We start from the raw sequence: 144,179 nt of genomic DNA on the forward strand, positions 1-144,179 counted from the left end.
GTTGTTGTGGGTAATAATATTGATTTCTGAAACCCCTCGCGGATGAAACAAGTTGAAAGTTTATTTGTTTCTCGTTTGACTCGACACTCAGCATTATTCTAGCTATAGAATGTGATAGAATATTTAAGAATCGAGTCTGGACCAGACAATCCAGGGATAAATATCAAGAACATCGACCTACGCGGGATACGATGACATGCATCAATCAAGTCGGCGAGCCAAACCACCCGATCCCGTTAGTCGCCTCTAACCACAAGCAAAGTCGTCTGTCACGGCAAGCATGCAAGTTGTAAGTGGTGAGGTGGTGTAGTATGCAAGTGTTTAAGGGGTAATAGTTATTTCTAAATACGTTACAAGTCTGTATTACTATAATCAGAGGCCATATACCGATATATGGTCTCTGCTATAATCATTAAATTTCACATATAACAGTACTGTCTTGCGTTAACTGCGTTCTGTCTATTAAGCGCAATGCAAGAGAACGTAACCAGTCCTTTATGTCACGGAAGTAATCAATACGCGTGCGCAAACACGACCCCGTGCCATAGCAACGTTTCAACAATTTGCTGTCACTTGATTGTGTGACTTGGAGAAGTTTGGCTACCAGGCCGAACAACAACATCGTTGAAAGGTAGTAGCTTGACCGTTGTTATACTTTATGATTCTTAGTGACTTGCGATATAGGTTGCAAATTGTCAGTTCAGGTTTGTTTCAAAGAAGCGCATGTTTGTAATACCGTATGTTTGTTTGCTTGTCTTTGCGATGATCTAGATCTATATTTTAGTTATTATTTTAAATATTTAGATTTTACATCTTTTGCCATGTGTGTACTGCATATATAATTGTGGGGTCCTCGGTAAATAAATTACTCTTGTTTTTGTTTGTAAGTCCATAAGCCGCCTTTCCAAACAAACATTAACAACTTGAAGATGTGATTCTTCTGACTCTGAGACGTCGTCAGACTCTGAGAAAGATATTATCCTTTTTCAAAGTAGTACCAAACAAAATATAACTGAATCTATACAAGGATTTAGGAAAATATCACGGGTAGTGTTGATGTTTTCTCGGTTACTTTAGTTCAGATTTTTGTTTGTGCTTTCTCTCTCATCCATATGATCACACACTACTGTTAAAGTGGGTCCATGTAACTAATGTTGTATAATATAACAAGTTCATGGATGAGGTTTACGAATATTAGTTACATGGTCCTGTGAATCGAAGCATGGTTAACCCAGAGCTCCAGATAAGCTGCGTATCTGCGTGAAATACGCATCAGAAATGCAGAAATACACAGTAAAATATTATCCAAGCGTATCAAATACGCAACGAACATTACAGATACGCTACAAAAATAAAACTTGTGCGTATCATCAAAATATTGTGAAGTAACCCTGCGTATTCGATTAGCAAATCAGCAACTTATTTTAAAATTATAACGGGCATTCTGTCAACCTTGCCAAACTCCACGATGACAGTTACATCATGATCATTTGCCATAACACTTTCTTGTGGAAGTATCGTGGTATTTTTGAGTCCTATAAAGCTCTCGAACCCACACGACACCAGTTTGCAGGGACTAGATGAATAGTGTTTTTAAATATTTAACTTAAATACCCACATGTGTAAAAACTAGTGGGTAACAGAAATTTGAATACGCAGATAGAATTACTGATACCCAATGATTTTAAAATGCATGGGTAAAATACCCACAACACCAAAAGCTTATCTGGAGCTCTGGTTAACCTGTCCTACAGGATCCCTTTGACTAGATGCCATGTTGTTGTCTTATGGAAAGTTTCATATCTGCACATGTATTTGACACAGGGCTTTTTCTGTTGACTGTTGGGCAAATCCATAGTTATTTACCAAGGCACCTGTTAGATGACCAAGGTGCTTTAATGTTTGCCCAAGGTTGTGTAACAGTAAGGACTTGAGATTTAAGCATATCGCACCATTAATATATGCTTCCAGTGCAATAATGTGCAGTGGCCATAAGTATCTATAGATATAATCGATATGAAAATAATTATAAAATTATAATTTTGGGGATGTTTTGTAATACTGTTTTGATAGATCACGAACTTTGTGTACCCCTCTGACAAGTGTAAGTTGGGACCATGCTGACACAACTATCAGATTTTGGCATGGCCGAAGGATGCAGCTCTGCACAGTATGATGTACCACAAAGGTGGATCCAGAATTTTGAAAAAGAGTGCGTAGGGGGTGGGGTGTACATAGCACCTTAGTCACAAACCGATCTGACCCAGGGCACAATTACATGTGTAAGGTAATTGATAAAAAAAGATAACCCAGTGACAGTGACTCATTTGGGCCAACTACTGAGGATTGGGTGGTTGCAATCTCTGTTCATGCTGTCAACCATTGGTTTGCCATGATGATTTTTTATATATTACTTCATGCCTAAGTTTTTACAATCATTATAATTGTATGTTATTTTTAGGTAGTGATATAGCTGAAATATCACAATGGCTGCATCAAGTGTCTCCCAGAGAGTTGAAGATAACCTCCGAACATTGGCACAGACAAAGCGTATCCGGGTCACAGAATTCTTTCAGGACTTTGACAAACTGCGATCAGGGTTTATTACAGGTACATAACATTCACTCTTAGACATTCTATATCTGAAAGTTTACAGAATGAATAGCTATTAAAATAGTGATGTCAGTTTGATTCTACATATCGGGGTCCCTTCAGTTATGTGAATTATCTCCCTTGACAATTATGTATACAACATTAGGAGACCTAAGGTTCTTTATCTAGATAGACAGATCGACAGACAGTCACTCACAACACAACACAACCCTCTTGTGTGTCCTTATTGGGCCCATAGGTCCCGGAGCTTGACTGTAAGCACATAATGACCACCACAAAACGATTTTAGTGATGTGACTGTTGTAACTTCCAAAATTTGGCTGAGATCTAGATTCTTTATGCCAGACAAATTACTTAAAGGGGCACTAATGTCTGGCATCTTCCATGTTGTATAACACTCCCCACTAGGGCTCACTAGCTGCCGTGAGTTGATTTGCTTGCTAACACAACTAGGCGTAACAGGAGACTGGGCTTCCGGCGGTAAGGAAAGCTTAAATAAACTTTGACATGTAACAAATGTTATGTTTGGGATAAGACTTTCTCAGTGATGTACAGATTCTCATACTTTTTGGGGTTAAGTCCTGTCTGGCATTCGAACCCACACTGCCAGAATGAGGCACCTAATCGCCAGCCCACAAAGTCAACGATTTAACCTACTCAGCAACCGAGGCTTTCACAAAAGTGAAAGTCTGTCAACTGGTAGTCTAGATCACGTACTTTGTGTACCCCTCTGCCAAGTGTAAATTGGGACCATGCTGACACAACTATCAGATTTTGGCATGGCTGAAGGATGCAGCTCTGCACAGTTTGATGTGCCACAGAGGTGCGTAGGGGGTGGGGTGTACATAGAATCTTAGTCACAAACTGATCTGACCCAGGGAACAATTACATGTGTAAGGTGTCTGAAAAAAAAGGTGGGTGCACACACTCCCCTGGATCCAACAGGATCGGGTGTTCAGACTCGCTGATTACATTCATGCATGTCATTGCATCCCAAGTGCATGGATGGATGCTCATGATGTCAATCACTGGATTTTCTGGTTCAGACTTGATTAGTTACAGACTGCTGTCATATAGCTGGAATATTGCTGAGTGCGGTGTTAAACAACAAACAAACAACAAACAAACCAGTGTGCCACCTTTGACCAGTACGCTAACCCTGCATTGGGATTACAAAGTGCCAATGTAATAATCTTCAGAACGTTGTTGCTTCAATCTGTTGTAGAGCCACAGTTTTTCCGCTGCCTGTGGCAGACATTGGGTGTTCAACTAAACCCTAATGAAGAAGTTGCTCTCAGGGAGAAGTATGACCTCTATCGCAGTGGACGGGTCAATTACAAGCGCTTCTGCCAGGAGATTGATGGCACATTCAATCCAGGTGACCTGACACAGAGGCCAGCCCCCCAGCAGCCCCTAGAGTTGTAAGTGAAGCAGGGTACCAGGGGGATGTCTGTGTTGAAAGACTCTCCTCTGTTTTAGAACTTGAACTTGGGTTGAAATAGCCCCCCAGCATTGTATTGCTTGTTGTAAGAGAAGACTTCATGGGACCAGGTTTTTGGCGGATTACGTATCGTTGTACTCCGATGACATGCTCCATTTCTCATCTCTATCAACCACTGATTACAGGACGCCATGTTATCCCAGGGATAATGCTGACTGGGGCATTGAAAAAACTTTTATACTTTTTTGGGGTATGATTTGCATAGTTATTTATGATGTTGTGATAACTATTATAGAAAATGAAATACAGAATTATGCTGTGAAAAACAGAGGTAACCTTTCTTTTGTACAATGTCCTAAATGCTTACTTCCAGTCTGGGCACTATTCGGTCAGTGCGACCCCTGAGCACTGATTCCGAGACACGACTGGTGGAGGTCTTGAAGCACATGATGAAATTCTACCAATACCATGGCGTCAACCTCAAAACATGCTTCGAGGATTTTGACCGCCATCACATTGGGGTCATTACAGAGAGCCAGGTACACTATAGTGTGGGGACACACGCTGAGACAACTCATATTTATCTAATCTTAGTATTAAATAGTGCATGTTCAGTCAGATTTAATTTTTTTTAACATCCATTTAAATAACATGAATGTAAAAGAAAATAATACAGTTTAACTTTTGTGTTATTTCTGCTGAGTTTTATAATCAAACTAACAAAAACAAGAAACATATTGGTTCATGCAAGTTAAGTGACATTGCCCTGACTTATTGTTTCAAGCATTTTAGTGACATTGCCATGACATATTGTTTCAAGCATTTTAGTGACATTGTCCTCACATATTGGTTCATGCAAGTTAAGTGACATTGCCCTGACTTATTGTTTTAAGCATTTTAGTGACATTGCCCTGACATATTGTTTCAAGCATTTTAGTGACATTGCCCTGACATATTGTATCATGCATTTTAGTGACATTGCCCTGACATATTGTTTCATGCATTTTAGTGACATTGCCCTGACATATTGTTTCAAGCATTTTAGTGACATTGCCCTGACTTATTGTTTCAAGCATTTTAGTGACATTGCCCTGACGTATTGTTTCAAGCATTTTAGTGACATTGCCGTGACATATTGTTTCAAGCATTTTAGTGACATTGCCGTGACATATTGTTTCAAGCATTTTAGTGACATTGCCCTGACATATTGTTTCAAGCATTTTAGTGACAATGCCGTGACATATTGTTTCAAGCATTTTAGTGACATTGCCCTGATATATTGTTTCAAGCATTTTAGTGACATTGCCCTGACGTATTGTTTCAAGCATTTTAGTGACAATGCCGTGACATATTGTTTCAAGCATTTTAGTGACATTGCCGTGACATATTGTTTCAAGCATTTTAGTGACATTGCCGTGACATATTGTTTCAAGCATTTTAGTGACATTGCCCTGACGTATTGTTTCAAGCATTTCAGTGACATTGCCGTGACTTGTTGTTTCAAGCATTTTTGTGACAATGCCGAGACATATTGTTTCAAGCATTTGAGTGACAATGCCGTGACATATTGTTTCAAGCATTTTAGTGACAATGCCGTGACATATTGTTTCAAGCATTTTAGTGACATTGCCCTGACATCTTTTTTTCTGTGTTGCACAGTTTTATCGCAGTTTTCCGGGCCCCCCTGATGTGTCGGAGGCCGACATGAACTTACTAGTGACAAAATATCGAGACCCTGAGCGTCCTGGTGTCGTCAACTACCTCAACCTCCACAAGGACATCATGTCCTTGCAGCAAATGCAAATGCAGGAGACACAGCTGCCTCCAATGCCCCGGGTGTCTTCCATCGACTTTGTTCCGCTCACGGTAGGGATGACTATCAAAGACAATCTCATTAAAATCACATCTTTCATTCCAATATGATACCTCTCTGCATGAAGATCTGACGACACCTCCATAACATGTCATATCAGGGAACCCTGAGCGAACTTTCACTGGCCATGTGATGGATGCTTGGGTCCTGAGCCAGTCCAATGTCATCACGACGGTGTATAAAATATCAACAATATCATGATGTGGCCTTATTATATTTACATTCAGAAATGGTCGTTTTAGGTTTGTTTTTGAGACACAGAAATCAGATCTGCTGGTCTCAATGTTTTGCTCACTTGTACTGAGAAGTTAGTTGACTGACTAGAAGGTTCCTCTCCTATAGAGTCCATGTAAGATCTTCATGGAGAGAGGTACTGTATCAGAGTAAATGATTTGATTTTTATGAGAGTTGTACCCTTGTGCCCTCGAGCAGGAAACGTCCTGAGGTGAGCTGGAGCTCTGCTCACCTCATGTATGCCTGAGCTGGAGTGTCCGCTCATCGCTGTGTTTGTGTTGTCAGAGCAGGTATTCTGCTCATTGTGCAATTGTTGTATATTGTTTACATGTTGTGCATAAAGCGTCCCCGGACAGTGATGTCGATTTTGTCCTTGAGGCCAATAGGGGAAACCCTTAAGGCCAATAGGGGAAGCCCTGGAGAATAATAGGGGAAGTCCTTGAGGCCAAAAGGGGAAGTCTTTGAGGCCAACAGGGGAGGTCTTTGAGGCCAACAGGGGCAAGATCTTGAGGCCAATAGGGGAAGCCCTGGAGACTAATAGGAGAAGTCCTTGAGGCCAAAAGGGGAAGTCTTCGAGGCCAATAGGGGAGGTCTTTGAGGCCAACAGGGTGAAGATCTTGAGGCCAATAGGGGAAGCCCTGGAGACTAATAGGGGAAGTCCTTGAGGCCAAAAGGGGAAGTCTTTGAGGCCAACATGGGAGGTCTTTGAGGCCAACAGGGGCAAGATCTTGAGGCCAATAGGGGAAGCCCTGGAGACTAATAGGGGAAGTCCTTGAGGCCAAAAGGGGAAGTCTTTGAGGCCAACAGGGGGAAGATCTTGAGGCCAGTAACCAAACCGTTGGGGCCAGTAGAGAAGCAAATTGTTGACCATCGGTGTTTTTCCTCCCCAGATAACTGCAGACCCCACATTGAACCAGATATTTGACAGGATCCGTGTCGCTGTGTACAAGAGTGGCATCAGAACTATAGAGTTCTTCAAAGACCACGACAAGCTGCGGAGTGGCGTGATCACAGAGAGCCAGTTTGTGTGTGGGTTGGCGCTGGCGGTGGGGAAGGAGGCCCAGCTGTCTCGCCCCGAGATACAGAAGGTGGTCGAGTTCTACCGCCAGCCTGATGGAAGGATCAAGTACAAGGAGTTCTGTGATATCATGGAAAATGGTACAGTTGCTATGGTTTCTTATTTGGAGATATTATTATAATAGATATTTAATATATAAGTTAGATTTTGATATATGTTGTAAAAGTATTGTCACAGTTTTGATTAATTTGAGACTGATTATGTATATTACATTTGGAGGAGGTGTTCATCCATGAGTGTCATGAAAATTTCCCCATGTCGCGATCCACATTTATGCCTAACCATACAATACATGATACGCCTACTCATGGATCGTTTTATGATTCTTTTCTGTTATCGATTTTCAAAAAGTAATACTGTGTGCTACATGTTGCAATAACTCGGCCACATGGTTGATGCATGTCATCGATCCCAATTGTGTAGATCGATGCTCATGATGTCAATCACTGGATTGTCTGGTCCAGACTCGATAATTTACAGACTGCCGTCATATAGCTGGAATATTGCTGAGTGCGGTGTTAAACATCAAACAAAAAAACAAACAATAACTCGGCATGATAACTAGCACTACACTGCCACATATCACGAAACACAATGCTTAATGAGATTGCATAAAACTATCAGAAATTAACCAGTCACAATTTTGGTCACCATTTTAAACCTTCATGTTTTTTCCATTGCTCTATCTTTTTTCACAACCCTCCTCATGCAAAATGTCACTCTAAGTCTTGGTAGTAGCATTCGTGAACACTAAGTTAATCTTATGGCTGACATTTCTTTCAGCATTCAACATTCCTGATCTGGACAAAAAGCCAACACAAGAAGCAGTGAGACCACCCAAGGGAGCCTTGTCCAGGGTAAGTATTCCAGTACTATCATGAAGAGACAAATTAGAAAAAATGCACTATAAGTTCAATATCACAGGTCTGGGTGGCTGTATATTAGGGACCAGGGCCCTGTTCCACAAAGCAATCGTAGCGCTACCATGATCGTAACTCCCATACTTTAACATAGACTTACGACAGTCTGGTTGCAACTACTGATGACCCTACTGAGGGTGTGTGTGGCTGGGTGGGTGGTGTTGGTTGTATTACATGGACCACTGAGAGATGTTGTGTTTATGACCCCACTGAGGGTGTGGCTGGGGTGGTGGTGTTGGTTGTATTACATGGACCACTCAGAGTTGTTGTGTTTATGACCCCACTGAGGGTGTGCCTGGGTGGGTGGTGTTGGTTGTATTACATGGACCACTGAGAGTTGTCGTGTTTATAACCCCACTGTGTGTGTGGCTGGGTGGGTGGTGTTGGTTGTATTACGTGGACCACTGAAAGTTGTTGTGTTTATAACCCCACTGAGGGTGTGTTTGGGTGGGTGGTGTTGGTTGTATTACATGGACCACTGAGAGTTGTCGTGTTTATAACCCCACTGAGGATGTGGCTGGGTGGGTGGGTGTTGGTTGTATTACATGGACCACTGAGAGTTGTTGTATTTATGACCCCACTGAGGGTGTGTTTAGGTGGGTGGTGTTGGTTGTATTACATGGACCACTGAAAGTTGTTGTGTTTATGACCCCACTGTGTGTGTGGCTGGGTGGGTGGTGTTGGTTGTATTACATGGACCACTGAAAGTTGTTGTGTTTTATGACCCCACTGTGTGTGTGGCTGGGTGGGTGGTGTTGGTTGTATTACATGGACCACTGAAAGTTGTTGTGTTTTATGACCCCACTGTGTGTGTTTGGGTGGGTAGTGTTGGTTGTATTACATGGACCACTGAGAGTTGTTGTGTTTATGACCCCACTGTGTTTGTGGCTGGGTGGGTGGTGTTGGTTGTATTACATGGACCACTGAAAGTTGCCGTGTTTTATGACCCCACTGTGTGTGTGCCTGGGTGGGTGGTGTTGGTTGTATTACATGGACCACTGAGAGTTGTCGTGCTTATGACCTCACTGAGGGTGTGGCTGGGTTGGTGGTGTTGGTTGTATTACATGGACCACTGAGAGTTGTTGTGTTTATGACCCCACTGAGGGTGTGCCTGGGTGGGTGGTGTTGGTTGTATTACGTGGACCACTGAGAGTTGTTGTGTTTATAACCCCACTGAGGGTGTGGCTGGGTGGGTGTTGGTTGTATTACATGGACCACTGAGAATTGTTGTGTTTATAACCCCACTGAGGGTGTGCCTGGGTGGGTGGTGTTGGTTGTATTACATGGACCACTGAGAGTTGTCGTGTTTATAACCCCACTGAGGGTGTGGCTGGGTGGGTGTTGGTTGTATTACGTGGACCACTGAGAGTTGTTGTGTTTATAACCCCACTGAGGGTGTGGCTGGGTGATGTTGGTTGTATTACATGGACCACCATGTCATTGTGCCTCAATATCAAGAAAACAAAACACCTCCGGCCTTACATGTGTATTTCTATGAAGTTATGTTCATATTATATCCTCATGTGTTTTTGTTACCAGGGTTTGAAGGCACTGAGTGCGGAGGAAGATCAACGTGTGGAGATGGTGCTGCGTGAACTGTCGGACAACGTGCGGCGGCGCCGCCTGATGATGTATCCTTACTTCAAGGACTACGACAGGGTGAGTGTCCCACGCCACACACATGGAATGCCCTGTGCATGGTCATGTGATTCCTGTGTCACATCAAAGTTCTGTGTTTTAGGGGGCCAGATCAGTTTTACAACAGTGATGTGCATGTCTTAGTTGCAATAAACAAGATGTCGCACCTTCGTGCACTATTCACTGTGGTATGGTTCATGTTACATTAAATCAGTAAATGCAACCTCATTCAAATTTATCAGTAGTTGTTGCAATGAGCTGCATCATTTTGTTGCCTTTGTGAAGCTTAAAGAAACCATCAAATATTCTTGAAGCCCCCATCTGGTATTCCCCATTTGACTGTCAAGGGCGATAACAGACAGAAATCGTAAAAAAACACAACTATTTTGAATAGAAGCGTTTTATTGCAGTTGAAAATTGACAATCATGAAATATAACAATATAGAGAGGAAATTTCATGTGTTGAGTGAAATATCATTTTTCTCTCTCCGAGTGATGGGGGGGGGGGGAAGGAGATATTTTCATGAGTGAAAATATATCCTTTCGCCTTGGTCAGGTTATTTTTCCTGTGATATACTTTCCAACATTTAAGCAGACAGAGCCCAGATTAGCTGCGTATTTTGTCAAAAACACAAAATAAATCCCTCTTCCCCAACTAAATTTAGGTTGCCTGTGTACAACTATACCTAAAAAATGTCCAAGGCCAGGTAGTACATGAAACTGATGCTCGGTAAATGGTGCAGATCTGGAGCATGAGATTATAGTGACAATCGGAGTAAGTAAATAAATGAATAAAATGACAGTAGTAATTGCGGTAGATTCTGGGCAAGAATCAATCAATTCTGGAATTCATCTTCATCCTTTCTGCAGCATAATTCAGTGATTGTAAATCTTATAGCATCTTATCTGACACTCCTCAACAGCACTGACATACAGTATTGGTTTAGATATGTGGAACTATTTAACAAGATGTCAAAAGCCATTGCAGCTAAATGAAATGAGATCAGTACAGAAGTATACCAATAATGTAGGATCTCCGATATTGAAATGATTAGGTCACTGGTTGGGATACAGCATGGATATTTGGAAAAGCAGGAAACCTTTTATATCAACAAAATTGTGGGTAACATTGCTACAACCATATAATGATGAGAAAAAGTAGGAAAAAATGCAATACAGTCAGTTGGTGAAGTTTTGTTTTGTTTGTTTATTGTTTTACGCCGCACTCAGCAATATTCCAGCTATATGACGGCGGTCTGTAAATAATCAAATCTGGACCAGACAATCCAGTGATTGACAACAGGGGCATTGATCCATGCAATTGCGATAAGATGACATCTATCAATCAAGTCAGTGAGCCTGAACATTAGTCGCCTCACAGTGGCCTTTTACTATAAGCATGGGTTACTGATGACCTATTCTACCCTGGATCTTCAAGGGTCCAGTTGGTTTAGTAAAAGTATAAGTTTAAAACATATTTCATTCTTAAATATTCTGAAATAACAAAACTGATATGAAGGGAGAGTATTGCATGTGCTTCTTCTGTTACATGAAATGCTAGGCTATTATGTTGTTATAATAAATACAGCAATTTCTTGGTTTTAAAAATATCTTTGTTGTATGGCCAGCATTGTCGTTCCTACTTATGTCAACATGGGAGATCCCACATATTTGGTGTTCGCGTGTACTGTATGGTATTTTGAAAACAGAATGGGGTAAGAAAACATAGTCTTGTGAATATTGCATATGTAGGTTACTGCGTCTCCAAGTTTAGGGCTGGCTGGGCCACTGTTTGTAGATGTTGGCATGCCAGATAACCCTGTTCAGGCAAGTCGCTGATTGGGCTGACCTACTTTCTCAGGTCAGCCTAGGTGGTGCTGACTTTCACATGTGGATTCCATGTGGGAGTACACCAGTTTTGCTTGTGCCACATGCTTACACATAATAAATATTTTTTTTCATTCTTAAGAAGTCACGCTTATTGGGTTTTTTAATCTGAAGATATATAAAAAAATATATACATTTATATATGAGTAGTTGTGATTGCATACTTGAGGAATCAAACTTTCAGAAACATGTTTCCTGGGCTTGTCTTTAACATTCATCTTTTCTAGAAGGAAATAAATGTTTGTAATCTCCATTCAGACATTCATTGGTTATAGCAGGAAGATATTTTCTGAAATATTTTGGAGTTTTTCATAACTCAGTTTACAGATCCACCACCCACCCAATTTTACAGTTGGGGATAAAATCATCATTTTTGCATGGAGTCTGGTCATATATGTGAAAAAAATAAGAATACTTCAGAGTAGAACAATTGGCAAAGGCATACTCCCTTCCCAAATACACTTTTCTTTCAATTAAGTTTTGTTTTGTCAGAATGTTTAAAAAAAAGTATGTCTGAAACTTGTATTTGTATTTCCCCCACTGATCCTATACTATATTTTTGAAAATATATCTTGATAATTAAAACAACATGAAGATACATGCCTAATTTTGCTATTCTACAAAGGAACAGAATTAAATGTGATGTTTGATGAAAATACAAAATATTGTTTTACAACCAACAAGTACAGATTAACCACATGTGTGACACATGTCATAACATGTCCCCTTGTAATAATAATGCATAGTAAACAATGCTTACAACAAACACCCCCATTGAGGGCTGTGGGTAGTCAAGCGTATCTCCTGGACAACCACATGTGGGACAGTCTTTGTGGGGTGGGGTGGTGGAAGGGGTGGGGGGTGATACTGCTTCCTCTGACTGTGATGTAACACCTCATTGACACATCAGCCTGTAGACCCCAGGAGTTCCCAGTGTAATCAGTAAGGCTGTTGGGGTCAGCCATTCAAGTGTTAGCTTTCAACAATGGTATGTGTTGGGGATATTGGATGATGTAACTTTGGTACTTTGTTGCAAAACATTTGTTATGCTTTTAAGCCTGCAATTACTGTCAGCCATAAATGCATGTCTGCTTGCATCTTTTTATGCTGAGATGAAAGGTATCCTGTTACAACCCTGGGCTGTGTTGGGCAAGGGGGTTGTTGTGTGTGCTGTCTATGATGTAACATGGGGACATGTGTTTACATGTGGGTGTTCATAGCCAAAGGTCAGGTGGGGAACAGCAGATCACTACTTGCTTGGTGTCAGTTTAGTAAATCATTAATGGTGGTCTTAGATGTGCTTGTTGTCTCAGTTGTCACAAACTGGTAGTTTTAGAATATATATGAACCAGTGATTTCATTTACAAGATGAGCGTTACAGTAGCCTATTGATTAGATGTATTAATTAAAATATAGAATCACCGATTTATTGAACATCTGATTATATTTCACTGTTTGTTCTTATCCTGTCATTTTGACAAATTTCATTGAAGTTTGGGCACACTTTACATATGTAAAAAGAAATTTGGGGTGGGTGGGCTGGGATCAGGGGGGTGGGGAGTGGTTGTTTATTGTACAGTTGAACACTGCTGGGAGTATAAACCATGAGTGTCGCAGCCCTGAGTGGTTTATTCTCCCTGCTGTGTTATATTGTATGATAAACAAAACCACGAGTCGTTTATTTCTCATATGAGATATCAACATTATGTACAGCCTCTTCAGGGATGATGATGATGATAAATGGCATCACATTATCTGCGTAGCCCAGCTATGTCTATGGGGAACAACTCAATAGACTCTCCACTCTCAAAAATTCCGTTGTTCAATATACGAGGTCATCAAGCTGTTCGAATCTCAAGAAATGGTGTCATGATAGAACAATGTTTTACCATGAAATAAACCACTCCTCGTTCTTTATTGTTCTTTGTGATTTTTCGCGTAGCTATCTTATTTTTATATGTAAACAACTGCTGTACCAACAAATAAAGTTGTACTGGAGAGGTCTTTAAATAGCCATGGCCTGTTGACCAATCCATTTTCCTTTTGAAAATAAAATACTGTTAAAACCGTTCTTAAAATTTAGGGCAGGAAATATCTCCAAGGCTGTGCTAGATCTAACAATGTGTCAACATTGTGTTCAATACAAGTTCATTTACATGGTAATGGTTCTCCTTCTCACTGCTGCTCAGAAATATCCACCAGTGATATAATCCTCTACATGAGTGCAAAATTGAGTGTTCTTGTTATGTCAAAGACATGCAAATAACCAATGAGGAATTGCAATCTTGTTTGTAAACTTTGAGATAAATCTTCACCCAAGACCTGGTACAACGTATAGGTAACAATTTACTAACAAAAAAATAATTTGATTTGTTACAGATATAATTTACTAGTAAAGGCACACTTATGGTCTGTCACATTCTGTTGGTGAAAATGATTAATTTGTAATTTATCACAAAGTTAAGCGACCCATGAAGATCCGGGGTAGAATAGGTCTTCAGCAACCCATTCTTGCTGTAAAAGACGACTATGCTTGTCGTAAGAGGTGACTGACGGGATTGGGCTCGCTGACTTGGTTGATGCATGTCATTGTATCCCAATTGTGTGGATCAATGCTCATGATGTCAATCACTGGATTGTCTGGTTCAGACTAGATTATTTACAGACTGCCGTTATATAGCTGGAATATTGCTGAGTGCAGCATTTAACAACAAAAAAACAAACAAACAAAGTAAAGCAATGTTGTGTTTCTCGTTCATAGGGTATTGGTGCAGCATTAAACAACAAATAAACAAACAAAGTTAAGAAATGTTGTGTTTCTTGTTCATAGGGTATTGCCTACACGCGGGTCGTGACCAAGACACAGTTTGGGCGTATCCTGCACTTCCTCAGCCTCAATGTGGCGCCTGAAGATCTCAAGCTCTTGTGTCGCAAGTTTGAAGATCCCGGCAGTGGAGACGTCAACTACCCTGCCTTTGTACAGGCAGTGGATCAAGGTTGGTGTTCCTCACAAATATTTTGTATGTTAATCACTTGATGAAAGTAAAATACTATGTCATGTCTTGTTGCATATTAAAAAGGACATTTTAGAAAGGTTTTGAATAGTATTTATGTATTTTTGAAAAACAGTTTTGGGGCAGGACATGAGAGAATGCAGGGCATCATCTGTAAACACAACATATGATGCGGGTGATGAGGACACAGACACAGCTTCAAAGGGAGTGACAATGTAATATTCTGGGGGTGACCATGTAATTATCCTTTGATTTTTGTTTGAGGCAGAATATGTCTTCAGGCAGTGCTTCAAACATACAAGGTGCCCTTGAAGGGTGGAGTCAAGCAATTTTATTTTTTACCCACAATACATTATTTTCGGAACATTGAGCATGCCCAATATTTTACCTGAGGTCAAAGGATTTTCTTCTATCATTTTCAGGAGGTAAATTTGAACAAGAAATTCCCAACCCCACTCCTCCGCCCGGAATATGAAATATCAAATGATCAACTGTGTTTTCTCTTCAGCTGAATACATCTTGGTTGGGGATTTATTTTATTATTTATTTTTTTTATATATCCATGATATTATGTTGGACTTGGGATGTTGATGTTCATTTCAAGAATAGGACTGAAAGTTTGAATGTTATCATCAGTCATAGGTAAGTGCATCCATCACCTTGTTACCTGACCAGCTGTTTGTGTGTTTCAGAGTTTGTGGGGCACACCCTGGAGACTGTGAACCTCCAGGATGAGGAGCGTACCAACCAGCCCGTCCCCGACCCCGTCGTGCAGGACAGTGAGGTCAGCTATGAGGACCTGATGGCTCGCATCAGACACCATGTGCTCACAAACAGGCTGAGGGTAGGTTGGTCCTCATGGTCCATAGCCAATGTTGAAATACCTCTGTTTGTCAGCACCATACCCATGGTCGTGGTTAACGTCTGAGACCTGCACCACTCAGGGCTTTCCTCCCACATCAAGCTGACATGCTGTGACATAACTGGAATACTGTTCAAAGCAGCGCTATACCCAGCTTACTCACTCTTCTGTATTGATGTTGACAGAAGAACATTATTCACTATTTTCCCCTCTTCTTTGTCAGGTGAAAGAGTACTTTGAGGACTACGACCCTCTTCAGAGCAACTGTATTAGCAAGAGCCAGTTCCGCCGGGGCCTCGGACTGCTCGGGTTGAGCAAGCTTGGCGCTCATGACCTGATAGATGGCCAGTTTAAGCTGCTGTGTGATATGTACGAGAACCCTGCCAAGACTGACCAGGTGTACTGGACACGCTTCATGGATGATGTGGAGAGTGGTCAGTAAACATGTACAACTGCTTTGTGTTTCAGTTAATCTAATGGTTGCACCACCTGTAACATATACACATGGTTGCACCACCTGTAACATATACACATGGTTGCACCACCTGTAACATATACACATGATTGCACCACCTGTAACATATACACATGGTTGCACCGCCTGTTATATTTACACATGGTTGCACCACCTGTAACATATACACAGGGTTGCACCACCTGTACCATATACACATGGTTGCACCACCTATAACACATACACATGGTTGCACCACCTGTAACATATACACAGGGTTGCACCACCTGTAACACATGCACATGGTTGCACCACCTATAACACATGCACATGGTTGCACCACCTATAACACATGCACATGGTTGCACCACCTATAACACATGCACATGGTTGCACCACCTGTACCATATACACATGGTTGCACCACCTATAACACATGCACATGGTTGCACCACCTATAACACATGCACATGGTTGCACCACCTGTAACATATACACATGGTTGCATGAAGTGTAACATATTTATGTTTTCACCTTGTCCGAAAGGCCTGTACCTTGAGTAATCAGTTATCTATTCATAATATGTTTGGTTTATCTATGTTGTTTGTTTGCAGTCTTCACAGAACCAAATCTAGAACAGAGCCCCACCTACAAAGTCCCACCATCTGAGATGTTCCAAGTGCCGAAGCCGGGCAGCATCAGTTGGGAGAGTGCCAGTGATGACCACAAGAGCTTGTATGAAGAAACCATGGAGAGACTGAGGCAGCGCGCCGGGCAGCGCAGACTCCTGGCTAAACCAGTGTTTCAGGATTTTGACAGGTAGAGAGACCTGAACTAGCTTGAAAACATTAAGTTGATGGAAAGTGGGGGTGATGGGTGCAGTATAGGACAGAAGAATATCCAGGACTTTTTTAAGGGGCTTGGGGGGTTCAAATTTTGAATTCTTAACTTCAGTGTTGAATTTTGAATTCTTAACTTCAGTGATTATTTCACCCAATTTGCCTTCCAAGGGCACTTAGTTTGGAATCCTAGATATAATCTTGCACTAGATTCCTCCATCATCCATGAACACATGTGACTACCATGCAGTGTTTTCACTATTATTCACTGACAGCCTGGTTTCAGCGATTATGTTTCTAGGTTTGTCAGCACCATACCCGTGCTCATGGGTTTCACCGAAGTGGTAAACGTCCGAGACCTGCATCACTTCGGGCTTTCCTCCCGCATTAAGCTGACACGCCGTGATATAACTGGAATACTGTTAAAAGCTGCGTTAAACCCAACTTACTCACTCACTCACTACGACACTACATTGTGTGTCACAACTGCACAGCGTATTGACAAGGCATACCCAGATGGCAGGGTCCCATGTACCTTCATACTTATGGTTTTTCTCCTCTAAGCCCAATTACTGTTAATATTACCCATAAAGGTAGAATTGTGTGTAATATCTGCACATGTGCCTTTTAGGATTCATGAATGTTGAGAAAAATATGATATGGTGTCATTTATCGTTCATGATGTCACAAGTGAGTAGGGCGGTCGGGTAGCCTAGGGGTAAAGCATTCGCTCGTCACGCCGAAGACCCGGGTTCGATTCCCGACATGGGTACAATGTGTGAAGCCCATTTCTGGTGTCCCCGCCGTGATATTGCTGGAATATTGCTAAAAGCGGCTTAAAACCATACTCACTCACTCACAAGTGAGTACATATACCATCTGACAATAAGCTGCCTAAAGTAAAGTATCTCTTTAGTGTTGACAATCCATATGTTTTTTCTTCATTTTTTCTCCTAAAATGTTCTTGAGTGATATATAGAATGACTTACTTGAAACTCTTAATGACGGATTATCTGTCCCCCATGAATGAATCCTGTAAGTCACTTGCCCAAGGCTTGGGATTAACACCATTCATTCACTCAGGGCAGATTATCCTTTATTCCTCATGGTTCGTTGGTTGTTCTCTAAATAGGATATAGCTGAGATATGTTAACTGAAAAAAAACCCCACTAACTCAAGGTTTTCAATTTCCTGTGTTGGGGTGGTGAGGTAACCTAGTGGACAAGCGGGTCATGTCGAGGACCCATGTTTGACCAACCCCTTGGGTGCTGTGCACGGAACCCGTTTTTGTGATATGGCTGGGATATTGCGAAAAGCAATGTGTAAAACAACTCAATCTATTTTCTGAATCCAGGCACACCAACCACCATGTGACCCGCTCCCAGTTCCGACAGTGCCTCACAATGCTGGAGCTTCACACCACAGAGGCCGAGGTCGCAGCTCTGGAGGCCAGGTTCTGTAATGACGTGGGATTCAACTACCAGGCATTCCTGGACGAGCTGCAGCCCCCAGTCCCACCGCAGCTCATGTATGTGGAGAGACTGAAGACGCTGCGACTCACCAACCAGAATCGCAAACTGCCCGAACTCAATCCTGCTGAAGACTTGGAGGAGATCCTACTCAAACTCAAGACCAAGGTCAGTGGTTCTTTCAGGTGACCCATCAGAAATTCCCAGGTGCAACTGTCCCCAGTAGCCAATTTTTGTTCATAACTGAATGCGTGTCATCATGTGCTGATGCTGTGGACTCTTGCTCAGACGTTTTTGCACTGGTTTTCTCAAGAAATTTTTATTTAGAAGCCACTGTGACAGAGCTGGAAGTGCAGTGATAAACAACATTCGGAACTCACTTTCGGGGCATAGTATGTCTTAACAATCTGATCTTGAAGTTAAAGGGCAAAATATGAGCTTCATGCTAAGGGTTTCAATATAGAAAACATTTATTGACTAAAGATAATCACTAAGTATTGATAATAAAGGTTTGTTTGAGCGAGATCATTACCAAATTTACGAACTTCATGTATTGCCCCTCCTCTGGTTCAGAACCTACAACATTTCTGATACTTGTTTCATAAAATCATGTGTGATGAGTCAGTTCCTTTGTATTACAGGTGTTCAAAGCCAGACTCAGGGTGTTGGACTTCTTGAAGGATTATGACAAGTTACGGTCGGGACGGATGTTGAAGACATCATTCCGTCGTGCTCTGGACCTCGCTGGGTTTGAGTTGAAGGAGTCAGAAGTCTCTCTGTTGGAAGACAAGTAAGAGATGCAATGCTAGAAATTCAAAAAGTCCATAGTTCTTAGTTTAAGTAATTCTTACATGGCGACCCCCATGACCATTGGAATTAGTCTTCAGCTACCAATGCTTGTCGTGAGAGGGACTAAGGGATTGGGAGATCAGACTCGCTGACTTGGTTGATGCATGCCATGGTGTCCCGATTATGTAGATTGATGCTCATCACTGGAAAATCTGTTCATATGTTTTTTGGAAGCGAAATGCAAGGCAGATGCATTTATTACTTTTTTGTCTTTACAATGGTGATCCAAGTAATAGAAAAGGTTTGCATAATCATCCAGACAGTAAAAGCCTTGAAAATTTGAGCATATAATTTGGGTGATATAGATCAGTCCCTAATGAGGGATGGTTGAAAAGGGTGTTGGAACCTGAAAATATCAATACGAAAGTCACTGCTATCTCACCAAAATAACCCTTAGTCAAGCAATTAGTTTTGCATTGATGCTTCCTCAAAATGAAAAAGAATATAGGTCATGCCCACTTGTAGACGGCTGCTTCCTGATTGGCTGGGTTTGTGGGTTTGGTTGCATTTTGCGCTGAACGCTGTTACAGATTTCGTATTGTTATCTAATATTGATGATTGCTTGGTGTTAATGATTAAACAAGTAATCTTCGAAGTAATTATTGTTGATGTATTCATTTATAAGAAATAACTTCAATATGTTTTTGTGTTTATAACCGGTGTGCTATGCAGATTAACACAGTGCACACACCAGGTTTTTTCTATCATTCTGATTCCCATGGAGGATTCAATCATAAGAACAAAAATTGTACAATGTTTGAGAAAAATTGTCTGCTGATATATCATGAATTGTAACATTTACTATGGTGGTACACATATTTAAGAAAACAATTATCAGTCAGCTTAAAAAGATAACTTTTTTAAATGAAAAGGTCACATCCCTGCCTATTTTGACCAACTTGGACTTTTTTAACGACTTGTAGCTTATACTAGGGACAACAACTCATGCTTTGGTGGTTGTTTTCACAGTGTTTGATTTTTTTCCCTTTCGGTAGTTATGCAAATTTAGACATGATGATTGTACAATCTCTACCGATTACATGAAAATGAATAAATATAGTGAGACATTATCATTATTTGCCCAAACTCACCAAAATTTGCAAAATTACAAATTGATCATTCTGTTTCCAGCATAGGGATTTATGGTTTCCACTGTCTGTCTATGCAACAACTGCTCATGTTTATGTGTTTGTTCAGGTACGAGAGCCGCCGTGATCCTGACTACATTGACTACCTGGCATTCTCGGACGAGCTGGAGTCCATCTTCACTGTGAAGGACTTGGAGAAGGCACCACTGCAGGAGACAGTCCAGTTCCAGCCGCCAGTAGAGTGGGAGCTCAACGCTCTCCCCGCAGACAGCGAGGCCAAGTTTCAGGCTTGTATGGCCAAAATTGCAGAAAAGGTAGGTTGACCCCCGGCTTGAGATAGACAGAAGAGGGATTCTGTTGTAGTTCCCGTTACTAGAGACGACTACATTGAGAATAAGCTTGTCACAATGTGTTTGGGGACTCAATTATTTACAGGTAGGTCTTTGAAAGGCATTTAGAAGTGATACACATAAGGAAGAGAATATATGGATGTCAACTTCTTTATTATGAGGAACACAACGTTTCGGAGTATATGCTTGCTCATTCATCAACATGTTGTCCTTAAATGTACATATATATGCTCTCTGCCTCATGGCATTCATTCACCTGATGAAGGAGTAAGCATATACTCTGAAACGTTGTGTTCCTCATAATAAAGAAGTTGACATCCATATATTCTCTTCCTTATTTACAGGCAGTTGTGTTATAGCTTCAATATTGCCTACGGCTCAAAACACCATCTACTCACTGAGCAATCGTGTCATTGTAAATACTTGCATGTTTTGTATGTACACTACATTTCTGCATCACCCATGAGAATGTACAGCCGATTTGCAGAATGGTTGCTATTTTTGACCAACAAATCACAGCCTTGTTTCAGCGGGAAGGAAACAGAGTGCTTTGTCCAATGTTTATCATACAAGAAGTGTCTACATACTACTTCAGTATCAGGCAATGGTAGAGTTAGGTCTTCGAAAGGCATTTAGAAGTGATACACATAAGGAAGAGAATATATGGATGTGTTCCTCATAATAAAGAAGTTGACATCCATATATTCTCTTCCTTATTTACAGGCAGTTGTGTTCACACAACATTCAGTGTAGGGCTCATTTGGCTTCTGTAAGTTATGAATGGGCTCATTTCTCTCTTCAAATTGTCACACATCACTACTCCACCGCAAAGCCGTTGTGTATAGCCATGGGTGATGGAGGAGCATAGTGTTTCTAACCCATAAATACTGACGTTGCATTCATGGTCACAAAACAGGATAAAAACCCATACCGTATTTGACGTAATAAGCGCCCAGGGCGCTCTCAAATTTTGAAATAGGGGGCTCTTATTAGAATATTATCTCGGTGAAATAAAACAGAGTTGTAAGATTGTAAATTTCGTGGTTTATGCTGACAGCCTGAAATGTTTATATACGACAGATATATTTTTCCAGAATTTAATTGCTCATAATTAAGTGTGCATATAACACTAGACTGCGTATTATAGATGAATGAATAAGTTTGTGTACATTGATCAATCGGAAGGGGTGTTAATTGGGATTGTTCACTAGTTTCCAGAATTTAATTGCCCATAATTAAGGGTGCATATAACACACGACTGCATATTATAGACGAATAAATAAGTCTTGTGTACATTGATCAATCAGAAGGGGTACTAATTGGGATTGTTCACTAGCCAATATATTAGCAAATATCGCCGTGGGCACTTATTAGAGCGGGGCGCTTATTACGTCGAATACGGTACTTGTTGTACCAGAGATGTGAACAGCTTTGAACTGGATCTCTCTAGACTTTCCACCCACATTAAGCTAACATGCAGTGACATCACTTAAATACTGTACAAAGTGGCATTAAACCCTACTCACTCACTCGCTCACTGTTCAAAGTATTATCAAAGCCAACCCACTAAAGCACTTTTACACATGAGAGTGACTGTTTATTAGATACACAAACTTAGCTTCTTGTTAGAGTCGTGAGATGTTATAATGCCTGTACATCCTCAATCATCCTGTGTATTATGTCTCCATCCTCTTTTGATTCTATTCCGGGGTAGAGTAAGTCTTCAGCAACCCATGCTAGCTGTAAAAGGTGACTATGCGTGTCATAAAAGGCGACTAACGGGATCGGGTGGTCAGGCTTGCTGACTTGGTTGATGCATGTCATTGATCCCAATTGCGTGGATCGATGCTCATGATATCAATCACTGGATTGTCTGATCCAGACTTGATTATTTACAGACCACCATAGTGTTGCTGGAATATTGCTGAGTGCGGCGTTAAACACTAAACCAACCAGCCAATCTTTCGATACTACTGGAGTCCGATTTGAAATATGTGATGCCGAAAAATAGCTGTCCAAAAATATGCTGGGAAATCATACTCATGATGAGGAGAAAATCTGTGTGAAGTTACTGACAGGACAGGAGATGTGACATCAAATGGAGCTTTGATAGTAACTGCGTGCAGGGTATTTATCATAATAGAATTGAGGTATAATATCCTGGATAAATGAGGATGATTCATATGTAGCAAGTTAAATGTTAGTTGTCTTTCAAAACTGAAAAAGCATATGCTAAACAGAACATGTTACCTGTCTAGGTACGCAAGCACCGGATGCAGTTGTTCCCTCTGTTCGAGGACTACGACCGTGTTCACAACGGAGCAGTTTCCCGGTCCCAGTTCCGCCGAGTCCTTACAGAGCTGGAGCTTGGCAGCATGGTCAGTCAGGAGGAGTTCCAGCTTTTGTGGCAGAAATTTGACATCAAGATTGGCGGCAAGGATGACGTCAACTACATTGCATTCTGTGACTTCATCTACAAACTAGCTGGCTTCGAGCCAAGAAAACCCTAGAGTGACACCAATTTACAAACATTTATATGAGATGCGTTATTTCAAAAGGGAAGAAGTATTATTTATTGACTCTCTGTTAATGGTCTGAAGATGTGCTATATTTATATATAGCTCTGAGATGTGATGTTTGGGTAGCAGGGAAACGTTAACCATACATCTCATGTTTGCTGTTGTCTCATTCCGAATATTGTAATTACTGCTGCTGCCAATGTTAAGGCCTTTTGTCTCATTACACATGCAGTATTCTCAATACTGTTTTTTGTCTCAATATTCAGTATTTACTGACAATGATAAGTTTATCTCATATGTCTCAGGTTGTAGTCTCATTTGTACACAGTATTCAGATGTTAGTACATTTAATAAATTCTCCAAAGTATTTTTCCTTCAAGACAATGCAGGTGGTATATTTATAAAGTCACATTCTAATCTCGGGATTCAAAATGTGACCATCAACTGCCTTAACTGTATATTTATTTAGCTCTTGCAGAGTATTTTAATATAAACCTAATGGACAATAGTATGGTTATTTTATCATTCGCCAGTGACAGTATTTATGATATACCATCATTGATAGGGATAACATTGTGTCCTTCCACATATTGCCAATATCTGGTTCGATTGTCTGTTTAATATTCTGTGAACAGTATTATCAACATGCAGCCAGAAGTATGTTAGAGTTTGTATATTTGTCTGACATTCAATATATATCAAACCAAAACCAATACGAGATATTTTACAGTGTTGAGTTTCCACAAACTATTTTTGCACCCCATAATAACCAACAGTTTTGTGTATTTGGTCTCAAACAGCATTATGAAAATATTTTTTGATTTTATGACTGCAAATTAGTATTGCAAATATTTTAATATCATATGCAGTTTCTGTTAAATTGTCCTATTGCAAATAATATATGTCTCAGTTTACACGTGTTTTAATATTTGATATGCCTGTGATTAATGTTCCAGAGATGTTTATTCTTTAGCCAATGGAAGCATTAGTTGTTATGGTGTTTCGATGCACTTATTATTTTTATAAATCATTTCAGCATTAACATCAATGTGCCATTGTTCATTCAGACTTGGTACTGTTTGAACAAGGATAAACTTGCCGACAACAGTACAAATATACTCCACAGTAACAAAGTACATTACATGGCAGCTTGTGTATTCTGTCGTGTGCATGTGCTACTATATGCTACTGAAAACTGGCTGTGGAAGGGTGTACCGCCTGCTACCTTGGTCCAGTACAGACAGTATTAGAGTGAACTGCTGAGGACTGCTCTGCCCAGTGGTGCTGGTTTGCTATTACACAGATGATTGTTACATTGGATGTCTCATAGAAATGTACATATTTCTCATACATGGTTTAAAATAAAATTCTAATACACAAACGTACTGACTGACTGGTTCATGTTTTATGTTAAAAGTTGGTACTGATTTGTCATGGAAATTAATAGTCAGCTTAATCACACTGGTAATGCTGGGAACACAGACACATCCTGAGATACCTGGAATACTGTAAGATCTTGTCATGAAGCACATGAATTCGACTTCCAGTGGAAACACCTTACCATGAAGCAGATGAATTTGGCTTAAACATATGTAACAGCTTGCCGTAAAGCAGATGAATTTGGCTTAAACACGTGCAACGTCTTGCCATGAAGCACATGAATTTGGCTTAAACACATGTAAGATCTTGCCATGAAGCACATGAATTTGGCTTAAACACATGTAAGATTTTGCCATGGAGCACATGAATTCAGCTTAAACACATGTAAGACCTTGCCATGAAGCACATGAATTTGGCTAAAACACATGTAAGAACTTGCCATGAAGCACATGAATTTGGCTTAAACATACGTAACGTCTTGCCATGAAGCACATGAATTCAACTTCCAATGGAAACACCTGACCATGAAGCAGATGAATTCGACTTCAACACTGGTAACACCTTGCCATAAAGCAGATGAATTCGACTTCCAATGGAAACACCTGACCATGAAGCAGATGAATTCGACTTCAACACTGGTAACACCTTGCCATGAAGTTGGTTTAAACACTGGAAACATCTTGCCATGAAGTTGGTTTAAACACTGGATACATCTTGCCATGAAGTTGGTTTAAACACTGGTAACATCTTGCCATGAAGTTAGTTCAAACACTGGATACATCTTGCCATGAAGTTGGTTTAAACACTGGATACACCTTGCCATGGAGTTGGTTTAAACACTGGATACACCTTGCCATGAAGTTGGTTCAAACACTGGATACATCTTGCCATGAAGTTGGTTTAAACACTGGATACACCTTGCCATGGAGTTGGTTTAAACACTGGATACATCTTGCCATGGAGTTGGTCTAAACTATGGATACACCTTGTCATGAAGATGGTCTAAACACTGGTAACATCTTCCCATGGAGTTGGTTTAAACACTGGTAACATTTTGCCATGAAGTTGGTCTAAACACTGGTAACATCTTGCCATGAAGTTGGTTCAAACACTGGATACATCTTGCCATGAAGTTGGTTTAAAGACTGGATACACCTTGCCATGGAGTTGATTTAAACACTGGATACATCTTGCCATGAAGTTGGTTAAACACTGGATACACCTTGCTATGGAGTTGGTTTAAACACTGGATACATCTTGCCATGGAGTTGGATTAAACACTGGTAACATCTTGCCATGGAGTTGGTTTAAACAATGGTAACATCTTGCCATGAATTTAGTCTAAACACTGGTAACATCTTTCCATGGAGTTGGTTTAAACACTGGTAACATCTTGCCATGAAGTTGTTCTAAACACTGGTTACATCTTGCCATGAAGTTGGTTCAAACACTGGATACATCTTGCCATGAAGTTGGTTCAAACACTGGATACATCTTGCCATGAAGTTGGTTTAAACACTGGATACACCTTGCCATGGAGTTGGTTTAAACACTGGATACATCTTGCCATTGAGTTGGTCTAAACTATGGATACACCTTGCCATGGAGTTGGTTTAAACACTGGATACACCTTGCCATGAAGTTGGTTCAAACACTGGATACATCTTGCCATGAAGTTGGTTAAAACACTGGATACACCTTGCCATGGAGTTGATTTAAACACTGGATACATCTTGCCATGAAGTTGGTTAAACACTGGATACACCTTGCCATGGAGTTGGTTTAAACACTGGATACATCTTGCCATGGAGTTGGTCTAAACACTGGATACACCTTGTCATGAAGATGGTCTAAACACTGGTAACATCTTGCCATGAAGTTGGTCTAAACACTGGTAACATCTTGCCATGAAGTTGGTTTAAAGACTGGATACACCTTGCCATGGAGTTGGTTTAAACACTGGATACATCTTGCCATGGAGTTGGTTTAAACACTGGATACATCTTGCCATGGAGTTGGTCTAAACACTGGATACACCTTGCCATGAGGTTGGTTTAAACACTGGTCACAACTTGCCATGGAGTTGTTTTAAACACTGGATACATCTTGTCATGGAGTTGGTCTAAACACTGGATATACGTTGCCATGAAGATGGTTTAAACACTGGTACCATCTTTTCATGAAGTTGGATTAAACACTCGTAACATCTTGCCATGGAGTTGGTTTAAACACTGGTAACATCTTGCCATGGAGTTGGTTTACACTCAGGTAACATCTTATGACACTTCTTCGAAAAGTTTTCTTACTAGATCAAGCTTTCGCAAACAGTTGATCCTGAGAGATCCTAAAAAGAAAAGGTTAAAATATTCATTGAAAAATGTTAACACTATTTTATAACATATACTGAGTCAAAATAAAAACTTTAAATTTTTAAAAGTAATCCCATATGTGATATGCAACGGAAAAATGTATCAGAGAAGGTAATTTTTAATCATTAATGTCCAAAGAAGGATTTTAATAAACGGTGGTAACCATAATTTGTTCCAAGCACCTACGGTATTCGGTAGTAACATCAACAGTTTAAATCATAAGTCCCAAGCACGAGAATCTGATGGCACACAAGTTCAGTGTTCAGTAGCGTGTATGGCCACCATGTGCGTTGACAACTGCCACACAACGCCTCCGCATGGACCTTGTGATGCTATTGAACACATAATTGGGAAGACGACGCCATTGTTGCTGAAAAATGGTGCCAAGATCTTGCAAAATCCCGTGGTTGGTTCTGGAGAGTGCGCAGACTTCTGCCAAGAGCACCCCAGACGTGTTCGATGGGATTGAGGTCGGGAGACCTTGACGGCCAGTCCATGACGTTGACTCCCGCATTCTGAAGGAAATTCCTTGTCAAAATTGCTGTGTGGGGTCTGGCATTGTCGTGTTGGAAGATCAAACCGGGTCCATGTGCTGCCATAAAAGGCAGAAGTTCTGGTGCCAGTACCTGGTCGCGGTAAGCAGCTGCGTTGAGGTTGCCACGGATGACAAGAAGCCTGGAACGTGCATTGCCACAGAAAGCACCCCACACCATGACACTTCCGCCTCGAAATCTGTCAACTTCCTGTACACAACACTGGGCGTAACGTTCATGACGCCGCCTCCACAACCTGGCCCTACCATCAGCAAATCGAGGATTAAATCGGGATTCATCACTGAAGACGACTTGATTCCAACTCCTCTGAGTCCATCGTAAGTGTCGCTGTGCCCACAATTGACGTTGACGTCTGTGTAACTGAGTAAGAATCGGCCCGCAGTATGGCCGTCGTGCTTGAAGGTGAGCAGTTTAGTTCTCAGACGGTTTCGAACAGTTTGCGCACTCAGTCTACCCCTAAACAGTTCATTTCTGGTTGATGTAGCCGTCAAAAATCGGTTACGGAGGTGACGTAAGACAATCTGACGATCCTCTGCATGTGACGTCACACGTGGTCGACCTGGCCGAGGGCGATCAGCAGTGGTACCCATTTGCTGTAGACGCGTCTGTAAATAATAAACAGTCCGTCGACTACAACCCATCGTCCTTGCGACTTCAGCTACGGACGTTCCCGTCTGCAACATGCCGATGGCACGTTCACGTTGCACACTTGAAAGGCGTGGCATGACAAATGGCCGTAAAGACTTTTGTTTTCTTGTGTTTTTCTTTTTTTGTTAATGACTGCTAACAAATATGGCTGAAAACACGTGCGGTATTATGGCCACGTGACCAGTTGCACGTGAAAAAATACTTTTGCCACTATAGTGCTCTGCACATGATTTTTGATCGATTCACCTGCACAAAAACGGGTGTTATCTGAAGACGATACGTGTCCATTACTGTTTAAATACACAATAAGGGCCCCACAATGATAACTGGTCAAAATGTTAAAATTTTAGGATTGTTAAGTTTTTAATTTGGTTTAGTATATAATGTCAACATAATAACAAATCTTTCAAGAAGTCATTGTTGTGTGAACATATTACACGTTTTGTCTTCATACTATGTTTTCTACTTTTGTATTACATAAATTTTTAAACTGAAATGTGCCATATTCTCATTCCTGATACTGAAGGTACCACATGTAATTTGTTTTATCTTCTGGGTTACATGTGCGCCTTGTGACAGTATAGGTACTTGCATTAATAGGTAGGTATATGCTACAACATTTTCTTTGCGCAGTGTTGATCCAACATACTGACAAACAGCCTAGGCGTCGCTTAGGGGAAACTAGGATCAAGCTTATTGTAAGTAAGATTTTACATTTGTAATGAAATAATTTAATTATCCGGAAGACAACTACATCGAACTCGTGAAAATATTTCCTTTGCCCCCGTCACCAGATGAGAGAAAAATGATATTTCACGAGACACATGGAATATCCTATTTATTATATACTTTGTGTGCAGATTGACTTTGTGTGTAGTTGTCTTCCGGAAAATTAAATTATTTCATTTCAAATGTAAAACCTTGAAATGTAAATGTTCCCTACTTAACACACAGGGACGGTTCACCATCTCTTGTATTTGCGACTTCAAAAGTAGTTTTGTGTTTGCAAAATCTAAAGAAATATAAACAAAAGTATCCAAAAATATTTAGGGTCACGAAAATTCGTTATCATACATTTAGATATGATTGTATACAAAATCAGCTTTAACAAAAAATATTCTTGAAAACTACGAGACCGCTGTTGGAAGCGAAAGTAACAAAAATGGATATAAGTTTAAGATAATTCAGGTATAGAGAGACAATGTCATCTGTTAACAATTGCAGACCACATTTGAATAATATTTTGTTCAAACATATGGTAAATTCATTGAAAAAACATGTTGGTAAATTTAATTGAACTTAACTATAAAAAAACAAACAACAAAAAACTGTTGGCTCTGTTTGTTTTGATATGTAACAAAACAAAATACTTTTAATTGGTTAAAAGGGTTGGGACGTTAAATGTTCATGCAATAAAATATATGAATCAAGTGCACAAACGATTTGATGACAGAGACATCAAAGGCATAAATATAGTAAGACGCTACTTCATTGTGACATAGGCAATGTTAGCTATGACGACTTATCATACTTTATAGTATAGCTGTGATTAAATGTCCCTTTAATGCAAGTTTCAACATTCAAGATATATAACGAAGACTTCGACCACACATGAACTGTCTTGATGAACACCTGATATCGACAGGGAAAGTCCTCCTTGCCTTGGTTGAACTGTAGGCCTCGGGCTGACGCGATGAAACCATGTGACGAAATACGGATATCTGATTGGTTGTTTCCCATAACAATCACAAATCGGCCAACCGCGCCATTAGATTCTACGCTGTTTTCAAGGGGTGTATGCTGGAAATAATTTCTTTTCGGAGAGATTGCGAGTTCTTCCTTCTGATCGTTGCTTGAATTTTCACAAGACGTGAATATTATTGCGTCATATACCAGGTAGGTTTGTCGATATAGTGTGTTATGATCCGTAGACTCGATTGCTGGACACATGTGTGGACGGTGTAGAGTCTCGAATCTGACAAACCACAGGCTCTCTCGCGATGCCATAGCTAAAATTCGGAGAGATGCCGGGCTTGTTTTTTCGCAAGGTTACGAACTATTGCCTACGTCATAGTTGGCAGCAAATGCTGCTTATAAATGGTGATTATTAACTAGGATACTGGGCAACGCTAATTCGGCCGTTTACTGCGATGCAGAGAAGATGCGAGATGTCATTATGTAAATACACGCCTTGCAAGTTGCAGTTGGCAACATCGACCTCAACGCAGCGCCCTGTGGTCCGCCTTGAGGTCACTCATTCGTAAAGGGAAGGCGTTGGGTTCAGCTTGGTCACTGAGGGATACGCTTCCTCAGTGTTAAAGAGTGATAAATGCATACCGAACAACATATCTGAACACAGGCTTGACTGTCTATTTATAAATCCAGCAAATAGATTTTTCAAGACAATGACTGCTTCCCATGTGATACCAGGATGGCGTGACTCATGCCTGATTGTAAACACTCTTATTTTCCAGACAAATGATGTGTATTTCATAAATTAAGGCATAAATAACTCAGAAAATATTACCACACATGAAAATGGAATTTTAGAAAAGCAGCAGCATTGGATGTATTAGGATTCTTAGACATGATGCTTTTTTAAATACCTATGGTTTGTTTGATTTTGTATTAGGGACTGGTTATTTACAATATTGGGCCAGTGTCATCATGGTGTGTGAGAGTGTGTTTTTTTATTGGGGGGTGGGGGTGTAGCAAAAATATATATTTTTTTTATAAATTTGAACATTATTTAGGGACAGCATTTATTATAGGGAGGAGACATGAAAAAATGTTCCATTAAATGGGGGTATGGGTCGGCAAAATATAATACAGTACTAAGACCAGCGCCATCTTTCTGCCCCCCCCCCCCCCCCCCCAACCTTTAATAACTGACCAGTCCCTTATCTTAAATGGATACACAGTATAATGTTTAGATTTGTTGAGTGTATGATGTGTTAAGCTGCAGCAATCAGTACCAACTACAGCTGTTTCAAAGTTTAAGCTGAAATCAGACAAACCATTGCTGAGGGTGTGGGCATCAATTCAATCAATGTTGTTTTATTGTTGTGTATATTGTTTTTGCAACTTTTGGGTCAGAGCCATAATGTATCAAATGTTGACTTAAAAGTTGGGTATTGGTGTTATGTACCAAATTTGTGTGTTGGTGTTGTTGAATTAACAATGATATTTTAGAGAAAAAGGAGTTATTCCCATTTCTATCATGGTGGGAGCGAGATCAAAGGTGGAGACCATCTCACAAACAACATTGGTACTGATAATAGCGGAACAAAAGCCCAGAGCCTGCACATATCTTGGCTGTGTATGTTTTATGATGATAAGTTGGGTTCCATGATGTATGTTGTGTCATGACCTAACTGTGACGTCCCCAAGGTCCAACGTTGGACAACTAGCCCTACACTGATTCACACAGACGACAGTAATAATGATGATAATGATGATGAAGCCTTCTTATTGAGCTGTGAAGAACTGATCTTGGGAGTGCATCTTGCAGGGAAGAATCGGCTCCAAGTCTACTGGCCTGATGCATTCTGTCCCATGTTTAAAAGTTCCTTTGGGAGAGTAAAGAATCAACAATACAAAGTTCCTTTTTGGGAGAGTAAAGAATCAACAATATGTCACAATAAGCACTGTTGTGAATACTTTGAATATTAAAGTGTTCACCTTATATAGGAATAGCATTTATGAATCATGTAATAATTTGTTTAATCATTAATAATATTGTCATAACACTACCTACCTTGAGGTTTTGACCCTAAACTTGACAATCATGGTGATCTTTCTAAAAACATATGTTCAAGTTTCCTGTGAACCAGAAACCTTTGAATGTGGGTTTGAATCCTGGTTCGCACTGATTATGTTTCTAGGTTTGTCAGCACCTTACTTGTGATTGTAGGTCGTCTAAGACCTGCATCACTTCAGGCTTTCCTCTCACAATAAGTTGAAATGCGTTGATATACTGTTAAAAGTGGTGCTAAACCCAACTCACTCGCTATATTAAAAAGATCATCCTCTCAATTGTCTTTCCCCTTCAAGCGACAGTACAGAACTATTGATACATAAACCAGAAATAAACCAGAAATTCATTACCTGTGTACAGAACTCAACAAATATCTAGACTGCATGTTACTTTTAAGGGGGCCTGGGTGGCCCCGTCGTCTAAGGTGCCGCGATTGACTGTGCAGTGTTGCGTCTCTTGGGCATGCCAGAAACTATGATTGTGGGTTCGAATCCCGGTTCGCCCCGATTATGTTTCTAGGTTTGTCAGCACCATACCCGTGCTCGTGGGTTTCACCTCCCGCTTTAAGCTGACAAGCCGTGATAAGACTGGAATACTGTTAAAAGCGGCGTTAAAGCCAACTCACTCGCTCACTGTTACTTTTAAATTTTGGATTGATTTTAGTTAGCCTGTACAACAAATTAACTTTTCACCCTAACATATGACTACTTTAGATATTTTACGAAAAAGATTTGAGTTTGAGGTAACGCTTTCAAAATGTTGAAGTATGATTACAAGTCACATATGAATGTTTTCCTTTTTGTGTGTAGCTTGTACCCTATAAATTAATGTTTTGTAATATACACCTTTCTGAAAAGTTTATCAATGTCCATTTCTGGTTATGAAGTTTGTGTGTTTGGAACCACATCAAATTTGAAAATCTGAATAAAATGCGTAAGTATATTGAAGGCATAAGCACTGTAGGTCTAAGATGTAAGAACTGTAAGAATCTTTGCTGGGTTTTTTATATGGTAAAGGCTTTGAAAAGGTTTTTATTCTGATGTTGGTATTCTATGTTTTTTTGCATTTGTCTTTCTGGAAACCTGTGGATTGCAGGGTTTCAGAAATGTGCAAGTCTTATTTTAAAGGTGAATTTATTGTTGTGTTATTTCCACATTTTTAGATAATGAAATCCTAATAATGAAAATGACATTGAGCTATGGAGTAGCTGAATACAGGTGGTTTGAAAGCTGAGAAACTGTTTTGAGAGATGCACTTTATTTGCTTAAGTTTTAATGGCAGATTAGTCTGAGATAATTGGTCAGCAAAAGGGACTAACCATTGCAACTTTAATGTTAGCTTTCTGTTTATTTTTCCTTGTGAGAATAAAATTTATATAGTATTTCAATACATGTTTATGTTGTATTTCATTTTCATGAAATGTTGGTGAGAAGGTCTGCTTTAGGTTTATACGCTGGAAGTGATATATTCTTGACTCAGAAAGCTAAAGCCTAGTAAAGGTACACTGGAATCAATATTCAATATTTTCACTTGTTAATCAGTGGGATAGAACACTAACCATATTGATATTGATGTGTGCAGCTACATCCACTGTGCTGTGTATTTCACCTGTCTATTTCATGACTTGTCACCTGAGTGAATGACCACATCGGCATGAAGTGAAATGCACTTCATTGAAGTTTTGATTGTAAAATACAGGTGAGTCTTACCAGAATCAGTAATGCATGGGCAGCAACAAGACACAAATTTCCTGAAACTAAGATTAATTTGATAATGTCGGAAAAGGTATACCACTTTACTTCAAGACTATCTTCTTGTCCAGTTCCTGACATTCTTGGAATGCCACTGAGGTGAGCAAAGACCTTCAGAATACAGTTTAGCTTGTCAAACATGACCATTTGGTGAAGGGATAGGGAAGTTTGCACTGTCAGGAACAACTAAACTGGACTTGCCGATTTGGTTGGTAACCTGCACTGCTTTCAGTGCCCAGATGTCCCCAGGATTGCAATTGCCTCCAGTGTCAAAATGACACTCCACATCTTAAAGGCTGGTACTGTATTTGCTCGGAGTAGAATTATTAGAAATAATGACCAAGTTCAGGTAGATAGTCCTGTCAAGTCCTGTAAGCAAAAGAGCAAAAAGTAGATCTGAACACGGGACCATTCACAAGAAATGTCCATGCTTTGTCTTTTGAATGCACTCCAGGCTACCATTGAAGAGCTGTCCTGGATACCTTATTACATCAGGAACAGATGTCTTCCAGGCTGCTTGTTCCATGGCAGCCATGATGACATTGATGATATGAATATGTTCAGTGAAATGTATGTCCTCTAAACTTTAGTTTATGTTGATGTTCTGTTCGGCACACTGATCAGTGAATGTTTAAGATACTGATCCAAAGCAAGTGGTCCTGAGTGTAACACTAAGGCAGACTTGGTTCAGCAATGTAACATTGGAACTACGGGGATGTTATCGGATACACGTTAGGTGTTTATTTGAGTATTAATATAACAGTCTGATTTTTATGCTTTGGCGTGTGTGAACTCTAATACAGACCTTTCTCTGAAATATCTGATGGTTATCCAAGACATACTTAAGTAAAATATTTCATTCCTCTAAAAGTGGTACAGCTGTCACCTGAAACTGGTGAAGAATGATTCAACTTGTGAAAATACTGATGACTCTTGTTTTCAAATAAAACAATTTTGTTTAAAACTTTGATCTTTGAAATTAGACAGAGCTTGTAGACATCAGGATATTCTGCAGTCCACATCTTCCACATGGGAATTCATTTAGACCAGACATGACTGAAAGTCAAGATTGCAAGAAAACACATGAGAATTTTGTGGTCATCTTATGCCATTTAATTCCTGCTTTCATCACCTTGGTAACTTGGTAAATACCTACTCTAGGTTTATTTTAAGATGCCTTGGTCAAAGGTGAAGGTCATTGTTCATGTTATTACAAAAATGGTGACATTCTGTTTTGGGGGGAATGCTTCCTCAACATGCCATTGCTTACATCAAGTCAAATCAATCCATGGCCATGCTATGAAAAAAAGATTGGTTACATGATAACACATGAAATGTATACTGCATTTGCATGAAACCTGGATGGGGCCCTTGAAAACTTGAGAGTTTTAGTAGCTTTCATGTAAGGTCAAGGTCACAGTGGAAGTCGTATGTAGATTACCTGTCCTGTAAAAGTCCAGGCCCCAAAAAGGTTTTCCTAATCTAACTGATCCACTTTTGAAACCATTGAGCATTTTGGGATAACAATCATATCATGTTGTGGTCAAGAGTTTTTGTAGCGTTCAATTGAGGTCAAAGTCAGAGTGAAAGTCGTTTATTGATTAACTGTCCTGCAAAAAGTCCCTGAAAAAGTTTACCTATAACAACTAGGATCCCCTTTTATCAAGTTGTGGACATAAGCTGGTGCTGTTGCTACTGATGTTGACTTTGGCAATTCAATAATGACATGCTGATAATAATGAACCAACCTTACTGTCTTTTTGGTGACGCAAAACCACAAACAAACTGTCTTTAGATGCTATCTGTGTTGTTAAACTTCAGTTTTTGTCAAAGACGAATGTACATACTTGACAAAGCAATGGCACAATCACCTTCATGGTAAAAAAAGATTCCCGATAAGAAGGTTCAAACTGATTTCAACAAGTACAGATTTTTTATTCATATCTAAGTGAATAGATTAAACCAATCATCTAAGGCAGACCTTTTTTCTTATTATCCTAACAAGTATAAAATATATTTCAAGGCCATTGGTCAATTTCTCACAATGAGGGTGGTAAGGTAGCGTGCTGATTAAAACTTGGACTCGTCAACTGACGCAGGTTTGATGCACAACATGGCCAAACGTGTGATGCCCATTCTTCTTGTCCCGTTTTATTTCATTGATGTATTAATGCTCAGCTAGTTGAGGTATATTTGAGATTTTGTTTTAAGGTTCTTTAGTCATTTTCCTTGCTATCATCAGTTCATGAATTGACTTCCTGGATCTTTCTGTTTGCATGTCTGTTATTTCCTGTTCTCATTGCGCCCCAAATTCATCTTGTAATGGGAGCATGTGTGGCCCAGTTATCAAAGGCGCAGCAGTTTGTGGGCAGAGTCCTTGAGTATGTTTATTGATTTGTCAGCACCATACCCGTGCTCTTCGTGTTTCATCAGAATGGTAAATGTCAAAGACATGAATCATTTTAAGCTTTCCTCCCACATGAAACAAACATGCAGTGATAATGGAATACTGTTCAGAATGATGTTTAAACCAACTCACTCACTCTCATAACTCTTCTCCACCCAAACTTCTGAGGTTATGCGTATTAAAATATTTGAACAACTTGATCATTGTGTTCTAAAATACAGCAAGTGCCATATCTTTTTCCAATACATCTTCAGTTCCATTTTTTTTTTCGATTTAAAAATTGGATATACTGCTCAAAAGAAGTTAAATACCAACTGATTTTTAAAATGACTTGTTATGGCTATTGTCTGCCCATGGCTCAGATTTTTGTAGTCTACACAAAAGAAGTTAATGAACACCCAATTCTTTCATATTACTTCAGTTAATCTGTCATGACATGACAATTAACAATAGTCATGAAATAATCAGGGGTTCCTTGATCTCTTTTGAGTGGTATATATTATTTTTAAATATTTTGATTATGTAAATAAGATCTTTGCTTGGTTCTCTTTTGGAAATTCACTGCTTGGAAGGGGATACTTGTAAAAAACAAGATAAATATGTTGGATATTCTTGTGACCAGATTATGGCTTGATTGAAAGAGAAATTCAAAAATTTTCTCAAAGTACAAAGTCACCAGAGGTAACATGACGTTAATCATGGTTTATTAATTATTTGTTCACTTCTAGATAAAGTAATTCCTAATAAGTAATGGTTGTAAGTACTGAGGGTACCACCCTCCCTCCCCTGAATACCTTCTAATTTGTCTCGTTGCTGAATCCCGATTACTACCTATATGCAAAAATCTCAAAAGCATTGCTGAAAGGATGCAATCTAAAGTTAAATTACTGAGAAAATGTATAGATATCTTAAGGATTTTCTACATACACCATATCTTTTTTGAAATGTTGAATCTGCTTACCAAATACGATTTGATTTGCATCTTGTTTACCACACTGCTGAGTCCAGAATACACCCCCAGCATACAAAAAAAGGGGTTGACAGTTTCACTACTGCCGACAGACTGAGATTGGGATATGAAGCATTTGTTTGTTGCCTTTTAATTTGTTAATGTTTTAGCTCTGTTCATCACCATGGTCAGGTACACTTAAGGTCAATGTTAATATGGATGACATGACACTGTTTTTCTGTAAGGAGCTTAAATTGCAGATATTACAGAGATTGGACAGGGGTCGTTACTATGTCTGTTGCCATGATGGCAGAGTATATTTTTCCATTTGACCTGGTTGCATACAGCTGGACTACGAAGCAGATGTGTCATATTTTTGTAATAATACTCCATCCAGATCAATACGTATGTGCTGTCAGCTTGGAACAAAGCTCAAGTGTCTGAGTAACAGCTTGCCCACTCCATGATCATGATGATACAGGGCTTAACTTTGATCCATGCTTGAGAGAGCAGAAGAGATATTTCATATCGGTCCTACAAGATGTGGCTCAATTTGAGTGAGTGAGCTTAACGCCATTTGCTGTGGATAATAAAAAAATATTTTAGACTCCATCGGGTTTTTTCTGAGTGCAAGGTATCTGCACCAAAAGGGTGCACTATAAGGGGAACCTTTTTGTTTGTGCAGGTTTATGCTGTGAATAGATGCATGCAGCGTTGAGCAATAATCACTCATATCAGTTGTCTTGTGGTGATATCAGTGGGATCATGATTTTTAGATTAAGTGGCAGAAAGACTGATGAACCAGGTTTTTGTTCATTGTGTGGAGCCTTCAGGATGGATGAACTATTTCATCAAAATGTTGGTGCATCTGGTTTACTCATGGAAGCGAATCATCATAACACAACCACCACACTTTTTATGAGATCCATTTACACAGCAAGATGTTAGTGTCACCATCACCATCTGTTAGCCTGTCATGCTGGTATTTCATGTGTGTTGTGGGGCTTTCGGGTAGTCTAGTGGTTAAAGCGTTCGCTCGTCACGCTGAAGACCCGGGTTCGATTCCCGACATGGGTACAATGTGTGAAGCCCATTTCTGGTCACCCGGCGTGATATTGCTGGAATATTGCCAAAAGAGGCGTAAAACCATACTCACTCACTCATGTGTGTTGCCATGTTACATGAGTCACAGGGAGCTCATGTCTGTTCGTAATAGTCAGTTTGTCATTTTTACGACATGTTTACTCTGTATGTCATCCCAAACTCTAAAACAGACTCCCATAACAGAGTCGAAAATTAACATAAAACCCCCTTCAATCCCCTGACTAGTAAAATTCAGGAAGGACTTGTGACATTTCCTTGTGAATTAGCCTCATGGTCCACAGAAGTCTTTTCTGGTTGTGAGCGGTAACTTGAATCAGATTTTCAGGCCTGGCGACTTGGTTGATTTTTTGTCATCATACCGCGATGGCAGGGATCGTTGCACATAATGTCAATAACTGGATTGTCTGGTTCAGTCTTGATTAGTTACAGGCCACTTTCATACAGCTAGAATATTTCTGTGTGTAACATGAAAAAAACACAACCCAAAACTCTCTGGACTATTATGTAAATGTCGACATTGTACCAGATCATTTTTTGGACTAGTGAAAATGATAATTATTTTTAACCGTGCATGGTCCATGTGTTATTTTATGCACAGTAAATATATGGTATATGTAGAAAATGCTTTTTGTTGTTTAGGATGCTTTTTGTTTGCCCTAAATCTATCAATACCCAATCTTTTCCATCTGTATGGCTGCAGGATCGTTGTTTTTGAAGCTTTGCATCGGTTCTCCCTGCGGTGGCATAAGTAATGAGTGCTTAGGGATTCAGATCTTACTTTTAGTGTGGGTACTATATCAGTAGTTCTGAACATAATGTAGTGTTCAATACTCTTTCATGTTGGAGGGTGGTGGGGTAGCCTAATGGTTAAAGTGTTCACTCGTCATGCCGAAGACCCGGGTTCGATTCCCCACAAGGGTACAATGTGTGAAGCCCATTTCTGGTGTCCCCCGCCTTGATATTGCTGGAATTTTGGTAAAAGCGATATAAAACAATACTCACTCACTCATGTTGGATATATTATGAGTGTTCCCATGTATGTGTGTTGTGTAGTGCTTTTCACAGTCTCTTAGGTTGTGGGGTGATACTCTTTTGAAAAATTGCTGCCACTGGTAGGGCAGGACATTGTTACCCTTTTCGCGAACACCTAGTGTCATCACTGATTTTCTTTGATCCACTGATATCATTTTCAGCCTATATATCAATCAGCTAAATGGAATCTGTTTCGGCAGATTATCGATACTTCTTATTTTCTGGCATTGACGTTTTGTATTTACAGATTAGCTGACCCCAAGAATGTAAAGTTGAAAAAAGCATAATCTGAAAGTACTGTTTTCGTGATGTCTAATTCTTTCTTTCCAAATAAAACTAAGCATTAAATTTGTGAAACTGCAAGATAAAATGGGCTTGATGCACATTGTGTAAAATGTCTTTTTTCCTCCCTCCCCGATGTAATACTTTACAGCCGTTTAGATCAGCAAGGGACATCATTGCGATACGGGGACCTGGGTCAAACATGACTCCCATTCTGTTAACTGTGTTCCTAATAATGTTAATTGTGTTCCTGATAATGTTAATTGCACACAATACTTTACCTAATTGTGTGACATGTGTCACCTTTGGACTTGCTCTCTCATATAAATGCTCATGAATATTCATATTGTACTTCAATATTCAGGACAGTGTACATATATTTGTATTGTTTTTACAAATGGTAAACAGCTGTTATTGCTCTCGTAAAGATCATCAACTATTTTTGGTACATCAGGTGCAAGTGATCAAACTTAATCGACCCTCGGTTAACTTCATTCACAGGTTGTAACTTGGAGAAGAGAAAAACACCAAAATTGTATTTTTGATTAAGACTTGCAAAAATCAAGTGAGTCCTTCTCCATGAACGTATGTTGGACAAGAAATATTGCTGATGTGATCTGATTACTCATTTGTCTGAGCACTCGCTGGTTTGTTGCTTAAAATAATAGCGACTACACCACAAAGTTGTCATATGTTTTGATGGGTGCTGACTGATTGTGTCATTGTACTCTGATGTCATGCTCCTGCTATCATCCACTGGCTTACATAAATACACATTTATCATCGTGTTTTTCAAAGTTTATGGCCCCTTGGTACCAATGGATGGATGTGTGAGTGAGTTCGGTTAACAACGCTTTCAACAGTATTCCAGTCAAATGTTGGGGCACTATTGTCCCAGTCTAAGGTGCCATGATTCGTTGTGCAGAGTTGTGTCCCTTGGGCACGCCAGAAACCTATGATTGTGGGTTCGAAGTCGTAAATGCATCACTTCGGTCTTTCCTCCCACATTAAGCTGGCACGCCGTGATATAACTGGAATAATGTTAAAAGCGGCGTTAAACCCAACTCACTCACTCCAGTCAAATGTAGGAGGAAAGCACGAAGCCTCTTCGTATCACTTGCATTTGCTTCAAATAAGGTTGCGTTGCCCAGTGAAAATGATCTGATCGATAATCACGATCTACATTGTAATAAAAAGGGTTTACTTTGCAAATCCTGCCATCGACCGAAATCTCTACGGCATTTTATGAACTGGATGTCGAATTCGTGACACGTTTTTGATTGAACTATGCAGAGACTCATGAGTCCAGCCACAATATAACTCCATAATTCCAGCCTTTTTCGGCAAGGGTGGAAACTGAACTTTTATAGTCAGTTAACTCCCAACTATTGATGGAACAACTATTGGAATAACCTATTCGCTGTAATAAGAGCCCTGGAAAGTTTACAGAGGAAGGCCCTTATTAATACGATATACAAAATATCCTTGTCAGAGATCAAGTGGTAGAGAACAGACTCAAATCAAATGTCGAGCCAAATCTTTTTTGACAATAATTAGTGACAAATGTACAGAAAATAATAACCCATATTTTTGGATGACCCTCCCCATGTCCTTGAAGATTTGTTTTCATGACCCTTCCCTGAAAAGACAAAATGCAAAAGAACTTTATTTTATTATAAAATGTCCATTTTTACATGACCCTCGTAAAAATCTTAAAATATGTGTACACCCACACACACCCGATTTCTCTCTTCCCAGAATGGGAGGCATGTCAGATGTAAGATCAATGTTTTGCTAATGGATACTCACATCTCTGTTCATACACGGTGTGTTTTGGTTCAAAAGGAATGGAAAAAATTCATGATTAGCGGCGTTTTTTCATTTTCTTAAGACAATTCAGATCATTATTTTGTAATCATGATTGATTTCAACTTCTAAATGCCTATGAAGACTCCCATCGATGGTGTTACTCAGCATCAGTGTTAACTACCGGGGAATTGATGTTTTTTCTTGCCATCATGCAACTGACAATTGTGATGCAATCAGTCAAACTCTCCCACCAGATACATTACTTACCTTGCCTGAGACAGGCACAAAGCTAATCAAACAGTGCCTTGGGATAATATTTGCTTTATTTAAGGTAGAGACATTTATGGGCTCTAAAAATGAATCATTTGCCAGTGGTCTATGTGACACTGTAAAATATTCTTCCCCTTGAGGGTGAATTGCAAAAACTAATATCAGTTTATCGTTTCTAGTGGGTTTTTTTTTTTTTAAATGAAACTTCACTTGTCTTAGCAAAGCTAGTTACACACTGAAGTGGGCTAACCTCGTCTGTTTTGGGTCAATTATCAGTATATAGCACATGTATTTAGGAGTGGGTGAAGTAGGGTTTGTCAGTAAACAATAGAATTACAGCAATATTGACAGTTGAAAGGTCATTCCTGAAGCAAATACTGACATTGAGAGAGGTAAAACAATTTTTTTACATATGTCGCATATGCTGGCAACAGGGAGACTAATTTGTTAACATGGTTAATGTGTTACTATGGTGATGGACAACTGGGTGGTAAAGGTTTAATCTTATTTTGTTGTATTGCCTTTCATCCTGTCATACAGCCATTTCTGACATTGTTACCTAGAAATGACTGGATGTAACACAATAACCATGGTAACATAATTCATTGAAATACCGGAATATAAGTAACCCAGAACATAACAATCAAATATTGACTTTAAATCCCAGATGTTTCCAAAATGGTGGCAACTTTTATATAAAGTAACTGTGTGTGTAACTGTCATTGAAACAAACACGTCTCATGTAAAGCATCAGCTTCACATTGATTATTAAATTTAATAAATAATAAATTTATTATCCAATGTCCAACTGTGTATGATACAATAGGCTCATCAATGTTTAATTTTGTGGTTTGCATTGTGTGTTGTTTGTCATAAATATTCCCTCAGAAACAACTGGAATAATGAAGCTGAAACTTCCCATGCTTTTTCCAATTAATGATACATGTATCACCCCAATTTGTTAATGACATTTGAAAATGATTTCAGTATATCACCTCAGCAGCCATGTTGCCATATTTATGGCATTTACTCAGATATTATTTTTCAAACTTTAATGTCACTTGGTATATGTTTAGTTGGATTGTAACAAATGTTAAAGTATTTGCAGTATTTTTGCCTTGTTTTTTACCTTTTATAATTTCTCTCAAGTTGCATATTTGGCTCTGTGGTCATCATCTTTGAAATTGGTATATAACCTTTATATATATATAACCTTTTATTCCTCCATAAAGAAGAGTACAAAAGAAGCAGAAAATAATAGATGAACATTTATCAGAACAACATATTATTTTGCATTAAATATGCAGAATGGTAATGCAGATGTATTGAGAGTTAGTTGAACACCATTTTAAACATTGGCTTGACATATTTAACACACACTCGTGCAAAGTCATCAGCATCTTTGTCACATAGTCTGTAATCTGTTTGGTAGACAAGGAGCTGAACTGTAGCATGCATGTTCCTCCTTATGATGACGTTATAGCATTAGGATTTTAGTGTAAGATTTTAGGCTTTAGTTTTTATGCTGAAAATATCTAAATGCCAAGTCATTGGCACCATTATTTTGTGTCATAACGCTAAGTGCAATGACTACGGTTATAACAAACTCAAAGGGACCACTAATTTTAGTTCGTTATAACCGTAGTTCGTGTATGAATATATATGAACAAAAACATTTTGTTCTTGTAGAGGTTCAAGCGGGCTTATGCTTTTGAAAATGTTTAATAAATGATATTTCTTTTTCAGTTTGTGACTTCACACACAGAAATGTGGTTCCAAGAACTCGACACACCAAGGTACGTCCATGTCTGCATGTCGCCTTAGTGGTCCTTAAATTAAATGGGGGGCATGGATGGCCCAGTTGTCTAAGGCACCACGATTCACTGTGTAGAGTTGCGTCCCTTAGGCATGTCAGAAACCTATGATTGTGGGTTCAAACTGGTTCGCCCCGATTATGTTTCTAGGTTTGTCCGCACCATACCCGTGCTCATGGGTTTCACTGAAGTGGTAAACGTCTGAGACCTGCATCACTTGGGGCTTTCCTCCCACATTAAGCTGACACGCAGTGATGTAACTGGAATACTGTTAAAAGTGGCGTTAAACCCCACCCACCCACCCACCCACCCACTCACTCACTCACTCACTCACTCACTCACTCACTCACTCACTCACTCACTCACTCACTCACTCACTCACTCACTGCTGCTATTCAAATCAGAATGCAAGATTCTAAAATGTCATAGGAGAATTTTAGTTTGAATTTTCTTGGTTTGTGTTCAAACATGTCATGAGCAATGTACTATATACAGTGCTTGTCAAGTCCTTATTGTGACTTCATGGCGTGGCTGATGGTTACTGTATCCCATCAATGGTTCCATGTTTACTTCTACTAAAACAAATGAGCTGCCGAAAATGTCTATACTGGGGTATCGGGTTGTCTGTTAGGTGTTTATAAATGTGGAGCTGTAGGATATACGCACACTCCTCAGTTGAATCCTCATTAATACAGTTATTATTGTTATTGTTATTATTGTTATAGCCTGCGCAGCGATGTCTGAACAGGCACAGCTCAACTTTAATATCCCCAAGATCAAGAGACAGTTGTCTAAAGGTACGTACAAACAGCCACAGCTACGATTTCACGTTACAAGATATTCTTATCTGCCATTATTTATTAGTTATTTTGATACCCAGTTATGATGTAATTGGTTATTGGTTAGTTATGATTGACCAGGCAGAGCCATCCTATTCAGCATAATGATTGACCAAGTAGAGTCATCCTATTTCAGCATAATGATTGACCAAGTAGAGTCATCCTATTTCAGTATAATGATTGACCAGGTAGACTCATCCTATTTTAGCCTAATGATTGACCAGATAGAGTCATCCTATTTCAGTCTACTGATTGACAAGATAGTAAGTCACAATATTTCAATATAATGATTGACCAGATCATAGGTCTCCCTATTTCAGTGTGATTGACCAGAAAGTGAGTTGCCCTATTTCAGTATGATGATTGACCAGATAGTCTCCCTATTTCACTAAAATGATTGACCAGATAGTAAGTCACCTTATTTCAGCATAATGATTGACCAGAAAGTGAGTTGCCCTATTTCAGTATGATGATTGACCAGATAGAGAGTCTCCCTATTTCATTAAAATGATTGACCAGATAGTAAGTCACCTTATTTCAGCATAATGATTGACCAGAAAGTGAGTTGCCCTGTTTCAGTAAAATTATTGACCCAAAAGTGAGTCTCCCTATTTCAGTATAATGACTGACCAGAAAGTGAGTTGCCCTATTTCACTATAATGATTGACCAGAATGTGAATCTCCCTATTTCTGTATAATGATTGACCAGATAGTAAATTACCCTTTTTTGGTGGACTGATTGACCAGAAAGTGAGTCTCCCTATTTGACTATAATGATTCACCTGAAAGTGAGTTGCCCTATTTCAGTAAAATGATTGACCAGAAAATGAGTCTCCGTATTTGTCTATAATGACTGACCAGAAAGTGAGTCTCCCTATTTGACTATAATGATTGACCAGAAAGCCAGTCTCCCTATTTCTGTATAATGATTGACCAGATAGTAAATTACCCTTTTTTGGTGGACTGATTGACCAGAAAGTGAGATATCTCTATACAATTAGTAAATCATGCTAGTTGCAATACTTGCAATGACGGATCACTGATTGACAAGAGGGCATGTTACCACTGATTACTTTATTGATTATATTTAAAGGTATGCTTTGTTTGTTGCAGACAACTTGAGGAATGTCACCCTCACTAGTCGTGATGCAACAGAGTTGCTGCAGGCCATCGACAGGTGTTACCTTGACCAGGAGGTTCGAGGTCAATGGGAGGTCAAGGCCATACAGACCTTTGATAATCGTGATTTAGAGAAGGAATACAGGTATGTCCCACCCCTCTATGGAAGTATAGGCAAAAATATTTGCTTCGCCTGCAGCTTTGAACCTACTTTTCTTTATTTTATATTTCTTTAAACTCCCACATGCAATTTATGTCAATAGTTATGTCTCACTGCCCAAAGGGAGGGGAGACATATTGTGTTTGGCTTTTTGGCGTTGGCCAGGTGGTGTTGGCACTGACCTTGACATTGGCATTGGCGTTGACGTTCCCATCCTATTCCAAGCAATAACTTGAAAAACATTCAAAACAAAACAAAACGTGGTATATGCATTGATCACCAGCATAACTGGTGCCTTTTGCTATTTTCTAATTTTTCTAAATTTTATTTTGTTTATATATACGTTTCCATGGTAACAATTTGGACTTAGTGTCAAACAACTCTTGGCTTCATATCCAAGCCATAATTCTCAAACTAATGAATATTTTGGCATAAAACCATATATGTGCAATGACCACATGCTCAACTATTGCCTTTTCATATTTTTATCCCCCCCCCAAAAAAACCTACTGATGTTGCATGAATGAAACTTTGCAAGCTATCTTAAATATTTGTCAAGACTGAGTTCGAACATTGGTCCTTGCTCCAGTCTTTTCAACTAAGTGAATACTGCATTGAAATGGGGACAGGTTTTCTCAGAAACTGCTAAAGTTATTCAAATGAAAGTTTGCATGCTTATCTAAGAGATAATTGTCAAGACAGAGTTCAAAAATTGGTCCCATAAATATTTGTTTACAGAGTTATGGCCCTTGATCCATGCTATTTTACTAAGTGCATAGAGTGTGCAATGGGGACAAGTTTTTTCACAAACTACTGAAGTTAACTTATCTAAGCGATACTTATCAAGATTGAGTTATTTTTTCAAGAGAAGGGGCCTTTTGTGTGTATTAATTTCATATTTAATCAAATTGTCTGATGACATAAAGCGGCCCAAGTTGCTATCCCTTTTTTAGGCTTTATTGGACCTTTTTTATAGTTTATAGTTTATAATCACTGCTATATGAACAAACAAATTCTAATGTCCCCCATGGCAGTGGATAGTGATTACACCGTTTTCTTGTTGAATTTATATTTCTTTTAATTTCTTGTGTTTCCATGGAAATAATTTGGATTTTGTCTCAAACAAGTAGTGTTTGTTTTCGCTAAAACTCTACAGCTGATGAATATTTCGGCATGAAGCCATTACCTTTCCAGGCTATAATTTGCAATTACTCTTTTTCAGATTTGCAAACACATTTACGCTAACAACTTGTACTAATGTATCAAAAAAGGAGGGGGCAGACACATGTTTTTAAGTAAAACAACATTCTAGTCTCTTAATAATTTTAAGTGCAACATATTATTTATCATGTAACAGTGTCCCCCAAAAATGAAAGCGAAATTCTAAGAATAATCTTAGCTTTTTTTAGGTGATACTTATGTTTAAATAATGAACAACAAAAGATGACTTGGAATGCTTACTCATCTAAAGGACAATATTTATGTTAAGTCACATGTAAAGTAATGACAGTGACAAGCAAAGTCAACTGTTTGATTGGTGTGTCAAGTAGAGTAAAGTATCAACTGTTTGTTGTCTCCAGAGAAAAGCGTGCAGAGCTGAAGGAGTCCGGGCGCCATGCACGGGAACTGACAGAACAGTATGCCTTCCTCTACTTCAGGGAGCCAGCTGGCATCGTACCGAGCATCGCCAAGAATGGTCTGCGTGCCAAACCAAGCAGCTTCAATTGGCTTGGTAAGTACATTTCGGTGTTAACAGAAATGTTTTTATGAGCAAGGTTTGGGCATAATTTCAGCCAATCAAGTTTGAATTGGTTCATACGAATGATAGTTTTTCCATGTGTGAGTGGTAATTATATGATATCAGTCATGTTATCAGATCACTCATGAATTTCATGCTGGTCATCTGTGTGTAACCTGTTGGCAACCAATAAGTTCACTCATAAATTTCATGCTTGTCATCTGTGTGTAACCTGTTGGCGACCAATCAGTTCACTCATAAATTTCATGCTGGTCATCTGTGTGTAACCTGTTGGCAACCAATCAGTTCACTCATGAATTTCATGCTTGTCATCTGTGTGTAACCTGTTGGCGACCAATCAGTTCACTCATGAATTTCATGCTGGTCATCTGTGTGTAACCTGTTGGCAACCAATAAGTTCACTCATGAATTTCATGCTGGTCATCTGTCTGTAACCTGTTGGCGACCAATAAGTTCACTCATTAATTTCATGCTTGTCATCTGTGTGTAACCTGTTGGCGACCAATCAGTTCACTCATGAATTTCATGCTTGTCATCTGTGTGTAACCTGTTGGCGACCAATCAGTTCACTCATGAATTTCATGCTGGTCATCTGTGTGTAACCTGTTGGTGACCAATCAGTTCACTCATGAATTTCATGCTTGTCATCTGTGTGTAACCTGTTGGCGACCAATCAGTTCACTCATGAATTTCATGCTGGTCATCTATGTGTAACCTGTTGGCGACCAATCAGTTCACTCATGAATTTCATGCTGGTCATCTGTGTGTAACCTGTTGGCGACCAATCAGTTCACTCATAAATTTCATGCTGGTCATCTGTGTGTAACCTGTTGGCAACCAATAAGTTCACTCATGAATTTCATGCTGGTCATCTGTCTGTAACCTGTTGGCGACCAATAAGTTCACTCATTAATTTCATGCTTGTCATCTGTGTGTAACCTGTTGGTGACCAATCAGTTCACTCATGAATTTCATGCTGGTCATCTGTGTGTAACCTGTTGGCGACCAATCAGTTCACTCATGAATTTCATGCTGGTCATCTATGTGTAACCTGTTGGCGACCAATCAGTTCACTCATGAATTTCATGCTGGTCATCTGTGTGTAACCTGTTGGCGACCAATCAGTTCACTCATGAATTTCATGCTTGTCATCTGTGTGTAACCTGTTGGCGACCAATCAGTTCACTCATGAATTTCATGCTTGTCATCTGTGTGTAACCTGTTGGCGACCAATCAGTTCACTCATGAATTTCATGCCTGTCATCTGTGTGTAACCTGTTGGCAACCAATAAGTTCACTCATGAATTTCATGCTGGTCATCTGTGTGTAACCTGTTGGCGACCAATCAGTTCACTCATGAATTTCATGCTTGTCATCTGTGTGTAACCTGTTGGCGACCAATCAGTTCACTCATGAATTTCATGCTTGTCATCTGTGTGTAACCTGTTGGCGACCAATCAGTTCACTCATGAATTTCATGCCTGTCATCTGTGTGTTACCTGTTGGCAACTAATAAGTTCACTCATGAATTTCATGCTTGTCATCTGTGTGTAACCTGTTGGCGACCAATCAGTTCACTCATCCACCTTTGACAGGAACACCTGATGCAATGCTGCTCATGCAATCATTCAGTCAGAAATGGCTCTTTTGTTGCCTCAACCTTGACATTGTACCAGATAGACAGACAGTCAAACCCCTGTGTAAACTGCAGGCCAGAATTGTTCCCCAGCACCCCATGCTTGTCTACTTGCTGGAATCCTAAGGCAGAATAAGACCCCAGTAACCCATGCTTGTCTACTTGTGGGAATCCTAAGGCAGAATAGGTCCCCAGTAACCCATGCTTGTCTACTTGCTGGAATCCTAAGGCAGAATAGGTCTTCAGTACCCTAATCTTGTCTCCCTGTGGGAATCCTAAGGCAGAATAAGACCCCAGTCCCCATGTTTGTCTACTTGTGGGAATCCTAAGGCAGAATAAGACCCCAGTAACCCATGCTTGTCTACTTGCTGGAATCCTAAGGCAGAATAGGTCCCCAGTAACCCATGTTTGTCTACTTGTGGGAATCCTAAGGCGGAATAGGTCCCAAGTAACCCATGCTTGTCTACTTGCTGGAATCCTAAGGCAGAATAGGTCTTCAGTTCCCTAATCTTGTCTCCCTGTGGGAATCCTAAGGCAGAATAGGTCTACTATTGGGAATCCTAAGGCAGAATAGGTCCCAAGTACCCCATGCTTGTCTACTTGTGGGACTTCTAAGGCAGAATAGGTCCCCAGTACCCCATGCTTGTCTACTTGTGGGACTTCTAAGGCAGAATAGGTCCCCAGTACCCCATGCTTGTCTACTTGAGGGACTTCTAAGGCAGAATAGGTCCCCAGTACCCCATGCTTGTCTACTTGTGGGACTTCTAAGGCAGAATAGGTCCCCAGTACCCCATGCTTGTCTACTTGTGGGACTTCTAAGGCAGAATAGGTCCCCAGTACCCCATGCTTGTCTACTTGAGGGACTTCTAAGGCAGAATAGGTCCCCAGTACCCCATGCTTGTCTACTTGTGGGACTTCTAAGGCAGAATAGGTCCCCAGTACCCCATGCTTGTCTACTTGAGGGACTTCCAAGGCAGATTAGGTCCCCAGTACCCCATGCTTGTCTACTTGAGGGACTTCTAAGGCAGAATAGGTCCCCAGTACCCCATGCTTGTCTACTTGTGGGACTTCTCAGGCAGAATAGGTCCCCAGTACCCCATGCTTGTCTACTTGAGGGACTTCTAAGGCAGAATAGGTCCCCAGTACCCCATGCTTGTCTACTTGTGGGACTTCTAAGGCAGAATAGGTCCCCAGTACCCCATGCTTGTCTACTTGTGGGACTTCTAAGGCAGAATAGGTCCCCAGTACCCCATGCTTGTCTACTTGTGGGACTTCTAAGGCAGAATAGGTCCCCAGTACCCCATGCTTGTCTACTTGTGGGAATCCTAAGGCAGAATATGTCTCAGGCACGCCATGTTTGTCATAAAAGCTGAACAAATGAGGATGGTGTGGTTCAATGAGTGACCTGGCTGATAGTCTGCCATTGTACCTTGATTGAATGTATTGTTTCTCATGCTCCGGCCGTCTGGCTTGCCTGGCCATGACCTTTGTTTGCATACAGAATGCAGTTATACAGCGAGAATGTTCCTGACTGCTACGTGAAATAATAATCACTGACAGACATTCTCAGATCAAGAAGAAGGAAAACTTTGAGACTCTTGCTTTATTTCATTTGAAATGACATGAATGATGTTCTTTAATACTTTCATTCAGTAAAGGAGACACAGGTGGCACTGTCATCTGAGGTGATGCAATTCGCTGTGCAGAGTAACATCTCTTACATGAGGCATAAACCTGTGGTAGTTTGTTCAAGTCCCCGATTCGCCTGACTGTTTCTTGCACCATGCCCTTGTTCGTTGGTTTAACTAAAGTGGTAAATGCCTAAAGCTTGCAAAGCTTCGAGGTTCCCTGCTTCACCAAGCTGACACGCCATGATATGACATGACAATACTGTTCAAAACGGCTTTAAACCAACTCAGTCACTCACTCATACAGTAAGACCGCACTCTGTGACTGGGTCCTGCTGTATAGCAAGCATGTGAGGCAGGCATTGACACAGGGTCTTATAATTGGGATGGTATAATAGCATCAATTCAACAAGATTACTTAATGAACTAAGTTTACTAATAATGTTAATTGGTGTCAGTTATTGAAGGCACAAATATTTATGTACATGTATTTGAAATGACTTTTAAAGAGGGTTGGTGGGGTTGAGGGTGAGTGAGTGCAGGGCTGTATCTGTAGGATAGAACCCCTGCAGAGATTCTGGGTCAGAAATGGCGCCAAGTACCCCATATGAATTGCAGAGCTCCATATAACTATTTTTAAGTATTTATATAAAATATGCACAATAAATTTCCATTACTGGATTAATTTGGAGTTCGTTGCTTTTTGATATGAGTGAAACATTTACAAAACCCAATAGTATAACAACACTCTGTGAAATTACCCAATGTATCATTTTCAACTTGTGTACCTATATTTCTTTACAGATCATTAATTTCTGATATAAGATAGCTACGAGATATATTGCAAAGAACAATGAAGAATGAAGCGTGGTTTATTTCACGCCAAAACATTGTTCTACCATTGTTTCTGGAGATTCGAACATGCGCTCAGAACTTGATGAGGATGTAAATTGGACGACGTTATTTTTGAGAGGGGAGTGTCCAGTGAATTTTTCCCAATAGATGTAGCTGGACAGCACATTTAAGTGCAATGGCCAAATGATCACACCCAAACGTGGGAGAGATATGACAATCGATCTAGGGAGAGAAGGTGCATATAATTGACGTCAAAATTGTAAGGATACAAAACTTAACCCCCCTTTACATAAAAAGGAGTCCAACACTGCTGAGGTTGGATTGTATTCAATCAGGGAGCACAAAATGTTGATATTTCTTAGATAACATTCAGGCATCACACATACACGACTCCAATCTGCTTTTGTGAATATTGCATAAGTAGGGCACTACATCTCGCTTATTGTTAATCAGACATATATATCGCTGTTGTCAGTTTTTGAGGCATGTTACACATTTGTTTAAGCACATGAACAGATATATATTAGAAGCCACCTGAAATGGTATTTAAGCAGAATGATATAAAAAAATATCAACTCACTGGTGTAATAATACCCTTTAGACTGGACCCAAGGGAATTATGATATGTCCACAAAGAAAACTATCAATACCCAATGTGAAGGATGGCTCTAAAACTTATCAGGAGCCCAGATCTAGAACGAGCTGACAATGATGCTGAGGATCAGGTGTTGTGTCACCTGGCAAATGAGAATCAGGTCGTTACAGTTTCTACGAGAACAGTTGTTGACAAAATGCAAAAAACATTCATTGAAAGTCTATGGTAAAATAATGATATTAATATAAATGTGCTCAATTTTCGCAACACAAGGGCATCAACAGACATAATGTATTGACATACGACATTTCAGTTTTTAATAACCCTTATCACAGGATTCTGAGGAAGTCCTAAATGAAACTTTGAAAGTGGTTGTAGTTCTATACAACTTCATGTCGTAAGTCCAGGTCCTGAGGCATCGTAAAAAACACTTCATGTCTTCACACAGCGTTTATTGTTTGGCTGTTCATTGTTTCTTCACAGCCTTGTTTGCACCGGTAAGAATGAGTCAGTGAGATACATGTAGTAGGATCAGTTTTTGGTGTCCACACAACTCTCATAGGGAGGTGGATCTCCTCGTGGTTCCCCTTGTGGATCTCCTCGTGGTTGTGACATGACAACATTGGGGTCTGTTCCTGGTTGGTTCATCACGACCTCGCCTTCAACCTGGCTATTGTTCAGCCCATTCAGTTCACCATTCGGGGCCAGGTACTTGTTTCTTTGTTCCTTCTTGTTGTCGTTATGTAGGTTCCGCGTCTGAGACGATGAGTTGGAGGATGTGTTAGTGTTGGTGCCCAAGTAAACTGCGGCCATTGATGTGTCTGTGGTGTCATTCACACAGCCACCACAACAGAGACCACATGCAAACTGGTCACATGGGTCGCAATGGTTGCAGTCACATTTGCAGTCGTTGCAGCCGCAGTCACCATCAGTACAGTCACAGTCGCAGCCACCGCAGTCACCGCAGTCAATGTCACCCATGTTGTTTCACAGCTTATCTGGAAATAGTAAAGTTTATCAAACATTGAATAGGATGCAATATATAATCTTGATTGCTTTGACGATTATCAAGAATCTTGCAATTTAATTTCAGCTTCTTTATTTCCAGACAGTTGACTTCACATGAGTTGAGACGTTAAACATGTCTTTTGGGAAATAGTATGTACGTTAGTAACACTAACTCAGGCGTGCCTGGACCATTTCAGAATCTCCCATATTTTCTGACATAAATTATAGCCATACAACTACCAACAAAACAAGACTGAAATTTGGTCACAAAGGAGGAGAAAGGTCCTTTTTTGCCCACTGGAATTGTCAAATGTTTAAGTTGTAGAAAACTTTAAAATATTAGTTGAAAATTATCAGGCAACTAGCCTTCACGCAAGGTGAATTGTTTAACCAACTACATTACTGTATTTGTACTATTTTATCTACATCTTCTAAAAAAATCAGCTTGGGTCAGAAAAAAATTTCGGAAAAAAAAGAAGCTTTGTAATACATTTTAGCCTCACCAATCAAACAGTTTGAATGTGTGAATGTGAATGCTTAACACAGGGTGTTCTGAACAACAGTTACGGGCTTTGCCACAGAATCTGTCAAAATTATCAGCTATCTCTTGCTTCAATGGGATGAACATTTGAACAAAAGAGACTTTATTGCTGGTGGGAAGTACTGCCATACAACTTAGGTCATCTATTACTATTAGCCATTCCAGAATGTTCTTTTGTTTAGTTTTCAAATATGTTTTGGAGAATTTGTGAAAATATGTTTCGAAGCATAGTCACCAGTTTGAAACTTGTGAGGTAACGCTTGAGCAAGCTGCCTTCTGATTGGCTAATGTCGACTTCTTGTCAGTCACTCCATTGGTCGGTCAGACATGACCCGTAATGGCATGTCCTCAGATCTGATTAGTTGTTGAGAGAACCAAGATCTGATTTTAATGAGATTAAGACTGTTTGAATTTTGTGATGAACAACACTTCAACCGCACTGGGCACAGGTGGCCCAGTCGTCTAAGGCTCCCCAAATTCGCTATGCAGAGTTGCATCCCTTGGGAATGCCAGAAACCCATGATCATTGGTTTCAAAATCCCAGTTCGCCTGATTATGTTTCTAGATTTGTCAGAACCGTACCCGTGCTCGGGGGCTTCACCATACTCCTAAACGTCTGAGACTGCATCTCTTCAGGCTTTCCTCCCATATAAAGCTGACATGCTGTGATATAACTTGAATACTGTTAAAGTGGTGCTAAACCCAACTCGCTCAATCACCTATACCTGAACATTATTTACATCAAACATTTATATGGAGCACAACAGTAAATATTACTCTGCTTTTTTGCTAGATGTTCCATTATATTTTGCCATCATTATATTTTCATTCAGCAGATAAGCAGAGCAAAGTACAAACACTGCATTCATAGTTGTTGAATCATATCAACTACTGAACCGTGTCGTGAGGCCATTAACTATGCATGTTCTTTGTTATCCCCTAGACTCATGTGTATTTTTGGCTACTCATATGAAGCAGTTAGTAGCATTACGACTTAATTTCAGTTTGGTTCTCGGAATGCTAGTTTCAAACCGTGTTTCAGGATAATGAGTAGTCCTGCACCATGACCGTGGAATATATTTATTTTTTGAAAAAAAATAAATCTAGAAACGCATACAAAATCAAGTCTAGCCAGCTCAAGCTAGCTCTATTCCACAACCAAGATTGCTGTCCAGGGGAGTAATAAATACAGGGATGGAATCCAACCGATCATGTGGTGCTGTGGACAGATTGGTTGATAAGGTGGTCCGAGAATGTGCTTTAGAAAATTTATTTGGACACTTACATATGTCCAATTTACATTTCAAGATTGCCCTGATAGGAAGGCTCTGAAAATGTTAAGTCTCTGAAATCAGCATAGGGAAATTTTTTTCAAGAAGGATATTGTGTAATATAAGATTTCAGAGACTAAATGCTAGTCTAGATAATGAGGAGAAAACTTGCTTTCAGTAGTTTTAAGAGTTGAAATCATGAATCAATAATACAGGGAGGGATAGTCCTAACTAGGTGCATTTTCTGGTTAAATCAATAACTCATGTGCCACAGAGCATGCAAATGGTAGCACTCTCATCAGGTAAAACTAGCACAATACAAATAAAGAACCAAACAATAACTGATGAGTGTTGCAGAATGGGATGTGATAAACTGTTGACTCACTGTAAATGTGTATCTAATACTACCTAGGTAAACACTACCTTACACACACATCCAGTAGAATCAGCCTGTACTTGAATAGGATGTGTTAAACTGTTATCCCACTGTAACTGTGTATCTAATACTACCTAGGTAAACTCTACCTTACTCACATGTCCAGTAGAATCAGTCTGTACTTGAATGGGATGTGATAAACTGTTATCCCACTGTAACTGTGTATCTAATACTACCTAGGTAAACTCTACCTTACTCACATGTCCAGTAGAATCAGTCTGTACTTGAATGGGATGTGATAAACTGTTATCCCACTGTAACTGTGTATCTAATACTACCTAGGTAAACACTACCGTATATGACCGCGGATAAGCCGACCCCGTAGATAAGCTGAGGTGTTAATTTGACCATTGAAATACGAAAGAAAATGATATGACCCGCAGATAAGCCGAATCAGGAATTGAAAGACAAAAAACATTGCGAAGTCGGACTGCAAGACATGTGCCGGTACTCGCAAATATTCAAAAATATAAGATGAAAAACGTTGTAATTATATTGAAAAAGTCATTATTATTTCTAAAAAAGATTTAACAAACCAGTCATCCACTTTCATAATGTGGGAAGCTGTTTCTCGTGGTTTTTTTTAATCTCATAATGATCGTTATATGTTGCCATCAACAACCAAGCGCCATGTTGTGAATCGGTGTATATAGAATTATGAACCCTTGAGAAAATATATCAGCTGGCGCGAAGACTCGCAGTTTGAATTCAGCATCGTAAGCATGGCGTTTTTGTTTAAAACCCATGATGAAAATGTCAGTCTGTAAAAATATACCAACTTTTATAACCCCCTTTACACCACTATTGTATGTTAATCCAATTGAATTAAATAAACTATCATACTATGAACACATTGAATGACCATCACTTACTCACAGGCTTCTCCAGTTTATTAAACTAATCTCTCGAAAACAAAGGAATTAAGCCCCTACTCCCAACACGATCGCTAAGCAGAATGGGATGTGATAAACTGTTGACTCACTGTAAATGTGTATCTAATACTACCTAGGTAAACACTACCTTACACACACATCCAGTAGAATCAGCCTGTACTTGAATAGGATGTGTTAAACTGTTATCCCACTGTAACTGTGTATCTAATACTACCTAGGTAAACTCTACCTTACTCACATGTCCAGTAGAATCAGTCTGTACTTGAATGGGATGCGATAAACTGTTATCCCACTGTAACTGTGTATCTAATACTACCTAGGTAAACTCTACCTTACTCACATGTCCAGTAGAATCAGTCTGTACTTGAATGGGATGTGATAAACTGTTATCCCACTGTAACTGTGTATCTAATACTACCTAGGTAAACTCTACCTTACTCACATGTCCAGTAGAATCAGTCTGTACTTGAATGGGATGTGATAAACTGTTATCCCACTGTAACTGTGTATCTAATACTACCTAGGTAAACACTACCTTACTCACATGTCCAGTAGAATCAGTCTGTACTTGAATGGGATGTGATAAACTGTTATCCCACTGTAACTGTGTATCTAATACTACCTAGGTAAACTCTACCTTACTCACATGTCCAGTAGAATCAGTCTGTACTTGAATGGGATGTGATAAACTGTTATCCCACTGTAACTGTGTATCTAATACTAGCTAGGTAAACTCTACCTTATACTCACACGTCCAGTAGAATCAGTCTGTACTTGAATAGGATGTGATAAACTGTTATCCCACTGTAACTGTGTATCTAATACTAGCTAGGTAAACTCTAAATTATTCACACGTCCAGTAGAATCAGTCTGTACTTGAATAGGATGTGATAAACTGTTATCCCACTGTAACTGTGTATCGAATACTACCTAGGTAAACTCTACCTTACTCACATGTCCAGTAGAATCAGTCTGTACTTGAATGGGATGTGATAAACTGTTATCCCACTGTAACTGTGTATCTAATACTACCTAGGTAAACACTACCTTACACACAGTCCAGTAGAATCAGTCTGTACTTGAATAGGATGTGATAAACTGTTATCCCACTGTAACTGTGTATCTAATACTACCTAGGTAAACTCTACCTTATACTCACACGTCCAGTAGAATCAGTCTGTACTTGAATAGGATGTGATAAACTGTTATCCCACTGTAACTGTATCTAATACTACCTAGGTAAACTCTACCTTAATACTCACACGTCCAGTAGAATCAGTCTGTACATCGGTAATGTGATGTGACGAATGTAGCTTACTGTATGTCCGTACTGTGAGACATTGGTGACTTCGCTTCTTAAATGCTGGCAGTGAGGAAATCGTGAAGTGTTTATGCTATCCATACATCCTGGTCAAATGTCTTTGTGTGTGTGTGAGATGTCAAAACAGGGCAGAGATAAGGGATTGGTCACCTACCACAGAAGAGAGGTGTGTGTGTAGGGGGGTGGGGGTTGGTTGCTTGGTGAGGGTTGTACGTTGGAGGGAATGTCAGGAGGGAAGATAGTAAATATAAAGTAAAATCAGTATACTTGTGATCTAACCACTTGATAAGGTTTCATCAAAGTCTGTGAATTCGTTTATTTTACTAAACAACGCTGATTAGGGAAATAAGTGGAAATCTTTTAATTCAAAGTATTATTATAATTTCCATGATTTCTACTCATCCTGATAATTTAAATATGAATAAAAATACATCACAAATTGATGAATATTCATTTTTTAAAATTCTATCTGATCCACCCATTTGCCCACATAAGCCAAAATAATATTTGAAGTGTGTAATTGAATAAAAGGTATAAATCCAATACCAACCCATAGCTTTAATTAAAGACATCTTTAACCAGCTAATGTGGAACAAAATAACCAGATAGTTACTGTAGCGTAACTCATTACACATTGTAAGCAGAGGGGTGTGCACCGAGGCTGGTGCTTGGTATAATAGATATATATCTCTAAGGCTGGGAGGGGTAACTCGGGTACTCTGGTCGGGTGGGTCATGAGTAGGACCGGGGTACCGACAAGACTACCCTGACCCGTGGTTAGTCACGTGATATATTGTATAATGACACAAATTATCTAAAACTCTATGGTTACACCATAAGTCACTAATGTTCCCATTCCTTCTGGCTTTTATAAGTCTGAATAAAGATAAAACGTCATGCAGCAAACTTCAGTGTATGCATGACCAGATCGTGTTACACGTGTATCTAAATACATTTTGTCAGGGCTAAGGTCAAACTTTTCCAAGTCGGACAGTTTGTACCTATCTCTTGATATCTATAGCGGGTACCTGGGTAGGGTCGGGTAATAGGGTGGTGGGTGTCTGGGTAGTAAAGTTGGACTTGTCCCAGCCCTATATATCTCCATAGTAAGGTCGCAGTAGTAACAACGCGTGTGGTCTGACGTTGATTAATGAATAATTTGCATACTCGTATATGCAAGGGGTCGGCATATGGTTCCTGTAGGAAGTGACAACTTGGAGATGATGGCTTGCGGTATATACAGTTTTACTTTATACATGTAGATATAAAAGACACTATTTGCCAGGTCAGCACATAGTGGTTGTGGTTGTTGTCTAGGTGCCCCGGAGCACCCAGCCTAACCCTAGTAAGGCTAAGGGTAAGACCTTTCTTTTCTTTTTCTTTTTTCAATCTCTCTGGACCAAGGTTTATATAGCCAAGGTCACCTGACATTTAGTAAGTAATAAATATAAATGTAAACATTAATTCATCAGTGACATACTTGCACATCTCGTTCAGGATGGCAGACAGTCGATGTACACAAAAATGGGGATTAACAATTAGGATTAGCATCTTATAAATAACAGCAGTTAAGTGTTTCAAGGCATATAGATGTCATGGCTCCAGGGTAATGAGCCTTTGCAATTTAATGTTCTTCAGACAATGGGTGTTGTAAATCAGTCGCTATGACAGTAGAATGATAAGACACAGGAAACTTGACACTCAGAGGGGGAACCTTGAGTCATCAACTAACAATGGCTTGAGGAATATTGTATAAAATCCGAGAAAATTATTATTAAATCTCACATTTATAATAGTTGATCCTATGTGATCCTTTATCAATGTATTCATCAATGTATTATTTCATGACACTGATCTGTATTTACCCTCAGGTTGCCAGCAGCAACATTAGAGGTATAATTCAAATAAGATTATACACAACATAAATGCCGGTACATTAAAACAAGATTACAATGTCATAAACACCTGTTTTTAGCTGTCTTAGTGTTGCAAGACACGATACTTGAAGAGTGAATCAATACAGCCTTACTGTTGTCTTCCTTGAATGGATTGCTGGTATGTGTGTAGTACTTTGTACAGCATTGCTGCTGCCGTGGGCTGTCCTACATATACTGGGTCATGGGTATCAGGTTGACTGCATACAGTAGGGGACAAACAGAAAACTCGAGGACGAAACGGATTTACTTCCCAAATCCCCACCTACTTTATCATTCCAGTCCTGCTTGGCAACATGAATATTTTATTTGTCATGTTTGTAGTGATAGCATGCGTCAGGCCAGTGTATTGCAACATGATCGGTATCCACAACCAGTTTGTGAGGTGTCCGTTTGTGATGTACTTGTACTTCCTTAGTCTGTCTTACAGACCCTGATGCAAATATATTTCAAATACAGCCCATGCAAGTCTATAATGTTTGGCAAGTCTAGATCACTGCAGTATCTGAAAATGAAGAGAGTCACTGGGCTCCTTTTTATTATATTTTTATTAAGATAACTGAACAACTGTTTTCTTCCTCACGATATGTTCATCTCAGAGACTAGATGTTAGTCTAGTACATCCTCACCACTGTTCTTATGCACACTAGGGTTTGATATATACTTATATATATATACTACAAATGTCTATCTAATTGAAGCTATCATTTGTTTGATGAAAGGTAAATTTACTTTTGAATTATATTTTTTGAGAAACAGAAAACGTGTTCTACTTTCTTTGAGGGAGAAAAGGTTGCAGTATTCACTGTTTTAAGTGCCATTCTCCAAAAAGTGTCCCTTGGCAACTTCTTGACCAGCCTGTAAGAAATATAGATTACAAACCGTACAAATACTGAAACTCTCTCCATCATACCTAACTTGTTCTGTATTGTTTTAATAGGTGCCCCCCTTTTATCTTAAAACAGACCATGACCCAACCATGGATTTCGCCAATGAGATAACACAACTTCTCACCAAAATCTTCACTAAAGAAGAGATCACTTACAAAATATTCAATGGACTGTTACCCAAAGACCCCAAACCAGGTCGGTTCTACCTACTGCCCAAAATACATAAAAACCTAACACCTGCCAAAGTACCGGGCCGCCCAATTATAAGCGGAAACGGCACCACCACAGAACTGATTAGCAGCTTCGTTGACGAACACATAAAAGAGTTCGTCAAAAACTATCCCAGTTACATCAGGGACACCACCCATTTTATCCAAACCGTAGGTTCCACCCACCTACCACCCTAAAGTGACATCATCCTGGTCACCATGGACGTCACATCCCTCTACACCAACATACCCAACACGGAAGGCTTCCGTGCAGTAGCTCAGGCCATTAGACGCCATAAACCTGACTGGCCCATTAGCCCCACCAGCTTACTCTCTTTACTTAGACTTGTTCTATACAAAAACAATTTTGTTTTCAACAATGAACATTTTGTACAAATAGGAGGCACAGCTATGGGCACCAAATTAGCCCCATCATATGCAAACATTTTCATGGGAGAACTAGAAGGTAAACTTCTCAAGAAAACCACCGATAGCCCCCACCTCTACGTCAGATTCATAGACGACATCTTCCTCATCTGGACTCTAGGCTACACTAGGTTAGAATCCTTCATCAAAGAAATGAACGATTCACATCCCACTATCAAATTCACTGCCGAATTCTCTAGAGAAAAAGTAGCTTTTCTAGACACATGGGTCATATTAAACCAAAAAACAAATCAATTGGATTTTGACCTATACTGCAAACCTACAGATACGCACTCCTATCTGCTATACACCTCCTGTCACCCACGACACATCAAAGTCAAAGGACCATACAGTCAATTCCTCCGACTCAAAAAGATATGCAGCTCGCAATCACAATATGAGTTCCACAGCAACAATCTAGTAAAGTATTACCTCAACAGAGGCTACCCAAAGAAAATTCTCTTGGACAATGAAACAAAAGCGAACGCCAAAGAGAGAAAATCCCTCTTAACACCCAAACAGACACCTCCCAAAGACACTAAACCAGTGATCTTTATTACAGATTACAACCCCACTGCACTCAAGGTGAGCTCCATGATCAAAAAATCCTGGCACCTACTCCTAGGATCAGACACCTGCACAGACACTTTCCGAGTCCCACACATCACAGCATACAGGAAAAACCGCACACTTAGAGACATCCTCATGAAAGCGGCTATCACTTATCCTCCACTCAAACCACAAATCAGTGGCCGCACGATGCCCAATCTAGATGACAGCTGTCACAAACAGGCCTGCAAAACCTGCACCTACATGAAATCGGTTAACACCTTCAAAAGCCACACAACAGGCAAAAAATACAAATGCCATTCGCATTTCACTTGCAAAAGCAGAAACGTAATCTATCTGCTCAACTGCACCAAATATGGCAAACAATATGTAGGTGAAACCAAACGACACTTCTGTATTAGACTCAAAGAACACTTTGCAGATATAAACCACCAACGGGACAAACCTGTCGCCAAACTTTTCAATTCGGTAGGACACTCAACCAGAGACCTACACTACCAAATCATACAACAGCTCAAAACAGACCCTGAGTCAGCCCAGAGCACGGCCAGGCGCCGGTCCATTGAACTTAAATGGATATTTGATCTCAAAACTATCCACCCGCAAGGCATGAATGACAAGATCTAATCCTGGATTTCCCCAACCCACTCACCTATTCTAATTTTCTAAGTATCCAGGACGCTTATTAAAATGAAAACAGTTCCTTCAAAAGATTGTAGGAATATATTGTTTGCTGCGGTCAAACTGTGTTGAAGTGTTGGTTCAGGGGTTGTCATTGCGATAATGGGTACCTCACACGCGTCCCTGTGTTGAGAAGTCGTTTACAAATAACACTGGGGTTAAAGAACTCTGAAGATGGACCAAAATGGCTTTCTAAAGATTAAAAAAAAAGAATTCATAGCAGAATTTCAATAAATTAAACAAATTTTGCATAATATTTATGGTAGTTGTGAACTGACTGCTTCAGAAAGATGTATCATGATCTTGTTATATCTATGGTTTCAAACAAGGCAATTGCAAACCACATTAAGCATAAAGTGTCAAATGTATTTTATTTGTTGTCGGTACCTAATAAGTTCATTTCCCTACCCTTTTTTTTCGGAAGTCGCCTTGAAACACAAATACACAGACCAACGTTAAACCCTGCACATTCCAGTACATCAAAGCTCTAAGTACACACTGTTGTTAAATAGGCCTTGCGTCCCATTATGAAGGGGGTGCACTGAACCAGAGCAATTTGTTGACATACCTGCAGAGGTCAGCCTTTGACCAGTGTTTTGACCTGCTGGTTAGATTTGTGTTGTGGCCCCATACACAACACCAGTTCGTGATCCTAGTGTCAGTCAGGATATCATAGTCACCAGACACGCCGGCCAGACACAGCCACTAGTCAAGTTTGTTTTCATTTATACACCACTGCCACCTGGCTAGGAATTGCCAGGAGTTAAAGGGAGGCAACTCTCTTCATTTAACAAGCATACCACCTGATAAGTATGTCATACCACAGTATTGCTCAATCTGTGGATTCTGTGAGTAACCTGTCTAAGTCCCTGAGCCTGGTCATAGTAAGAGTGTATACAATGATTTGGCATTGGCTCAGTGAGTTGGAGCACCTCCATGCAGTGTGCGAGCTTAGCCTCAATTTTGTAATTGATATCTTTTCCCGTAAAAACCAAGCCTCGTTCTCAAGTGCGACCTACAAACAGTAAATACAATTTGCTAGCAGATGACATATTCACTTTATAGTCTCTGTCAACTGGAGTTTTTAAACAGAGGTTTCTACTGAAACAACTTTTTTGTACTTTTATTAGCTTTCCATGTTACAAAATATATTCACTGGATATTAATGCTTTTCACCTGGATAATAAGGTTTATTCATTTCATGATGAGGATCATCTTTTTTAAAATTGTCCCAACTGTATGCATACCTGACAAGGACGACATTGGCTACCATTATGATACGATGTCTTACATTTTTCTCAGGAGGAATGCCATTATTTTTTCTTTTGTTTCTATTTTTTCTGACTTGTTGGATGGCATAAATGCACATATATTCACAAGATGCAAAATTCTACTAGCGTTTAAACTTCTATATAATATTAATGCATACACAAGCCTTATTGGTATAAATGTACTCTTGATATTTTCCACTTGAAAATTCATTAGTTATAGAGGTGCCAGAATTCCAATATGTTCATACCTTACTTGACAAATCTCCAGTGGTGTCACTTGGAAGTCGCATCATGATAAATAGTTAGTAAGAGACTGGTATTCCAAGTGAGTTCCAAGAAAATAACAGTTGAAACACACAATTTAGCCATGACCGAGCATAAAAATGCAATAGCCAAGGTATAATCCAAAAGTAATCGTCCACCACAACAGTAAAAGTAGTATACTGCTACAGCAGACGATAGGTTTGAGCTAATCATTTTACTGATAGAGGTCACGTGACTAAAATCTTGACTACTTCCGGTGGTGTGAAGGGTTACTTTCCCTAATTAAAACTAACAAACCAATACATATTTGAGATTTAAGTTCTGATTTATTTAAGTGCAAATGTCTGTTCAGTGTGATAACACTGACAAACTATGTCCAGACAGCTTAAGACAGAAAGAACCAAATGTCAAACACCACAACCTGTAAACCATCAGTTTAGACCCCTGACACACAAATTAGTCCCTCAATGACATATCAGTCAACTCAAATTTAAACAAACGGTGTTAAACTGCCCTAAAGTGACATATCTGTCACTAGAATGTGATGCTATCAGTAAGATGCCAGATTTATCTATGTTTCTGGCCGCTCTGTGTGGGACTTCTTGGTCACTTCGAGGGGGAAACTGGGGACTGTCTTTTATCCAATTAAAAACATGTTTACATTTGTAGCTCCTCCTGTTTTAAGTTGGATATAGTAAGCTTAGTGATCAGTGATTGCAGGAAACATAGGAATTGGCCCCTCCTCCCTTTAAGATAGATGGAACCCATATTTTTGTGAATGACTTCTACCCTGTGAGAGAATATTTTGAGGTCACGTGACTTCAATAAACATGTTCTCACAGCCTCTACAGTGCATGGATGGGTTATATTTAGGTATTATTTTGGTAAATTGACATATGTGGAAATGGGAAATATATGAAAACATTACATGTACATATAGGATTTGTAATAAAAGGTTTATATGAGGTAGGTGTAGAGCCCAGGATTTTTCACTTCCTGTGACAGGGGCTGTGACGTCACTATGGGGCCTTTAGCATTGAATCTATTTATAACCTGTGTGAAAGCGAGGTTTGGTTTTCATCTATAAGCGGTAACATAGGCTGAGCTCGCACACTGATGGTCTAGTGGTAGAGCGTCCGCGCGGAGAGAGGAAGGTTGGGAGTTCAATGCCTGGCTGTGTCATACCAAAATATGTTAAAAGATGGTACTTGTTGTTACCCTGTCTGGTGCTCGACTGGTTGGCTTGGAATTAGTATACTATGTCTGAGTGGGGTATTCATGTAAACTGTGGCATGGTAGCTCAGTGGGCTAACACTATAAAATCTGTATTAGTCTGGACTAGGACAAGCAGCCACAGACACACACACACGCATACATGTCGCTATATAAGTGCAATAGTCATGGAGCCACGTTAAACCCCATTTCACCTCACCTCAGCGTGAGTTGGCAATAGAAGTCAATACTAGCCCGATAGCCAGTGGCTTCGATTACTTAAGAGAATGTAGGGCCGCTTGTAAGACTGGTCTTGTTTGCTGATTCATTCTCACAGGAAAATATACACCGACGCACAATGAAAACATGTAATCATGTTTAAAGCTTCAGACATGATGTGTTATTGTGCTCAGTCCTTCTCAAAACACATCAAATGAGATTCGAACTCCAACGATGACACTCTTGTGTTTGATTACCTAATGCCTTAATACTCACAACTTAATTTGAATTTTGTGGCCATTTTATATTTCAATTCAGTTTCTGTAAGTGGCATTTAGAAGCTGTAGTAGACATGAAGACAGGGTTCAATTTCTTTATTCTTTTGATGCATCTTTTCAGTACAGGTGCAAGTACCTAAATTATCAGAAAAGTGATCAACAACTGGGTAGTCAACGTATATAAATTAAATCATGTGTGCTTCACACCTCACTGTATTTCGTTGGTACTTGTGTCATTGTGCCCACGTCAATATAATTATGTCAGAGACCTTTGATAATATTGATCACATAAGGTACTGAGACACATACATTTACATGGCAATACATTTCGCGCAGAAAACACGATAGAAATCTTCAAAGGGAATGTATTTATGTTTTGGAGACCACAGAGAGCTTGGAATTTTGGCGCTTTTCTATGTACGACTGTGACGTCATATCTTTTGCGTCACAATGAGCGATATGACGTCATAATGTTGATGCGCAATGTAGAGCGAAAGCCTTGCAAAGCTTGCTTTGTTTTCTTTAGGGATGCCCACCTCATGTTAGCTTACCAAGTTGCCGTGCTTGTATGCCTTCAATGCCTGTCATATGTTAGAGTGAAGTATAACGGTGTAAACACACTGCTTGAGTATATACAGTGCCATATTTTGTCCGGTGATTCCGTAATTCAGATCGATAACCCACTCAAAACACTGAACTCAACCCATGCAGCTTCACTCAGTATATTTGCTAACACCAAAGAGTTCGCGTTTTATTTAGTCATGGTAAAATTGAGATAAACATACTGTGTTTTCAATGTAGAGCTAGGTTACCTGTAGATTTAACCGTGCTAAATTTAACATTTGAAACCTCACGCTGCGCATTTGGTTCCAAATTCAATGTAGTGGGGTTAAATCTACAGGTAACCTAGATCTACATTGAAAACAAACTGAGTTTATCACCTAAATATGTTTCATAAAAATGTAAGCTCCTGCAAAATTGTGACCTAGACAAAGAGCAAGATACACATATTTGATTTATTTTATTTTACATTAATTTAAAAAAATCCCAAAACACAGTTGTAACTTTATACTCAGGGATGAGAATCTTCCGCGGATCCACAAATTTTAGTGACCACAAATTTGTTAAATTCTGATGAACACCCCCAAATTATGCACCATACTCCATTGAAAAGAAGTTTCAGCTGAAAAGGAACATATCCATTTTCATCCCTGTATACTATTTCATCCCTGACTGACAATGAGGTACCTTTGCATCATGCTGCTTCCTACAAACATAGGCACCTGCAAAAGTAGCTTCGATATCTGGTAATGTTAACAGGGTGTTGCAAAACTATCCAGATGCAGTTAAGGCTTATAATCGCAGTAACTTCATGTCACAAAACTTTCCAGATTTACAGTATTTCTGAAAAATCCATAAAATCATTGATTCAATGGTCCCGACACTGGCTAGAATATTGGAAAGTTTCAGTGACTATTCTCCAAAGTTCAGACTACTGGTAATAGTCAAATTTATACCGGCACCATCTTCTTCCTCGTTGTCATCAGAGCTTGATTGAGTCTTGTTGCCACCAGAATTCGTGTCCTGAGACTTGTTGTCAGCAAGCCCCGGGATGGGTATTTCAATGCCCAGTTCCACACTTGTGCAACAGCAACATTTTTTCAGCCACCCCTCACCCTCAGTGGAGTCACCCATCCTGCACAAAGAACTATTGATATTTCATAACCAACTCAAATGACTATGATCAGTCTTTCTAGAATATTTCATCAATTTGACTTCTCGTTCTAAGTTCATGCAGTGGGTTCAGGTGGTCAGACTGGCTGACTTGGTTGATGCATGTCATCGTATCCCAATTGCATGGGTCGATGCTCATGATGTCATTCACTGGATTGTTTGGTCCAGACACGATAATTTACAAACCACCATCATATAGCTGGAATATTGCTGAGTGAAGCATTAAACAACATATAAACAAAGAAAGAAAGAAGATTCTTATTACCTGTGGAGCTCTTGTTCTCTATCTCTCCCAGATATCTGCCAGGGTCTTCTCAGACAAGCAGGCACTTCCAGGTATTAGTTGGCTGTGAGAACGATGCTATGGGGTGAGTTGTGTAAAAGTGGAGTATCTGTCATATGCCAGTACCTCGAGACAAGACGGTATTAGATTCTGAGGTGTGTTGTGGTATAGTGAGACTTATGTTGGACAGGTACATCAGGTTAATAATTCTCATTGGTTGACACACTGGCTCCAGTGTTTGTGTCCAGTGGCTTGTGTTTGGAGCTGATTGGTTTAACCAGATGTTGATTGGTGAAGGCTGGTGCTGATTGGTTGAATCTGAAGCATTTTGGTGGAGAATGATGCTGCCAGGTAGATACAGTGATGTTATCCCATGTAATCTCATTGCAGGTGACAATACAAGTGGGGTGTATGTGTGTAAACATCCTGATGTGCAGCTGAAGCTCGCAGAATTGAGGGAGGAAAAGTTGGCGAGTGTTTGCGTATTCAAGGTAAAATTAAAATATTTTCAAACATCCTCAATCATCGAAAAGTTTCTTGTTAATATGTGAAGAGGTAAAACAAGCCTGTAACCTGAGTGTTTGTCTTTGTCAAAAATATATACAGAATACAGAAAAGCATTGGGCGTTCCCCAAGGAAAGACTCGGGCATCTCAACAGGAAATCAATAGTATTGTTGCCCTGAATATGAATAACCTCGATGGATGAGGATGTGGACACATTGAAATGAAAATCAAAATGGAAAAATGTAAACTTTTCCTCCACTCTTCTGATGGTCATCACTGATGAGGAGTCCGATTTGTCCACACAAGGACCAGTGTGACAGCCTGACAATAAACTGGCCACAGGGATACTCTTGTTTGTGTGACTCCATAAACTTCCTGGCTGCTGTCTCACTGACGATTTCTTGGTACCGGTGGAACATGGCCGGCCCTTGTTTTATACATTCTTACAGAACTACTGTATTGTCTGTTGTATAGTGTACACTAGAGTATAATACTCACTCCTATTCTTGGGTATAAGTTTTTTTTGGAAATTGCTCTTTCATATATAGTGTGCAGTCAAAAACCACGTCACATCACTTCAGGGAAACGAACCATAGATAAAAAACTTAGTCATTGAAAAATATTATTTGCATGATGATTTACAATTTCAACTGTATCCTACTCAAAAGAAGTTAAAAACACCTGATTTTTGTTATGTGACTATAGTTCATCTGTCATGGCTGGTGGGTTTTGCAACACACAGCCTTCCAGTTTTGGGTGTTCTTTGGGATATTTACTGTTTGCTAGGCATTGTTGTAAGTGTAGAGATTAAGATTACTGTGTGTAATTGTCTCGAAAAATTAGCCAGAAATAGCAATCAGCTGTACACACATTTTTGTAGCGATCATCCGGTGATTCAGTTAAAAAATAGACAGCTGTATTTGCGGAAATAAAGTGTGAACTGTACAAAGACAATATGGTATTTAAAAATTTCTGAACATATACAAGAGTGATGCAGCGATCAATAGTGTTTTATAGTAAGCATGTAGACTACTCAAAAGAAGTTAAGGACCACCTGATTCTTTCATATTACTGTCGGACCTGTTTGAACAGGTCTTCAGCAACCCATGTTTGCAGTAAAAGGCTACAAACAGGATCGGGTGGTCAGGCTCGCTGACTTGGTTGATGTATGTCATCGTTTACCAATGGCGTAGATCGATGCTCATGATGTAAATCACTGACTTATCTGGTCCAGACTTGATTATTTGCACACCGCTGTCGTATAGCTGGAATATTGCTGAGTGTGGCATTACACAACAAACAAAGAGACATACTACTTTCATTAATCTGTCATGACATAACAGACTTACCATAGTAGTATGAAAGATATGGGTGGTCCTTAACTTCTTTTGAGAAGTATAAATCATGGGGTACTTGTCATAACCCTAATGTTAAAAGGTAAAGGCAATCTTATTAAAATCAGACCTTAGTTCTCGCTACCGCTAAACAAAGATCTGAGGATATCCCATTAGGGGTCACGTTAGAACGACCTTTCATTTGACCAATCATCAGAGCGTCGCTTACCAGATCATGAAAGTGACAGTCGGAATGTGATTTCTAATCATGCAACTTCGAAAACTTTAACACGGGTTATTCCGAACGATAGTTATGGGTTTAATGACTGAATCCATACAATCTAGACTATCTATTCAAGAATGTTCTTTTGTTCAGGTTTCAAATTTTAAATCAAGAATTTGTAAAAATATGTTTCAAAGCATAGTCGCCATTTTGAAATTAGTGCCGTAAAGCATGAGAAAGCTGCCTTCTGATTGGTCATTCCATTGGTTGGTCAAGGTTTGCGCAAGGTCGGTCTCACATGACCCATAATGGCATGTCCTCAGATCTTTGTTTAGCGGTAGCGAGAACTAAGATCTGATTTCAATGAGATTGGGTAATGGGGGTCCCTACATTGAAATGATATAGTTTGTTTCCTTCACTTATCACCAGTTGTCTCCCCTGCAGGTGACTCTAGGTCGATGCAAGGCACAACAGATCGCAACCACACCGGAGCTTCTGGTGGAGCCCACCCCGAACTATGACTGTCACGTGTCGGTCAGCGCAGCCCAGGCCCACTCCACTCACACCGTCCAGCTACAGAGGTCACAGGTAGGTCATGTGTTGGTCAGTGCAGCCCAGGCCCACTCCACTCACACTGTCCAGCTACAGAGGTCACAGGTAGGTCATGTGTTGCTCAGCGCAGCCCAGGCCCACGCCACTCACACTGTCCAGCTTCAGAGGTCACAGGTAGGTCACATGTCTGTCATAGCAGCCCAGGCCCACTCCACTCACACCGTCCAGCTACAGAGGTCACAGGTAGGTCATGTGTTAGTCAGCGCAGCTCAGGCCTACTCCACTCACACCGTCCAGCTACAGAGGTCACAGGTAGGTCATGTGTTGGTCAGCGCAGCCCAGGCCCACTCCACTCACACCGTCCAGCTACAGAGATCACAGGTAGGTCACATATCTGTCAGGGCAGCCCAGGCCCACTCCACTCACACTATTCAGCTACAGAGGTCACAGGTAGGTCACATATCTTTCAGGGCAGCTCAGACCCACTTCACTCACACCGTCCAGCTTCAGAGGTCACAGGGGGCACAGGTGGCCCAGTCGTCTTAGGCGCCGCGATTTGCTGTGCAGAGTTGCGTTCCTTGGGCACGCCAGAAACCTATGATTGTGGGTTCGAATCCTGGTTCGCCCCGATTATGTTTCTAGCTTTGTCAGCACCATACCCATGCTCGTGGGTTTCACCGAAGTTGTAAACGTCTGAGACCTGCATCACTTCGGGCTTTCCTCCCACATTAAGCTGACACGCCGCAATATGACTGGAATACTGTTAAAAGCGGCGTTAAACCAAACTCACTCACTCACTACAGAGGTCACACGTAGGCCTTGGAATCACTCTTTTATCAGTTGAATGGGAATTAAGCTGTCGAAAAATAATTACAGTGAAGCCTCATTGGTCAGGACAATTCTTTTAGGTATGGCCATGTGGATATGGAGGATTGTACTCTTTAATGATTCATTACTTAACTTATAGAAGGGAGAGGAGCTCATCAGAATCCTCACAAGAGACAAGTCAAAAGACAAAGACTCTAAAGCATGCTTTTTAAATGTATATAAAATTATATTGATTCTCTATCCAGTCTTGCTGCAAATACTCTTTATGTATGTAGATGTTGGCCAATGGGTGGAGGGGCTTAGCAAAATTCTCCCTGTGAAAATTTGTTGATATTGGTGAGAAAAAGTGCATGAGACATTTATGTTTTCATTTGCAGATTTACCTGTATGAATACACTGATGAAGCTCTGCCATCCGGGAGGCCTCGTCACTGTCTGCCATATGCTTTGCTGCAGTATGAGAGGAAGGAGACATCAGGGGCTGCCTATGGTCAGCCTGGTCGGAGTTCATACGGGACGAAATCCACAGGAAGTGACTACTGGAAGTCTTCCCAGGTTGCATTGGGCCACAAGTGGAAGTCCCGTGGTGACTTGAATGTAGGTCCCAGAAGAAGCAGCTATGAATCGGTCGCAACCTACCCACGACAGGAGTCTGGTTTTGGCCCTTTGTCCTCTCCCCCTGTGCCAGTAGGCAGTGCAGGATACAAGATCCCATCAGTACGGGAGGACCCCCGTATCGCCAGGAGAAGAAACACTTCCGATGTCGGGGATGCTACAAGTGATCCACGACTAGCTGATCCTCGACTTCCGCCAAGTGACCCTAGGTTAACACTAGCAGACCCGCGAATATTACCTATGGATCCACGTTTGATAACAGGTGATCCCCGCCTAGCTCCCTCTGATCCAAGGATGGCTTTAAATGATCCTCGCCACAGAACCATTGAAATACCCTCAGGTCAACATGTAGGTGGTGATGCCATGTTTAATCAGTTCCCAATGGAACAGAAGACAATCAGCCCTCAAATGAAATCAATGATAAAAACAGTAGAACAGCTGTGGGGGACAACTGGTCAGGATGAAATGGCCATCACAAGTGAGGATCAAGCTCAAAATAGTGTTGTCAAGCAAGTCCAAGAACAAATGGACCAGAAGAAAGCCGAAGCCAAAGAAAAAAAGAAAAAGATCAGTTTTGCTGACTATTCAACACGCTTCAAACAATCTGACAAGCAGAATGTAGCAAAATCTACAACATCCATTTCCTCACTGCCTACAATCACACCCGTTCCTGTTCCTTCAGTTCCAGTAACAGCAGTCGAAGTTGTACGTGACTTGACCTTAGCTTCTGCTGTCCCTGTGACCAGTACCATAGAAGGTCAAACAGTGGTGACCTCATCCACTCAAGCTGGAATCTATCCTCCAAGTCGCTTCTCCAAGGCTGGCTTATCAATTGCAGTTGCAGGAACTTCGTCCTCTACCCCTAGCCAGCTCACAGTACCCGAGTCAGCCCCTGTCCCAGCCCCTGTCCCAGCCCCTGTCCCAGCCCCTGTCTCATCTCCAGTTTCCACCCCTGTACCAGCTCCAGTACCAGCCCCTGTACCAGCCCCAGTACCAGCCCCAGTACCCCCTCCAGCTACTCCAGTTTTCTCAGCTTCTGAATCTGTCCCAGCTCCAACTCCATTTTCAGATTCTGCCTCATCATTACTACCTTCCTTTGTTTCTGATCCTACTATGTCACCAACCCTAGTTTCATCCTCCACTGTACCTCCTACATGTCGCCCCCTCCATCGCCAGGAAAGTGATGATGTCTCTGGTACCGTCTCTTCCTCAAACCAGATCCAGATGCCTCCGTCAGCTCTGTCACACTTTCAAGATGCACCTAGTTATGATGAACCATATTTTCCTGAATCCCCCAGTTCTGAAGTTGGATCAGCTACCAAAGACACATCTCTTCTTTATTCACCAAAAGGGAGTGCAGACTATAAGGACCCATATGCAGCTGTCAAGAAGATTATTCAACTTGATTTTTCAAAACTTACGCAAAGTCCTGTTGCTTCACAAGCTCCTAGGAGTCCTGGTCCTGCCTCTACTTTGAGTAATCCCTTTGCCAGAGACCTGCATGGGAGTCCAGTAATTCAAGATTCACAGAATATGAAATCCGATGCTCATTCATTATCAATGAACATACAGAGCAGTCCAAGTGGGCCAGATAGTCCCTCTTTTCCTGCTTCTGTTCTTAAAGATAGCCCTGTGCACCAAGGAATCCAGTCTAGTCCAAAGTCTAGTGTTTGTTTATCGTCCGTTCTGCCTGGGTTGTCTGTTTCAACCATAAGTCCGGTAACACCTCAGACACAAACTCTGACTCAGTCGGAGCTGCAGAGTGAGCCACAGCAGTCCGCACCAAAGGATATGAGTCAAGATGATGTGAAGGATCTTGTGACTAAACTTCAGTCTTTTGGGGATGTCAAGGACTTAATATCTAAACTCGTTCTGAAGGGACCAACAGTACAACCTCAGACCGAACTTCAACAAGCCCCCCCTGAGAGATACAGAGAAATAAGTTCTTCACCATTTCAAGGGTATCACACTGGTGACCCCGGACAGCAAGGATTCAGGGATGATGTGCAATCAGGTAGAGATCATCTGGAGTTCAGAGATACTGATTCGGATGCCAGACAACACAGTTCAAGATGGGAGTCCTGGCAGAGCAGCCCCAGGGACCGAGACTCGCGTTATTCAAATTACAGAGATTCAGATTACGATGATTATAAATGGAAAGACTCGAGATTTAGTGGCAGTGATTCTTCGCGGCATTACGGGGGATCTCAGTCGGATGACTACTGGAAGGGTAACGTTGAGGATGTGGACTACAGGAGGAGGGACGACAGGAGACGAGACCAGAGATACAGGTATGATGATGACCGCAGATCACATGAATCCAGATACGATAGGAGATCATATGATCACAGGCCGAGACGTGATAGCCCAAGACATGAAGATGCCAGTAGGTATGGCGATGTTGACTATAGGAGTTCACGATACCACTCCCCGCGCAGATCTCCAAGATCAGAGTACGGAAGAAGAGACTTGTCAGATCGTCACCATGAAGATTCATCACCGAGAAGAAGTCACCATGACGATTCATCACCGAGAAGAAGTCACCATGATGATTCATCACCGAGAAGAAAATTTTCTACGGCAAATGTTGATCAATTGAGAGAGGCAGATGAATATGTTAGTTCTGATAAAGATGCGAGTGACAAGAGGAGGTACGAGGCCCGAGATGATAACAATGTGTGTGAGGACTTGTGTGAAGGAGTGTGGATGGCCCCACGGATAGATGGTGGGGGGGAAGTTAGTAGTGATGTGGAGATGACTCCTGTGAAACCATCCCCACCAGACAAGATTGAGACAGTATCAAGCCTCAGCACAGAGGAACAGAAAGACAGTGATGACAAGCCCATCAAGCGCTCACTCTTTACAGAGAAGGAACGGCCAAGTTCTGCAGAGCAAGAGCAAATAAAAGTTTGTATTTTTAGTGTTTGATAATTTCATTGTTCAGACAACTTTAGGTTGCGTATTTATCATATTGTCACTGTAAACAAGGATACTTTAAACATGATACTTTTTTTAGCCACTGGTGGTGTTTTGATCAACCCTTGAGATTCCAGCCTAGTTTGGCAAGGGTGGAAACTGGACTTTCATGGACAGTAAACTCCCTTGCCTCAGGAAGACGTGTAATAACTGCCCTGTCAGCTTTGAAAAGTAACAATGAGGGGCACTGGTTAAAACTACACACAAGTCAAGCTTGTCAGAAATAGATTGGTAATGAACAATATAGTTCTAACTAAAACCTTTTTGGTAATTGTTACTAGGCAGTTATATACCCCTTCTGCACTGCTTTTTTCTGTAAAAATGTATTTAATATAAACTAGAAAATATGCAATGTCATGTAAATTTTCAGTCTTAATATGCACCCCTCATAAAGATTACGTACAGACTGGTATAGGAGTTGGTCAGTGGGTGCTTATTTAAGCAGGTGCCGAACACAGAAAATACAGTAATGGATTTACTGTTCAAAGCAGTATAAACCACACTCTACCATCCAGATTCATGTACAGTAAATCTCTGCTCTCCTCCAGTTTCATTTGTGAATTATTTCAAAAAAATATTGTGTTTCCAGAAACCAAAGCTCCAAGACATAACCGAGGTGGACAACATTGCTGCTATTATTCCATTGTCACTCAAGCCTCCAGCTCCCAAACTGAAGCCTGAGGAGGATGCACCTGTAACCCAGGCCCGGTCATGGACTGAGGTCATTGAGAAGGAGGATCTCAAGAACAAGAAAGTAGTGCAGGGGGGTAAACCTGACGGGGGCAAGAAGGTTAAGAAGAAGAAAGTGGATAAAGATTTAGCAGGTTATAAGAAGAGGAGAAAGCGGAAAAAGAAGCTTCCTGTCAGAAAGAGGGTTGATGTAGAGAGTGATCAGAAACCATGGTCTCCGTGCCCATCTGAGAACTTTAGCATTGAATATGACAATGATGATATTGATTATGGGGACTTCAGTTTTGATCAGCCTCATACCTTTGTAGAGACACTGCCAAATTCTGATGATGATAGCTACAGTTATGGAACAGAGAGTGTGTCGATGACTTCGCTGGCATCAAGACCTGTCTCGCCTGCTGTAGAGTCGGCTCAAGTTGGAGTGCATCGATCTCTTGATGTCAGAAGCATTCAAAGATTACAGCCCAAAGTGGAGCTGACAGACTATATTCAGGTAAGTGGAGGTTATCACATGTTTTGGGATGGTAAATATCCTGTATTAGGAATAAAGTGAGCCTTGGCGTGATACCCTCTTTATCACAAAATGTCATTCTTAAATTCTGTTGTTGGAAAACCTATTCTTATTGCTCACAAACAGTACATTGGAAGTTTTCTTGAAATGTGTGCATTAATATGTATTATGCCAGAAGGTCCAGCTTCCAGCCTGGATCTGGGGCAGGATAGTATCATGAAGAACTCCACATGTTCGGCAAGTTGGGTGGTTGTTTAACGCCGCACTCAGCAATATTCCAGCTATATGACGGCGATCTGTAAATCCAGTGATTGATATCATGAGCATCGATCCACGCAATTGGGATTGATGACATGCATCAACCAGGTCAGCACGCCTGACCACCCGATCCTCTTCCGACAAGCATAGTTGCCTTTAACGGCAAGCATGGGTTGCTGAAGACCTATTCTTCAGGGGTCTGGCAAGTGTGGAAACTGGACTTTTACAGTCAGCTAACTCCCTTGCCTCAGGAAGATGTGTTTATACTGACAGATATATAAGGCATCTGTATCATGGAAAGAAAATAGTTCCTCAAAACGAGAGTTGAAATGAGTGTTTTTATACTCAAATTGCTCTACAGTAAGATCTTTTGTGGTTTGGTTACAAGCAGATCTAAAAAATATCATCTTTGGATGAGAAATGTCTGTCACACACTGTACACATGTGGTAATTCAAAACCCCAGGCCTTCAGTACGGCAAATGAATGCTTTAACCACAAGGTTACCCCACCGCCTCTATTATGTTTTGGCTTTACAGTGCGTATTTGATAATTATTTCATTGTGTTTTCAGGTATACAACTCCTATACTGGAGAGTGTCAAAAGTGTAAAGACATTGTCAGCTCTATCCAACCCTATATGCATCATGTGGATCTGGGGCAGGACAGCGTCATGAAGGACTGCAAATCAGACACAGAGGAGCATGGTAGCCTCAAGATGAAAGTGGAAATAAAATCGGAACCAGATTTGTTGCTGACAGATGTGAAACCATCTTTAAAAACGGAGGACGTGGTGAAAAGTTCGCACTATCGCAGGACGAATACTGTGCCAGGACTTGATCTCATAGTCCAAGAAGAACCATGTCATCATGAGAAGAAACTTCAAACAAAAGCTGTAAAGCTGGAAGTGAAGAAGGAGGAAGAAGAGGTCGTGACTAATGAGAAGCCAGTCCAGAAAGTAGATGAGAAGAAAAGAGGATATAACTCCATTGAAGGTGACAAACCTCTGCACCTGAAGCTTCAGAAGACTTCCACCAAGATGGAGGCAAGCTCTCTGACTGATAAAGGACAGGAGAAGGAAACAAAAGAGGCCAAGTCAAAGTCTACTGAGGAAGATCTTGACATCAATGGAACTCACAACACATTCAGTCCAATTAAAGATATCATGAAACGTAAACTGTCAATTACTTTATGTGTGGGAGGAAAGAAGAAAAAGTCCGAAGCTAAAACCACCAGTGTTTATTCTGAGTTGAAAGTCGCTGAAACTAAGACCACTGTGTCGGCAATATTATTGCCTGTATCTCAACATTCAGTTGTGTCACCAGCTTTGACTTCATCTCCACAGGTGTCCACAGCGACATTGTCAGGACCAATGACAAGAGTCATACCGACAGTTCAGTACAAAATGGGTGTCAAGAAATCTCCCTCCTCTGTTCCTGCCAGCAGAAGCAGTTCCACCAGTTTTGAAAGTAAAGACTCAGCACAATCTGACATGACCCCCAAAAGCAGCAACGTGTCTGATGTACAGAACAGTGTTGTCATGAAGCCCAGCGGTCAGTCTATCCCTGTTCTAGGTAAAACTAGAGGATGCACAACACCACCAGTGTCTGCGTGGGTACCTGCTGAATCTGCTCCACCGAAGACAGAAACTTTAACTACAAGTCTTGGCCAAAGTACGGTACAGTCAATGTGGATTCCTACCTTCTCTGCTGCTCTGTCAGGTCAACCTCTGGTTCTGCCTGCTCCCTCCCAGGTGAGGCCTTCAGTTCCTCCTGTCCAACCACCACCACCACCACCACCTCCACCACCATCCCGAGTTTCGGCTCCAGGATTTCTCCCACCAGTCAATACAAGACTCCCTCCAGTCAACACAAGACTCCCACAAGTAAATACAGGACTTCCTCAAGGCACCATGCCACCTGGACACCCTGTCCCAGGACAGCAGCAACACCTAAGGTTTCCACCTCATCCTGTACAAGCACCTGTCATGTGCCCTCCACACAATGCTAACCTTTCACATCCTCCTGTTCCTTTGAGGTTTCATCAGCAACCACCTACTTTACTTCAGCCGATTCCACATCATGGGCTGCAACAAGGAGGACCACCCCAGCCTCACATGGTTCCTCAGCAGCGGCCACCTGGTATGCCACCTCAGGCGATGCAAACAACTGCCGGTCCCCCTCCACCTAGACCCCAACAGCCTGGTGTAAGACCTCAACCACCTATGACACAGCCACAACAAGTACATGGAATGCAGCATGTCAACACAGCCTATCCCCCTCCTCCGCTTGGTGGGAATACACAACAACCAATGTCCAGGCCGCCAAACTATGGGTACCCACAAATGTGTGGACCTAGAGGTATGATAGCACTTCCTCCGCCTCAAGTTGCTTCTAGTATTCCTGTCCTGGGGCAACAGCAGCAGAGAATGCCATTGCCTCCACCAGGACCACTACCTGGCCCACATGGACAACAACCCTATGGGCCTGGCGGTGTTCCTATTCAGAGACCACTCTTTAACCTAAACCAACCTCCTCCACCTCTTCCTGTACGCCCAATGTCAATGTTGGTACAGGTTCCTACATCTGGCAAGCCCCCATCGGCCGAGCCACGGAAGTCTAGTGACCCAGCAGACTGGTTTGCTGATATGTTTGCCCCGAAGCCAAGAGAATCATCTGTGCCAAGAGAGTTAACACCAGAATCTCATCAGTCTTCCCCCGAGAAGCAAAGCACCAAGGAACACACACCAGAATCTCAGTCTAAGTATTGTAAGTCTTCAGACAGCTCTAAGTCATGGACTCTTGATAAAGGAGGTAGTAATGGTTCAACCTCAAACCCTTCAAGCTCTACATCATCACCTATTAGACAGGGTCCTTTTTTAGGCGAATCTAGCCGGGATGCACATGCTGGGGAGGCTGTGCATGCTGGCAATGACATAAAAACTTCACATTCCCCAATCAGGAAAGTTGTTATTCGGTCGGTCATCACAAGACTTGAATCAGAGAAAACTGGATACAGCTCACCTGAACCAAACTCTAGCAGGAACTCTCTCAGTCCGTCACCAGGACCCAAACCAAAGGATAAATTATTGGGACAGCCATTGGATTTTTTATCCAAGGAAAGAGAAAAGATTCTCAATGCGCTTCATAGCCTATCTTATGTTACTAGTGACAGTGAAGAGAATCAAGAAACACGAAGAAAGGAACTGAATTCTCAAGAGGCAAGATCCTCTCTGGATGTACAGTCCTCAAGTGATGTCAAACCCTCTGTTGATATCAAATCGTCACTGGATGTAGTGTCTTCACAAGATGTGAGATCCTCAAAAGTGGTGAGATCTTCAAGTGATGTGAGATCTTCAAACGAGGTGAAATCTTCAAGTGATGTGAGACCTTCAAATGATGGGAAATCCTCAAGTGATGTGAGATCTTCAAACGATGTGAGATCTTCAAGTGATGTGAGACCTCCAAATGATGGGAGATCCTCACGAGAAGTAGGATCCCCAAGTGATGGGAGATCCTCAAATGACCCAAGATCTTCAAATGATGCAAAATCCTCACGGGATGTTAGATCATCAAATAATATGAGATATTCAAGTGATAGGAGATATTCAAGTGATAGGAGATCCTCAAATGATGTGAGAACTTCAAGTGATGTAAGATCTTCAAGTGATATAAGATCTTCACGAGAATTCAGATCCTCAAGTGATGGGAGATACTCAAGTGATCGGAGATCTTCAAATGATGTCAGAACTTCAAGTGATCGAAGATATTCAAGTGATTTCAGATCCTCACGGGATGGAAGATCTTCAAGTGATATCAGATCCTCAAGTGATCGAAGATATTCAAGTGAAGTAAGATCCTCAAGTGATGGAAGATCTTCAAGTGATGTCAGATCCTCAAGTGATGGAAGATCTTCAAGTGATGTCAGATCCTCAAGTGATCGAAGATATTCGATTGAAGTAAGATCCTCAAGTGATGGAAGATCTTCAAGTGATGTCAGATCCTCAAGTGATGGAAGATCTTCAAGTGATGTCAGATCTTCAAGTGATGTCAGATCCTCAAGTGATGGAAGATATTCAAGTGATGTCAGATCCTCAAGTGATGGAAGATCCTCAAGTTATGGAAGATCTTCAAGTGATGTCAGATCCTCAAGTGATGGAAGATATTCATGTGATGTGAGGTCCTTCGGTGATGTAAGACTCTCACATGATTTGAGATCTTTGGATGATGCAAGATCTTCGAGTGAACTCCTTGACAGTAGAAAGGTGTGCTCTACAAGCAGAAACGGTACCAAGATGGAACCAGTCATCATTCATGTCGATAAACAAGATGTAAGAAAAGTTGAATTGCAGGAAAAAGCAGATTCAAAAGAAAACCGAAATGAGAGCAGTTTGAATATTCAGGAAAGGTATGATGAAAAAGAGGACATGAAATCAAAGGCGTTATCTTCTGGAAGACAAAGACAGGTTATCAATACAGGTGCCACAGACTGGTCAACTTTGCTCCTGAGTAAGAGTACCAGGTATTCTGAACACAGATGTAGTCCTGATCTGGTTAAGAAACCAAGGGAGACAGTTGACTACAATGATGAACTGTCATTTGAATTATATCGATGTGATCAGGAGAAGCTTGAGACAACTGACACTCCAGATGACTCTTCCAGCATCTCTGGAGACAGTATTGAAGACCTGGAGGAACTCAGTGGCAAGCTGGTGTCGGAGAACAGCCGAGATGATGGGTCTGTTAGGATCATTCCACTCACCATTGAAACATACTTGAAGTTCAAACTTGGTGTTTTGGATCCAATTAAGGTAAAGGACAAAATTCCATGGCCGCTGAGCACTGTTTTAGCTGAACAAACGAAGCATAAAAGACGAAGAATGGTTCAGAAAGCGAAGGTTGTTGCAGCCCATTATGAGAAGAAGCTGGAGAAGAAAGCTTGTGGCAATTTTCGCTTGTGTCCTGATGACTCCATGACAGAGGTGTCTCTCGAGAGGAAGCTGGAAGACTTCACCAAGGAACAGATTCTCATGGAGCTGCAGGTGGTCCAGGAATGCATCAAGAAATGTTCAGAGGCTTTGCAAACTTCTACCAAACAAGTCTCCGCTGCTGGTCAATCGTCAGGATTGCAAAATTGTGTAAATCCGCCCTTAAAAAATCCTCAGAATTATCTCCACAGTGGTATCATGTCACTTGAATTGAACTTACAGATTGCCCAAACTAATGTCAACCTTTTGACAACTGCTATGGAATCAAGGTCAAACGGTTTGTCTGTAATGCAGTACCGTCAGAAGATGTCGGATGATGTTCAGAGACTGGTGAAAACAAACAATCTGAGCCACATTCAGCCAACTCCAGGGCAGTGGTACAACACCCAGCATGCAGGGAGACAGGACAGGAGGAATGACACACACAATCTGGTTGGAAACACAGTGTCATGTGGAAGTCCCGCTGAGGACTGTCTAGATTTCTCTAGTGACGTATCTATGGAGGCAGATAGTGCACCCTCTGGACGAGGTCATAGCGGCAACCAGGTTCTCAGTAGGCAAAAAGATGCCCTACAGCAGGTGGCAAGTGACTTAATGGAAGGATTCCAAAAATTGAGCTTTATTGGCCGAGCACATCAGAAGGTTCCAGATGACATTCTGCTTCAGAGTGAGAAGAGGAAGTACCACTCAGAAGAAGGATGCTTCTTGATTCTGTTGTCTGCTATTTCCAAGAAGCCCTATGCTCGCCTACTGTCCATGAAACTGGACATTGAGAAGAATGTGAAGGAAAAGTTAGAGGCGGCCATCAAGAATCAGACAAACCTGGTGCAGAGTCTGAAAAATGACATTCATAAACTTCATGATGACCGGAAGAAACTATTGACAACTTTTACAGGCTCTTTGGGCAAGAAGCGGTTAAGGAAACTGAACCTTGTGAAAACTAAGTACCAAGTGTGTGTGGGTTATCTGAACAAGGAGTTGGGCTCCGAGGGGCTGACCCGCCTGAAGTACTTCGCTACCCTGCACCAGGCAATCAACACTCACGTGACAATAGTGCGCAAAGAGCTGGTGAGTTTAGCATAGCATGGGGAATTTACAAGTAATCACCTTGGACTGGCGTTTAACATATAGAGCCACAATATCCTTGCTCTGAGAAATATAGCACAGATTCATTTACAAAGCAATCATAGCCCTGATTGCACTAACTTCCAAAGGTACATTTACTCTTTTTCTGTTGGGTGGGTGAAGCGATTTTTTATTGCTACATGTATTTTCCTTTCGGATTTCTAGTCCTGTCCTGTAAGTTTCAAATACAGTTCAATAGAGGTTATCACGCGAGTGTGTTTGGGGATGGTAAATATCCAGCATTAGGAATAAACATTGTATTTAGCGAGCCTTGGCAAGAATTTGTGAAGGTTTCAAGCCGCAGAGGTCTACAAGCACAGATATGGCTACTGATCCCGCTTGGCTAGGCCTTGTGCCCTGGCAAAATTGTTTCGAAATTTATATCTCCAAAGTTGCCAAAACTTATAAAATGCCTTAGCTACGTCACAGTTAGACACTGATTTTCAGTATATTAGACTGTTCTTTTGATAATGATGGCAATTATCCCTGTAGTTTATCCAGATTCCCAATGGTTAATTCTGACTCGATCGCCGAATGACGAGGGTGACGCCATGTTTGTTTACAAACAGTGAAAGCAGTCCTACTTGACCTTTCATATTTGCATCTCTATCTGCATATGACCCCAACAGATATCGTTTTTATCCGTTGGCTTTATCCTAACGAGAAACCTACCCATTATATGATAAATTAATGTATGTGGTCAGTTTCTGGAATACTGTTGCATTAATCACTTACTTACTCATGCACTGCTCCAGTGGTAAGTTGTTCCCCTCAGTTGCCAGGATCTGCTCGGAAGGCTTGCCTGCTGGTGGTACATTAAAGTTACAAATGTGTTCACCTCTTTCATATTGTACTTTTATACCACAGACCATGATCAATGATTATGTGACTGAAAAACTGTTAACGGCATCATTAAAGCCAAACTCACTGTCATATAAATCTTGTCTTTTTCAGGCCTCACCAACTCTCTAGAGACAGCTGGCTTCCTCACAAGAATCAAGTGCATTATTGATTCTACAACATTTAGTATTAAACATGTCCTATCTAATCCATGAAATACGTTTGTGACGTTCAGAGACATCTGTGTTGCAACTTGTAGATGTTTGTCACTGACACTTACCGTACTACTTAATATCTACCATAATGAATTTCATATTGTGAAATATTGTGAAGATGATGAAAGTGCAGCTCCATGTTTGTCTGCCACCAGTGGATCAGTGGGAGCTGGTCCATGTTTATCTGATGCTGAGTTCAAGGCCACAAAATATATGTTACGCATAATGCTCTATATGTTTGTAGACCTAGTACCTGTACAATTTTTTATATGCCTTGTTATGGAACTTGCTTTATTAGCTTTATTCATGTCTTGAATGTTCAGTGAGGTTAAATACGTGTAGGATAGGTCCTTTGGGCCCTGTGGTGTTCTAATGGACTAAATGGGAATTGGGTGGTGACATCTTTGGAAGAATAGTGTGATATCGTCTTTCAGCTGATAGTGTGATATCAACTCTCAGCTGATAGTGTGCTGTTGTCTCTCCGCTGATTGTGGGATTTATCTCTCAGCTTATGACGGGATATTGTCTCTCCGCTGATGGTGTGATATTGTCTCTCCGCTGATGGTGCCATATCATTTCTCCGCTGATGGTGGGATATTGTCTTTCCGCTGATGGTGGGATATTGTCTCTCAGCTGATGGTGGGATATTGTCTCTCAGCTGATGGTGGGATATTGTCTCTCAGCTGATGGTATGATTTATCTCTCAGCTTATGGCGGGATATTGTCTCTCAGCTGATGGTGGGATATTGTCTCTCAGCTGATGGTGTGATTTATCTCTCCGCTGATGGTGGGATATTGTCTCTCAGCTGATGGTGGGATATTGTCTCTCAGCTGATGGTGGGATATTGTCTCTCCGCTGATGGTGGGATATTGTCTCTCAGCTTATGGTGGGATATTGTCTCTCTGCTGATGGTGCGATAATATTTCTCAGCTGATGGTGGGATATTGTCTCTCAGCTGATGGTGGGATTTATCTCTCAGCTGATGGTGGGATATTGTCTCTCAGCTGATAGTGCGATATAATCTCTCAGCTAACATCGTATCCTCAACATCCCCGATGGACCCAGCTGGTTGCTCCCTGTGCTGTGGTCAGCTGCTCTCACTGTTGGTAATGCCTACTAATAGTCTCACTCGACAGTCCTCAAATACCCAGGTAGTTTAGTGTATTATGTCAACACCACTTGCTGACACAACTAATATGACTGAAATACTGTTGAAAGCGGCGTTATTCCAACTCACTGACTATTGTGTTGTGTAGATACCCAGGTAGTTTAGTGTAATATGTCAACACCACTTGTTGTGTAGATACTTGAATGCATATATATATGTGTGTGTGTGTGTGTGTGTCTGTCTGTCTTAGTTTGTAGGCACACTGACACACCTCTGACTTTGTTGGAGATTGTGAAAAATACTAGGTAATGAAAACTAGATTAGATTCCTCATGACATGTTGAATAACAGGGTAAATACTGCAAACAAGCGCAGGGAAAGGACTGCCTTTTGTGATCATAAATTTCCATGAAAATGATCCCAAAACTCATTTGCAACTTTGATTGTCATGGTTTTTGTTGTTGAAAAAATATATCCAATGAGTAAGCTAAGTGTTGTGACATGTTTGCTATCAGTATTCCTGATCATTAAAACTCCCATATGTATCGGGAGTGGGGTTGCACCTGTGCACCACCCTTTTGGACCAGCGTGAAGCTTCAAGGTCACGGGTAGATTCACTAAGTTATCAGGCTAGATACAGTAGAGCTATGTGCTTGACACCCGAGCCATGGGGACTATACAGTATTAAACTGACAATACTTGACACAGTACAAGGCCTTAACAGTAATTAAAGAAGTTGTTATCCATAAATTGTGTCTACTTTGTCATCCATCAACTTCTAAGTAATGCTTATTAAACAATTCAGATTAACTGTAGTTATGTGAAAAAATATGGGTGGTCCTCAACATTTTTTTAGTAGAATACATTGCGAGGCTGCATTTCTGGGTAAGAATAGGTCTTCAGCAACCCATGCTTGCTGTAAAAGGCGACTATGTTTGTCGTAAGAGGGGACTAACAGCATAGGGTGGTCAGGCTCGCTGACTTGTTGATGCACATCATAGTATCCCAATTGCGTGGATTGATGCTCATGATATCAATCACTGGGTTGTCTGGTCCACTCGATAATTTACAGACCACTGTCATATAGCTGGAATATTGCTGAGTGGTGGTAAACAACAAACAAACAAAGCATATATACATACGGGAAAAAGCTAAGCCCCACTCCTTTATTTTCGTATGTGATGAACTTACATGCAACTTTTGGAAACAATTGCATGACAGAGGTCTTATTTTGATAAATATCTAAGATATCGCATACCTGATGAAAACTTGGTACTGGAAGAGTGTGTGTTGCCAGTTGTGCTAGATGGACACTAGTAGTGGTTCGCATCCTACGGTGTGAAGAAGCTGGAAGCAGATGAGTGAGTGAGTGAGTATGGTTTTACGCCGCTTTTAGCAATATTCCAGCAATATCACGGCGGGGGACACCAGAAATGGGCTTCACACATTGTACCCATGTCGGGAATCGAACCCGGGTCTTCCGCGTGACGAGCGAACGCTTTAACCACTAGGCTACCCGACCGCCCCTGGAAGCAGATGAAAGGCTACTGGTATTGCCATTTACATCACATGTTATTGGATAATCAATTTCGGTTCTGTATTTCAATGTGTCTGTCACAGTGTGAACATAAACAATTGTGTTTTGTGAGAAAATTAGTACAAGATGCGATTTAAAAAATGGCTATTTTACATGGAAGACAATGTATACAGGTAGCAGGGGTGACCTTTTCCCCTGGTGTAGATACATATTCACTTATGAGGTTATTTTGTCAAGAATAAGGTGAATGTGATTTGTATGATGGCCTGAAACAGTGTCGGACAACAAAAGGCAGACTGGGTTCTTGATGTGCTTTGTCCTGCCTGGTGTGACAGAGGATGTGTGTATCTGGCTGGACTACAGGAAGGCTGACTGGGGTCTTGATGTGCTTTGTCCTGCCTGGTGTGACGGGATGTGTGTATCTGGTTGGACTACAGGAAGGCTGACTGGGGTCTTGATGTGCTTTGTCCTGCCTGGTGTGACAGAGGATGTGTGTATCTGGCTGGACTACAGGAAGGCTGACTGGGGTCTTGATGGGATTTGTCTTGCCTGGTGTGATAGAGGATGTGTGTATCTGGCTGAACAACAAAAGGCAGACTGGGGTCTTGATGTGCTTTGTCCTGCCTGGTGTGACAGAGGATGTGTGTATCTGGCTGGACTACAGGAAGGCTGACTGGGGTCTTGATGTGCTTTGTCCTGCCTGGCGTGATAGAGGATGTGTGTATCTGGCTGGACTACAGGAAGGCTGACTGCGGTCTTGATGTGCTTTGTCCTGCCTGGTGTGACAGAGGATGTGTGTATCTGGCTGGACTACAGGAAGGCTGACTGCGGTCTTGATGTGCTTTGTCCTGCCTGGTGTGATAGAGGATGTGTGTAGGCTGTTGTAGTGTTTTAAGCAGGTAAAGATGAGGATGTTGTGCATGTACCTTGTGATGAAAGAGAGCATGTGGCCACATTGATTGTGATATTGGCGTTTAAATTGTGAACATACATACATGATACTAATATGTCAATTGTGTTTTGTATGTTTACAGTAATTAAGACTTTAAAACATTCATTGTAAAATCAATATTTTGTGCAATAAAAGAGCTTGTTGGCATTAAGACTACTCTTTCCTTTGTGTTTGACTTGCATTGGATGTTTCATTGATGCTACACTGATGCTACATGTGTCTCCAAATGGGAGATGACAAGATCCTTCCTATTGTCAATTATGTGTTGTTTGTTGTGTAACACTGTTCTCTGCAATATTCCAGCTACATGATAGTGGCCTGTAACTAAGCAAGTTTGGACCTGACAATCCAGTGATTCATATTGTGAGCAATGTCTCATGTGTTCAGGTACAGAACCAACTGAGGCACCGAGTCTCTTCTCACTCGGTTATGATACATGATACAGTGAAGGCAGGGTATGATACATGATACAGTGAAGGTAGGGTATGATAGATGATACAGTGGTGTAGGGTATGATACATGATACAGTGGGGTAGGGTATGGCACATGATACAGTGGTGTAGGGTATGATACATGATGCAGTGAAGGTAGGGTGTGGTACATGATACAGTGAAGGCAGGGTATGATACATGATACAGTGGTGTAGGGTATGATACATGATGCAGTGGTTTAGGGTATGATACATGATACAGTGGTGTAGGGAATGATACATGATACAGTGGCGTAGGGTATTATATATGATACAGTTGTGTAGGGTGTGGTACATGATACAGTGAAGGCAGGGTATGATACAGTGGTGTAGGGTATGATACATGATTCAGTGGCGTAGGGTATGGTACAGTGGTGTAGGGTATGGTGCATGATACAATGTAGGAAGGGTATGATACAAGATACCGTGGTGTAGGGTATGATACATTATACAGTGGTGTAGGGTATGATATGTGATACAGTGGTGTAGGGTATGATACATGATACAGTGGTGTAGGGTATGATACATGATACAGTGGTGTAGGGTATGATACGTGATACAGTGGAGTAGGGTATGGTACATGATACAGTGGTGTAGACTATGATACATGATTCCGTGGTGTAGGGTATGGTACATGTTACAGTGGTGTAGGTTATGATACATGATACAGTGGTGTAGGGTATGATACATGATACAGTGGTGTAGGGTATGACACATGTAACAGTGGTGTAAGGTATGATACATGATACAGTGCTGTAGGGTATGATACGTGATACAGTGGTGTAGGGTATGATACAGTGAAGGAAGGGTATGATACATGATACAGTGGTGTAGAATATGATACGTGATGCAGTGGTGTAGGGTATGATACATGATACAGTGGTGTAGGGTATGATACATGATAAAGTGGTGTAGACTATGATACGTGATACAGTGGTGTAGAGTATGATACATGATACAGTGAAGGAAGGGTATGATACATGATACAGTGGTGTAGACTATGATACGTGATACAGTGGTGCAGGAGTCTGATGTCACCAGGTTGTCTAAGGAGGGACGCACCGGCCCAGGGCAGAAATGCAGCAGGCAAAAGTCCCCGTGTCGCGCAGTAGTGGGATCGCACCCGTGAATAGGCGTCTGTGGGTAGCCCGTCCAATATAGTTGGACCCATGCCTTTTTGGCACTTTTTCACCTTTACACAGACACTACTTCACCTTACTGAGACAACGCAACATCAAAGTCAGCACTTTTTCTAGCTTAAGCAAAATTACAATTTAAGAAAGCTGCAATATGCATTCTTCTATCATATTTCGCTCATATACATCTATATGTACATGTTCAAATCAACGTGTGCGTGCGTGGCTGCGTGTTTTGTAGACACATCTATACACCATTGGAATAAGACATTGTTAGTCGGAACTATTGATTGTATGAATATAAATTACGAAACACCAAACTGTCCCATTGGATGTATCGTGATGTATTTAAGATGCATATATAGATATTCAACAATCACATTTCTAAGCCATTCATGCAAGTATTACTTTATTTAAGAGTCCCTTGAGAACAATCCGCCATAGATAAGGCATGTCACAGCTCATCACTGTTACATTCCTCTCTCTCTCTCGTATAGAGCCATTTAATTCTGTCTTCATCCCCTTGAGTTGATGATTATTGTGGCGACTTGGAACATTTGTACGTTAACAACTGAAAAACGGAACCTTGTGGCGGATGCGCGGAGATTTTCTCACAGTCACTGTAAACTGTAGAATCATTTTAGCCCAACGTCCATGCTAATCTTTTGAAACACCCCCACCCCCACCCAACACACACCCACACCCCACCCTTCAACCCAATCCCCAACCTCCCAAGCAGATCCATGTGTTTCGTTTAAATATCTAGATACTAGTTTGAACGACCGGGGTATATTTCACACCGTATACATGGATAATTGTCACTGCTGATGATTGCTTGAATTATGAATATCATTAAGTTTCCACCTTTTACATTAAGAAAATATAGCATGTATCTGTAAAAATACAATAGACACTTAGAATGTTAATTGACTAATAAATTAAGTCAGGGTCCATTTCGGGCATATTGTCTGTGTGGTTAATATTGAGATGTACATCATGGGCAGTTCCTTGAACTCTCACGTTGACCGACCAACTGCTATTTCCAGGTACATTTAGTCAGCCAAGGTAAAACGATAAACAATTCTCCTAATCGCAGACAACCGATGCACTGAATGTCTCCCAACACCTCAAGACGATAGCTGAAGAAGAGTTGCTTCCCTTGTGATTGATGGTGAACGTGTAAAGGCATCTTATCAATATTTCGCCGCTACAGTTTCAACGTCAACTTGTGTGTCTGTGTTTGTGGAAAAGGAGACGTTCTATCAAGCAGTGTATACGTGTAACGATCTGGAACATAATGGCATTTGGCCGGAACTGTTGTTGTTTTTTCACCATAAGGCTGTACTGAATATACTGCATTTAATTGATAATTAGCTGTGTGCAAAACAAAGTGCATGGGTGCTGCGTGTCTGTACGTGCCCCCCTTCTCCAACAGGTAATCGTCAACATTCTAGAGCGACAATTCTGGTGTTGCTTGCAAAATACAAGTACGCCAGTTACTTAAATGCACAGATGAACACAAATGTACTCAAATGTACTGTTGAATACAGGCACTCCACTTACTTAAATGCACAGATAAATACACTACACCGGTTACTTTGATGAACTGGTGAATACAGGCACTCTAGTTACTTAAATGCACAGATCAATACATGCACGTCAGTTACTTAAAAAATTAAATACACTGTTGAATACAGGCACTTCATGCAGTTACTCAATGCAATGATGAAGTACGACAGCTATACTCCAAAATAGGAATTTATTTCGAGGCAATAACCCACGAAAGATTTAACGACCCTATGTTCAGTAGCCTGGACGCATAGATATATACATTTCACATGTGGCGCCTTACACAGCCTCGATACAACATTTACATGAACTGGATATTTAGGTCTTGATATAGAATCGAGGCTTACTTCCGGACTGACTGGCTACGATATGTACAATATTTGTCTAAATACCGAATAAAGAAAGAATCTTTGTGCAACAGAAACGACACTATTCAACTTGGGTTGGGTAATGTACCCCAAAAAGTATATGTGTTATGAAAATAGTGCAAAGAGTAAGGAGTAAGTAGAAATATAGCAAAATGTTGTGTGACTATCGGCTGGGAGTTGCGGCGCGCTCCTGTAATCTAGCTACTTGGAGGCCTGGTTTGAGAACGGTTTGAGGACGGGGGTTCTGTTCTCAGGCGTGCTATGTCGATCGGGTGTCCGCACTAAGCCCGGCATCAATATGGTGACATCGGAGGAGTCTGATGTCACCAGGTTGTCTAAGGAGGGACGCACCGGCCCAGGGCAGAAATGCAGCAGGCAAAAGTCCCCGTGTCGCGCAGTAGTGGGATCGCACCCGTGAATAGGCGTCTGTGGGTAGCCCGTCCAATATAGTTGGACCCATGCCTTTTTGGCACTTTTTCACCTTTACACAGACACTACTTCACCTTACTGAGACAACGCAACATCAAAGTCAGCACTTTTTCTAGCTTAAGCAAAATTACAATTTAAGAAAGCTGCAATATGCATTCTTCTATCATATTTCGCTCATATACATCTATATGTACATGTTCAAATCAACGTGTGCGTGCGTGGCTGCGTGTTTTGTAGACACATCTATACACCATTGGAATAAGACATTGTTAGTCGGAACTATTGATTGTATGAATATAAATTACGAAACACCAAACTGTCCCATTGGATGTATCGTGATGTATTTAAGATGCATATATAGATATTCAACAATCACATTTCTAAGCCATTCATGCCAGTATTACTTTATTTAAGAGTCCCTTGAGAACAATCCGCCATAGATAAGGCATGTCACAGCTCATCACTGTTACATTCCTCTCTCTCTCTCGTATAGAGCCATTTAATTCTGTCTTCATCCCCTTGAGTTGATGATTATTGTGGCGACTTGGAACATTTGTACGTTAACAACTGAAAAACGGAACCTTGTGGCGGATGCGCGGAGATTTTCTCACAGTCACTGTAAACTGTAGAATCATTTTAGCCCAACGTCCATGCTAATCTTTTGAAACACCCCCACCCCCACCCAACACACACCCACACCCCACCCTTCAACCCAATCCCCAACCTCCCAAGCAGATCCATGTGTTTCGTTTAAATATCTAGATACTAGTTTGAACGACCGGGGTATATTTCACACCGTATACATGGATAATTGTCACTGCTGATGATTGCTTGAATTATGAATATCATTAAGTTTCCACCTTTTACATTAAGAAAATATAGCATGTATCTGTAAAAATACAATAGACACTTAGAATGTTAATTGACTAATAAATTAAGTCAGGGTCCATTTCGGGCATATTGTCTGTGTGGTTAATATTGAGATGTACATCATGGGCAGTTCCTTGAACTCTCACGTTGACCGACCAACTGCTATTTCCAGGTACATTTAGTCAGCCAAGGTAAAACGATAAACAATTCTCCTAATCGCAGACAACCGATGCACTGAATGTCTCCCAACACCTCAAGACGATAGCTGAAGAAGAGTTGCTTCCCTTGTGATTGATGGTGAACGTGTAAAGGCATCTTATCAATATTTCGCCGCTACAGTTTCAACGTCAACTTGTGTGTCTGTGTTTGTGGAAAAGGAGACGTTCTATCAAGCAGTGTATACGTGTAACGATCTGGAACATAATGGCATTTGGCCGGAACTGTTGTTGTTTTTTCACCATAAGGCTGTACTGAATATACTGCATTTAATTGATAATTAGCTGTATGCAAAACAAAGTGCATGGGTGTTGCGTGTCTGTACGTGCCCCCCTTCTCCAACAGGTAATCGTCAACATTCTAGAGCGACAATTCTGGTGTTGCTTGCAAAATACAAGTACGCCAGTTACTTAAATGCACAGATGAACACAAATGTACTCAAATGTACTGTTGAATACAGGCACTCCACTTACTTAAATGCACAGATAAATACACTACACCGGTTACTTTGATGAACTGGTGAATACAGGCACTCTAGTTACTTAAATGCACAGATCAATACATGCACGTCAGTTACTTAAAAAATTAAATACACTGTTGAATACAGGCACTTCATGCAGTTACTCAATGCAATGATGAAGTACGACAGCTATACTCCAAAATAGGAATTTATTTCGAGGCAATAACCCACGAAAGATTTAACGACCCTATGTTCAGTAGCCTGGACGCATAGATATATACATTTCACATGTGGCGCCTTACACAGCCTCGATACAACATTTACATGAACTGGATATTTAGGTCTTGATATAGAATCGAGGCTTACTTCCGGACTGACTGGCTACGATATGTACAATATTTGTCTAAATACCGAATAAAGAAAGAATCTTTGTGCAACAGAAACGACACTATTCAACTTGGGTTGGGTAATGTACCCCAAAAAGTATATGTGTTATGAAAATAGTGCAAAGAGTAAGGAGTAAGTAGAAATATAGCAAAATGTTGTGTGACTATCGGCTGGGAGTTGCGGCGCGCTCCTGTAATCTAGCTACTTGGAGGCCTGGTTTGAGAACGGTTTGAGGGCGGGGGTTCTGTTCTCAGGCGTGCTATGTCGATCGGGTGTCCGCACTAAGCCCGGCATCAATATGGTGACATCGGAGGAGTCTGATGTCACCAGGTTGTCTAAGGAGGGACGCACCGGCCCAGGGCAGAAATGCAGCAGGCAAAAGTCCCCGTGTCGCGCAGTAGTGGGATCGCACCCGTGAATAGGCGTCTGTGGGTAGCCCGTCCAATATAGTTGGACCCATGCCTTTTTGGCACTTTTTCACCTTTACACAGACACTACTTCACCTTACTGAGACAACGCAACATCAAAGTCAGCACTTTTTCTAGCTTAAGCAAAATTACAATTTAAGAAAGCTGCAATATGCATTCTTCTATCATATTTCGCTCATATACATCTATATGTACATGTTCAAATCAACGTGTGCGTGCGTGGCTGCGTGTTTTGTAGACACATCTATACACCATTGGAATAAGACATTGTTAGTCGGAACTATTGATTGTATGAATATAAATTACGAAACACCAAACTGTCCCATTGGATGTATCGTGATGTATTTAAGATGCATATATAGATATTCAACAATCACATTTCTAAGCCATTCATGCCAGTATTACTTTATTTAAGAGTCCCTTGAGAACAATCCGCCATAGATAAGGCATGTCACAGCTCATCACTGTTACATTCCTCTCTCTCTCTCGTATAGAGCCATTTAATTCTGTCTTCATCCCCTTGAGTTGATGATTATTGTGGCGACTTGGAACATTTGTACGTTAACAACTGAAAAACGGAACCTTGTGGCGGATGCGCGGAGATTTTCTCACAGTCACTGTAAACTGTAGAATCATTTTAGCCCAACGTCCATGCTAATCTTTTGAAACACCCCCACCCCCACCCAACACACACCCACACCCCACCCTTCAACCCAATCCCCAACCTCCCAAGCAGATCCATGTGTTTCGTTTAAATATCTAGATACTAGTTTGAACGACCGGGGTATATTTCACACCGTATACATGGATAATTGTCACTGCTGATGATTGCTTGAATTATGAATATCATTAAGTTTCCACCTTTTACATTAAGAAAATATAGCATGTATCTGTAAAAATACAATAGACACTTAGAATGTTAATTGACTAATAAATTAAGTCAGGGTCCATTTCGGGCATATTGTCTGTGTGGTTAATATTGAGATGTACATCATGGGCAGTTCCTTGAACTCTCACGTTGACCGACCAACTGCTATTTCCAGGTACATTTAGTCAGCCAAGGTAAAACGATAAACAATTCTCCTAATCGCAGACAACCGATGCACTGAATGTCTCCCAACACCTCAAGACGATAGCTGAAGAAGAGTTGCTTCCCTTGTGATTGATGGTGAACGTGTAAAGGCATCTTATCAATATTTCGCCGCTACAGTTTCAACGTCAACTTGTGTGTCTGTGTTTGTGGAAAAGGAGACGTTCTATCAAGCAGTGTATACGTGTAACGATCTGGAACATAATGGCATTTGGCCGGAACTGTTGTTGTTTTTTCACCATAAGGCTGTACTGAATATACTGCATTTAATTGATAATTAGCTGTATGCAAAACAAAGTGCATGGGTGTTGCGTGTCTGTACGTGCCCCCCTTCTCCAACAGGTAATCGTCAACATTCTAGAGCGACAATTCTGGTGTTGCTTGCAAAATACAAGTACGCCAGTTACTTAAATGCACAGATGAACACAAATGTACTCAAATGTACTGTTGAATACAGGCACTCCACTTACTTAAATGCACAGATAAATACACTACACCGGTTACTTTGATGAACTGTGATTGATGGTGAACGTGTAAAGGCATCTTATCAATATTTCGCCGCTACAGTTTCAACGTCAACTTGTGTGTCTATGTTTGTGGAAAAGGAGACGTTCTATCAAGCAGTGTATACGTGTAACGATCTGGAACATAATGGCATTTGGCCGGAACTGTTTTGTTTTTTTCACCATAAGGCTGTACTGAATATACTGCATTTAATTGATAATTAGCTGTATGCAAAACAAAGTGCATGGGTGCTGCGTGTCTGTACGTGCCCCCCTTCTCCAACAGGTAATCGTCAACATTCTAGAGCGACAATTCTGGTGTTGCTTGCAAAATACAAGTACGCCAGTTACTTAAATGCACAGATGAACACAAATGTACTCAAATGTACTGTTGAATACAGGCACTCCACTTACTTAAATGCACAGATAAATACACTACACCGGTTACTTTGATGAACTGGTGAATACAGGCACTCTAGTTACTTAAATGCACAGATCAATACATGCACGTCAGTTACTTAAAAAATTAAATACACTGTTGAATACAGGCACTTCATGCAGTTACTCAATGCAATGATGAAGTACGACAGCTATACTCCAAAATAGGAATTTATTTCGAGGCAATAACCCACGAAAGATTTAACGACCCTATGTTCAGTAGCCTGGACGCATAGATATATACATTTCACATGTGGCGCCTTACACAGCCTCGATACAACATTTACATGAACTGGATATTTAGGTCTTGATATAGAATCGAGGCTTACTTCCGGACTGACTGGCTACGATATGTACAATATTTGTCTAAATACCGAATAAAGAAAGAATCTTTGTGCAACAGAAACGACACTATTCAACTTGGGTTGGGTAATGTACCCCAAAAAGTATATGTGTTATGAAAATAGTGCAAAGAGTAAGGAGTAAGTAGAAATATAGCAAAATGTTGTGTGACTATCGGCTGGGAGTTGCGGCGCGCTCCTGTAATCTAGCTACTTGGAGGCCTGGTTTGAGGACGGTTTGAGGGCGGGGGTTCTGTTCTCAGGCGTGCTATGTCGATCGGGTGTCCGCACTAAGCCCGGCATCAATATGGTGACATCGGAGGAGTCTGATGTCACCAGGTTGTCTAAGGAGGGACGCACCGGCCCAGGGCAGAAATGCAGCAGGCAAAAGTCCCCGTGTCGCGCAGTAGTGAGATCGCACCCGTGAATAGGCGTCTGTGGGTAGCCCGTCCAATATAGTTGGACCCATGCCTTTTTGGCACTTTTTCACCTTTACACAGACACTACTTCACCTTACTGAGACAACGCAACATCAAAGTCAGCACTTTTTCTAGCTTAAGCAAAATTACAATTTAAGAAAGCTGCAATATGCATTCTTCTATCATATTTCGCTCATATACATCTATATGTACATGTTCAAATCAACGTGTGCGTGCGTGGCTGCGTGTTTTGTAGACACATCTATACACCATTGGAATAAGACATTGTTAGTCGGAACTATTGATTGTATGAATATAAATTACGAAACACCAAACTGTCCCATTGGATGTATCGTGATGTATTTAAGATGCATATATAGATATTCAACAATCACATTTCTAAGCCATTCATGCCAGTATTACTTTATTTAAGAGTCCCTTGAGAACAATCCGCCATAGATAAGGCATGTCACAGCTCATCACTGTTACATTCCTCTCTCTCTCTCGTATAGAGCCATTTAATTCTGTCTTCATCCCCTTGAGTTGATGATTATTGTGGCGACTTGGAACATTTGTACGTTAACAACTGAAAAACGGAACCTTGTGGCGGATGCGCGGAGATTTTCTCACAGTCACTGTAAACTGTAGAATCATTTTAGCCCAACGTCCATGCTAATCTTTTGAAACACCCCCACCCCCACCCAACACACACCCACACCCCACCCTTCAACCCAATCCCCAACCTCCCAAGCAGATCCATGTGTTTCGTTTAAATATCTAGATACTAGTTTGAACGACCGGGGTATATTTCACACCGTATACATGGATAATTGTCACTGCTGATGATTGCTTGAATTATGAATATCATTAAGTTTCCACCTTTTACATTAAGAAAATATAGCATGTATCTGTAAAAATACAATAGACACTTAGAATGTTAATTGACTAATAAATTAAGTCAGGGTCCATTTCGGGCATATTGTCTGTGTGGTTAATATTGAGATGTACATCATGGGCAGTTCCTTGAACTCTCACGTTGACCGACCAACTGCTATTTCCAGGTACATTTAGTCAGCCAAGGTAAAACGATAAACAATTCTCCTAATCGCAGACAACCGATGCACTGAATGTCTCCCAACACCTCAAGACGATAGCTGAAGAAGAGTTGCTTCCCTTGTGATTGATGGTGAACGTGTAAAGGCATCTTATCAATATTTCGCCGCTACAGTTTCAACGTCAACTTGTGTGTCTGTGTTTGTGGAAAAGGAGACGTTCTATCAAGCAGTGTATACGTGTAACGATCTGGAACATAATGGCATTTGGCCGGAACTGTTGTTGTTTTTTCACCATAAGGCTGTACTGAATATACTGCATTTAATTGATAATTAGCTGTGTGCAAAACAAAGTGCATGGGTGCTGCGTGTCTGTACGTGCCCCCCTTCTCCAACAGGTAATCGTCAACATTCTAGAGCGACAATTCTGGTGTTGCTTGCAAAATACAAGTACGCCAGTTACTTAAATGCACAGATGAACACAAATGTACTCAAATGTACTGTTGAATACAGGCACTCCACTTACTTAAATGCACAGATAAATACACTACACCGGTTACTTTGATGAACTGGTGAATACAGGCACTCTAGTTACTTAAATGCACAGATCAATACATGCACGTCAGTTACTTAAAAAATTAAATACACTGTTGAATACAGGCACTTCATGCAGTTACTCAATGCAATGATGAAGTACGACAGCTATACTCCAAAATAGGAATTTATTTCGAGGCAATAACCCACGAAAGATTTAACGACCCTATGTTCAGTAGCCTGGACGCATAGATATATACATTTCACATGTGGCGCCTTACACAGCCTCGATACAACATTTACATGAACTGGATATTTAGGTCTTGATATAGAATCGAGGCTTACTTCCGGACTGACTGGCTACGATATGTACAATATTTGTCTAAATACCGAATAAAGAAAGAATCTTTGTGCAACAGAAACGACACTATTCAACTTGGGTTGGGTAATGTACCCCAAAAAGTATATGTGTTATGAAAATAGTGCAAAGAGTAAGGAGTAAGTAGAAATATAGCAAAATGTTGTGTGACTATCGGCTGGGAGTTGCGGCGCGCTCCTGTAATCTAGCTACTTGGAGGCCTGGTTTGAGAACGGTTTGAGGGCGGGGGTTCTGTTCTCAGGCGTGCTATGTCGATCGGGTGTCCGCACTAAGCCCGGCATCAATATGGTGACATCGGAGGAGTCTGATGTCACCAGGTTGTCTAAGGAGGGACGCACCGGCCCAGGGCAGAAATGCAGCAGGCAAAAGTCCCCGTGTCGCGCAGTAGTGGGATCGCACCCGTGAATAGGCGTCTGTGGGTAGCCCGTCCAATATAGTTGGACCCATGCCTTTTTGGCACTTTTTCACCTTTACACAGACACTACTTCACCTTACTGAGACAACGCAACATCAAAGTCAGCACTTTTTCTAGCTTAAGCAAAATTACAATTTAAGAAAGCTGCAATATGCATTCTTCTATCATATTTCGCTCATATACATCTATATGTACATGTTCAAATCAACGTGTGCGTGCGTGGCTGCGTGTTTTGTAGACACATCTATACACCATTGGAATAAGACATTGTTAGTCGGAACTATTGATTGTATGAATATAAATTACGAAACACCAAACTGTCCCATTGGATGTATCGTGATGTATTTAAGATGCATATATAGATATTCAACAATCACATTTCTAAGCCATTCATGCCAGTATTACTTTATTTAAGAGTCCCTTGAGAACAATCCGCCATAGATAAGGCATGTCACAGCTCATCACTGTTACATTCCTCTCTCTCTCTCGTATAGAGCCATTTAATTCTGTCTTCATCCCCTTGAGTTGATGATTATTGTGGCGACTTGGAACATTTGTACGTTAACAACTGAAAAACGGAACCTTGTGGCGGATGCGCGGAGATTTTCTCACAGTCACTGTAAACTGTAGAATCATTTTAGCCCAACGTCCATGCTAATCTTTTGAAACACCCCCACCCCCACCCAACACACACCCACACCCCACCCTTCAACCCAATCCCCAACCTCCCAAGCAGATCCATGTGTTTCGTTTAAATATCTAGATACTAGTTTGAACGACCGGGGTATATTTCACACCGTATACATGGATAATTGTCACTGCTGATGATTGCTTGAATTATGAATATCATTAAGTTTCCACCTTTTACATTAAGAAAATATAGCATGTATCTGTAAAAATACAATAGACACTTAGAATGTTAATTGACTAATAAATTAAGTCAGGGTCCATTTCGGGCATATTGTCTGTGTGGTTAATATTGAGATGTACATCATGGGCAGTTCCTTGAACTCTCACGTTGACCGACCAACTGCTATTTCCAGGTACATTTAGTCAGCCAAGGTAAAACGATAAACAATTCTCCTAATCGCAGACAACCGATGCACTGAATGTCTCCCAACACCTCAAGACGATAGCTGAAGAAGAGTTGCTTCCCTTGTGATTGATGGTGAACGTGTAAAGGCATCTTATCAATATTTCGCCGCTACAGTTTCAACGTCAACTTGTGTGTCTGTGTTTGTGGAAAAGGAGACGTTCTATCAAGCAGTGTATACGTGTAACGATCTGGAACATAATGGCATTTGGCCGGAACTGTTGTTGTTTTTTCACCATAAGGCTGTACTGAATATACTGCATTTAATTGATAATTAGCTGTATGCAAAACAAAGTGCATGGGTGTTGCGTGTCTGTACGTGCCCCCCTTCTCCAACAGGTAATCGTCAACATTCTAGAGCGACAATTCTGGTGTTGCTTGCAAAATACAAGTACGCCAGTTACTTAAATGCACAGATGAACACAAATGTACTCAAATGTACTGTTGAATACAGGCACTCCACTTACTTAAATGCACAGATAAATACACTACACCGGTTACTTTGATGAACTGTGATTGATGGTGAACGTGTAAAGGCATCTTATCAATATTTCGCCGCTACAGTTTCAACGTCAACTTGTGTGTCTATGTTTGTGGAAAAGGAGACGTTCTATCAAGCAGTGTATACGTGTAACGATCTGGAACATAATGGCATTTGGCCGGAACTGTTTTGTTTTTTTCACCATAAGGCTGTACTGAATATACTGCATTTAATTGATAATTAGCTGTATGCAAAACAAAGTGCATGGGTGCTGCGTGTCTGTACGTGCCCCCCTTCTCCAACAGGTAATCGTCAACATTCTAGAGCGACAATTCTGGTGTTGCTTGCAAAATACAAGTACGCCAGTTACTTAAATGCACAGATGAACACAAATGTACTCAAATGTACTGTTGAATACAGGCACTCCACTTACTTAAATGCACAGATAAATACACTACACCGGTTACTTTGATGAACTGGTGAATACAGGCACTCTAGTTACTTAAATGCACAGATCAATACATGCACGTCAGTTACTTAAAAAATTAAATACACTGTTGAATACAGGCACTTCATGCAGTTACTCAATGCAATGATGAAGTACGACAGCTATACTCCAAAATAGGAATTTATTTCGAGGCAATAACCCACGAAAGATTTAACGACCCTATGTTCAGTAGCCTGGACGCATAGATATATACATTTCACATGTGGCGCCTTACACAGCCTCGATACAACATTTACATGAACTGGATATTTAGGTCTTGATATAGAATCGAGGCTTACTTCCGGACTGACTGGCTACGATATGTACAATATTTGTCTAAATACCGAATAAAGAAAGAATCTTTGTGCAACAGAAACGACACTATTCAACTTGGGTTGGGTAATGTACCCCAAAAAGTATATGTGTTATGAAAATAGTGCAAAGAGTAAGGAGTAAGTAGAAATATAGCAAAATGTTGTGTGACTATCGGCTGGGAGTTGCGGCGCGCTCCTGTAATCTAGCTACTTGGAGGCCTGGTTTGAGGACGGTTTGAGGGCGGGGGTTCTGTTCTCAGGCGTGCTATGTCGATCGGGTGTCCGCACTAAGCCCGGCATCAATATGGTGACATCGGAGGAGTCTGATGTCACCAGGTTGTCTAAGGAGGGACGCACCGGCCCAGGGCAGAAATGCAGCAGGCAAAAGTCCCCGTGTCGCGCAGTAGTGAGATCGCACCCGTGAATAGGCGTCTGTGGGTAGCCCGTCCAATATAGTTGGACCCATGCCTTTTTGGCACTTTTTCACCTTTACACAGACACTACTTCACCTTACTGAGACAACGCAACATCAAAGTCAGCACTTTTTCTAGCTTAAGCAAAATTACAATTTAAGAAAGCTGCAATATGCATTCTTCTATCATATTTCGCTCATATACATCTATATGTACATGTTCAAATCAACGTGTGCGTGCGTGGCTGCGTGTTTTGTAGACACATCTATACACCATTGGAATAAGACATTGTTAGTCGGAACTATTGATTGTATGAATATAAATTACGAAACACCAAACTGTCCCATTGGATGTATCGTGATGTATTTAAGATGCATATATAGATATTCAACAATCACATTTCTAAGCCATTCATGCAAGTATTACTTTATTTAAGAGTCCCTTGAGAACAATCCGCCATAGATAAGGCATGTCACAGCTCATCACTGTTACATTCCTCTCTCTCTCTCGTATAGAGCCATTTAATTCTGTCTTCATCCCCTTGAGTTGATGATTATTGTGGCGACTTGGAACATTTGTACGTTAACAACTGAAAAACGGAACCTTGTGGCGGATGCGCGGAGATTTTCTCACAGTCACTGTAAACTGTAGAATCATTTTAGCCCAACGTCCATGCTAATCTTTTGAAACACCCCCACCCCCACCCAACACACACCCACACCCCACCCTTCAACCCAATCCCCAACCTCCCAAGCAGATCCATGTGTTTCGTTTAAATATCTAGATACTAGTTTGAACGACCGGGGTATATTTCACACCGTATACATGGATAATTGTCACTGCTGATGATTGCTTGAATTATGAATATCATTAAGTTTCCACCTTTTACATTAAGAAAATATAGCATGTATCTGTAAAAATACAATAGACACTTAGAATGTTAATTGACTAATAAATTAAGTCAGGGTCCATTTCGGGCATATTGTCTGTGTGGTTAATATTGAGATGTACATCATGGGCAGTTCCTTGAACTCTCACGTTGACCGACCAACTGCTATTTCCAGGTACATTTAGTCAGCCAAGGTAAAACGATAAACAATTCTCCTAATCGCAGACAACCGATGCACTGAATGTCTCCCAACACCTCAAGACGATAGCTGAAGAAGAGTTGCTTCCCTTGTGATTGATGGTGAACGTGTAAAGGCATCTTATCAATATTTCGCCGCTACAGTTTCAACGTCAACTTGTGTGTCTGTGTTTGTGGAAAAGGAGACGTTCTATCAAGCAGTGTATACGTGTAACGATCTGGAACATAATGGCATTTGGCCGGAACTGTTGTTGTTTTTTCACCATAAGGCTGTACTGAATATACTGCATTTAATTGATAATTAGCTGTATGCAAAACAAAGTGCATGGGTGTTGCGTGTCTGTACGTGCCCCCCTTCTCCAACAGGTAATCGTCAACATTCTAGAGCGACAATTCTGGTGTTGCTTGCAAAATACAAGTACGCCAGTTACTTAAATGCACAGATGAACACAAATGTACTCAAATGTACTGTTGAATACAGGCACTCCACTTACTTAAATGCACAGATAAATACACTACACCGGTTACTTTGATGAACTGTGATTGATGGTGAACGTGTAAAGGCATCTTATCAATATTTCGCCGCTACAGTTTCAACGTCAACTTGTGTGTCTATGTTTGTGGAAAAGGAGACGTTCTATCAAGCAGTGTATACGTGTAACGATCTGGAACATAATGGCATTTGGCCGGAACTGTTTTGTTTTTTTCACCATAAGGCTGTACTGAATATACTGCATTTAATTGATAATTAGCTGTATGCAAAACAAAGTGCATGGGTGCTGCGTGTCTGTACGTGCCCCCCTTCTCCAACAGGTAATCGTCAACATTCTAGAGCGACAATTCTGGTGTTGCTTGCAAAATACAAGTACGCCAGTTACTTAAATGCACAGATGAACACAAATGTACTCAAATGTACTGTTGAATACAGGCACTCCACTTACTTAAATGCACAGATAAATACACTACACCGGTTACTTTGATGAACTGGTGAATACAGGCACTCTAGTTACTTAAATGCACAGATCAATACATGCACGTCAGTTACTTAAAAAATTAAATACACTGTTGAATACAGGCACTTCATGCAGTTACTCAATGCAATGATGAAGTACGACAGCTATACTCCAAAATAGGAATTTATTTCGAGGCAATAACCCACGAAAGATTTAACGACCCTATGTTCAGTAGCCTGGACGCATAGATATATACATTTCACATGTGGCGCCTTACACAGCCTCGATACAACATTTACATGAACTGGATATTTAGGTCTTGATATAGAATCGAGGCTTACTTCCGGACTGACTGGCTACGATATGTACAATATTTGTCTAAATACCGAATAAAGAAAGAATCTTTGTGCAACAGAAACGACACTATTCAACTTGGGTTGGGTAATGTACCCCAAAAAGTATATGTGTTATGAAAATAGTGCAAAGAGTAAGGAGTAAGTAGAAATATAGCAAAATGTTGTGTGACTATCGGCTGGGAGTTGCGGCGCGCTCCTGTAATCTAGCTACTTGGAGGCCTGGTTTGAGGACGGTTTGAGGGCGGGGGTTCTGTTCTCAGGCGTGCTATGTCGATCGGGTGTCCGCACTAAGCCCGGCATCAATATGGTGACATCGGAGGAGTCTGATGTCACCAGGTTGTCTAAGGAGGGACGCACCGGCCCAGGGCAGAAATGCAGCAGGCAAAAGTCCCCGTGTCGCGCAGTAGTGAGATCGCACCCGTGAATAGGCGTCTGTGGGTAGCCCGTCCAATATAGTTGGACCCATGCCTTTTTGGCACTTTTTCACCTTTACACAGACACTACTTCACCTTACTGAGACAACGCAACATCAAAGTCAGCACTTTTTCTAGCTTAAGCAAAATTACAATTTAAGAAAGCTGCAATATGCATTCTTCTATCATATTTCGCTCATATACATCTATATGTACATGTTCAAATCAACGTGTGCGTGCGTGGCTGCGTGTTTTGTAGACACATCTATACACCATTGGAATAAGACATTGTTAGTCGGAACTATTGATTGTATGAATATAAATTACGAAACACCAAACTGTCCCATTGGATGTATCGTGATGTATTTAAGATGCATATATAGATATTCAACAATCACATTTCTAAGCCATTCATGCAAGTATTACTTTATTTAAGAGTCCCTTGAGAACAATCCGCCATAGATAAGGCATGTCACAGCTCATCACTGTTACATTCCTCTCTCTCTCTCGTATAGAGCCATTTAATTCTGTCTTCATCCCCTTGAGTTGATGATTATTGTGGCGACTTGGAACATTTGTACGTTAACAACTGAAAAACGGAACCTTGTGGCGGATGCGCGGAGATTTTCTCACAGTCACTGTAAACTGTAGAATCATTTTAGCCCAACGTCCATGCTAATCTTTTGAAACACCCCCACCCCCACCCAACACACACCCACACCCCACCCTTCAACCCAATCCCCAACCTCCCAAGCAGATCCATGTGTTTCGTTTAAATATCTAGATACTAGTTTGAACGACCGGGGTATATTTCACACCGTATACATGGATAATTGTCACTGCTGATGATTGCTTGAATTATGAATATCATTAAGTTTCCACCTTTTACATTAAGAAAATATAGCATGTATCTGTAAAAATACAATAGACACTTAGAATGTTAATTGACTAATAAATTAAGTCAGGGTCCATTTCGGGCATATTGTCTGTGTGGTTAATATTGAGATGTACATCATGGGCAGTTCCTTGAACTCTCACGTTGACCGACCAACTGCTATTTCCAGGTACATTTAGTCAGCCAAGGTAAAACGATAAACAATTCTCCTAATCGCAGACAACCGATGCACTGAATGTCTCCCAACACCTCAAGACGATAGCTGAAGAAGAGTTGCTTCCCTTGTGATTGATGGTGAACGTGTAAAGGCATCTTATCAATATTTCGCCGCTACAGTTTCAACGTCAACTTGTGTGTCTGTGTTTGTGGAAAAGGAGACGTTCTATCAAGCAGTGTATACGTGTAACGATCTGGAACATAATGGCATTTGGCCGGAACTGTTGTTGTTTTTTCACCATAAGGCTGTACTGAATATACTGCATTTAATTGATAATTAGCTGTATGCAAAACAAAGTGCATGGGTGTTGCGTGTCTGTACGTGCCCCCCTTCTCCAACAGGTAATCGTCAACATTCTAGAGCGACAATTCTGGTGTTGCTTGCAAAATACAAGTACGCCAGTTACTTAAATGCACAGATGAACACAAATGTACTCAAATGTACTGTTGAATACAGGCACTCCACTTACTTAAATGCACAGATAAATACACTACACCGGTTACTTTGATGAACTGTGATTGATGGTGAACGTGTAAAGGCATCTTATCAATATTTCGCCGCTACAGTTTCAACGTCAACTTGTGTGTCTATGTTTGTGGAAAAGGAGACGTTCTATCAAGCAGTGTATACGTGTAACGATCTGGAACATAATGGCATTTGGCCGGAACTGTTTTGTTTTTTTCACCATAAGGCTGTACTGAATATACTGCATTTAATTGATAATTAGCTGTATGCAAAACAAAGTGCATGGGTGCTGCGTGTCTGTACGTGCCCCCCTTCTCCAACAGGTAATCGTCAACATTCTAGAGCGACAATTCTGGTGTTGCTTGCAAAATACAAGTACGCCAGTTACTTAAATGCACAGATGAACACAAATGTACTCAAATGTACTGTTGAATACAGGCACTCCACTTACTTAAATGCACAGATAAATACACTACACCGGTTACTTTGATGAACTGGTGAATACAGGCACTCTAGTTACTTAAATGCACAGATCAATACATGCACGTCAGTTACTTAAAAAATTAAATACACTGTTGAATACAGGCACTTCATGCAGTTACTCAATGCAATGATGAAGTACGACAGCTATACTCCAAAATAGGAATTTATTTCGAGGCAATAACCCACGAAAGATTTAACGACCCTATGTTCAGTAGCCTGGACGCATAGATATATACATTTCACATGTGGCGCCTTACACAGCCTCGATACAACATTTACATGAACTGGATATTTAGGTCTTGATATAGAATCGAGGCTTACTTCCGGACTGACTGGCTACGATATGTACAATATTTGTCTAAATACCGAATAAAGAAAGAATCTTTGTGCAACAGAAACGACACTATTCAACTTGGGTTGGGTAATGTACCCCAAAAAGTATATGTGTTATGAAAATAGTGCAAAGAGTAAGGAGTAAGTAGAAATATAGCAAAATGTTGTGTGACTATCGGCTGGGAGTTGCGGCGCGCTCCTGTAATCTAGCTACTTGGAGGCCTGGTTTGAGAACGGTTTGAGGACGGGGGTTCTGTTCTCAGGCGTGCTATGTCGATCGGGTGTCCGCACTAAGCCCGGCATCAATATGGTGACATCGGAGGAGTCTGATGTCACCAGGTTGTCTAAGGAGGGACGCACCGGCCCAGGGCAGAAATGCAGCAGGCAAAAGTCCCCGTGTCGCGCAGTAGTGGGATCGCACCCGTGAATAGGCGTCTGTGGGTAGCCCGTCCAATATAGTTGGACCCATGCCTTTTTGGCACTTTTTCACCTTTACACAGACACTACTTCACCTTACTGAGACAACGCAACATCAAAGTCAGCACTTTTTCTAGCTTAAGCAAAATTACAATTTAAGAAAGCTGCAATATGCATTCTTCTATCATATTTCGCTCATATACATCTATATGTACATGTTCAAATCAACGTGTGCGTGCGTGGCTGCGTGTTTTGTAGACACATCTATACACCATTGGAATAAGACATTGTTAGTCGGAACTATTGATTGTATGAATATAAATTACGAAACACCAAACTGTCCCATTGGATGTATCGTGATGTATTTAAGATGCATATATAGATATTCAACAATCACATTTCTAAGCCATTCATGCAAGTATTACTTTATTTAAGAGTCCCTTGAGAACAATCCGCCATAGATAAGGCATGTCACAGCTCATCACTGTTACATTCCTCTCTCTCTCTCGTATAGAGCCATTTAATTCTGTCTTCATCCCCTTGAGTTGATGATTATTGTGGCGACTTGGAACATTTGTACGTTAACAACTGAAAAACGGAACCTTGTGGCGGATGCGCGGAGATTTTCTCACAGTCACTGTAAACTGTAGAATCATTTTAGCCCAACGTCCATGCTAATCTTTTGAAACACCCCCACCCCCACCCAACACACACCCACACCCCACCCTTCAACCCAATCCCCAACCTCCCATCAAGCAGATCCATGTGTTTCGTTTAAATATCTAGATACTAGTTTGAACGACCGGGGTATATTTCACACCGTATACATGGATAATTGTCACTGCTGATGATTGCTTGAATTATGAATATCATTAAGTTTCCACCTTTTACATTAAGAAAATATAGCATGTATCTGTAAAAATACAATAGACACTTAGAATGTTAATTGACTAATAAATTAAGTCAGGGTCCATTTCGGGCATATTGTCTGTGTGGTTAATATTGAGATGTACATCATGGGCAGTTCCTTGAACTCTCACGTTGACCGACCAACTGCTATTTCCAGGTACATTTAGTCAGCCAAGGTAAAACGATAAACAATTCTCCTAATCGCAGACAACCGATGCACTGAATGTCTCCCAACACCTCAAGACGATAGCTGAAGAAGAGTTGCTTCCCTTGTGATTGATGGTGAACGTGTAAAGGCATCTTATCAATATTTCGCCGCTACAGTTTCAACGTCAACTTGTGTGTCTGTGTTTGTGGAAAAGGAGACGTTCTATCAAGCAGTGTATACGTGTAACGATCTGGAACATAATGGCATTTGGCCGGAACTGTTGTTGTTTTTTCACCATAAGGCTGTACTGAATATACTGCATTTAATTGATAATTAGCTGTATGCAAAACAAAGTGCATGGGTGTTGCGTGTCTGTACGTGCCCCCCTTCTCCAACAGGTAATCGTCAACATTCTAGAGCGACAATTCTGGTGTTGCTTGCAAAATACAAGTACGCCAGTTACTTAAATGCACAGATGAACACAAATGTACTCAAATGTACTGTTGAATACAGGCACTCCACTTACTTAAATGCACAGATAAATACACTACACCGGTTACTTTGATGAACTGGTGAATACAGGCACTCTAGTTACTTAAATGCACAGATCAATACATGCACGTCAGTTACTTAAAAAATTAAATACACTGTTGAATACAGGCACTTCATGCAGTTACTCAATGCAATGATGAAGTACGACAGCTATACTCCAAAATAGGAATTTATTTCGAGGCAATAACCCACGAAAGATTTAACGACCCTATGTTCAGTAGCCTGGACGCATAGATATATACATTTCACACGTGGCGCCTTACACAGCCTCGATACAACATTTACATGAACTGGATATTTAGGTCTTGATATAGAATCGAGGCTTACTTCCGGACTGACTGGCTACGATATGTACAATATTTGTCTAAATACCGAATAAAGAAAGAATCTTTGTGCAACAGAAACGACACTATTCAACTTGGGTTGGGTAATGTACCCCAAAAAGTATATGTGTTATGAAAATAGTGCAAAGAGTAAGGAGTAAGTAGAAATATAGCAAAATGTTGTGTGACTATCGGCTGGGAGTTGCGGCGCGCTCCTGTAATCTAGCTACTTGGAGGCCTGGTTTGAGAACGGTTTGAGGACGGGGGTTCTGTTCTCAGGCGTGCTATGTCGATCGGGTGTCCGCACTAAGCCCGGCATCAATATGGTGACATCGGAGGAGTCTGATGTCACCAGGTTGTCTAAGGAGGGACGCACCGGCCCAGGGCAGAAATGCAGCAGGCAAAAGTCCCCGTGTCGCGCAGTAGTGGGATCGCACCCGTGAATAGGCGTCTGTGGGTAGCCCGTCCAATATAGTTGGACCCATGCCTTTTTGGCACTTTTTCACCTTTACACAGACACTACTTCACCTTACTGAGACAACGCAACATCAAAGTCAGCACTTTTTCTAGCTTAAGCAAAATTACAATTTAAGAAAGCTGCAATATGCATTCTTCTATCATATTTCGCTCATATACATCTATATGTACATGTTCAAATCAACGTGTGCGTGCGTGGCTGCGTGTTTTGTAGACACATCTATACACCATTGGAATAAGACATTGTTAGTCGGAACTATTGATTGTATGAATATAAATTACGAAACACCAAACTGTCCCATTGGATGTATCGTGATGTATTTAAGATGCATATATAGATATTCAACAATCACATTTCTAAGCCATTCATGCAAGTATTACTTTATTTAAGAGTCCCTTGAGAACAATCCGCCATAGATAAGGCATGTCACAGCTCATCACTGTTACATTCCTCTCTCTCTCTCGTATAGAGCCATTTAATTCTGTCTTCATCCCCTTGAGTTGATGATTATTGTGGCGACTTGGAACATTTGTACGTTAACAACTGAAAAACGGAACCTTGTGGCGGATGCGCGGAGATTTTCTCACAGTCACTGTAAACTGTAGAATCATTTTAGCCCAACGTCCATGCTAATCTTTTGAAACACCCCCACCCCCACCCAACACACACCCACACCCCACCCTTCAACCCAATCCCCAACCTCCCATCAAGCAGATCCATGTGTTTCGTTTAAATATCTAGATACTAGTTTGAACGACCGGGGTATATTTCACACCGTATACATGGATAATTGTCACTGCTGATGATTGCTTGAATTATGAATATCATTAAGTTTCCACCTTTTACATTAAGAAAATATAGCATGTGTCTGTAAAAATACAATAGACACTTAGAATGTTAATTGACTAATAAATTAAGTCAGGGTCCATTTCGGGCATATTGTCTGTGTGGTTAATATTGAGATGTACATCATGGGCAGTTCCTTGAACTCTCACGTTGACCGACCAACTGCTATTTCCAGGTACATTTAGTCAGCCAAGGTAAAACGATAAACAATTCTCCTAATCGCAGACAACCGATGCACTGAATGTCTCCCAACACCTCAAGACGATAGCTGAAGAAGAGTTGCTTCCCTTGTGATTGATGGTGAACGTGTAAAGGCATCTTATCAATATTTCGCCGCTACAGTTTCAACGTCAACTTGTGTGTCTATGTTTGTAGAAAAGGAGTCGTTCTATCAAGCAGTGTATACGTGTAACGATCTGGAACATAATGGCATTTGGCCGGAACTGTTGTTTTTTTTTCACCATAAGGCTGTACTGAATATACTGCATTTAATTGATAATTAGCTGTATGCAAAACAAAGTGCATGGGTGTTGCGTGTCTGTACGTGCCCCCCTTCTCCAACAGGTAATCGTCAACATTCTAGAGCGACAATTCTGGTGTTGCTTGCAAAATACAAGTACGCCAGTTACTTAAATGCACAGATGAACACAAATGTACTCAAATGTACTGTTGAATACAGGCACTCCACTTACTTAAATGCACAGATAAATACACTACACCGGTTACTTTGATGAACTGGTGAATACAGGCACTCTAGTTACTTAAATGCACAGATCAATACATGCACGTCAGTTACTTAAAAAATTAAATACACTGTTGAATACAGGCACTTCATGCAGTTACTCAATGCAATGATGAAGTACGACAGCTATACTCCAAAATAGGAATTTATTTCGAGGCAATAACCCACGAAAGATTTAACGACCCTATGTTCAGTAGCCTGGACGCATAGATATATACATTTCACATGTGGCGCCTTACACAGCCTCGATACAACATTTACATGAACTGGATATTTAGGTCTTGATATAGAATCGAGGCTTACTTCCGGACTGACTGGCTACGATATGTACAATATTTGTCTAAATACCGAATAAAGAAAGAATCTTTGTGCAACAGAAACGACACTATTCAACTTGGGTTGGGTAATGTACCCCAAAAAGTATATGTGTTATGAAAATAGTGCAAAGAGTAAGGAGTAAGTAGAAATATAGCAAAATGTTGTGTGACTATCGGCTGGGAGTTGCGGCGCGCTCCTGTAATCTAGCTACTTGGAGGCCTGGTTTGAGAACGGTTTGAGGGCGGGGGTTCTGTTCTCAGGCGTGCTATGTCGATCGGGTGTCCGCACTAAGCCCGGCATCAATATGGTGACATCGGAGGAGTCTGATGTCACCAGGTTGTCTAAGGAGGGACGCACCGGCCCAGGGCAGAAATGCAGCAGGCAAAAGTCCCCGTGTCGCGCAGTAGTGGGATCGCACCCGTGAATAGGCGTCTGTGGGTAGCCCGTCCAATATAGTTGGACCCATGCCTTTTTGGCACTTTTTCACCTTTACACAGACACTACTTCACCTTACTGAGACAACGCAACATCAAAGTCAGCACTTTTTCTAGCTTAAGCAAAATTACAATTTAAGAAAGCTGCAATATGCATTCTTCTATCATATTTCGCTCATATACATCTATATGTACATGTTCAAATCAACGTGTGCGTGCGTGGCTGCGTGTTTTGTAGACACATCTATACACCATTGGAATAAGACATTGTTAGTCGGAACTATTGATTGTATGAATATAAATTACGAAACACCAAACTGTCCCATTGGATGTATCGTGATGTATTTAAGATGCATATATAGATATTCAACAATCACATTTCTAAGCCATTCATGCAAGTATTACTTTATTTAAGAGTCCCTTGAGAACAATCCGCCATAGATAAGGCATGTCACAGCTCATCACTGTTACATTCCTCTCTCTCTCTCGTATAGAGCCATTTAATTCTGTCTTCATCCCCTTGAGTTGATGATTATTGTGGCGACTTGGAACATTTGTACGTTAACAACTGAAAAACGGAACCTTGTGGCGGATGCGCGGAGATTTTCTCACAGTCACTGTAAACTGTAGAATCATTTTAGCCCAACGTCCATGCTAATCTTTTGAAACACCCCCACCCCCACCCAACACACACCCACACCCCACCCTTCAACCCAATCCCCAACCTCCCATCAAGCAGATCCATGTGTTTCGTTTAAATATCTAGATACTAGTTTGAACGACCGGGGTATATTTCACACCGTATACATGGATAATTGTCACTGCTGATGATTGCTTGAATTATGAATATCATTAAGTTTCCACCTTTTACATTAAGAAAATATAGCATGTATCTGTAAAAATACAATAGACACTTAGAATGTTAATTGACTAATAAATTAAGTCAGGGTCCATTTCGGGCATATTGTCTGTGTGGTTAATATTGAGATGTACATCATGGGCAGTTCCTTGAACTCTCACGTTGACCGACCAACTGCTATTTCCAGGTACATTTAGTCAGCCAAGGTAAAACGATAAACAATTCTCCTAATCGCAGACAACCGATGCACTGAATGTCTCCCAACACCTCAAGACGATAGCTGAAGAAGAGTTGCTTCCCTTGTGATTGATGGTGAACGTGTAAAGGCATCTTATCAATATTTCGCCGCTACAGTTTCAACGTCAACTTGTGTGTCTATGTTTGTGGAAAAGGAGACGTTCTATCAAGCAGTGTATACGTGTAACGATCTGGAACATAATGGCATTTGGCCGGAACTGTTGTTGTTTTTTCACCATAAGGCTGTACTGAATATACTGCATTTAATTGATAATTAGCTGTATGCAAAACAAAGTGCATGGGTGTTGCGTGTCTGTACGTGCCCCCCTTCTCCAACAGGTAATCGTCAACATTCTAGAGCGACAATTCTGGTGTTGCTTGCAAAATACAAGTACGCCAGTTACTTAAATGCACAGATGAACACAAATGTACTCAAATGTACTGTTGAATACAGGCACTCCACTTACTTAAATGCACAGATAAATACACTACACCGGTTACTTTGATGAACTGGTGAATACAGGCACTCTAGTTACTTAAATGCACAGATCAATACATGCACGTCAGTTACTTAAAAAATTAAATACACTGTTGAATACAGGCACTTCATGCAGTTACTCAATGCAATGATGAAGTACGACAGCTATACTCCAAAATAGGAATTTATTTCGAGGCAATAACCCACGAAAGATTTAACGACCCTATGTTCAGTAGCCTGGACGCATAGATATATACATTTCACACGTGGCGCCTTACACAGCCTCGATACAACATTTACATGAACTGGATATTTAGGTCTTGATATAGAATCGAGGCTTACTTCCGGACTGACTGGCTACGATATGTACAATATTTGTCTAAATACCGAATAAAGAAAGAATCTTTGTGCAACAGAAACGACACTATTCAACTTGGGTTGGGTAATGTACCCCAAAAAGTATATGTGTTATGAAAATAGTGCAAAGAGTAAGGAGTAAGTAGAAATATAGCAAAATGTTGTGTGACTATCGGCTGGGAGTTGCGGCGCGCTCCTGTAATCTAGCTACTTGGAGGCCTGGTTTGAGAACGGTTTGAGGACGGGGGTTCTGTTCTCAGGCGTGCTATGTCGATCGGGTGTCCGCACTAAGCCCGGCATCAATATGGTGACATCGGAGGAGTCTGATGTCACCAGGTTGTCTAAGGAGGGACGCACCGGCCCAGGGCAGAAATGCAGCAGGCAAAAGTCCCCGTGTCGCGCAGTAGTGGGATCGCACCCGTGAATAGGCGTCTGTGGGTAGCCCGTCCAATATAGTTGGACCCATGCCTTTTTGGCACTTTTTCACCTTTACACAGACACTACTTCACCTTACTGAGACAACGCAACATCAAAGTCAGCACTTTTTCTAGCTTAAGCAAAATTACAATTTAAGAAAGCTGCAATATGCATTCTTCTATCATATTTCGCTCATATACATCTATATGTACATGTTCAAATCAACGTGTGCGTGCGTGGCTGCGTGTTTTGTAGACACATCTATACACCATTGGAATAAGACATTGTTAGTCGGAACTATTGATTGTATGAATATAAATTACGAAACACCAAACTGTCCCATTGGATGTATCGTGATGTATTTAAGATGCATATATAGATATTCAACAATCACATTTCTAAGCCATTCATGCAAGTATTACTTTATTTAAGAGTCCCTTGAGAACAATCCGCCATAGATAAGGCATGTCACAGCTCATCACTGTTACATTCCTCTCTCTCTCTCGTATAGAGCCATTTAATTCTGTCTTCATCCCCTTGAGTTGATGATTATTGTGGCGACTTGGAACATTTGTACGTTAACAACTGAAAAACGGAACCTTGTGGCGGATGCGCGGAGATTTTCTCACAGTCACTGTAAACTGTAGAATCATTTTAGCCCAACGTCCATGCTAATCTTTTGAAACACCCCCACCCCCACCCAACACACACCCACACCCCACCCTTCAACCCAATCCCCAACCTCCCATCAAGCAGATCCATGTGTTTCGTTTAAATATCTAGATACTAGTTTGAACGACCGGGGTATATTTCACACCGTATACATGGATAATTGTCACTGCTGATGATTGCTTGAATTATGAATATCATTAAGTTTCCACCTTTTACATTAAGAAAATATAGCATGTGTCTGTAAAAATACAATAGACACTTAGAATGTTAATTGACTAATAAATTAAGTCAGGGTCCATTTCGGGCATATTGTCTGTGTGGTTAATATTGAGATGTACATCATGGGCAGTTCCTTGAACTCTCACGTTGACCGACCAACTGCTATTTCCAGGTACATTTAGTCAGCCAAGGTAAAACGATAAACAATTCTCCTAATCGCTGACAACCGATGCACTGAATGTCTCCCAACACCTCAAGACGATAGCTGAAGAAGAGTTGCTTCCCTTGTGATTGATGGTGAACGTGTAAAGGCATCTTATCAATATTTCGCCGCTACAGTTTCAACGTCAACTTGTGTGTCTATGTTTGTAGAAAAGGAGTCGTTCTATCAAGCAGTGTATACGTGTAACGATCTGGAACATAATGGCATTTGGCCGGAACTGTTGTTTTTTTTTCACCATAAGGCTGTACTGAATATACTGCATTTAATTGATAATTAGCTGTATGCAAAACAAAGTGCATGGGTGTTGCGTGTCTGTACGTGCCCCCCTTCTCCAACAGGTAATCGTCAACATTCTAGAGCGACAATTCTGGTGTTGCTTGCAAAATACAAGTACGCCAGTTACTTAAATGCACAGATGAACACAAATGTACTCAAATGTACTGTTGAATACAGGCACTCCACTTACTTAAATGCACAGATAAATACACTACACCGGTTACTTTGATGAACTGGTGAATACAGGCACTCTAGTTACTTAAATGCACAGATCAATACATGCACGTCAGTTACTTAAAAAATTAAATACACTGTTGAATACAGGCACTTCATGCAGTTACTCAATGCAATGATGAAGTACGACAGCTATACTCCAAAATAGGAATTTATTTCGAGGCAATAACCCACGAAAGATTTAACGACCCTATGTTCAGTAGCCTGGACGCATAGATATATACATTTCACATGTGGCGCCTTACACAGCCTCGATACAACATTTACATGAACTGGATATTTAGGTCTTGATATAGAATCGAGGCTTACTTCCGGACTGACTGGCTACGATATGTACAATATTTGTCTAAATACCGAATAAAGAAAGAATCTTTGTGCAACAGAAACGACACTATTCAACTTGGGTTGGGTAATGTACCCCAAAAAGTATATGTGTTATGAAAATAGTGCAAAGAGTAAGGAGTAAGTAGAAATATAGCAAAATGTTGTGTGACTATCGGCTGGGAGTTGCGGCGCGCTCCTGTAATCTAGCTACTTGGAGGCCTGGTTTGAGAACGGTTTGAGGGCGGGGGTTCTGTTCTCAGGCGTGCTATGTCGATCGGGTGTCCGCACTAAGCCCGGCATCAATATGGTGACATCGGAGGAGTCTGATGTCACCAGGTTGTCTAAGGAGGGACGCACCGGCCCAGGGCAGAAATGCAGCAGGCAAAAGTCCCCGTGTCGCGCAGTAGTGGGATCGCACCCGTGAATAGGCGTCTGTGGGTAGCCCGTCCAATATAGTTGGACCCATGCCTTTTTGGCACTTTTTCACCTTTACACAGACACTACTTCACCTTACTGAGACAACGCAACATCAAAGTCAGCACTTTTTCTAGCTTAAGCAAAATTACAATTTAAGAAAGCTGCAATATGCATTCTTCTATCATATTTCGCTCATATACATCTATATGTACATGTTCAAATCAACGTGTGCGTGCGTGGCTGCGTGTTTTGTAGACACATCTATACACCATTGGAATAAGACATTGTTAGTCGGAACTATTGATTGTATGAATATAAATTACGAAACACCAAACTGTCCCATTGGATGTATCGTGATGTATTTAAGATGCATATATAGATATTCAACAATCACATTTCTAAGCCATTCATGCAAGTATTACTTTATTTAAGAGTCCCTTGAGAACAATCCGCCATAGATAAGGCATGTCACAGCTCATCACTGTTACATTCCTCTCTCTCTCTCGTATAGAGCCATTTAATTCTGTCTTCATCCCCTTGAGTTGATGATTATTGTGGCGACTTGGAACATTTGTACGTTAACAACTGAAAAACGGAACCTTGTGGCGGATGCGCGGAGATTTTCTCACAGTCACTGTAAACTGTAGAATCATTTTAGCCCAACGTCCATGCTAATCTTTTGAAACACCCCCACCCCCACCCAACACACACCCACACCCCACCCTTCAACCCAATCCCCAACCTCCCAAGCAGATCCATGTGTTTCGTTTAAATATCTAGATACTAGTTTGAACGACCGGGGTATATTTCACACCGTATACATGGATAATTGTCACTGCTGATGATTGCTTGAATTATGAATATCATTAAGTTTCCAACTTTTACATTAAGAAAATATAGCATGTGTCTGTAAAAATACAATAGACACTTAGAATGTTAATTGACTAATAAATTAAGTCAGGGTCCATTTCGGGCATATTGTCTGTGTGGTTAATATTGAGATGTACATCATGGGCAGTTCCTTGAACTCTCACGTTGACCGACCAACTGCTATTTCCAGGTACATTTAGTCAGCCAAGGTAAAACGATAAACAATTCTCCTAATCGCAGACAACCGATGCACTGAATGTCTCCCAACACCTCAAGACGATAGCTGAAGAAGAGTTGCTTCCCTTGTGATTGATGGTGAACGTGTAAAGGCATCTTATCAATATTTCGCCGCTACAGTTTCAACGTCAACTTGTGTGTCTATGTTTGTTGAAAAGGAGACGTTCTATCAAGCAGTGTATACGTGTAACGATCTGGAACATAATGGCATTTGGCCGGAACTGTTTGTTTTTTTTCACCATAAGGCTGTACTGAATATACTGCATTTAATTGATAATTAGCTGTATGCAAAACAAAGTGCATGGGTGCTGCGTGTCTGTACGTGCCCCCCTTCTCCAACAGGTAATCGTCAACATTCTAGAGCGACAATTCTGGTGTTGCTTGCAAAATACAAGTACGCCAGTTACTTAAATGCACAGATGAACACAAATGTACTCAAATGTACTGTTGAATACAGGCACTCCACTTACTTAAATGCACAGATAAATACACTACACCGGTTACTTTGATGAACTGGTGAATACAGGCACTCTAGTTACTTAAATGCACAGATCAATACATGCACGTCAGTTACTTAAAAAATTAAATACACTGTTGAATACAGGCACTTCATGCAGTTACTCAATGCAATGATGAAGTACGACAGCTATACTCCAAAATAGGAATTTATTTCGAGGCAATAACCCACGAAAGATTTAACGACCCTATGTTCAGTAGCCTGGACGCATAGATATATACATTTCACACGTGGCGCCTTACACAGCCTCGATACAACATTTACATGAACTGGATATTTAGGTCTTGATATAGAATCGAGGCTTACTTCCGGACTGACTGGCTACGATATGTACAATATTTGTCTAAATACCGAATAAAGAAAGAATCTTTGTGCAACAGAAACGACACTATTCAACTTGGGTTGGGTAATGTACCCCAAAAAGTATATGTGTTATGAAAATAGTGCAAAGAGTAAGGAGTAAGTAGAAATATAGCAAAATGTTGTGTGACTATCGGCTGGGAGTTGCGGCGCGCTCCTGTAATCTAGCTACTTGGAGGCCTGGTTTGAGAACGGTTTGAGGACGGGGGTTCTGTTCTCAGGCGTGCTATGTCGATCGGGTGTCAATATGGTGACATCGGAGGAGTCTGATGTCACCAGGTTGTCTAAGGAGGGACGCACCGGCCCAGGGCAGAAATGCAGCAGGCAAAAGTCCCCGTGTCGCGCAGTAGTGGGATCGCACCCGTGAATAGGCGTCTGTGGGTAGCCCGTCCAATATAGTTGGACCCATGCCTTTTTGGCACTTTTTCACCTTTACACAGACACTACTTCACCTTACTGAGACAACGCAACATCAAAGTCAGCACTTTTTCTAGCTTAAGCAAAATTACAATTTAAGAAAGCTGCAATATGCATTCTTCTATCATATTTCGCTCATATACATCTATATGTACATGTTCAAATCAACGTGTGCGTGCGTGGCTGCGTGTTTTGTAGACACATCTATACACCATTGGAATAAGACATTGTTAGTCGGAACTATTGATTGTATGAATATAAATTACGAAACACCAAACTGTCCCATTGGATGTATCGTGATGTATTTAAGATGCATATATAGATATTCAACAATCACATTTCTAAGCCATTCATGCAAGTATTACTTTATTTAAGAGTCCCTTGAGAACAATCCGCCATAGATAAGGCATGTCACAGCTCATCACTGTTACATTCCTCTCTCTCTCTCGTATAGAGCCATTTAATTCTGTCTTCATCCCCTTGAGTTGATGATTATTGTGGCGACTTGGAACATTTGTACGTTAACAACTGAAAAACGGAACCTTGTGGCGGATGCGCGGAGATTTTCTCACAGTCACTGTAAACTGTAGAATCATTTTAGCCCAACGTCCATGCTAATCTTTTGAAACACCCCCACCCCCACCCAACACACACCCACACCCCACCCTTCAACCCAATCCCCAACCTCCCATCAAGCAGATCCATGTGTTTCGTTTAAATATCTAGATACTAGTTTGAACGACCGGGGTATATTTCACACCGTATACATGGATAATTGTCACTGCTGATGATTGCTTGAATTATGAATATCATTAAGTTTCCACCTTTTACATTAAGAAAATATAGCATGTGTCTGTAAAAATACAATAGACACTTAGAATGTTAATTGACTAATAAATTAAGTCAGGGTCCATTTCGGGCATATTGTCTGTGTGGTTAATATTGAGATGTACATCATGGGCAGTTCCTTGAACTCTCACGTTGACCGACCAACTGCTATTTCCAGGTACATTTAGTCAGCCAAGGTAAAACGATAAACAATTCTCCTAATCGCAGACAACCGATGCACTGAATGTCTCCCAACACCTCAAGACGATAGCTGAAGAAGAGTTGCTTCCCTTGTGATTGATGGTGAACGTGTAAAGGCATCTTATCAATATTTCGCCGCTACAGTTTCAACGTCAACTTGTGTGTCTATGTTTGTTGAAAAGGAGACGTTCTATCAAGCAGTGTATACGTGTAACGATCTGGAACATAATGGCATTTGGCCGGAACTGTTGTTTTTTTTTCACCATAAGGCTGTACTGAATATACTGCATTTAATTGATAATTAGCTGTATGCAAAACAAAGTGCATGGGTGCTGCGTGTCTGTACGTGCCCCCCTTCTCCAACAGGTAATCGTCAACATTCTAGAGCGACAATTCTGGTGTTGCTTGCAAAATACAAGTACGCCAGTTACTTAAATGCACAGATGAACACAAATGTACTCAAATGTACTGTTGAATACAGGCACTCCACTTACTTAAATGCACAGATAAATACACTACACCGGTTACTTTGATGAACTGGTGAATACAGGCACTCTAGTTACTTAAATGCACAGATCAATACATGCACGTCAGTTACTTAAAAAATTAAATACACTGTTGAATACAGGCACTTCATGCAGTTACTCAATGCAATGATGAAGTACGACAGCTATACTCCAAAATAGGAATTTATTTCGAGGCAATAACCCACGAAAGATTTAACGACCCTATGTTCAGTAGCCTGGACGCATAGATATATACATTTCACACGTGGCGCCTTACACAGCCTCGATACAACATTTACATGAACTGGATATTTAGGTCTTGATATAGAATCGAGGCTTACTTCCGGACTGACTGGCTACGATATGTACAATATTTGTCTAAATACCGAATAAAGAAAGAATCTTTGTGCAACAGAAACGACACTATTCAACTTGGGTTGGGTAATGTACCCCAAAAAGTATATGTGTTATGAAAATAGTGCAAAGAGTAAGGAGTAAGTAGAAATAAAGCAAAATGTTGTGTGACTATCGGTTGGGAGTTGCGGCGCGCTCCTGTAATCTAGCTGCTTGGAGGCCTGGTTTGAGAACGGTTTGAGGGCGGGGGTTCTGTTCTCAGGCGTGCTATGTCGATCGGGTGTCCGCACTAAGCCCGGCATCAATATGGTGACATCGGAGGAGTCTGATGTCACCAGGTTGTCTAAGGAGGGACGCACCGGCCCAGGGCAGAAATGCAGCAGGCAAAAGTCCCCGTGTCGCGCAGTAGTGGGATCGCACCCGTGAATAGGCGTCTGTGGGTAGCCCGTCCAATATAGTTGGACCCATGCCTTTTTGGCACTTTTTCACCTTTACACAGACACTACTTCACCTTACTGAGACAACGCAACATCAAAGTCAGCACTTTTTCTAGCTTAAGCAAAATTACAATTTAAGAAAGCTGCAATATGCATTCTTCTATCATATTTCGCTCATATACATCTATATGTACATGTTCAAATCAACGTGTGCGTGCGTGGCTGCGTGTTTTGTAGACACATCTATACACCATTGGAATAAGACATTGTTAGTCGGAACTATTGATTGTATGAATATAAATTACGAAACACCAAACTGTCCCATTGGATGTATCGTGATGTATTTAAGATGCATATATAGATATTCAACAATCACATTTCTAAGCCATTCATGCAAGTATTACTTTATTTAAGAGTCCCTTGAGAACAATCCGCCATAGATAAGGCATGTCACAGCTCATCACTGTTACATTCCTCTCTCTCTCTCGTATAGAGCCATTTAATTCTGTCTTCATCCCCTTGAGTTGATGATTATTGTGGCGACTTGGAACATTTGTACGTTAACAACTGAAAAACGGAACCTTGTGGCGGATGCGCGGAGATTTTCTCACAGTCACTGTAAACTGTAGAATCATTTTAGCCCAACGTCCATGCTAATCTTTTGAAACACCCCCACCCCCACCCAACACACACCCACACCCCACCCTTCAACCCAATCCCCAACCTCCCATCAAGCAGATCCATGTGTTTCGTTTAAATATCTAGATACTAGTTTGAACGACCGGGGTATATTTCACACCGTATACATGGATAATTGTCACTGCTGATGATTGCTTGAATTATGAATATCATTAAGTTTCCACCTTTTACATTAAGAAAATATAGCATGTGTCTGTAAAAATACAATAGACACTTAGAATGTTAATTGACTAATAAATTAAGTCAGGGTCCATTTCGGGCATATTGTCTGTGTGGTTAATATTGAGATGTACATCATGGGCAGTTCCTTGAACTCTCACGTTGACCGACCAACTGCTATTTCCAGGTACATTTAGTCAGCCAAGGTAAAACGATAAACAATTCTCCTAATCGCAGACAACCGATGCACTGAATGTCTCCCAACACCTCAAGACGATAGCTGAAGAAGAGTTGCTTCCCTTGTGATTGATGGTGAACGTGTAAAGGCATCTTATCAATATTTCGCCGCTACAGTTTCAACGTCAACTTGTGTGTCTATGTTTGTTGAAAAGGAGACGTTCTATCAAGCAGTGTATACGTGTAACGATCTGGAACATAATGGCATTTGGCCGGAACTGTTGTTTTTTTTTCACCATAAGGCTGTACTGAATATACTGCATTTAATTGATAATTAGCTGTATGCAAAACAAAGTGCATGGGTGCTGCGTGTCTGTACGTGCCCCCCTTCTCCAACAGGTAATCGTCAACATTCTAGAGCGACAATTCTGGTGTTGCTTGCAAAATACAAGTACGCCAGTTACTTAAATGCACAGATGAACACAAATGTACTCAAATGTACTGTTGAATACAGGCACTCCACTTACTTAAATGCACAGATAAATACACTACACCGGTTACTTTGATGAACTGGTGAATACAGGCACTCTAGTTACTTAAATGCACAGATCAATACATGCACGTCAGTTACTTAAAAAATTAAATACACTGTTGAATACAGGCACTTCATGCAGTTACTCAATGCAATGATGAAGTACGACAGCTATACTCCAAAATAGGAATTTATTTCGAGGCAATAACCCACGAAAGATTTAACGACCCTATGTTCAGTAGCCTGGACGCATAGATATATACATTTCACACGTGGCGCCTTACACAGCCTCGATACAACATTTACATGAACTGGATATTTAGGTCTTGATATAGAATCGAGGCTTACTTCCGGACTGACTGGCTACGATATGTACAATATTTGTCTAAATACCGAATAAAGAAAGAATCTTTGTGCAACAGAAACGACACTATTCAACTTGGGTTGGGTAATGTACCCCAAAAAGTATATGTGTTATGAAAATAGTGCAAAGAGTAAGGAGTAAGTAGAAATATAGCAAAATGTTGTGTGACTATCGGCTGGGAGTTGCGGCGCGCTCCTGTAATCTAGCTACTTGGAGGCCTGGTTTGAGAACGGTTTGAGGGCGGGGGTTCTGTTCTCAGGCGTGCTATGTCGATCGGGTGTCCGCACTAAGCCCGGCATCAATATGGTGACATCGGAGGAGTCTGATGTCACCAGGTTGTCTAAGGAGGGACGCACCGGCCCAGGGCAGAAATGCAGCAGGCAAAAGTCCCCGTGTCGCGCAGTAGTGGGATCGCACCCGTGAATAGGCGTCTGTGGGTAGCCCGTCCAATATAGTTGGACCCATGCCTTTTTGGCACTTTTTCACCTTTACACAGACACTACTTCACCTTACTGAGACAACGCAACATCAAAGTCAGCACTTTTTCTAGCTTAAGCAAAATTACAATTTAAGAAAGCTGCAATATGCATTCTTCTATCATATTTCGCTCATATACATCTATATGTACATGTTCAAATCAACGTGTGCGTGCGTGGCTGCGTGTTTTGTAGACACATCTATACACCATTGGAATAAGACATTGTTAGTCGGAACTATTGATTGTATGAATATAAATTACGAAACACCAAACTGTCCCATTGGATGTATCGTGATGTATTTAAGATGCATATATAGATATTCAACAATCACATTTCTAAGCCATTCATGCAAGTATTACTTTATTTAAGAGTCCCTTGAGAACAATCCGCCATAGATAAGGCATGTCACAGCTCATCACTGTTACATTCCTCTCTCTCTCTCGTATAGAGCCATTTAATTCTGTCTTCATCCCCTTGAGTTGATGATTATTGTGGCGACTTGGAACATTTGTACGTTAACAACTGAAAAACGGAACCTTGTGGCGGATGCGCGGAGATTTTCTCACAGTCACTGTAAACTGTAGAATCATTTTAGCCCAACGTCCATGCTAATCTTTTGAAACACCCCCACCCCCACCCCCACCCAACACACACCCACACCCCACCCTTCAACCCAATCCCCAACCTCCCAAGCAGATCCATGTGTTTCGTTTAAATATCTAGATACTAGTTTGAACGACCGGGGTATATTTCACACCGTATACATGGATAATTGTCACTGCTGATGATTGCTTGAATTATGAATATCATTAAGTTTCCACCTTTTACATTAAGAAAATATAGCATGTATCTGTAAAAATACAATAGACACTTAGAATGTTAATTGACTAATAAATTAAGTCAGGGTCCATTTCGGGCATATTGTCTGTGTGGTTAATATTGAGATGTACATCATGGGCAGTTCCTTGAACTCTCACGTTGACCGACCAACTGCTATTTCCAGGTACATTTAGTCAGCCAAGGTAAAACGATAAACAATTCTCCTAATCGCAGACAACCGATGCACTGAATGTCTCCCAACACCTCAAGACGATAGCTGAAGAAGAGTTGCTTCCCTTGTGATTGATGGTGAACGTGTAAAGGCATCTTATCAATATTTCGCCGCTACAGTTTCAACGTCAACTTGTGTGTCTGTGTTTGTGGAAAAGGAGACGTTCTATCAAGCAGTGTATACGTGTAACGATCTGGAACATAATGGCATTTGGCCGGAACTGTTGTTGTTTTTTCACCATAAGGCTGTACTGAATATACTGCATTTAATTGATAATTAGCTGTGTGCAAAACAAAGTGCATGGGTGCTGCGTGTCTGTACGTGCCCCCCTTCTCCAACAGGTAATCGTCAACATTCTAGAGCGACAATTCTGGTGTTGCTTGCAAAATACAAGTACGCCAGTTACTTAAATGCACAGATGAACACAAATGTACTCAAATGTACTGTTGAATACAGGCACTCCACTTACTTAAATGCACAGATAAATACACTACACCGGTTACTTTGATGAACTGGTGAATACAGGCACTCTAGTTACTTAAATGCACAGATCAATACATGCACGTCAGTTACTTAAAAAATTAAATACACTGTTGAATACAGGCACTTCATGCAGTTACTCAATGCAATGATGAAGTACGACAGCTATACTCCAAAATAGGAATTTATTTCGAGGCAATAACCCACGAAAGATTTAACGACCCTATGTTCAGTAGCCTGGACGCATAGATATATACATTTCACATGTGGCGCCTTACACAGCCTCGATACAACATTTACATGAACTGGATATTTAGGTCTTGATATAGAATCGAGGCTTACTTCCGGACTGACTGGCTACGATATGTACAATATTTGTCTAAATACCGAATAAAGAAAGAATCTTTGTGCAACAGAAACGACACTATTCAACTTGGGTTGGGTAATGTACCCCAAAAAGTATATGTGTTATGAAAATAGTGCAAAGAGTAAGGAGTAAGTAGAAATATAGCAAAATGTTGTGTGACTATCGGCTGGGAGTTGCGGCGCGCTCCTGTAATCTAGCTACTTGGAGGCCTGGTTTGAGAACGGTTTGAGGGCGGGGGTTCTGTTCTCAGGCGTGCTATGTCGATCGGGTGTCCGCACTAAGCCCGGCATCAATATGGTGACATCGGAGGAGTCTGATGTCACCAGGTTGTCTAAGGAGGGACGCACCGGCCCAGGGCAGAAATGCAGCAGGCAAAAGTCCCCGTGTCGCGCAGTAGTGGGATCGCACCCGTGAATAGGCGTCTGTGGGTAGCCCGTCCAATATAGTTGGACCCATGCCTTTTTGGCACTTTTTCACCTTTACACAGACACTACTTCACCTTACTGAGACAACGCAACATCAAAGTCAGCACTTTTTCTAGCTTAAGCAAAATTACAATTTAAGAAAGCTGCAATATGCATTCTTCTATCATATTTCGCTCATATACATCTATATGTACATGTTCAAATCAACGTGTGCGTGCGTGGCTGCGTGTTTTGTAGACACATCTATACACCATTGGAATAAGACATTGTTAGTCGGAACTATTGATTGTATGAATATAAATTACGAAACACCAAACTGTCCCATTGGATGTATCGTGATGTATTTAAGATGCATATATAGATATTCAACAATCACATTTCTAAGCCATTCATGCAAGTATTACTTTATTTAAGAGTCCCTTGAGAACAATCCGCCATAGATAAGGCATGTCACAGCTCATCACTGTTACATTCCTCTCTCTCTCTCGTATAGAGCCATTTAATTCTGTCTTCATCCCCTTGAGTTGATGATTATTGTGGCGACTTGGAACATTTGTACGTTAACAACTGAAAAACGGAACCTTGTGGCGGATGCGCGGAGATTTTCTCACAGTCACTGTAAACTGTAGAATCATTTTAGCCCAACGTCCATGCTAATCTTTTGAAACACCCCCACCCCCACCCAACACACACCCACACCCCACCCTTCAACCCAATCCCCAACCTCCCATCAAGCAGATCCATGTGTTTCGTTTAAATATCTAGATACTAGTTTGAACGACCGGGGTATATTTCACACCGTATACATGGATAATTGTCACTGCTGATGATTGCTTGAATTATGAATATCATTAAGTTTCCACCTTTTACATTAAGAAAATATAGCATGTGTCTGTAAAAATACAATAGACACTTAGAATGTTAATTGACTAATAAATTAAGTCAGGGTCCATTTCGGGCATATTGTCTGTGTGGTTAATATTGAGATGTACATCATGGGCAGTTCCTTGAACTCTCACGTTGACCGACCAACTGCTATTTCCAGGTACATTTAGTCAGCCAAGGTAAAACGATAAACAATTCTCCTAATCGCAGACAACCGATGCACTGAATGTCTCCCAACACCTCAAGACGATAGCTGAAGAAGAGTTGCTTCCCTTGTGATTGATGGTGAACGTGTAAAGGCATCTTATCAATATTTCGCCGCTACAGTTTCAACGTCAACTTGTGTGTCTATGTTTGTTGAAAAGGAGACGTTCTATCAAGCAGTGTATACGTGTAACGATCTGGAACATAATGGCATTTGGCCGGAACTGTTGTTTTTTTTTCACCATAAGGCTGTACTGAATATACTGCATTTAATTGATAATTAGCTGTATGCAAAACAAAGTGCATGGGTGTTGCGTGTCTGTACGTGCCCCCCTTCTCCAACAGGTAATCGTCAACATTCTAGAGCGACAATTCTGGTGTTGCTTGCAAAATACAAGTACGCCAGTTACTTAAATGCACAGATGAACACAAATGTACTCAAATGTACTGTTGAATACAGGCACTCCACTTACTTAAATGCACAGATAAATACACTACACCGGTTACTTTGATGAACTGGTGAATACAGGCACTCTAGTTACTTAAATGCACAGATCAATACATGCACGTCAGTTACTTAAAAAATTAAATACACTGTTGAATACAGGCACTTCATGCAGTTACTCAATGCAATGATGAAGTACGACAGCTATACTCCAAAATAGGAATTTATTTCGAGGCAATAACCCACGAAAGATTTAACGACCCTATGTTCAGTAGCCTGGACGCATAGATATATACATTTCACATGTGGCGCCTTACACAGCCTCGATACAACATTTACATGAACTGGATATTTAGGTCTTGATATAGAATCGAGGCTTACTTCCGGACTGACTGGCTACGATATGTACAATATTTGTCTAAATACCGAATAAAGAAAGAATCTTTGTGCAACAGAAACGACACTATTCAACTTGGGTTGGGTAATGTACCCCAAAAAGTATATGTGTTATGAAAATAGTGCAAAGAGTAAGGAGTAAGTAGAAATATAGCAAAATGTTTTGTGACTATCGGCTGGGAGTTGCGGCGCGCTCCTGTAATCTAGCTACTTGGAGGCCTGGTTTGAGAACGGTTTGAGGGCGGGGGTTCTGTTCTCAGGCGTGCTATGTCGATCGGGTGTCCGCACTAAGCCCGGCATCAATATGGTGACATCGGAGGAGTCTGATGTCACCAGGTTGTCTAAGGAGGGACGCACCGGCCCAGGGCAGAAATGCAGCAGGCAAAAGTCCCCGTGTCGCGCAGTAGTGGGATCGCACCCGTGAATAGGCGTCTGTGGGTAGCCCGTCCAATATAGTTGGACCCATGCCTTTTTGGCACTTTTTCACCTTTACACAGACACTACTTCACCTTACTGAGACAACGCAACATCAAAGTCAGCACTTTTTCTAGCTTAAGCAAAATTACAATTTAAGAAAGCTGCAATATGCATTCTTCTATCATATTTCGCTCATATACATCTATATGTACATGTTCAAATCAACGTGTGCGTGCGTGGCTGCGTGTTTTGTAGACACATCTATACACCATTGGAATAAGACATTGTTAGTCGGAACTATTGATTGTATGAATATAAATTACGAAACACCAAACTGTCCCATTGGATGTATCGTGATGTATTTAAGATGCATATATAGATATTCAACAATCACATTTCTAAGCCATTCATGCAAGTATTACTTTATTTAAGAGTCCCTTGAGAACAATCCGCCATAGATAAGGCATGTCACAGCTCATCACTGTTACATTCCTCTCTCTCTCTCGTATAGAGCCATTTAATTCTGTCTTCATCCCCTTGAGTTGATGATTATTGTGGCGACTTGGAACATTTGTACGTTAACAACTGAAAAACGGAACCTTGTGGCGGATGCGCGGAGATTTTCTCACAGTCACTGTAAACTGTAGAATCATTTTAGCCCAACGTCCATGCTAATCTTTTGAAACACCCCCACCCCCACCCAACACACACCCACACCCCACCCTTCAACCCAATCCCCAACCTCCCAAGCAGATCCATGTGTTTCGTTTAAATATCTAGATACTAGTTTGAACGACCGGGGTATATTTCACACCATATACATGGATAATTGTCACTGCTGATGATTGCTTGAATTATGAATATCATTAAGTTTCCAACTTTTACATTAAGAAAATATAGCATGTGTCTGTAAAAATACAATAGGCACTTAGAATGTTAATTGACTAATAAATTAAGTCAGGGTCCATTTCGGGCATATTGTCTGTGTGGTTAATATTGAGATGTACATCATGGGCAGTTCCTTGAACTCTCACGTTGACCGACCAACTGCTATTTCCAGGTACATTTAGTCAGCCAAGGTAAAACGATAAACAATTCTCCTAATCGCAGACAACCGATGCACTGAATGTCTCCCAACACCTCAAGACGATAGCTGAAGAAGAGTTGCTTCCCTTGTGATTGATGGTGAACGTGTAAAGGCATCTTATCAATATTTCGCCGCTACAGTTTCAACGTCAACTTGTGTGTCTATGTTTGTTGAAAAGGAGACGTTCTATCAAGCAGTGTATACGTGTAACGATCTGGAACATAATGGCATTTGGCCGGAACTGTTGTTTTTTTTCACCATAAGGCTGTACTGAATATACTGCATTTAATTGATAATTAGCTGTATGCAAAACAAAGTGCATGGGTGTTGCGTGTCTGTACGTGCCCCCCTTCTCCAACAGGTAATCTTCAACATTCTAGAGCGACAATTCTGGTGTTGCTTGCAAAATACAAGTACGCCAGTTACTTAAATGCACAGATGAACACAAATGTACTCAAATGTACTGTTGAATACAGGCACTCCACTTACTTAAATGCACAGATAAATACACTACACCGGTTACTTTGATGAACTGCTGAATACAGGCACTCTAGTTACTTAAATGCACAGATCAATACATGCACGTCAGTTACTTAAAAAATTAAATACACTGTTGAATACAGGCACTTCATGCAGTTACTCAATGCAATGATGAAGTACGACAGCTATACTCCAAAATAGGAATTTATTTCGAGGCAATAACCCACGAAAGATTTAACGACCCTATGTTCAGTAGCCAGGACGCATAGATATATACATTTCACATGTGGCGCCTTACACAGCCTCGATACAACATTTACATGAACTGGATATTTAGGTCTTGATATAGAATCGAGGCTTACTTCCGGACTGACTGGCTACGATATGTACAATATTTGTCTAAATACCGAATAAAGAAAGAATCTTTGTGCAACAGAAACGACACTATTCAACTTGGGTTGGGTAATGTACCCCAAAAAGTATATGTGTTATGAAAATAGTGCAAAGAGTAAGGAGTAAGTAGAAATATAGCAAAATGTTGTGTGACTATCGGCTGGGAGTTGCGGCGCGCTCCTGTAATCTAGCTACTTGGAGGCCTGGTTTGAGAACGGTTTGAGGGCGGGGGTTCTGTTCTCAGGCGTGCTATGTCGATCGGGTGTCCGCACTAAGCCCGGCATCAATATGGTGACATCGGAGGAGTCTGATGTCACCAGGTTGTCTAAGGAGGGACGCACCGGCCCAGGGCAGAAATGCAGCAGGCAAAAGTCCCCGTGTCGCGCAGTAGTGGGATCGCACCCGTGAATAGGCGTCTGTGGGTAGCCCGTCCAATATAGTTGGACCCATGCCTTTTTGGCACTTTTTCACCTTTACACAGACACTACTTCACCTTACTGAGACAACGCAACATCAAAGTCAGCACTTTTTCTAGCTTAAGCAAAATTACAATTTAAGAAAGCTGCAATATGCATTCTTCTATCATATTTCGCTCATATACATCTATATGTACATGTTCAAATCAACGTGTGCGTGCGTGGCTGCGTGTTTTGTAGACACATCTATACACCATTGGAATAAGACATTGTTAGTCGGAACTATTGATTGTATGAATATAAATTACGAAACACCAAACTGTCCCATTGGATGTATCGTGATGTATTTAAGATGCATATATAGATATTCAACAATCACATTTCTAAGCCATTCATGCAAGTATTACTTTATTTAAGAGTCCCTTGAGAACAATCCGCCATAGATAAGGCATGTCACAGCTCATCACTGTTACATTCCTCTCTCTCTCTCGTATAGAGCCATTTAATTCTGTCTTCATCCCCTTGAGTTGATGATTATTGTGGCGACTTGGAACATTTGTACGTTAACAACTGAAAAACGGAACCTTGTGGCGGATGCGCGGAGATTTTCTCACAGTCACTGTAAACTGTAGAATCATTTTAGCCCAACGTCCATGCTAATCTTTTGAAACACCCCCACCCCCACCCAACACACACCCACACCCCACCCTTCAACCCAATCCCCAACCTCCCATCAAGCAGATCCATGTGTTTCGTTTAAATATCTAGATACTAGTTTGAACGACCGGGGTATATTTCACACCGTATACATGGATAATTGTCACTGCTGATGATTGCTTGAATTATGAATATCATTAAGTTTCCACCTTTTACATTAAGAAAATATAGCATGTATCTGTAAAAATACAATAGACACTTAGAATGTTAATTGACTAATAAATTAAGTCAGGGTCCATTTCGGGCATATTGTCTGTGTGGTTAATATTGAGATGTACATCATGGGCAGTTCCTTGAACTCTCACGTTGACCGACCAACTGCTATTTCCAGGTACATTTAGTCAGCCAAGGTAAAACGATAAACAATTCTCCTAATCGCAGACAACCGATGCACTGAATGTCTCCCAACACCTCAAGACGATAGCTGAAGAAGAGTTGCTTCCCTTGTGATTGATGGTGAACGTGTAAAGGCATCTTATCAATATTTCGCCGCTACAGTTTCAACGTCAACTTGTGTGTCTATGTTTGTTGAAAAGGAGACGTTCTATCAAGCAGTGTATACGTGTAACGATCTGGAACATAATGGCATTTGGCCGGAACTGTTTTTTTTTTTTCACCATAAGGCTGTACTGAATATACTGCATTTAATTGATAATTAGCTGTATGCAAAACAAAGTGCATGGGTGTTGCGTGTCTGTACGTGCCCCCCTTCTCCAACAGGTAATCGTCAACATTCTAGAGCGACAATTCTGGTGTTGCTTGCAAAATACAAGTACGCCAGTTACTTAAATGCACAGATGAACACAAATGTACTCAAATGTACTGTTGAATACAGGCACTCCACTTACTTAAATGCACAGATAAATACACTACACCGGTTACTTTGATGAACTGGTGAATACAGGCACTCTAGTTACTTAAATGCACAGATCAATACATGCACGTCAGTTACTTAAAAAATTAAATACACTGTTGAATACAGGCACTTCATGCAGTTACTCAATGCAATGATGAAGTACGACAGCTATACTCCAAAATAGGAATTTATTTCGAGGCAATAACCCACGAAAGATTTAACGACCCTATGTTCAGTAGCCAGGACGCATAGATATATACATTTCACATGTGGCGCCTTACACAGCCTCGATACAACATTTACATGAACTGGATATTTAGGTCTTGATATAGAATCGAGGCTTACTTCCGGACTGACTGGCTACGATATGTACAATATTTGTCTAAATACCGAATAAAGAAAGAATCTTTGAGCAACAGAAACGACACTATTCAACTTGGGTTGGGTAATGTACCCCAAAAAGTATATGTGTTATGAAAATAGTGCAAAGAGTAAGGAGTAAGTAGAAATATAGCAAAATGTTGTGTGACTATCGGCTGGGAGTTGCGGCGCGCTCCTGTAATCTAGCTACTTGGAGGCCTGGTTTGAGAACGGTTTGAGGGCGGGGGTTCTGTTCTCAGGCGTGCTATGTCGATCGGGTGTCCGCACTAAGCCCGGCATCAATATGGTGACATCGGAGGAGTCTGATGTCACCAGGTTGTCTAAGGAGGGACGCACCGGCCCAGGGCAGAAATGCAGCAGGCAAAAGTCCCCGTGTCGCGCAGTAGTGGGATCGCACGCGTGAATAGGCGTCTGTGGGTAGCCCGTCCAATATAGTTGGACCCATGCCTTTTTGGCACTTTTTCACCTTTACACAGACACTACTTCACCTTACTGAGACAACGCAACATCAAAGTCAGCACTTTTTCTAGCTTAAGCAAAATTACAATTTAAGAAAGCTGCAATATGCATTCTTCTATCATATTTCGCTCATATACATCTATATGTACATGTTCAAATCAACGTGTGCGTGCGTGGCTGCGTGTTTTGTAGACACATCTATACACCATTGGAATAAGACATTGTTAGTCGGAACTATTGATTGTATGAATATAAATTACGAAACACCAAACTGTCCCATTGGATGTATCGTGATGTATTTAAGATGCATATATAGATATTCAACAATCACATTTCTAAGCCATTCATGCAAGTATTACTTTATTTAAGAGTCCCTTGAGAACAATCCGCCATAGATAAGGCATGTCACAGCTCATCACTGTTACATTCCTCTCTCTCTCTCGTATAGAGCCATTTAATTCTGTCTTCATCCCCTTGAGTTGATGATTATTGTGGCGACTTGGAACATTTGTACGTTAACAACTGAAAAACGGAACCTTGTGGCGGATGCGCGGAGATTTTCTCACAGTCACTGTAAACTGTAGAATCATTTTAGCCCAACGTCCATGCTAATCTTTTGAAACACCCCCACCCCCACCCAACACACACCCACACCCCACCCTTCAACCCAATCCCCAACCTCCCAAGCAGATCCATGTGTTTCGTTTAAATATCTAGATACTAGTTTGAACGACCGGGGTATATTTCACACCGTATACATGGATAATTGTCACTGCTGATGATTGCTTGAATTATGAATATCATTAAGTTTCCAACTTTTACATTAAGAAAATAAGGCATGTGTCTGTAAAAATACAATAGGCACTTAGAATGTTAATTGACTAATAAATTAAGTCAGGGTCCATTTCGGGCATATTGTCTGTGTGGTTAATATTGAGATGTACATCATGGGCAGTTCCTTGAACTCTCACGTTGACCGACCAACTGCTATTTCCAGGTACATTTAGTCAGCCAAGGTAAAACGATAAACAATTCTCCTAATCGCAGACAACCGATGCACTGAATGTCTCCCAACACCTCAAGACGATAGCTGAAGAAGAGTTGCTTCCCTTGTGATTGATGGTGAACGTGTAAAGGCATCTTATCAATATTTCGCCGCTACAGTTTCAACGTCAACTTGTGTGTCTATGTTTGTTGAAAAGGAGACGTTCTATCAAGCAGTGTATACGTGTAACGATCTGGAACATAATGGCATTTGGCCGGAACTGTTGTTTTTTTTCACCATAAGGCTGTACTGAATATACTGCATTTAATTGATAATTAGCTGTATGCAAAACAAAGTGCATGGGTGTTGCGTGTCTGTACGTGCCCCCCTTCTCCAACAGGTAATCTTCAACATTCTAGAGCGACAATTCTGGTGTTGCTTGCAAAATACAAGTACGCCAGTTACTTAAATGCACAGATGAACACAAATGTACTCAAATGTACTGTTGAATACAGGCACTCCACTTACTTAAATGCACAGATAAATACACTACACCGGTTACTTTGATGAACTGCTGAATACAGGCACTCTAGTTACTTAAATGCACAGATCAATACATGCACGTCAGTTACTTAAAAAATTAAATACACTGTTGAATACAGGCACTTCATGCAGTTACTCAATGCAATGATGAAGTACGACAGCTATACTCCAAAATAGGAATTTATTTCGAGGCAATAACCCACGAAAGATTTAACGACCCTATGTTCAGTAGCCAGGACGCATAGATATATACATTTCACATGTGGCGCCTTACACAGCCTCGATACAACATTTACATGAACTGGATATTTAGGTCTTGATATAGAATCGAGGCTTACTTCCGGACTGACTGGCTACGATATGTACAATATTTGTCTAAATACCGAATAAAGAAAGAATCTTTGTGCAACAGAAACGACACTATTCAACTTGGGTTGGGTAATGTACCCCAAAAAGTATATGTGTTATGAAAATAGTGCAAAGAGTAAGGAGTAAGTAGAAATATAGCAAAATGTTGTGTGACTATCGGCTGGGAGTTGCGGCGCGCTCCTGTAATCTAGCTACTTGGAGGCCTGGTTTGAGAACGGTTTGAGGGCGGGGGTTCTGTTCTCAGGCGTGCTATGTCGATCGGGTGTCCGCACTAAGCCCGGCATCAATATGGTGACATCGGAGGAGTCTGATGTCACCAGGTTGTCTAAGGAGGGACGCACCGGCCCAGGGCAGAAATGCAGCAGGCAAAAGTCCCCGTGTCGCGCAGTAGTGGGATCGCACGCGTGAATAGGCGTCTGTGGGTAGCCCGTCCAATATAGTTGGACCCATGCCTTTTTGGCACTTTTTCACCTTTACACAGACACTACTTCACCTTACTGAGACAACGCAACATCAAAGTCAGCACTTTTTCTAGCTTAAGCAAAATTACAATTTAAGAAAGCTGCAATATGCATTCTTCTATCATATTTCGCTCATATACATCTATATGTACATGTTCAAATCAACGTGTGCGTGCGTGGCTGCGTGTTTTGTAGACACATCTATACACCATTGGAATAAGACATTGTTAGTCGGAACTATTGATTGTATGAATATAAATTACGAAACACCAAACTGTCCCATTGGATGTATCGTGATGTATTTAAGATGCATATATAGATATTCAACAATCACATTTCTAAGCCATTCATGCAAGTATTACTTTATTTAAGAGTCCCTTGAGAACAATCCGCCATAGATAAGGCATGTCACAGCTCATCACTGTTACATTCCTCTCTCTCTCTCGTATAGAGCCATTTAATTCTGTCTTCATCCCCTTGAGTTGATGATTATTGTGGCGACTTGGAACATTTGTACGTTAACAACTGAAAAACGGAACCTTGTGGCGGATGCGCGGAGATTTTCACACAGTCACTGTAAACTGTAGAATCATTTTAGCCCAACGTCCATGCTAATCTTTTGAAACACCCCCACCCCCACCCAACACACACCCACACCCCACCCTTCAACCCAATCCCCAACCTCCCAAGCAGATCCATGTGTTTCGTTTAAATATCTAGATACTAGTTTGAACGACCGGGGTATATTTCACACCGTATACATGGATAATTGTCACTGCTGATGATTGCTTGAATTATGAATATCATTAAGTTTCCAACTTTTACATTAAGAAAATATAGCATGTGTCTGTAAAAATACAATAGACACTTAGAATGTTAATTGACTAATAAATTAAGTCAGGGTCCATTTCGGGCATATTGTCTGTGTGGTTAATATTGAGATGTACATCATGGGCAGTTCCTTGAACTCTCACGTTGACCGACCAACTGCTATTTCCAGGTACATTTAGTCAGCCAAGGTAAAACGATAAACAATTCTCCTAATCGCAGACAACCGATGCACTGAATGTCTCCCAACACCTCAAGACGATAGCTGAAGAAGAGTTGCTTCCCTTGTGATTGATGGTGAACGTGTAAAGGCATCTTATCAATATTTCGCCGCTACAGTTTCAACGTCAACTTGTGTGTCTATGTTTGTTGAAAAGGAGACGTTCTATCAAGCAGTGTATACGTGTAACGATCTGGAACATAATGGCATTTGGCCGGAACTGTTGTTTTTTTTTCACCATAAGGCTGTACTGAATATACTGCATTTAATTGATAATTAGCTGTATGCAAAACAAAGTGCATGGGTGTTGCGTGTCTGTACGTGCCCCCCTTCTCCAACAGGTAATCATCAACATTCTAGAGCGACAATTCTGGTGTTGCTTGCAAAATACAAGTACGCCAGTTACTTAAATGCACAGATGAACACAAATGTACTCAAATGTACTGTTGAATACAGGCACTCCACTTACTTAAATGCACAGATAAATACACTACACCGGTTACTTTGATGAACTGCTGAATACAGGCACTCTAGTTACTTAAATGCACAGATCAATACATGCACGTCAGTTACTTAAAAAATTAAATACACTGTTGAATACAGGCACTTCATGCAGTTACTCAATGCAATGATGAAGTACGACAGCTATACTCCAAAATAGGAATTTATTTCGAGGCAATAACCCACGAAAGATTTAACGACCCTATGTTCAGTAGCCTGGACGCATAGATATATACATTTCACATGTGGCGCCTTACACAGCCTCGATACAACATTTACATGAACTGGATATTTAGGTCTTGATATAGAATCGAGGCTTACTTCCGGACTGACTGGCTACGATATGTACAATATTTGTCTAAATACCGAATAAAGAAAGAATCTTTGTGCAACAGAAACGACACTATTCAACTTGGGTTGGGTAATGTACCCCAAAAAGTATATGTGTTATGAAAATAGTGCAAAGAGTAAGGAGTAAGTAGAAATATAGCAAAATGTTGTGTGACTATCGGCTGGGAGTTGCGGCGCGCTCCTGTAATCTAGCTACTTGGAGGCCTGGTTTGAGGACGGTTTGAGGGCGGGGGTTCTGTTCTCAGGCGGGATATGTCGATCGGGTGTCCGCACTAAGCCCGGCATCAATATGGTGACATCGGAGGAGTCTGATGTCACCAGGTTGTCTAAGGAGGGACGCACCGGCCCAGGGCAGAAATGCAGCAGGCAAAAGTCCCCGTGTCGCGCAGTAGTGGGATCGCACCCGTGAATAGGCGTCTGTGGGTAGCCCGTCCAATATAGTTGGACCCATGCCTTTTTGGCACTTTTTCACCTTTACACAGACACTACTTCACCTTACTGAGACAACGCAACATCAAAGTCAGCACTTTTTCTAGCTTAAGCAAAATTACAATTTAAGAAAGCTGCAATATGCATTCTTCTATCATATTTCGCTCATATACATCTATATGTACATGTTCAAATCAACGTGTGCGTGCGTGGCTGCGTGTTTTGTAGACACATCTATACACCATTGGAATAAGACATTGTTAGTCGGAACTATTGATTGTATGAATATAAATTACGAAACACCAAACTGTCCCATTGGATGTATCGTGATGTATTTAAGATGCATATATAGATATTCAACAATCACATTTCTAAGCCATTCATGCCAGTATTACTTTATTTAAGAGTCCCTTGAGAACAATCCGCCATAGATAAGGCATGTCACAGCTCATCACTGTTACATTCCTCTCTCTCTCTCGTATAGAGCCATTTAATTCTGTCTTCATGCCCTTGAGTTGATGATTATTGTGGCGACTTGGAACATCTGTACGTTAACAACTGAAAAACGGAACCTTGTGGCGGATGCGCGGAGATTTTCACACAGTCACTGTAAACTGTAGAATCATTTTAGCCCAACGTCCATGCTAATCTTTTGAAACACCCCCACCCCCACCCAACACACACCCACACCCCACCCTTCAACCCAATCCCCAACCTCCCATCAAGCAGATCCATGTGTTTCGTTTAAATATCTAGATACTAGTTTGAACGACCGGGGTATATTTCACACCGTATACATGGATAATTGTCACTGCTGATGATTGCTTGAATTATGAATATCATTAAGTTTCCAACTTTTACATTAAGAAAATATAGCATGTATCTGTAAAAATACAATAGACACTTAGAATGTTAATTGACTAATAAATTAAGTCAGGGTCCATTTCGGGCATATTGTCTGTGTGGTTAATATTGAGATGTGCATCATGGGCAGTTCCTTGAACTCTCACGTTGACCGACCAACTGCTATTTCCAGGTACATTAAGTCAGCCAAGGTAAAACGATAAACAATTCTCCTAATCGCAGACAACCGATGCACTGAATGTCTCCCAACACCTCAAGACGATAGCTGAAGAAGAGTTGCTTCCCTTGTGATTGATGGTGAACGTGTAAAGGCATCTTATCAATATTTCGCCGCTACAGTTTCAACGTCAACTTGTGTGTCTATGTTTGTGGAAAAGGAGACGTTCTATCAAGCAGTGTATACGTGTAACGATCTGGAACATAATGGCATTTGGCCGGAACTGTTGTTTTTTTTTCACCATAAGGCTGTACTGAATATACTGCATTTAATTGATAATTAGCTGTATGCAAAACAAAGTGCATGGGTGCTGCGTGTCTGTACGTGCCCCCCTTCTCCAACAGGTAATCGTCAACATTCTAGAGCGACAATTCTGGTGTTGCTTGCAAAATACAAGTACGCCAGTTACTTAAATGCACAGATGAACACAAATGTACTCAAATGTACTGTTGAATACAGGCACTCCACTTACTTAAATGCACAGATAAATACACTACACCGGTTACTTTGATGAACTGGTGAATACAGGCACTCTAGTTACTTAAATGCACAGATCAATACATGCACGTCAGTTACTTAAAAAATTAAATACACTGTTGAATACAGGCACTTCATGCAGTTACTCAATGCAATGATGAAGTACGACAGCTATACTCCAAAATAGGAATTTATTTCGAGGCAATAACCCACGAAAGATTTAACGACCCTATGTTCAGTAGCCTGGACGCATAGATATATACATTTCACATGTGGCGCCTTACACAGCCTCGATACAACATTTACATGAACTGGATATTTAGGTCTTGATATAGAATCGAGGCTTACTTCCGGACTGACTGGCTACGATATGTACAATATTTGTCTAAATACCGAATAAAGAAAGAATCTTTGTGCAACAGAAACGACACTATTCAACTTGGGTTGGGTAATGTACCCCAAAAAGTATATGTGTTATGAAAATAGTGCAAAGAGTAAGGAGTAAGTAGAAATATAGCAAAATGTTGTGTGACTATCGGCTGGGAGTTGCGGCGCGCTCCTGTAATCTAGCTACTTGGAGGCCTGGTTTGAGGACGGTTTGAGGACGGTTTGAGGGCGGGGGTTCTGTTCTCAGGCGTGCTATGTCGATCGGGTGTCCGCACTAAGCCCGGCATCAATATGGTGACATCGGAGGAGTCTGATGTCACCAGGTTGTCTAAGGAGGGACGCACCGGCCCAGGGCAGAAATGCAGCAGGCAAAAGTCCCCGTGTCGCGCAGTAGTGGGATCGCACCCGTGAATAGGCGTCTGTGGGTAGCCCGTCCAATATAGTTGGACCCATGCCTTTTTGGCACTTTTTCACCTTCACACAGACACTACTTCACCTTACTGAGCCAACGCAACATCAAAGTCAGCACTTTTTCTAACTTAAGCAAAATTACAATTTAAGAAAGCTGCAATATGCATTCTTCTATCACATTTCGCTCATATACATCTATATGTACATGTTCAAATCAACGTGTGCGTGCGTGGCTGCGTGTTTTGTAGACACATCTATACACCATTGGAATTAGACATTGTTAGTCGGAACTATTGATTGTATGAATATAAATTACGAAACACCAAACTGTCCCATTGGATGTATCGTGATGTATTAAGATGCATATATAGATATTCAACAATCACATTTCTAAGCCATTCATGCAAGTATTACTTTATTTAAGAGTCCCTTGAGAACAATCCGCCATAGATAAGGCATGTCACAGCTCATCACTGTTACATTCCTCTCTCTCTCTTAACTACGATCCTGGCCAAGCGACCCTATGTTCAGTAGCCTGGACGCATAGATATATACATTTCACATGTGGCGCCTTACACAGCCTCGATACAACATTTACATGAACTGGATATTTAGGTCTTGATATAGAATCGAGGCTTACTTCCGGACTGACTGGCTACGATATGTACACTATTTGTCTAAATACCGAATAAAGAAAGAATCTTTGTGCAACAGAAACGACAATATTCAACTTGGGTTGGGTAATGTACCTCAAAAAGTATACGTGTTATGAAAATAGTGCAAAGAGTAAGGAGTAAGTAGAAATATAGCAAAATGTTGTGTGACTATCGGCTGGGAGTTGCGGCGCGCTCCTGTAATCTAGCTACTTGGAGGCCTGGTTTGAGAACGGTTTGAGGGCGGGGGTTCTGTTCTCAGGCGTGCTATGTCGATCGGGTGTCCGCACTAAGCCCGGCATCAATATGGTGACATCGGAGGAGTCTGATGTCACCAGGTTGTCTAAGGAGGGACGCACCGGCCCAGGGCAGAAATGCAGCAGGCAAAAGTCCCCGTGTCGCGCAGTAGTGGGATCGCACCCGTGAATAGGCGTCTGTGGGTAGCCCGTCCAATATAGTTGGACCCATGCCTTTTTGGCACTTTTTCACCTTCACACAGACACTACTTCACCTTACTGAGCCAACGCAACATCAAAGTCAGCACTTTTTCTAACTTAAGCAAAATTACAATTTAAGAAAGCTGCAATATGCATTCTTCTATCACATTTCGCTCATATACATCTATATGTACATGTTCAAATCAACGTGTGCGTGCGTGGCTGCGTGTTTTGTAGACACATCTATACACCATTGGAATTAGACATTGTTAGTCGGAACTATTGATTGTATGAATATAAATTACGAAACACCAAACTGTCCCATTGGATGTATCGTGATGTATTAAGATGCATATATAGATATTCAACAATCACATTTCTAAGCCATTCATGCAAGTATTACTTTATTTAAGAGTCCCTTGAGAACAATCCGCCATAGATAAGGCATGTCACAGCTCATCACTGTTACATTCCTCTCTCTCTCTTAACTACGATCCTGGCCAAGCGACCCTATGTTCAGTAGCCTGGACGCATAGATATATACATTTCACATGTGGCGCCTTACACAGCCTCGATACAACATTTACATGAACTGGATATTTAGGTCTTGATATAGAATCGAGGCTTACTTCCGGACTGACTGGCTACGATATGTACACTATTTGTCTAAATACCGAATAAAGAAAGAATCTTTGTGCAACAGAAACGACAATATTCAACTTGGGTTGGGTAATGTACCTCAAAAAGTATACGTGTTATGAAAATAGTGCAAAGAGTAAGGAGTAAGTAGAAATATAGCAAAATGTTGTGTGACTATCGGCTGGGAGTTGCGGCGCGCTCCTGTAATCTAGCTACTTGGAGGCCTGGTTTGAGAACGGTTTGAGGGCGGGGGTTCTGTTCTCAGGCGTGCTATGTCGATCGGGTGTCCGCACTAAGCCCGGCATCAATATGGTGACATCGGAGGAGTCTGATGTCACCAGGTTGTCTAAGGAGGGACGCACCGGCCCAGGGCAGAAATGCAGCAGGCAAAAGTCCCCGTGTCGCGCAGTAGTGGGATCGCACCCGTGAATAGGCGTCTGTGGGTAGCCCGTCCAATATAGTTGGACCCATGCCTTTTTGGCACTTTTTCACCTTCACACAGACACTACTTCACCTTACTGAGCCAACGCAACATCAAAGTCAGCACTTTTTCTAACTTAAGCAAAATTACAATTTAAGAAAGCTGCAATATGCATTCTTCTATCACATTTCGCTCATATACATCTATATGTACATGTTCAAATCAACGTGTGCGTGCGTGGCTGCGTGTTTTGTAGACACATCTATACACCATTGGAATAAGACATTGTTAGTCGGAACTATTGATTGTATGAATATAAATTACGAAACACCAAACTGTCCCATTGGATGTATCGTGATGTATTTAAGATGCATATATAGATATTCAACAATCACATTTCTAAGCCATTCATGCCAGTATTACTTTATTTAAGAGTCCCTTGAGAACAATCCGCCATAGATAAGGCATGTCACAGCTCATCACTGTTACATTCCTCTCTCTCTCTCGTATAGAGCCATTTAATTCTGTCTTCATGCCCTTGAGTTGATGATTATTGTGGCGACTTGGAACATCTGTACGTTAACAACTGAAAAACGGAACCTTGTGGCGGATGCGCGGAGATTTTCACACAGTCACTGTAAACTGTAGAATCATTTTAGCCCAACGTCCATGCTAATCTTTTGAAACACCCCCACCCCCACCCAACACACACCCACACCCCACCCTTCAACCCAATCCCCAACCTCCCATCAAGCAGATCCATGTGTTTCGTTTAAATATCTAGATACTAGTTTGAACGACCGGGGTATATTTCACACCGTATACATGGATAATTGTCACTGCTGATGATTGCTTGAATTATGAATATCATTAAGTTTCCAACTTTTACATTAAGAAAATATAGCATGTATCTGTAAAAATACAATAGACACTTAGAATGTTAATTGACTAATAAATTAAGTCAGGGTCCATTTCGGGCATATTGTCTGTGTGGTTAATATTGAGATGTGCATCATGGGCAGTTCCTTGAACTCTCACGTTGACCGACCAACTGCTATTTCCAGGTACATTAAGTCAGCCAAGGTAAAACGATAAACAATTCTCCTAATCGCAGACAACCGATGCACTGAATGTCTCCCAACACCTCAAGACGATAGCTGAAGAAGAGTTGCTTCCCTTGTGATTGATGGTGAACGTGTAAAGGCATCTTATCAATATTTCGCCGCTACAGTTTCAACGTCAACTTGTGTGTCTATGTTTGTGGAAAAGGAGACGTTCTATCAAGCAGTGTATACGTGTAACGATCTGGAACATAATGGCATTTGGCCGGAACTGTTGTTTTTTTTTCACCATAAGGCTGTACTGAATATACTGCATTTAATTGATAATTAGCTGTATGCAAAACAAAGTGCATGGGTGCTGCGTGTCTGTACGTGCCCCCCTTCTCCAACAGGTAATCGTCAACATTCTAGAGCGACAATTCTGGTGTTGCTTGCAAAATACAAGTACGCCAGTTACTTAAATGCACAGATGAACACAAATGTACTCAAATGTACTGTTGAATACAGGCACTCCACTTACTTAAATGCACAGATAAATACACTACACCGGTTACTTTGATGAACTGGTGAATACAGGCACTCTAGTTACTTAAATGCACAGATCAATACATGCACGTCAGTTACTTAAAAAATTAAATACACTGTTGAATACAGGCACTTCATGCAGTTACTCAATGCAATGATGAAGTACGACAGCTATACTCCAAAATAGGAATTTATTTCGAGGCAATAACCCACGAAAGATTTAACGACCCTATGTTCAGTAGCCTGGACGCATAGATATATACATTTCACATGTGGCGCCTTACACAGCCTCGATACAACATTTACATGAACTGGATATTTAGGTCTTGATATAGAATCGAGGCTTACTTCCGGACTGACTGGCTACGATATGTACAATATTTGTCTAAATACCGAATAAAGAAAGAATCTTTGTGCAACAGAAACGACACTATTCAACTTGGGTTGGGTAATGTACCCCAAAAAGTATATGTGTTATGAAAATAGTGCAAAGAGTAAGGAGTAAGTAGAAATATAGCAAAATGTTGTGTGACTATCGGCTGGGAGTTGCGGCGCGCTCCTGTAATCTAGCTACTTGGAGGCCTGGTTTGAGGACGGTTTGAGGACGGTTTGAGGGCGGGGGTTCTGTTCTCAGGCGTGCTATGTCGATCGGGTGTCCGCACTAAGCCCGGCATCAATATGGTGACATCGGAGGAGTCTGATGTCACCAGGTTGTCTAAGGAGGGACGCACCGGCCCAGGGCAGAAATGCAGCAGGCAAAAGTCCCCGTGTCGCGCAGTAGTGGGATCGCACCCGTGAATAGGCGTCTGTGGGTAGCCCGTCCAATATAGTTGGACCCATGCCTTTTTGGCACTTTTTCACCTTCACACAGACACTACTTCACCTTACTGAGC

General features: G+C 40.9%; 2 protein-coding genes and 1 long non-coding RNA gene across 3 annotated transcripts; 2 read left to right on the top strand and 1 right to left on the bottom strand.

Annotated features, from left to right (window-relative positions):
- The first annotated feature begins 499 nt into the window (after nucleotides 1-499).
- On the top strand, nucleotides 500-24,513 carry LOC124141117. The gene is made up of 16 exons (XM_046509014.2): nucleotides 500-631; nucleotides 2,462-2,610; nucleotides 3,839-4,034; nucleotides 4,428-4,593; nucleotides 5,714-5,920; nucleotides 7,052-7,319; nucleotides 8,023-8,096; nucleotides 9,699-9,818; nucleotides 14,515-14,680; nucleotides 15,391-15,542; nucleotides 15,784-15,994; nucleotides 16,629-16,833; nucleotides 18,208-18,490; nucleotides 18,964-19,112; nucleotides 20,369-20,573; nucleotides 22,868-24,513. The coding sequence occupies exons 2-16, from the start codon at nucleotides 2,487-2,489 to the stop codon at nucleotides 23,117-23,119; spliced, it is 2,778 nt and encodes a 925-aa protein (XP_046364970.2). The 5' UTR covers nucleotides 500-631; nucleotides 2,462-2,486; the 3' UTR covers nucleotides 23,120-24,513.
- A 5,104-nt stretch (nucleotides 24,514-29,617) lies between these two features.
- LOC124141115 lies at nucleotides 29,618-85,055 on the top strand. The gene is made up of 11 exons (XM_046509012.2): nucleotides 29,618-29,975; nucleotides 43,187-43,236; nucleotides 43,980-44,051; nucleotides 45,207-45,357; nucleotides 46,953-47,104; nucleotides 67,677-67,777; nucleotides 69,793-69,936; nucleotides 71,106-74,249; nucleotides 74,908-75,501; nucleotides 76,349-81,829; nucleotides 82,841-85,055. Exons 3-11 carry the CDS (start codon nucleotides 43,991-43,993, stop codon nucleotides 82,856-82,858), a joined length of 9,846 nt encoding a protein of 3,281 aa, XP_046364968.2. The 5' UTR covers nucleotides 29,618-29,975; nucleotides 43,187-43,236; nucleotides 43,980-43,990; the 3' UTR covers nucleotides 82,859-85,055.
- Nucleotides 50,353-63,083, bottom strand: LOC124141116. Its single transcript, XR_006862010.2, has 2 exons — nucleotides 62,594-63,083; nucleotides 50,353-52,843 (listed from the first exon to the last, which is right to left on the bottom strand). It is a non-coding gene; the product is annotated as an uncharacterized LOC124141116 (long non-coding RNA).
- Nucleotides 85,056-144,179: the final 59,124 nt, after the last annotated feature.

The sequence above is a fragment of the Haliotis rufescens genome, unplaced genomic scaffold (assembly GCF_023055435.1).
Source record: "Haliotis rufescens isolate VD_foot unplaced genomic scaffold, xgHalRufe1.0.p SCAF_11, whole genome shotgun sequence".
In the NCBI taxonomy this organism is placed as follows: Eukaryota; Metazoa; Mollusca; class Gastropoda; order Lepetellida; family Haliotidae; genus Haliotis; species Haliotis rufescens.

Coding starts and splice junctions, on each gene's coding strand:
- LOC124141117 (XM_046509014.2), top strand. CDS start 2,487: ATGGCTGCATCAAGTGTCTCCCAGAGAGTTGAAGATAACCTCCGAACA. Junction 5,921..7,051: donor TCGACTTTGTTCCGCTCACG/GTAGGGATGACT, acceptor TTTCCTCCCCAG/ATAACTGCAGACCCCACATT. Junction 7,320..8,022: donor CTGTGATATCATGGAAAATG/GTACAGTTGCTA, acceptor CATTTCTTTCAG/CATTCAACATTCCTGATCTG.
- LOC124141115 (XM_046509012.2), top strand. CDS start 43,991: ATGTCTGAACAGGCACAGCTCAACTTTAATATCCCCAAGATCAAGAGA. Junction 47,105..67,676: donor AAGCAGCTTCAATTGGCTTG/GTAAGTACATTT, acceptor ATCTCATTGCAG/GTGACAATACAAGTGGGGTG. Junction 69,937..71,105: donor TCCAGCTACAGAGGTCACAG/GTAGGTCATGTG, acceptor TTTCATTTGCAG/ATTTACCTGTATGAATACAC.